Source organism: Chaetodon auriga, chromosome 14 (assembly GCF_051107435.1).
Source record: "Chaetodon auriga isolate fChaAug3 chromosome 14, fChaAug3.hap1, whole genome shotgun sequence".
Lineage (NCBI taxonomy): Eukaryota > Metazoa > Chordata > Actinopteri > Chaetodontiformes > Chaetodontidae > Chaetodon > Chaetodon auriga.
Window position 1 is genome coordinate 1,652,616 of NC_135087.1, and position 132,838 is coordinate 1,785,453.

General features: G+C 44.9%; 8 protein-coding genes, 1 long non-coding RNA gene and 1 other non-coding gene across 16 annotated transcripts in view; 5 read left to right on the forward strand and 5 right to left on the reverse strand.

The window, feature by feature from the left end:
• Positions 1-7,112, reverse strand: part of arhgap5 (Rho GTPase activating protein 5) — a 46,402-nt gene extending 39,290 nt beyond the window's left edge. The window contains exons 1-2 of one of the 2 annotated variants that reach the window (XM_076748345.1): positions 6,865-7,112; positions 1-1,575 (exon numbers count right to left, since the gene is read on the reverse strand). The exon at positions 1-1,575 is cut by the window's left edge and continues 2,379 nt beyond it. In XM_076748345.1, the coding sequence (XP_076604460.1) occupies positions 1-1,356 (1,356 nt within the window). In that variant the 5' untranslated portion in view covers positions 1,357-1,575; positions 6,865-7,112. Of the gene's footprint in view, positions 1,576-6,832 lie in introns of both variants that reach the window. The other variant, XM_076748344.1, reaches the window with a different exon arrangement.
• Positions 7,113-29,133: 22,021 nt separating this feature from the next.
• trnat-ugu (transfer RNA threonine (anticodon UGU)) lies at positions 29,134-29,207 on the reverse strand. The gene has a single exon. It is a non-coding gene; the product is annotated as a tRNA-Thr (tRNA).
• Positions 29,208-37,308: 8,101 nt separating this feature from the next.
• Positions 37,309-41,412, reverse strand: nubpl (nucleotide binding protein-like). Its single transcript, XM_076749213.1, has 11 exons — positions 41,278-41,412; positions 40,405-40,549; positions 40,251-40,285; positions 39,847-39,937; positions 39,660-39,699; positions 39,452-39,542; positions 39,228-39,321; positions 38,799-38,884; positions 38,551-38,671; positions 38,307-38,389; positions 37,309-38,126 (listed from the first exon to the last, which is right to left on the reverse strand). The coding sequence occupies exons 1-11, from the start codon at positions 41,404-41,406 to the stop codon at positions 38,064-38,066; spliced, it is 978 nt and encodes a 325-aa protein (XP_076605328.1). The 5' UTR covers positions 41,407-41,412; the 3' UTR covers positions 37,309-38,063.
• Positions 41,413-41,424: 12 nt separating this feature from the next.
• On the forward strand, positions 41,425-43,333 carry dtd2 (D-aminoacyl-tRNA deacylase 2). The gene is made up of 3 exons (XM_076749214.1): positions 41,425-42,362; positions 42,686-42,755; positions 42,840-43,333. Exons 1-3 carry the CDS (start codon positions 42,252-42,254, stop codon positions 43,169-43,171), a joined length of 513 nt encoding a protein of 170 aa, XP_076605329.1. The 5' UTR covers positions 41,425-42,251; the 3' UTR covers positions 43,172-43,333.
• An 854-nt stretch (positions 43,334-44,187) lies between these two features.
• Positions 44,188-46,043, forward strand: LOC143331282 (uncharacterized). Its single transcript, XR_013078125.1, has 3 exons — positions 44,188-44,430; positions 44,951-45,072; positions 45,778-46,043. It is a non-coding gene; the product is annotated as an uncharacterized LOC143331282 (long non-coding RNA).
• Positions 46,044-46,124: 81 nt separating this feature from the next.
• LOC143332255 (uncharacterized) lies at positions 46,125-50,025 on the reverse strand. Its single transcript, XM_076749596.1, has 4 exons — positions 49,071-50,025; positions 48,150-48,353; positions 47,860-48,070; positions 46,125-47,710 (listed from the first exon to the last, which is right to left on the reverse strand). The coding sequence occupies exons 1-4, from the start codon at positions 49,774-49,776 to the stop codon at positions 47,458-47,460; spliced, it is 1,374 nt and encodes a 457-aa protein (XP_076605711.1). The 5' UTR covers positions 49,777-50,025; the 3' UTR covers positions 46,125-47,457.
• A 10,827-nt stretch (positions 50,026-60,852) lies between these two features.
• Positions 60,853-63,749, reverse strand: yipf6 (Yip1 domain family, member 6). Of its 2 annotated transcripts, XR_013078181.1 has the most exons (3): positions 63,204-63,749; positions 61,729-62,889; positions 60,853-61,697 (listed from the first exon to the last, which is right to left on the reverse strand). XR_013078181.1 is itself a non-coding variant. In XM_076749455.1 (2 exons), the coding sequence occupies exons 1-2, from the start codon at positions 63,540-63,542 to the stop codon at positions 62,542-62,544; spliced, it is 687 nt and encodes a 228-aa protein (XP_076605570.1). In that variant the 5' UTR covers positions 63,543-63,749; the 3' UTR covers positions 60,853-62,541. The 2 variants fall into 2 exon arrangements, 1 of the variants encoding a protein (XP_076605570.1); XM_076749455.1 differs by having other exon boundaries at positions 60,853-62,889.
• A 423-nt stretch (positions 63,750-64,172) lies between these two features.
• On the forward strand, positions 64,173-68,186 carry snapc1b (small nuclear RNA activating complex, polypeptide 1b). Its single transcript, XM_076748844.1, has 10 exons — positions 64,173-64,486; positions 65,260-65,416; positions 65,515-65,655; positions 66,482-66,586; positions 66,665-66,820; positions 66,903-66,956; positions 67,087-67,149; positions 67,268-67,400; positions 67,528-67,599; positions 67,680-68,186. Exons 1-10 carry the CDS (start codon positions 64,356-64,358, stop codon positions 67,712-67,714), a joined length of 1,047 nt encoding a protein of 348 aa, XP_076604959.1. The 5' UTR covers positions 64,173-64,355; the 3' UTR covers positions 67,715-68,186.
• A 758-nt stretch (positions 68,187-68,944) lies between these two features.
• Positions 68,945-101,347, forward strand: syt16 (synaptotagmin XVI). 5 transcript variants are annotated; one of them, XM_076749349.1, is made up of 7 exons: positions 68,945-69,088; positions 81,725-81,967; positions 86,606-86,836; positions 90,328-90,569; positions 94,592-95,053; positions 95,164-95,353; positions 95,753-101,347. In XM_076749349.1, the coding sequence occupies exons 1-7, from the start codon at positions 69,076-69,078 to the stop codon at positions 96,064-96,066; spliced, it is 1,695 nt and encodes a 564-aa protein (XP_076605464.1). In that variant the 5' UTR covers positions 68,945-69,075; the 3' UTR covers positions 96,067-101,347. The 5 variants fall into 5 exon arrangements, with proteins under 5 accessions (XP_076605464.1, XP_076605469.1, XP_076605467.1 ...); XM_076749354.1 differs by having other exon boundaries at positions 68,957-69,088; positions 81,794-81,967; positions 90,331-90,569; XM_076749352.1 differs by having other exon boundaries at positions 68,972-69,088; positions 81,794-81,967.
• A 9,035-nt stretch (positions 101,348-110,382) lies between these two features.
• sgpp1b (sphingosine-1-phosphate phosphatase 1b) lies at positions 110,383-132,318 on the forward strand. Its single transcript, XM_076749355.1, has 3 exons — positions 110,383-111,620; positions 121,430-121,519; positions 127,321-132,318. Exons 1-3 carry the CDS (start codon positions 110,730-110,732, stop codon positions 127,870-127,872), a joined length of 1,533 nt encoding a protein of 510 aa, XP_076605470.1. The 5' UTR covers positions 110,383-110,729; the 3' UTR covers positions 127,873-132,318.
• Positions 132,319-132,838: the final 520 nt, after the last annotated feature.

The window sequence follows — 132,838 nt, forward strand, 5'->3', positions numbered from 1 at the left end:
GACTTCCTCCCAAGGCTGGCCTGGACTGATAAAATGAACCCTCTCCAGTGTCTTCTTGAACCTCTCCTTCATCTCAACCCTTCTCTTCTCAGACAACAGGTGCTGGACGTGGTTATGGTAAATTCTCTCACCATCGAGTGTATCAAGAAGGTCAAAGGGTATCCTGCGGTCACTGTTGTCGATGTGGTCCGTCTCATCCCATGGTGTTTGTTCCAGAACCACAAACCAGCACTGGAAATCATGCCGGTTCCGGATTACACTCTGTGCCTCAGGCCATGAGAGGTGTTCAACCTCCTCCAGGTTATTGAGGAGGTTGTTAAGGGTTTTCGGTAGTGTTGTCAGGTACTCTTCCCTCCTCCTCTTAATGTGCTCCTGCTTCAGTTGTGCAATGTGCTTTGTGAACATGTTGCGTGCTTTCCTGGAACCCTCCAAGGTGATGAACTCGTCATAGTCTGGTTGGCCCTTCAGATTATTGGCCACCGTTTTCCACGTGGTGTGATAATCTCTCAGCGTATGTACCATCAGTTTCTCAAATCTATCTGTTACTGAGGCAACAAGCTGCCGTTGGATTTTATAGGCCTCCAGGTATGGCACAGTTTTTGGCTTCCCCCTTGTTTTATCCAGCTGCTGGATAAGGGCGTTGAAGCACAGCTCCACGTTGACGTTGGAGCGTGCCGAGGTCTCAATTAGCAGCAGGTTCTTCTTGCTGGCAACAAAGCCCTGTAGGTCCCTCAGGTGCTGGTCCACACACTCATCACATTTTGTGGCAGCAACGACAATAGGCTTCTTTGACTTGACAATTTGGGCGTAGAGGCTGTTGACAAACTTCATTTGGTCGTCAAACTTCCTATTGCAACCCTTGCTAACGTCAATGCAGAGCACAAAGCCATCGATGTTCAGCTTCCCATCAGGCATCTGCTTCTGGTCAAAATCCTGCTCCAAGCCCAGCTGGTCCGTGCAAATGTACATAAGCTTCTCTGCCGACTGGAGCTTGGTTGCTGCCGCCCGTTTGGTGTATGGCTGCAGGTTCGTACTCCGATGCGGAAGAAACGTCTGGTCATCAATGAACTCTGTTTGTTCGATAATTTGGATTTTACAGTCCAACCCATCGTCTGCTCGATGGGACACATCCCCCCAGTACAGGAAGTGGTCATTGTTAACAACACGTCCCCCAAAGTCAATTGTGCTCAGCACTGAGGTGTGCTCTGAGTAGTAGCCGTCCGCATCAGGACGCACATAACGGTTGCATAGGCAGGACTTGCCCACACCACAATTTCCCTTCTCTTTCTCCGTCCCCGAGAGGCCAACCACACTGACGGCGAATGTCGGGGGGCGTGCATCCTTGTTCTTTGCCATTATATCCCCCCGCTCATCGCTAACTTGGTCACTTCCAGGAAAAAAAAAAAGGTCAAGATATCATTCCAGTGCTGCGTGTCAGTGGCACAGAGGCACTTTCATTCTGATTTTCCCTCGGTAGTGATGAATCCCCTCCAACTCTTTGTATCGCTCTCAGTTTCTATCCTGGGTATTCTTTAAGCTGGGATAGAACAGCCGGCTTCTCCTTTTATCACCTGCCTGCAAGACATGGAATTCACAATTAGGAAAAGATAAAGGCAAAACAAACAAAAACATATTTGCACTGATTTGTCCTCAGAGCAATTTGGTCTCCTTATCACAAATAATATAATTAGCTTTTTGTTTCTTTGCATATCCCTCTCGGACACACGTGCACATGTGAGCATGGCGTGGTGATTTACAACAAAAAATCAGACATGTTTATCTCGTATTACACCGAGTTATCAGAAAATTAGACAAAGGTACACATTATCACACTTGTGCAGAACATAATAATCCCTCCTAAATGGTGAAACCTTAGTAAAAGGATTTTGATTGGCCTTTCATGTATTGGAAACAAATGCGCTGGTCTTGCATTAACATAATATAAAAACATGATGGAACAGTCTCCTGCATTTTTCGAAAAAAAAAAAAAAAAAACACAAAAAAAGAGAAGAGAGAAATTTTGTTTTAAAAGCTGCATTATCAAAGTGGACTTTTGAGAAAAGAAAAACTAAAGTGTGACAGTACAACTTATATAAGAGAAAGGGAGAGTAATTCAATCATGGACCGTGCTCAGCAATGTCACTTTTCCCCTCGCAGAGAAAAAGAAGTGCTTTCAACCAATTTGTGCCGAGGCAGGATAAAAATGGCATGCAACTCCAGCCCTTTGACAGTCACTGACCTAGAAATGATTTGCTTCGCTGTGAGAATGAAACAGAGAAAATAAATCAGTTCACAGATTCGCGATCATCATCGGCACATCCTAGGGCTACATGATTAGGGCTAAACGTATAATCCTGATTATTTGGCCTATCGTTCTTGTAATATATTTTGCCTGGTATTCTGGTCATGATTATTAATCCTAATGGTCTGTCTTCATTATTTGTGGGACAATTTTGCTCCTTGCACCTTGCCTAGTTAACATTAACAACCTGGTGAGATGAAATCACAGATGACTACACCAATATTCAGCAATTACTGATTATTGAAGCTAAAAACGGGGCAAAACTTTGGCATGTGCATCTATTTGACGATGCAACCTTTCTGTCAGTATTATCTGGGATTGCCACAGTCAAATAAGCCTGAACACTTCCATGACCTAGAGGCTGATAACTGATAACTGCAGAGAGAATTGGCATCATTGTTGTGTTTTACAGAACGATGGCAATCAGCCAGCGAATTTGCCTGCGTGAGCTGTAACTGCGAGCTGCGGCCCTATGGCATGCTGAGCCTGAGAAACTGCACCAGAGCAGGAATCTGGTCCACTGAGACGAAGCAATAAGGTTTCCCCTGACAGTTTATAGAGGCCAAGGTGATGATGTCACCTGTGTGGGGGTTTTGTGGAAGGAAATAGAATTTTGTGAGTTCAGCAGATCTATTGAAACCTTAAGAAACAACAATATTTATGGAAATTTATTCAGAATTCCAAAACAAGGAGGATACATGGATGTTATTCACTGAATTCAATTATCTGAGGTGGAAAAGAGATCACAAAACCCATTTGTGTATTTGTAAGACGACAAATACGCTTGGGCACAAAAGTAAACTAGGGGAAGTGTACTCAAATTTGTGCAGAAAATGTGCCGAAAATGTTTAGTCGCCTGATCTATGATTTGGGTGCCTCCAACCAGGAGCACCTCAAACACACCTTGGATATTAGATGATGTCAGAAAACAAACTGAGCAGCAGGTCAGTCAGGTTTACAAACCTAACAACTACCCCCTACAATGGCCTCATGTGCCACGCCTCACTGTCGCAGGCAGCCAAGTAGAGGTGCATCTGAGCTTATGAACAGGTGAAGCAGTGCACATGTACACCTTCATTTAGTATTTCCTACCATCTCTAGACCGAATGATGACTGACAGATAATTGTGTTTTTGTTTATCGATTAACTGTCGACTTTAAATGGCAAAAATGCCCATCACAAATTAGCACAAGCGGTGTCTTCCAACTGCTTCCTTAAAACAACCAACGGCCAGAACAATGCAAAAAACTGTGAAATTTATGATATTAAACGGTACCAATTAGCCTTTCTTCTCACTGGTGGCACTCTAACTAAGACAAATTGGAGATCCTTACACGGCAATAGACTAAAACCATCAATTACAACAACTGAAATCTATTAATTTCCTGTTGATCGACTAACCAACTTAGTATTACAGCCCTACATTCCTCCTCGATTCCCATCCAAACCGCAGTGTTGGAGAAGATCAGTCACCCACATCCACACATCTGCTTTGCATTTGTGTCAGCCAGTATCAAAGTCTATATTCACTGCTGTCAACACACAGGGTCCATATAAGACCATATAAGATGAATAAATGTTAACGTGTATGAAGAGAGGGATGGCAGCCGTGCTTGCCAGATAGCTGTGTACTGTAAACACCTGGATGGAGCCTGTGATGGTACTATTACTGCAAACATCCCACACTACAGCCTAAACTGCATTTGTGTTGCACTAATAGCTAAAAGTAGCCTTGTGCATCATGATTAGTCTATTCACTGGGAGGCTGTAGGGGGGATTAAGGTATCACTTGGCAAGCTGGTTTTAGAGATGACTAAATGCTCTTAAGCCCTGAAACACAGCAGAATACACTGCCAAGGATGGTAGACCTTTTAAACATGCACCTGGCTGGAGAATTTTAGGTAAAAATAAACTTATTTTTCTTGTCTTTTTCACCCCGTCCACGTTAAGTGAGGTGCCACTGACTCATTGTGTTTCCCACAACAATTTCTGATCTTGGGTACAGACAACTGTCCTCCCACAGGAAGAGATTAATCAAAACTTGCAAGCAAAGTCCAAACTGACTCCTATTAAGTAAAGAAAGAGTTCTCCGAGCAGAGAGAAATGGACTCCCCAAACGTTACATCCTTTTCTCTCTTTTCCTAGTATAAATCATGACAGACCAGCGAGGGCTGTGGTAGTTTACTGACCCCGCCTCACGGGATTTCAGCGTGCTCACTTTGAATTTTTAACCCATTACCTGTCATGGCCATTTTCAGCTGCTAGCGCACAAAGTGTGTGCGTAATGCAGTCTCAGATTTCAGTCTGAATACAAAGCAACAAAACAAAGAAACCACTAAAAGTTCAGTCTGAAAATATATCCATAATCCAACAATTTGCTCTCGACATATCCAGTCAGTCTCCTCTTAGAGTGTTACAGAGAAAGAGTATCTTACTGTAAATGGACTATGAGTCATTTCACTATAACTAAACTTAGCGGTGACATTGTCTTCATTTTCTTGGTGTCTAGGGACAGTGCTTCTTTCAATTCACTGTGCAGTTGTGCAACAAACCATCATTGCTGCTGCCAGTTCAAATAAAACTTTGATCAAACTGACTAATTCAAAACTGCGTGAACGGCACCCGGCTGGTGCTTCAAGGAAAATAATTTCCTTTAACCTCAGAGGTTTTTAAGGTCATTTAAAACCTGCTCCAGAGTCAGGTCCAGACCTGAAGTCCAGCGTCACTCTGACTTCCCCTTCCTGAGGTGTTGATGATGTAAGAACAACAGTTTATAGGCCAACTGACACGGGCAACCATGTCATTACTCAGAACAGGGCTTGTCAGTGCCAAAGCCCGTCTGTGGCTTGTTGAAGCTGATACTGCTATTGACTATTTCCCACCATATTAGCATAAGCCAATACCAATATGCATTTTTATACGGGTCTTAAAGCAGATGCAGGTGCAAAGCTCTCCAGGCATGCCAATCTATTACTATCAGGTCTGATATTGTGAAAGCTGATATCAAAAACCCAAAAAACAGGCATCTCCGATTGTCAAATGGGCAAATAAATAAACGTAAAACATTTTCTTACACCGTATCTGGAAAGGAAATCATAAAACTGCCAGCATGCCCATTGATTGGAATATCCATCTCAATATTACCAAGCAGATCAATAGCTTTGCTTCAAACAGCCCACTGAAGAAAAAGGCTGAGAAGAAAACCTCTGAACAGACCGGCTGTGATGATAGCGACGAATCGAGCTCAATCAAATCATCCAGTGAGTTCTGGTTGATGCTTAAAAAAAAAAGGATGATGTGTAAACAACAAAGCAACTAACTGATAGTTTTCAACACCATTGGGTCCCATTAATAACTGATGATTTTAGCATGCTCTGTAGCTCTTAACTGAGGCATATTCTGGATGAGGATGCAGCGAGAGGACTGCAAAGGGCTGGAGAACAAGCAGCAGGATGGCTGACAGGTAAAAGCCGGACTGTCCCTTTAATGAGAGTTTGGGTAAAGGGCAAAGGGAGCTGCAGCTGTCCGAGTGAAGCAAATGAAAAGCTGCAGCAGGACAAACCCACAGACTGACTGACGGAATAAAACAAAGTTAATGAGCTGCCAATGACAGCGGAGGCCATCCTTACAGCGTCTCATCACAGCTGAGACGTTTGGGGGCGTTTATGTGTAAAAACAGGCTGCTTAATGTCGGAAAATTCAATACTCTGCCCAGTGGCACTCCTGGATCTGACCCTGCGTCCATCCCCAATGCTAACGTTAGCGATTAGCAGGACATTAACGTTGAATACTGGCAACTTTGACAGGAACTCAGAAAAGGTAAAAAAGAAAAATATAGAGACGGATAAAAGCAATGTTGGAGGCTCTGAAGTCGCACGTCGGTACAGTCGATGGGTCTGAATGTTCCTCTTAATTCTACATAAGATTAATTTTGGAAGATTTCGCGTCTGTTAAGTTATAATAAAGCATATTTTAAAGGGTAAATATCAGGTAAAACACCACACTCCTTAAAAAACCCCATAACCGGGAATGAGAGTGAGTTATGGGAGTTAACGTTACGGTTACTGAGTTTGCTTGAATTAAAACCAACACACGTTAACGTTAATGCGTCAATGCACCGGAGCTAACGTTCACGACCACGGGATTTTACACGGCGGTTAACAGTTTCTCCAGGGGAAAGAGGACGAAACCCGGCTCGGCCTGGCTTGGCCCTGATACTCCAGGACAGAAAAACCCACCTTTCCAATCCCGATTAGCTAACATTAGCCGAGCTGTGTTAGCCTCGCATGCCAAGAGGGTGAGGGATAGTTAGCTAGCTAGCGTTAGCAGCACCGAACCCAGGCTAACGCTGGGAGGAAAACGGTTTAAAAGCACAACCCGGGTTAGTTCAAGAGCCCGGACTCACATTCCCACCCCGGCTTCCTTTGACCCGGGATAGCGCAAGCCTGAGGCCAGGTTTCGCCCACAGAGAAGAGTGCTAGCTAAGATAACGAAGTCCCAATCCCAGTCTAAATACATTCCCCTACCCACCTAATAACATGGTCGCTCCCAGCTCCACATACCACGGAAAAGAGGAGAAAGCATTCCCACATTACGAGGCAGAAAACTCCCTTTTACAGTCCACAGTCCGCGGTCATTAGTGTCCTCCGACAAAATCCCAACTTGGCTTTAGTTGAAGGTGTAGCGTCAGTCCCCTGTAGCTCCAAACGGCCGGTTAGCCTCTATTTTCGTGTATTTTCGTGTTGTTGGTGTGGTATGCGCTGTAAGCCGAAACCTGCTCCTCTCTGTTCCCTCCCCTCTCAGCAGCTCTGCCAGGCGGTAATGGCGACTCTCTCTCCCTCTCTCTCCCTCTCTCTCTTCCGCTCTCCACGTTCTGTGTCTATGTCGCTCTACCTTTCCATTCAGCCTCTCTCTCTCTCTCTCTCTCTCTCTCTCTCTCTCTCTCTCTCTCTCTCTCTCCACCTGTCTCTCTTTCATCTCATTCATTTTATGTGGCATTTCCTACAAAGTTCAAATGCACTGGGTGTGTGTGTGTGTGTGTGTGTGTGTGTGTGTGTGTGTGTGTGTGTGTGTGTGTGTGTGTGGGTGGGTGGGTGGGGGGTGGGTAGTAACTCATTAAGCGACACACCAATGGTAAATATCAACTTTTTTTTTCTCTAAAAAGCAAAATTTTAAACATAAATCACAGACAATTGAACATAAGATACATAAAACATAATAACCCCTCCAAATATTTACTGTGTATTTTGTAAAACTCACATACACTCACATAGAACACAATGTACATCAACTGACATCCACCTATCATCACCCAGTCATCCAATCTGAGATAAGATAAGACTTTATTGATCCCACACCGGGGAAATTAAGACATCACAACCAGCAAGGATTACAAAAAGCAACAACTGCAGCACAGAAGGGTCAAGACAACAAAGTACGCAGGATATAGAATAGAAAACAACTATATATGTACATTATATACAGGTTATAAAAATACTAAATGCCATAAAAATACTGCTGCCAATATAGAAAGGATGTTTAATTTCATGAGTCTGTGTATGTGAACAACATGTACAGTTTCTAAAAATGCTGTTGCCAGTATGGATAATAAATAGTGTTACTGCACAGTTGAGAAAAAAAAAAAAACTTAAAATCATCTATGGTTCACAACCATGGCCTGCTGTGACTATATCTAACAATCATTTATTCGTATTTATTCCATAAAATGTTAAGAGCAGTAATAAATTCCCACCACAAGCTCACAGAGACTTTTCTGTCGTCAGACTGCTCACTGCTAAAAGCAGAGCCACAGTGAGCCGCTAGGGGGCGCAGGGCAAATGAGCCTCTGATGACCCCCACTCTCTGTTTGTTTTAGCCACTAATTAACATGTAGACACTTAATGAAGCCCAAATTTAATAAGACTCACCATGTGAGCACAAAATGAACTGAAAGCCTTAAAACTAGGTTTTTATTCAGAGCGTCTGCACGCGATGGGACGGCTGTTATTTCAGCCTGTGAGCTTTATTGTTGCATCCATAATTAAAGTGGAAAAAAAGTCTTGGCACATCTGAACATCTGACAGGTGCATCAGGGGAAAGCATAACTTCAATAGAAATGAAAAAAACCTGCACACACCTGCTTTTATCGATGGTGTATTTATTCATTTGCAACGTCTCAGTCTGTCTAACTTTCATCAGGTATTTAATACATTATGATATAATATGCGTATATATAAAATACCAGATGAAGGTCAAGATGACCGAAATATCTTAAATTAATTAACACAACAACAGTAAGTGAGAAAGTGAGCAGGCTTTTGGTCTTTTCACTTTCATTCATAATGCATACAAACCTCAAACTAACTGCCTCGTGCTGAACGCAGAGTCCTCATTCATGCGTCTTAACAGATTCACAGCAGACGTTTTGACTCGTCTGATAACATTAACAGTGGCTCTGTTCAATCGAGGTGTCCCAGGAAGCCGTGATCAGGTAACAGTGAGCCAGCATGCACAACAACAGGACCCTGAAACTGAAGCAGCTAAATGGAATTCATCCACAAGTGAAAGTCACGGTACAGGACTAAATCTCTGACGTAACTCTGGTGTAAAAAGTTAAATTATACACACAGATGCTTTATATGCTTCTATTTCTGCGCTGTGATTTGACAGAGGACATATACAGTCTGCATGGATTTATGCTCAACAGTAAGTGGACATCATGTACACGCTAATGCACCATGTGTATATAACACCGTAATGTGTTTGTACAGTCATGTGATTTAGTTGTTGTACAGGTGTTTTAAGGCGCCACATGGTTGGAGCTGCTCGGTAAAAAGAGCTCGTTCCTGTGTGTGACATGAAAGAGAAAAGTCTTCCTGAGAAGCTGGAATCTTCAGTAGTTTTACGTAAACTGATGCATCCATTCTGTTTCAGCCTCTGATCCAGGGTCAGGTCACGGTAGCCGCAGGTTATGGTAAGCAAGTCGACCGGACGTCCCTCTTCCCAGAAGCATCTTCCAGCTCCTCCAGGGGGACTTAACATCTCCAGTTTGCTCTGGGTTTAGCCCAGGGGCTATTACCAGTTGGACAAGGCCAGAAAACCTCAAAAAGAAGCTGCCCAATGCATGAAGTACCTCTACTGGTTCCTTTGGACAGGAGGGAGCAGCACTTCTTCTCCATATGTCTGAGCTCTTCACCCATCCTGGAAGCGTGACCCCAGCTCAGAGAGCACTTTGAGGAAGTCCTGAGCCCAAACAAGCCATCGTCTGTGCAGGTGGAGTTTGAGGAGTCGAGGGAAGTCTGATGTGGATGAGAGTCAGTATGAGATGCTGAAGGGGTTTTGATGAGCTGTCCTGGCGAACACAACCGCCTAATGTCACATGTTGTTGACAGTGCTTGAGTATGATTGCGATGCAGATTCTGTCCTGGATGTGGACCAGCTCTTTACCCTTACACAGTTACTCGAGGGGTCACGGGAGTCTGCAGACCAAGTCTACATGTGGTTTGTAGACTTGGAGAAGGTGTATAAGCATGACCCTGGCAAGTGTTGTGGGGGTTACTGCAGGTGTTTGGGGTACCTGGGCCATATACACTGGAGTGAAATCTGTGTCTGTGCAGGAAGTCAGACATGTTGGGTTCAGTCAAGGTTGTCAGATTAATCGACATGACAGCTTATTGTTTCAGCACTGCTGGCAGATCGAAGCGCGTGCTGCCAAAACAGAAGATAAAGTTAAAAGTTACAGTGAACTAAAATCTGCTTATGGAAAAAAAATGCGAGCAGAGAACAAATCTAACACACCTGCTGTGTTTATGTGACCTAGATGCAGTATTTCTGTTTTAATATTCATGCAAGTCCCCAAAATGTTGAAATATATATATATATATATATATATTACACCACATACATTCATAAGTCTATGGCAGTTACACGAGGGTTAAAGATTTGTGTTTTGTGTTGTCTATTTCTGTCCTCATTCTCATTGTATAACTCATCCTGTTTGTATAAATATATAATAAATGTCTCTTTCTATCTTTGTGTCTCTTTTCTTCCTTCAATAATCCTTTTTATTGGCATGAATGTGAGATGAACCACGTTGCCAAAGCATCTAAATACAAATTAAAATCTCTCTCTCCCTCTCGCTCTATCACTCTCTCAGTGATGTAATTATGTTGGGGATTTTTTGCCATGAAAATTGTTTAATTATGTATAATGTTCCTGTAAATGAAAAAAAAGCTAATTTGCTCAACAGGGAATGCAGGCGCAGATAGTGTGTGAATGCAGGATGTCTGTGTAATTATCATCATCATGAAGTAGACTTAGCTGCTGTATTTCAACATAGAGAGCTAAAACAATTCGTCAGTTAATCAATCAGCTGATCAGGAAGTGAATCTGCTCCAGTTCTGATAATCTCTGTTGGTTTCCTGGGTAACTAGTTTCATTTTCATCTCACAGTGCTCGCTCAAATTACCTTAATAAGTAAGTTAAAACAACACTTCTGTGATGCTGGAGTCGCAGCGTTGACAGTAATGAAAAGAAACACTGCAGGGCTGTTAGATAATGGTGGGCCGTGGGTGCACAAAGGAGCCCTCAGTGAAAATCCCTCATTTATATTTCAGTTGTTCTGGGCTGGGATCAATATGGGCTGCTGGTTCCAGTGGATTCCCTCGAGTGCAATGCTGTGCTAATGAGCCTCAGAGCTCAGAAAGACTACACTCACCCAGATAAGACTGAACAGACTGCAGGGATGGGTCAGAAAATGTAAAATTAACGCAGCACAGACTGAAATGAAAAGACATGTAGGACATTAGAATATGTGCAATTCACTCAGAGTATTGACGGCATCTTTAATGCCTGAAAAGCTTCTCTTCTTCTGGAGGAAAATCTCGTCCAACAGTCAAAAAACCAGGATGAATGGCCAAATGCAATGGAGGAGACGTCATTTCTAAATATATCCAGCAGCTGCACCAGAATCTGATATCAGAAAACGTTCCTGGAATCAAAAACAATTACTATTAAACGTCTGTTTTTGAGTTCAGTGGGACTAAAAATGGCCCTGATATTTTACCCAGAACATCCCATCGCAGCCCGCGGATACTCCATCACCCCCGCCCTGTCGACGCTGCTGGGACTGGGGGAGGATGTGGACTGGTGCATAATCAGAGTGGGCCGGCGACACATCTCCCTCGCTCTTGTTTTTGTATAATGAGCTGCTGGAGCTGCTCACAGAGCGACCGGTCCACCAGGACGTCTCCCGGTGAGCCCGGCGGTCAGTCCGACGACGGTTCAGTGCCAGAATTAAACAGCGAGGACCCCTTTCTACAGCCACCATTTTGAATCAATAATGCACCAGTCCCACAGGGACAGATCCATCAGAGGAGAGGAAACACAGACACCAATTTGTATCCTCACAGGACTGGGACAGAGACCACAACGTAATGTAGCTCTGGACAGCTGTCCCGAAGAATAAAGAGACATGTCCAGAACTGTGGACACACGTCATGTACCCTGCCGCCTTGATGGTTGTATTCATATGCTCATATGTCCTTGTCCATTTTCCAGTTGTGGACTTTTGCTTCGATAATGTGAACTTGTGCTTTTGGAAATTGAAATGGCCATTTTCACTTTTCTGCTTTATTAACCAAGTGATTCGTTGATTAACCAAGAAATCGGCAGGTAAATTAGCCATTGATGGAAATGCTCATTAGCTGCATCCCTGCTGGGCTCATTACTCACACCTGGTGTGAAAAAGCACAACATGCGGCGAGCAGCAGAGAGTCATGTGCTTCAGGACAGCAGAGAATTCGTGTATGTAATGAAATACCTTCGCTGTGCTTGACATCTATCCTCCCATCCATTCATTATCTACACCTGCTTATCAGGGTCGTGGGGGGCTGCCGCCCATCCCAGCTCACACTGGGAGAGAGGAGGGGTCACCAGTCAATCTCAGCGCAAACACAGAGAGATGCTGAAGAAAACCTTTCACGCTCACATTCTCACCATTAGAGCACGTCTTTGGACTGTGGGAGGAAACTGGAGCAACGAGAGGAAGTCCATCCAGTCGTGTTGGCTTTCTGTGTCACTGCAGCTTCTGTCTCCAGGTCGCAGCACAGAGGTCATGAAGCGCATGCTGCGATGCTAAATCCTGACTCTGGATCAGGTTTGGCCAAAACTGTTGAGTTACAAGTGGAACCACAGTTTTTCACAAACCCTACATGGTGGAAGGACATTTAGGAAATGTAGTGAATCCAAACAAAAGCAGAAGTTGCTGAGTGTGTGTGTGCATGTGTGTGTGTTACTTGAGCAGTTGCAGTGTGTGCAGTGCAGTCAGTGGCTGCCACAGGCGACCCCCGCTGCAGGCGCTGCACCATCAGCACCTCCATATGGAATCTGCAGATTTTTCACTTTCTGTCAGCCTTTCATGTTTCACACCTTTCTGGTTTGTAAAATCCTGACAGGGCGACTTTTTCTTTTCTCAGCGTGCATCCAGATCCTTCAGTTCTCTCCGAGTCCCAAAGTCTGTGGTGCTGGAACACAGTACTGTCAAACAGGGACGACTGCAGCAGCACAGGCCTGTGATTGGCTGGGAGAGAGGAGGCGGATCAGGGCTCTCGCTCTCCTCAACCTCTGCTGACGAGCTTCCACTGAGCAAGGCAGGGTGGAGTGATTGCTTCTGCTACAACCGGCAGGTGAAGCAAGAAGTTCAGTTTCAGGTTAAATTAGTTTTATTCGGCATTTGATACTCACAGCAAGTGTAAGAGGAACAAAACATAGTTACAGTGGAACCGCAAGAGTATTAAATTGAACACAGCAGCTTGAGCTCTGTCAGAAGTTTCTTCCTACAGATGAAAAGCTATTTAATTCTCACATTTCTTCTGTGTTTGACATACAGTTTTGTTATATTTTTATATTTTTTTAATGGAAGTTTTTCCCTGATGGCAGTCACTGTGCTATGCTAGGCTAATCTCACATGCCTTCATAGGCAGCTGGATTGAATATTCCTTCATCTGTCTCACTTCTCCTGAATATGAATCTTCCTACTTATTCACAGCAATAACACAACTTGTAATGAGTTACTTTCCACCCGCGGTGACAAGAATGTAAAGCATCTCATCCAAAACATATACAATGACTGCCGTCTGACACATTAGCAGTCATTAGCATTGCAAATGTAGCACTCGCTGAAGTGTGGAACAAAAGACATGTAATGATTCTTGTAACCTGACAGGTGCAATGAATGAGGCTGAGGCCCAGCGTCAGTAAACCTGATCAGGCTGACGGGCTGTGGAGGTGATGGTGTGTGCTCACCGTGGCAGTGATGGACTCAGAAGGTCTGAGCGACCATGAAAAGTAAAGCTGCATGAGGTGGAGCACCAGTGTGCAGAGTCATGATGCATTTATGGTGAAACAGGTCCAAACCCTCTTTAGGTTACAGTGGTTTCATTATGTGACTCAGAACTACTACAACTCTGTAATGAAAACACACAGGTGAGGTGTCTGGTGATTGGCCAGCACCTGGTAATCTGATTATGCATATGCAACGGGGGTGGGGGGTTGTGCTGGCTTTGGGGAGGCAGTATTAGAGTGCCGTGACGCCCCTTGGCAGCACCCCTGTCCTCGAGGACACTTCATGTTTTCTTGCATGTCGGGCAAACGTAGAGGACATTTTCTCATGTTTTCTCATGTTTTAACCATATGGGCATCCAACAGGGCACTTTACTGCATTTGTTCTGGAACATGAGGGCACTGGGGGGGCAGTCACCTCCTCACCCCCTGACACCACAGAGGCACCTTAGCACTGGGTTCACGGATGATGGCTCAGGAAAGGTGAATGTTGTACCTTTCTGTACAAGTGTTTGTATCATCTATTTAACTGAATGAACACTGATTTGTAAAATGCTTTAAAAGATAAGAGTCGCAAATAAAATGAACTTGGTCTTTCTTTGAATAAACACATGGGAAGTAAACCTTTCATACAAAACGTCTGGAAATTAATCCGACCCATGGCTGTTGACAGTGTGGTGCAAAGCAAACAGCTCTTCTTGCAAACGCTTAATGTTTCCACATCAGACGTGGATGCAGCAGATCAGGATGCTCCGAGTCACGTCTGCATCAAGCCATCACAGTCACCTCTCCTCAGTCTCCAGGAAACGGAGGCGTTGATGTGCCTGTCTTCGCCGCACCGGCAGCGTTTCCTGTCCATTAATGGTCGTCTCGCTGAGGGTTACGCGGCCGAGCGCTGCCTCGGCTGTGAAGAGGTCCTTCTGAAGTCAAGAACCATCGCTTCTGTCTCGTTGACTTTGAGAGAGGGCCTGTTGTCATTGCACCAGTTCTCTGGAGGCTGACTCATCCTCATTAGCGAAGAGCTGCTCTGCTGTGGTGTCATCAGTCGATTTAATGACATGATCGCTCTGATGTGTGGTGATGCCAGCCTGGCTCAGCGGGGGGTGAGGGGGTGGGGGGGCAGGAAGACCGCCGGTGACTTTCTAAGGCTTTTTATTAGGAGCTGCACAGTGATGGAGTCAGACTGGACGGGCCTGAGGAGGAGTGTGCTGGTGCTGTGCTGGAGTCAATGAACAGATACAAGGTGTGATCAGGCCAGGTGTGATCAGGCCAGGTGTGATACGCCTGCAGTGAAACACATGTCAATACCAGTGAGGTCCAGAGTCACTGGAGGAGTTACATCATGTTCAGCTTCTTAATACACGTCATGATAAGCGAAGTAAGTTTGAAGGAGAACAATTCAGTAGCAGTAGTACTACGACTTCTACTACGTCTAACACTACTGATAGAAGCAGTAGAAGTACTACAATAACTACAATAACTGCCCACAGTAACAACAGAATTCAGCAATTCTGCAATATACAAAACAATGATCCGGGAATCATCACTGGGAAGGAGGTGGAGGAGTCTCCAGCCACGCCAGCAGCTCCTCAGTGGTACTTAGGCACAGCGATGCTTTTGGCTAAATGCTAATATTAGCATCACCTCACAACAGCAATGTTAACATGCAGATGTTCATCATGTATAATGTTTGCGATGTTCACCGTGTTAGTTTAGCATGTTGCTATGCTAATTAGTGCTAAACACAAGCTGAGGCTCATTAGTTTCAGTATTAGACAGATTGTGATATTCTGACTAATTTATCACTGAAGTTATTAGAGTTCATCCTGGGGGGAACATGAATGTCTGGACCAAATAGCTGATGAGACATTTCACTCAAAGCTACAAATGTCAACCTCATGATGGTGCTAAAGCAAATGTCAGAGGATCACCAAAGTCATTGGGATTCATCCTCTGGGAGCCACGAATGTCTGTGCAAAGTTTCACTGCAACTGAATCGTTACTGAGACATTTCAGTCGAATGGAGCAACAGACAGACAGACGTCATCCCCTCACACCGACCGCACGGCTAAAAATATTGACAGAAAAATAAAATACACATGAAAGAATTGGGTAAAACATAAGAAAGCAGATGTGGATTTCCATTTACGCAGAAGCTAATTTTAAAAGTGATGCTATGAATGTTGAATGACACCGACGCTCTGCCTGACATTTACACAGAAAAGGCTTCTCTGCATCGTTTGGGTGTTAAAAATAAAACTGTGCCGGCTGCTGAAGCGGTGAGAGTGCCTCTTGTTGGATTTAAAGATGCATCATGTGATTTCCTGCCCTGCTCCTCACCCTGAACTCTGCAGAGTGTCTGCTGCTGGAGAACGCAGCGACAGATAGATGAAAAACACTGAAGCGACATCGATGACGGAAAGAGACTCTTCCAGCCGTCTCTCTTCCTCTCTCGCACACATCATCCGAAAGTAACACTTGAGGGCTTACAAAACGTTTTTTTCTTCTCGGGAAAATCTCCTTAAAACCCACTCAGAAAGTAAAGCCTTGGGGGTGCGAGAGCTTTGAAAAAGACATCACATCGGCTGAGAGGACGTCCTGTCCTCCCCTCCAGCTCTGAAGCTAACAGAGTCAGCTGGTGTTTCATAAACTGCAGGAGTGTTTCTGGCCAGCTGCTCCTTCACAGGCAGGATTTCCCCTCACGTCACGATGCAGTGCCCTCATATTTACTGTACATATGCATTTGATTAGATTACGTCAAGCCGTTAGCTTAATCCACCTGTGCTATCAGACTCTCTGTTCCTCATTGCGCTGCTTCTTGATTTTTATGTTTAATATAATTCCTTTTCACTCTATAACAGACATATGTTTGCACTCAGCTTCTTATGAAAAGCAGATTATATTTATTTCTGTTTATCCTGAAAATGTAAAATCTCACTACTTCAACTACCACAAGTATTACCACCACTGGCTTAGCCTTCCCTCTAAAGTAGCAGTACTAATAATGCAGCCGTTATCGCAGTAGCAGTATGAACAGTCACTAACAAAGACCACACCAATAAGATACAGATTTCCACTGGCTTAATGCGCATTATGGATGGAGAAGAGCATCAAAGATGGAGGATGATACATTAGGATGAGGGGTGAGGGATGAAGGGAAGGCAGGATGTAAGGAAGGAGGGATGCATGGAGGGAGGGGTGCAAAGACAGAGTGGAAGGGGAAATGAATGAATCAGGTGAGCTTAAACGCTTTTGAGCGGAAATGGGATGTATTCGGGACGTGGTCTTTGCTCCTGAACCTAGTTATGAAACCTCATTTATTGCAGTCGTGTTAGCAGTGGTGGAACGTGTGTACATGAACTCGAGTACTGCAATCAATTAAAATGTTGAGGTACTTAAGAATTTCATTTTATGCCACTTTATACTTCTACTCTAGTACACTTAAAAAAACCCTTTTTATTTTGAAGTGCTGCTGCTGGTTGAAAACTGAGCTGAACGTCAGTGTTTTGGTTCCACTTGAAATGAGCACAAACTGTCTCCCTCCTGTCCAACGCTTCCACGAACTATACACAAAATACTACAGCAAACTAACTTTAAAGTAGTTTTAGTGTAGTCTAAGAATGCACTGTACTGATGTACAACATAGTAAAACAATTCACAGAACCAAGTCCATACCTCAGTAAGGATACTGCAGATACTCAATATGGAAGGAGTAGTGGTAGTACTAGCTACATAGCAGTAGCAATATAGGTCTGCAGCACCTGGAGTGATAGTATGTTGTATTAGCAACATGTTTTACAGTAATACTGTTGTTAGTAGTATTTTTAGTAACGATCAGCAGTAGTAGGCTAGTAGTGCTCTTGCTGTTGTGGATGTATTGGTAAGAGCATAGAGGGAGCAGAAGTGGTGTGATTAAAGCAGCAGTAATACTCTTCGTGGGAGTAATTGTACTTTTGCCAGCAGTAGTGGCTCTTGTGGATGGAGTAGTACCAGTACTAACAACCCTGTTCTATCTTTCCTGGAAGATTTGTAGAAATCAGATTGTTCTCAGCACATTTCCTCATGACTTCATTAACTGGTGTGATTTTAAAACATAAGGGACCCTGAGTGTGTCTCCGTCTTTGTGTCCGTCCTCCTGTCACGCTCTGAATACAGCTATGAAGGAGACTTGTGTGGGATAATCCTCCATGAAGGCCTCCTTCAGTCTGCCGGGCTTCATGAAGCGGTCCAGGCCGGTCTATTGTGTCTCGGTGTGTGCTCAGCTGGGACGGCTGTAACGCTGAACCCCAGCGGGGAGAAGCAGGAAGCTGTCGGAGTATTTATATCTCCCTCCTCTCCAACAATACTGAGCTGTGAACGAGCCAAGTCCAGCAGGATCTCACACTGACTCACCTCAGACCGTCACGAGACTCAGCTCTGGTTTCACACCCGAATCTTCACACCTCGTCTCTCTTATTCCGTCCTTCTGCTGTTCAGCCTGCAAGTTATTACAGAGTTCACACATAATATGAAAGTAAACAGACGCACGTTTAATACTATGATTCATTGTTTTTCTTCTGGTTTTGAATTGCTATGACTGACCCTCTAAATAACTATTATATTATTATACTGGATCATTATGAATATTACTTTACACAAATGTGACACCCGACGTTGTTTGCAGTTTGAGTGTAAAAGCTGATTATTGACCAGCAGCAGATCAGCAGAATCTCGAGTGAACCGGTGACACAGCTGAAACATCCAGACAAAAAGCCGCCGAGCAGACCTTGAGCTTTGTTTTTTCTGAGTGCCAAATTCTGCTGTTTGTTCACAGCAATGCAGATACAACTTTGGCATTTATTCAACATTTATGAACTCCTTTAATATATTTCACTGAGCAAAGTGAATTTTTAACTACACCCATAGCAGTTAAACTCCTGGTTTAATGACTTACTCCAAAAACTGGAGCCAGAAATGATCATTTTTGTCTCCTTTATATCTACTTAGCCTCCAAACAGACTGGCTGGCTGCCAGTACCAGGTACTGCAAACACTTGGCATCAGTGTTTTAACCAACAGAAAGTCAGTGTGAACACCAGCAGCTCATTAGAGACAAAAGATAAATAATAAGAAGCCAAATTAATAACAGCAAAAAGTAACAATAAACTTCATTTTTATAGCACTTTTCAATTAAAGCAGAATGAAAACATTTCAGGACTGAGGCAAGTTAGACACTCAGAATGAAATGAGGAATAAAATAATAATAATAATGATGATAATATCGCTGTAGGTTGAAGAAAAGCAGCCAGTGTTACAGCAGTGATTTCATTCTGATTAAAAATGCAAAATATAATCAACAAATGAATGATCATGTGATGAAATGACGATCAATAAAAGACTTTATTGATTCCCACTGGGGAATTCACAGGCTACCCAGCAGTTTCTGAAATAATTCAGTTGACATTTACTCCACATTCACCAGCTGCAGCATGAAAGTGATGAACACATGAATGCATCAGTAATTCTAATCCAGTAACATGAAGAAACATTACTCTGAAATGGACCATTCTGCATAAAGAGTAACAAAGTCGTTTAGTCATATTTTGATGTGAGAGCGTTTGTTACGTTGCAGCGGTGAAGAGTCTTTCCTGAAGCTCAAAGGTCAGCAGGAGTCAGCGTGAGTCCGTCAGCTCCCTCAACCAGTCCTGGAGCGATACAGCGACCCCCCACCTGCGTTACCCGCGAGGCGCCCTGAAACATGGCGTCAGCCGAGCATCTGAAGTGGAAATGCAAAGCGTGCAGGCTGTACAGTAAAACCTCTCCCCGGCCTCCTGATAGCAGCAGCGAGCGTTTCATCAGACGGGCCTGCCGCTGCCTGCCTCATAACTTCCCCTCTTTGATCCCGAACCCTGCAGTCATATGCAAAGCAGGCTGGGAAGACGCCGCCATGCTGGGAGCGATCGCACGAACAGAGCAAAGACTGGAGTAGACTGTGTTTCATTTTCAGAGGTTAAAGTCTGCCAGTGAACTCCGCAGTGACACACCGGAGCTGGAAAATAGGCCGTGAGGTAAAAACAACAACTCGGTTTCATTCTCTGACGTCCAACGACGACAGTCTGAGACATGCAGCACAATATACTATAGCATGAATGCAATAATAATAATACTAAGTTATGGAAAGGTCCTGAGACGAGGAGGGGTTTTATATCATCATCATCATCATCATCATCATCATCATCATCATCATCATCATCAGATTGTGATGTTTTGGGGCAATGACGTTCACTTCACAAACGGCTGTGGACTGATTATTTTGCTGTTACGTGCCGAAAAGCGTCAATCTTTGATGTCCAGCAAGTTCTTCATCTTTCTTTTCCTTTGCTTCCACGTCTCATCTTTTCTCCCAGAGTTAGTAATTTCACACAAATCCCAGAATGCCTTTCAGCAGACCCGACAACGCGTGTCACTGTTTCTTTGGATCAGCAGTGTCCTCTGAACTGGGATGAACAGGAGTCACTTCATACTGTGGACTTGCAGCTCCTGGTCAAACCAGCATTGCACAGATGACTGGCGCTCCGTCAAGCCAATGAAAATCTGAGAACAAGGAGCCGCTGCTTCAGTGGAATGTAGTTAATGGCCTAAATATAAAGATACATAGCCTAAGTGTGAGTAGAGGTACCCTTGATACGCATATATAGATTGCCTAAATAGGTATTTATCAAGATAAATATAGTAAATGACCTTTTTCTGGAGCACGCCAAGACGTACTGTTAGAAAAACATGTAAAATATTCAGTTTCTGTAGTATTTTTATCAGTTTTTACTGAACCTGGCTTCGTGCTGTGGTCCCATTGTGTCTTCCAGGTAATAAGGCTCAGATATAGTTTTCTGCAGGCGTCTATTGGCATATGCAGTGCATTGCAATTGTAAACCTTCCATTTAAGCGTGTTCAATCTTCTATTACCCAGCGACTAGCAGTTAGATCAAAGTTAATTTTACAGAAACGGGGAGGGTGTGTAAGATTAAAGAGTCGAAATATGTATCAGTGGAAGTTTAAGTCTACCAGTTATAGACTGAACGCATTATTTCCAGAGAAAATGTGGGAGCAGACGGCAGCGTGCAGAAGATCTCCTGCAGGGCTCAGAGCTCACACTGATTCACAGACTCACACTGAACTCTGGGCGTCACATCCTCAGACGTACGACCCACAGATGACAAAGTCTGATGATAATCATGTTAATGCTGAGAGGAGGCGGCGGCGGCGGCGGCGGCGGCTCTGCTCTGCGTGTTCCTGCTTTCTGAAACTTCAAAGTTCACTCTGATGGATGCTCGCAGCTTCAGTCTGCCATGGATTTTTAATACACCCGCTGCTAAGCTAACAACAACAAAAAACACACTCATCTTTAATACGGAGTGCTTCACTTTTCTTTCATCTCAACTCACTCTTTTCTGCTGTACGAACACACTCAGACACACACACACGCAAAGCAGTATGAACACACCGAGGACAGAGAAAAACACTTTAGGTGACCTATTTGGATATTTTCATCAGGATATGATGACTTTATCTCCTTAGAATGAGGGTGGAGACAACACACACACACTTACAGAGGTTTAACAGGCCTCCGTAGGGGGTCTTTGCTGCAGCAGAGAGCAGCTGGCTGGCCCCCATACTATTAACAGACGTGTGTGTGTGTGTGTGTGTGTGTGTGTGTGTGCTGTAATAAAAAAACATTTTGGCAAATTCTGAATATCAGGGGTGTGTGCTGCAAGAAACAGACCTCTGCTTTAATTTTATGATGTGAAGTTCATGAAGAAAACACCGGAGATGTGTGGGAGGGAGGCAGTGAAGGAGGGGGCTGCACATAGGAGTTCACCAGTATGTGGCCGAAGTCTGTGAGGCTTTGTGCACAGGGGGCATCGTCATAGTTTTGGAATGAGTCACCCCGAATCTAATGCCTCATTTGCATTTTCATTAGAAAGTCACTTTTAAGTGGCCGACAAGGCCGAGACGCTCGTCCTGATGGAGGAAACGGTCCAAGCTGTTTAAACTTTGACCGAGTTTGACTTTCCTGGCAGCGCTCCGTCCCTCTTGCATGTAGCTGCACACAAACTCAACCTCAAACTATTGTTTTGTGAAAGCGTCTCATGAAACAGCTGCTGGTGATGCACTTTTTCTTTGCTGTTTGTTGGGTTTAACCTTAGTTTCTTTCTGGGGAATACTGGCTCAATGTCAGTGATTTAACAACAGCAGAAGCATCAGGTTTTGGTGTCACCTCATTTCTGTTTTTCATTTTCAAACCCATTTACTGTGAATCTCCCTCATGAGTTTTCCTTTGTACAGCTCACTCCTGTCTAATGACAAATGCATCCTCTGTCCATGTCTGTTAGGATCCATTGTCTCAGCAGTTATTGGCTGCGACCTTCGGTGCTCGATTTGAGGAGGAGCTGACCACACAGGAATAAAAACTCAGATCAGGCTTGAGATGATTAAAAAACATGTGGAAACAAGGAGGAACAGCCTGTGTCAACGTGAGTCATGGTCAGATAAAAAGGCGACGTCCAGGGTTCAGGGTGTGATGAGAATGGAATGTAACAGGGAGAGAAGCATGTTTCACAGCAGCGTCCTCTGGTGGACACGCAGTTGTCTTCTGATCTGACGCCTCCATCAGCGGGACGACGCCGCTTGTACGAGCCTTCAAAAACGCTGCTGAAAGACGAATCTGGTCTACGAGGCAACGTTACGGTGAAGGTTTGGTTAGGTTGAGGGAAAGATGATGGTTTGGGTTAAAGTAACAAAGAGAAAAAATCCTTTCAATCCTTGAACACAAACTCGCACCTTCAGACACTCATGCATTTGACCTCCATGCCAAATTTCAGCCTCCTGAAGTGAAAACTGCCACCAAACAAAATTTGTTCTGACCGACCGACCGTCCGACAGAGTGAGCTGAACACGTCGACTGTCGGCAGGAAACAAACTGCAGTCTTCCATGTTTTCTCCACCATCCGTCCACCCTGACCTCACTCCTACGTGGACTTTGTCACTCCATAATTCCTCCTTTTCTCAGTCATAATTCGCACGCCCACTACAGGACTTTGTCACTTGATTGTACTTTGCAAACAAATGTCGTCACTGATGCTGAAGTTTTTCTTCAGAGCCAAGAGACGTCAACCAAACCAGGACAAGCAGAGCCACATCAAAAGGGCTGTCCACATACTTTTGGCCAAATACTTTAGAGTTAGGAGAGAGGAGAGAAAAAAGTGCAGAATAATGAGTGAGAAAGTGAAAGAGAGGGAGGTGACAGCCAGAGAGAGAAAGAGAGGTGAGAGAGGAGGGAGGGAGGAGGCGTGAGTTTGCATAAAGAGGACAGGGAAGGGCGAGAGACACTGAGAGAGAGAGGAGAGAGAGAGGGAGAGGTGACATTTAAAAATAGAGAAGAAGAGAGAGCAGCGAGGACGGAGAGGAAGATCTGTGACTGTGTGTGTGTGTGTGTGTGTGTGTGAAGCAGCAGCTGTTTTCCTTCATCCAGTGAATACGAAAGTCATTTCTGCATCAGGGGCACAGCGGTAATTTCCCATGATCCTCTCCACAAACAACCTTCACTCCTTCCCGGAGGTGCATTTCAGCCATTTTAAACAGGAAGACCAAGGTGTGGCACACGACGATGACGACGATGATGATGATGATGATGATGATGATGATGATGATGATGATGATGAGGCGGCAGATGAGCAGCTCAAAGCAGGATCAGAGTACATGAAGTCGTCTTAATAAAGCTCTAATCTGACTGCACGACGATCCGTACGTTTACGGAGACGTGAGGTTTCTGACGTGTTTTTAACTTTCTGGATTTCTGTGCACAAAGCAGCGAGGACAAGAACCCAAATGCAGACGACCAGGCAGGCAGGGACAGTTCAGACATTTCACTGACAAAATGATGATGCATAAGCCTGCAGGCGAGGGCAGCGAGTTAACAGGTTAACAGGAACGTTGCAGGTTAAAGGTAGAGGCAGGCACAGGCTCAGGTTCAGGCTCAGGTTGAGGAGGAACAGCAGCAACAATCTGCCCACTGACTGCAGAACAGGGGCTGGTGAGAGCAGCATGAGACACAGGTGAACAGGTGTATGTGGGAGTCAGGTGACTGGGACAGGTGGGGAAAGTCTGAGGGCATCTGGTGGACAGGTGGAGTGGAAGCAGACGTTCAGAACTGCTGGTGAGCTCAGGTCTTGGTTCCAAACATCACTGTGAAGACAAGATGTCAGGAAGCTGCAGCGAGGGTTCAACAAGACGTAGTTCCAACACGTTACCCCTCCAAAACCACCAGCACACCTCTGTTTGAGCTCAGGTTGAACAAACGACTTCACGCTAATGTGTCGTCTTTAAGGGTGGTGACAGACAAGCTGTTTGGGCAGAGCTAGGCTAGCTGCTTCCATTGGGATGCTAATCTATGCTAAGCACACACTGACAGCACGCACATGCTAAACACAGACACCAGATGTTTCTCTTCTTCTCTCTCTGAGCAAAAAGCTTCATGATGTTTCATGTTGAACTCCCTTCCAGAGTCATCCTGACTTTACTCACTATTCATCCTCCTCCTCTTCTTCTTCTTCTTCTTCTTCTTCTTCTTCTTCTTCTTCTTCTTCTTCTTCTCCTCAGTGGTAATGAGACATTTCAGGAAGCTTCCGGTGGACTCTGGTTTCTCAGCAGGAGGATGAATTCAGAATGAAAACGAACTGACAGGAACGACCGATTCAGTCAACACATACGGGAAGAGCCCAAAGGAGTGTGTGTGTGTGTGTGTGTGTGTGTGTGTGTGTCTGTGTCCAGGAAACAGCCTTACAATTGAAACAAAAGCCTGACATGAATCACCTCTCGCCCTCTCTCTCCTTCAGCTCAGTTTGTTTCTTCCCTGAGTCGACTGACCAGCAGCTCCGTCACTCACGGCTCCATGAATCAGCAGCAGCCTCAGTGGCGCTCGTTACCTCTGCGGCTATGCGCCGTGTTTGATTTCCCACAGTTCGCAGTAACCTTGGGTTCATCGTGAGTGTCCACTGCTGGTGATGAAGCCTCGTCTCGGCCGTCCTTCCCGTGTGAAGACGTGATCAGGATCCGTTTCCACCATGAACGCATCAAGACTTTCAACCTTTTCATCCCTCAGATGGGACCAGTTCACTCAGTCCTTCAGCATCGTTTCACTTCATTTAATGTGAAAAAGTCAAATCTGTGGTTTTATTTCGCACAATAAAATAATACAACTCAGAGTAAAATGAGCTTTTCCTCTCAAACGTTGACTCTTCATGCATGCTTTAAATTCCAGGTTTGAGGGTTTGTTGTTGTGGTTAAAGGACTGTTTTTTTCCATCAGTATGTGCAACAGTACAAATAACAACACCAGAGGTAGAATTATTTGTTCTGCATCTCTTACATTTGAAATAAGGATCTGATTTGTGCCGTTTCATGTAGATGCAGAAATATTTGTATAATTCAGAGAAGAATTTACAAAAGATGTGCAAAATAAATCATTCTGTTCACTCTGTGGAGAAACATGGAAAAGGTTTCTGTGACAGACGAGTCTGTTCTCCACCTTTTCTCAATGATCTTCTCTGTTACTGACGTGTGTGCTCCTTATTGTGCAGTGAATAAAGCATTTTGTCAGGTGCTGCATGTCTCTGCCGTGGAAATGTTCATCAATATTCTGTCTTCATCTGGGAAGTTTGCAAGACGTTAGAGTTGATTTAAAAGTGCAAATTAAAACTGATTGAGTCTTTTGAGTTTAGATGTATTTCTAAGACCGTCTGCTTCCCATCAGGAATCCTTTTTTTTTAAATATTTTTTTTAAAGACAAAATTAGGAAGTGAGAGCGGATAGAATATAAAAAAGAGGAAGGACATGAAGAAGACAACTCCATCTTTTCATCACTAACAGTGAAACCTGAGAGACGGCAAACAAACACACACGCACACATGCACACTCACACACACACACACACACACACACACACACACATGCACGCACACAGAAAACAAAATACTGAGAAGTGAACTTCCCCCTGCAGTTAAAAAGTGCTTCAGGAGGAAGATGTAATTATTAGCAGAAGGAACAGGATTTGGAGAAGCAGAAAAGAAGAAAGATGAAAATAAAAGAGCCTGTGAGGCGGCAGCAGCAGCAGCAGCGCTGACGGAAAGATGAATTTGGTTTGTTACTGTAATGCAGTTAGAGAGCAGAGCAGAGCTCACATTATACTCTGCAGACCATGAGCTGGTCTGCTGTCTCCTCTGCTGCGTCCTCATTCCTTCTGAAAATATCTGCTGCACTCAAATGCATCATGTTGACTCCCTGCAGAGTTCAAACATCTCTGCATTTCACTGAGGAAGCTGCTCTCTCCAGCCATGCTAGCAGTTAATGTTAGCATGCTAACATGCTCACATTGACGATGCTAGCATGCTGATGTTCTGCAGGTATAATGTTTACCATGGTCATCGTCTTAGCTCAGTGTGTTCGCATGCTAACATTTGCTAATTGGCAGTAAATGCAACATAAAGCTGATGTGAACGTCAGTAGTTTTGCTCATAAACCAAATTACTGGACTAATTAGATACCTGACGACGGCGCTGTATGAAAAGTCAGAGGATCACTGAAGCTGTGACAGTTCATTTTTATAGAAACATGAACGTCTCCACCAAATTTCACAACAATCCCTGTAATAAATAAAATGATGTTTCGTTTTGGACCAAAGTGGTCGACGCACCACAGACCCACCCACACTGGTGGCCCTGCAGCCCTGCAGCCCTGCAGCCGTGGAGCTAGCATAGCCAAAAATGTAAGATTTGTAATAGTTTAGTTTAGAATATTACAAGAATAAATCTGTAACTTACATGAGAAAAAAAAAAATTACAGTGAAGTCTAAAGTCTTGGAGTATTACAACAATAACACATTACTATTTTTCTTGAAAACTGCGACTTCATTCTTGAAATGTCAGTTTTTTTGGTGGATCTAATACCCATCTGAACAGTGTGTTTCTGGGTTTTTTGTTTTATATTGTATGTTGCTTATAATATTTTGTGCATGTGATGGAATAAAAAATGTCTTCTGCTTTACGAGTTTTCTAATTAAATCTATTTTTTATGTACTTTTAATGAATCTATTTTAGCTTCTTTACTTACTGTGGACATTCTTAAATGTCTGATATTACGTGAAACTGAACCCAGTGACATCAGATGATCGTTATGATCATGACGAGGAATATTTTTAATGATCCGGGTGTTGAGAGCATCGTCAAGAAGGCTAGCAGCAGAACAAAGAGTGAAGTTAGAGCATCAACACGGACACCTGAAGCACCCACAGGACAGTTTGCTCTCTGCTGGAGGTGTAAACCACTCAGTAATATTTCATAAAGTACCTTAGTTCACCTATATCGCCATAGCAACCTCAGCCCGTTTTTAATTGGAGCCTGAGGCCAGACTGCATCCCTTTCATCTTCCACACACACACACACACACACACACACACACACACACGCACACACACACGCACACACACAAAGACACACTGTATGCATCTATGCTCACTGAGACACATACAGATGTACTGATGTTTCTGTTTCAACACACACACGCACACACACACACACACACACACACACACACACACACACACACATCCTGCTCTGAGGCGTCGGCTCCCAGTGGGATGGAGTGATGTGGTGTCAGCCGTCGCTCTTGATGTTACAGGTTCAGTTCTGGTTCATGAGTGTCAGTCACTTTGTCACAGTCACAAACTCAGAGTGACTTCTTCCCTGTTAGCTCCATTTTTCCGTCACTGTAAGACCTGAAAGAACACTTTCAGGATTCTTCGAGTCTGTCTAAAAACAGGTCAGAGGCTCGTGTGAACACTGAAACAGGTTTTGCTTGCTGTGAACGTTCCTCCTGTGCACACTGGCCAATAAAAGATGCCCTCCTGAGATGCTTTCGCTGCCCAGTGTCAAAGCGTTTAACAGACCATCCGATCCACTAGAGGGCAGCGTATCAGGGGCTCGTTTTGCCTCGCTGTGAAAAGTATACACATGTTTGAAGGTGCCAGCAGGGGGCGATAGCAAACAGAGCAAAGGACAAAAATGCGACATATGGAGGTGGAGGACAGGATGGATGGACGGGTCAAACACTGGACCTTCACCCAGGAGGACGAGGTTTGTGTCCCGTGTGAAACCAAAAGATGCCTTTTAGCTTACACACACACATTTTAACCCAAACCAGGACCGTTTCCCAGACCTAGCCAAGGAGTTTTGGTGCCTGAACCAAACCAAACTACGACCGTCACCTGAAAAGCTTTATTTTGAAAGTCTAACCAGATGCTGCATGTTTATTATTTCTCTGGCTGATAAAATCTGCACTGTTTAAGGCTGCAATGCTTTATGTTCCATCACTGAAAGTTAATTTGGTCATACAGAGAAGCTTCTGTCAGCGCCATACTGAGAGCGGAAGGCTATGGCTATTTCCTGGAAGCAGGCCCTCATATCTGGCACATGCTGAGCTCAGAGAAGAACGAGTAGAACAGATTTTTTTCCAGCACTTGATAAAGAGAGTTAACCGCGGTGTCAATCGAACCCAGTCCAAAGGTGATAAAGAGGCGTCCGACCGCAGCCTGTTTCTGTGCTATCAGCCAGTTTAGCCTCAAATTGAAAGTTGAACCTCTTTTCATAATACCAAGTTGAAAAGGTCATTTTTTGAATCCATTAACTACAAACTCCTCACAGCCTGCAGGGATGGATGAAAAAACACGCTCGCTGCAAAGAGGCTTTTAAAAATGGTGCCAAAACTGTAAAAATATGTGAAAAATGTTGCAGCATAATATTCCACTTGCACGCTGTTACCACCAAGCTCTCAGGGGGAAGAGGAGCAGCACAACAGCAGATGGATTTACGAAAATGAAGTTATTTTTTAGGAATGTAGGAAACTTAGATTCACAAATAAGAAAAAATAAGGAGGCTCAGCGTCAAGCAGAATACCAGAGCTGTCCTACTCCTACCTGTCCGAGACCGAGACCATCTGAAGACGCTCCTGCTCGCGTCTCTACACACAGCAGCATGTTTAGCATGTCGCTAACATCAAACCACAGCCAGGCTGACAACTGGGGTGAGAATATGAGGCTCACTGGAACTGGGTGCCTCTCCAGTCTTCAGAATACCACACACACACACACACACACACACACACACACACACACACACACACACACATACACACACACACACACACACACACACACAGAAACACTGGAAAGAATCGGTCACATGGGCGGGTGCCATAACAAGCTCACAGTGGTGCAGATACATGTTGGAACACAGAGTCACTAATGTTGGTTTTGTTGCTAAATAAAACTCTTCATAACCTCCAGCTGATTCATAGCTGTTCTCCAACGATGATGCTTCATCAGCAAAGAACAAGTAAAAACAGATGTTGGCTGCTGCAGGTCTGAAGTTCACGGGAACATCGGAGCCCTGAGGGCCAGCTCTGTTAGTACTGCTGGGACTTGAACCCACGATCTCCTGTTTACAAGACAGGTGCTTTGACCAGCTAAGCCACAGCACCTGACACAGGCTACAGGTGAGCCACATGGCTGTTGACACCTGTGTCCATCATGCGTCTCTAAGGAGTCCAGCTGTCCACTTGTCTTCAGATTCGAACACTTCTGCTGGAAGGTGCTCAGTTATTACTTGTTTCACACGGCCAAACAGCTAACTGAGAAAACCAAAGACAGCTGATACTCAAAGCAGGTCTTCAGCTGTTTGGCGGGACAAAGTCATTTAAGTGCAGGACAAGACGGACAAGATGGAAATGGAACTTGTACTCCAACCACATCAGTGGTCCTCTCGTTGGCTCGCTGTCAACCGGCACGTCCTGCATCGATGAGGTTTGTCCCTGTTACGTCCTTACGTCCTCCATGTGGTCACATGCGTCCCAGACGAAGCGAGTGCTCAGATCACAAAGTGTCTTAGAGCTGTCCTCTTGTGATCAGACTTCAGGTTTTGTTCAGGCGCTGACGGCACTCGTTAATGTCGACGTTAGAGAAAGATGGCGGTCTGTTTCAAAGGAGAACATCTCAGCAGCATTCACAGTCTGTCCCTCACCTTCACGAAACTCCTTTACTGCCTGAACCTGACCACAGTCTGGGCTTGAAACCTGGATTCTGGTGTCACAGTCCTGCACTTTGTGTGTCCTCCGTCCACCCCGAGCACCTCCCTGCGTCTCCAGCGCGGCACATAAACGTCATGTTTCATTCACTCAAACAAACATTGACGCTGGCAGCTGTTACATTTGCTGGCACAACCTGATTAAGAATGCAGATTAGCCGTATACAAACACAGTGTGGACGTGGTGAGCCGAGCTTAGCGTGAAGACTGGAAGCAACACACTGGATCTGGTTTATTTCATATGCACACAAACAGAAATGTGAAAAATACTGTTTGTGGTTTTAGTGGGAGTGTGACATGAAGACTGCAGGAAATATACGTCTGACTGTTGTTCCAGCGCGTAGACTGGTCCATCATCGTGCTGATTTATTACAGAGTTGCTTTTATTGAGAAACTGCAATTATGGAGAGAAAGAAATTAAACTGTACCGATTTTCTTTAGAGCTATAAATTATTCAGACACACACATGTCTGGCCGTCTGGCCCGAGGCTTGAGGGACTCAGGTGAACCACATAGCTTATTAACCCTCCAACACACACACACACACACACACACGCACACACACACACACACGCGCGCACACACACACACACACACACAGGCCTTTAACAAGACAAAGGGAGGCTCTGTCTTTTGACAGGCGAGGTGAAGAGTTGTACTCCATCTTTGTTCTGTTTCAAACCAGTGGAGCAGAGAGCATCATGGGAAATGAATGAGGGAAGGGCTTTGACGTCCAATTTCCCCTGTTAGTTCAGCCAATCAATGTGCAACTTTAGCGGCTAAGTTAAGCCGTCGTACAGTGGAGGAGAAGAACGATGACTTTGACCAATAACAAACCGTCTTATTAGTCCAACATGGAGGAAGCGATTGTGGCTTATTAACTAACTGCGTCTCACTGTCCTTTTCTAACGTTTTGTTCGGACTGCATACACAAATGTGAGTCTTGATTGCTTGATTGAGCGCACCTGTGCTCAGGTGGAGAGGAGGCTGGGCCCAACCTGCCCTCAGACTCAGCAGACAGGGGAGAGACAGACAGGAGACTAAAGGAGAGGAGACTGCAGAACTTTTACTTCAGCAGGGTTTTGAATGCAGTACTTTAACGTGTAGTATCTCCCCAGTGTGTTCGTACTATGTTTGTTGAAGTAAAGGATCTGAATCCTTGTTCCTGCTGCCTCGTCGGGTATAACTGCAGCCCCAGTTTGTGCCTCTCACACAGAGCTGCTGGCTGCGTTAGCGTTAGCAAACCTGATAAGAGCTGGTGGAAGAACGACTTCCTACCAGAGATTTATTCCTCTTCAGTGGCAGTAAACACAACACAGAAGAGACTCAGAGACTCTGACAGCAGCTGCTCATGGCTGCTTAGCTCCGACTGCATTGCTGTGCACGCTGAACTGACCAGCGGTCAGCTCTGTCCTCTGACCCCCCGCCTGACACGTCACATCGCCGCGAGGCCACGCCTGCGACAGTCACTCTTTCCTCTGTTTTTCCTCCGGCAGTATCTCACAACAGTATCTGTAGAAAAAGAAGTTTCTTCATCTTTGGCCAGTCCTGTTTCCCGGCGTTGACACGCTTCGCCTCTCTGGAAAAGCTGCAGTTTTATCCTATTTGCTGCCTGATACATGACTGCTCCCTCTGTGAAATGTGAATCACAGAGACACGATGAGACGAGAGGAGAAGCCCTCTGCCAGCAGAGAGGGCGAAAGAGGAGGACATGAAACCAGAAAATAAGTGGAGGAGAGAGGAGGCGGCGGAGGCAGCGGGAACAACATGGAGAAGAAAGAGAAGGGGAGAATGAAAAGAGAGGAAGAGGAGGTGAAAACAGAGAGAGTGGGAGAGAGGGGGGAGACGAAAAGGGAGGAGGTGGGGAGAGCAAAAGGAGAAGGGGAGGCTTCACCTTGTTTTCCCAGAAGAAGAAGACGGATGACTGGAGGAGTGTGGGGGTGCTGCCTTAATGAGAGGACACACACACACACACACACACACACACACACACACACACACACACAGTGACACAGCACAATTGGTACCAGCTGCTGCTGTTTATCGTTATTAACGAGGTAACGCTTGCAATCCCAAGGTCAACAAGGAGTGTGTGTGTGTGTGTGTGTGTGTGTGTGTGTGTGTGTGTGTGTGTGTGTGTGTGTGTGTGTGCGTGCGTGTGTGCGTGTGTGTGTGTGTGTGTCCAGAGAGCGAAAAGGAAAGTGTGTGAGAGACTCAGGATTTGTTCAGACTGCAGGCAAATCAGATTTGTTTCCCCAAATCAGATCTTAAAGCCGCCTGTGTGTTTTCAGATGTGTGTGTCCAGACATCACCAGCCGATCAGCGTGTGCTGCTGAGGAAGACTGTTGCTCTTCATTTACTCTGGACTTCACGTCCTTGTGGTGCATCACAGAGGAAATGACACAAAAGACACTTTGAAGTACAACTCGAGCGGCCTGACTGAGACGTGTCTGCAGAAGTTTCAACATTTCAAACCAAATGTGACGTCGATCCGACCGGCAAACGCTTCGTTTCACCTGTTTCCTGCTGTTCAGACTTTCTGAAATCAGTCAGGGTTTGCCCAAAAAACAGATTTGGGCTGGCGGTCTGAACGAGGCGTCACTGTAGGAATCTGTTGACGTTTGAGTTAGCATGAGTTAGCATTAGATCTTAACCAAAGTAATGCTACTACACAAGTGAGCTGCATCATTTAGAAGCAACATATATAAACACAGTAAAAACCCAAATACACAGTGCAAGAAGTCGTATATCCTGCACTGAGTTAAAGAGGGTGTGAGCAGGTCTGAGGTCAGTGTGGAGCCCACTGACATCCAGCTGTTTTAAGTATTATAGAAACTGTTTGTTTTCTGCGTTATGATCCAATCATCAGCTGCCAGAGATGCTCCTGGAAACAGGAAACAGTTCAAGACGTCCTCCAAGAGTTCAGGCTGTGCAGACTTTGACAGAGTTCTGTGTCTTTGGCAGCGACACGCAGACGGTCATGAAGCAGCTGTGGATTTCTCTCTGTGGACGACTGGCTAAATGTCAGAGATTTGATTTCAGGGAGCGAAAACATCAACAAAAACATCACATTTTGAAGTCGGTTGCTCTGAATCAAACGGCTCAGTCACAGTTTCATGTTGGTATTTGGATCTGCATCCATTAGTGGGACAGAAAGCTGCAGCTGTCTGAGGTCTCTGCAGGCGTGGACGAACACACTCACATGTCCTCCAGGTTAAACTGCAGAGTTTGTCCTTTCGTCCTTTAGTCAGACGCAGAGAAGTGTTTCCTGACCCGACGCCTCCATCAGAACAGTATCATTGTCTGAGACTCAGTTTGATGACGAAGGTTCAGGGTGGGGGGGCTTTGTCGTGGTTTTTCCGTTGATAATCGTGGTCACGGTTCAGGAAAGATTGTGGTCACGCTTCAAAAACGTTAGCTGATGTTTGGAAACTGGAAACGAACAGCAGTTAAAGTCTGATGTTTGCTGACCCAGTTCGTGAACTCTGTGCCTCGACGTCGTCACAGTTTCCTTTGCTGGCGTCCACCAGAGGGCGCTCTCCGTCTGCTGCACCTGTAAACTTGCGTAAACATGCAACAGCCTTTATGAGGAAATGATGTTTTGAGCTGTTTCTATCGTGGATTGTTGTGGATTGAACATTAACAGCTTTTATCATGTGTGTTATGTTAACAACGTGATTAGCATAATGCTAATAAGTGAGATCAGGAGAGAGCAGAGGGATAATGCTGCTGTTCCTTTAATGGCCACTAGATGGTGACACCAAGAAAACCTGAGCTGAGCTGAACAGTTAGTGTATCTGTGAGGCGTCTCTTCTTCTTTGGTGGTTTAAAAAGCTGCTGTTCTGTTGAGACTCACAGGGAACGTGTGTGTTTGATTGACAGGTGTGTCGTCTCATTGTTTCTGCTCTGCTTTCCCCAAATTAAGCAGATTTTATTGGATTTTCAGACCAAATGAAAAAAAACTGGAAGCATCTCGTTACGATATCTCCAACACGACGTCCTCATCTTCATACCATGGTTTCGTGACACCACAGCCATCTTCTTCTTCCATTTTCCAAAACTTTTTTCCTGTTTTTTTGTTTACAAATCCGAGTGTTCACCTGCACTCCTGAACAGAGCAGAAGAAGAGGAGGAAGAAGAGGAGGAGGAGGAGAAGGGAAGCGGTGTTTGTTGCTATGTTTGTAAAGTCGACTCCCACTCATTCTCCGTTTCTTCTTCTCTAATTTGGGAATGCAGGATGTGGTTTTCATAACAATGAGAGTTATATTTCGTTCCAGCGCTGACGGAGGCACAAACACACAAACCTGCCTCAAACAAGCGTCTTCACACTCAGCCGGAGCAGCCACACACTCACACACATGTAGAGTGTTCATGAAGACGCACACACACACACGCTCACAATGACACACACATGCACACAAACACACAAAAGAATATTCACATTCAGTGACTCACACACACACAGAAACCTGCTCATTACACAGACAGATACACACACATCGTACTGGTGTGTATTTCATGTGTATTCCATATTATGCAAATGTACAACACTGACTGAACACGGGCACGAAGGCAGCCAACCTACGCACACACACACACACACACACACACACACACACACACACACACACACACACACACGAGGAGGAGGACGATGGAGAAAGAAGAAAATGGAAATGAGAAACGCTGCTGGATGAGTGACAGACGTGATTCAGCTGCAGCTCAACTGTCGGTTGTGATCTGAAGCATTTTGGGATATTTTCATGATGGTCGTGTTCACGTGCTCCGATCGATCGGTTAATCATCGTTATTTCAGTTTAATATCGATCCGTTCAGGCTGTGAGTGAGTGTGACGGTGGAGGCGTCTCTGAGCCCTCAAAGGTGAGGCTTCGATTGAAGTGAGGATGAGTTTCATCAGGGTGATGATTCTGAGCTTTATGTGGATCTGACACGTAGAACAGGAGAACCCTGGTTCTGCACGTCATCCTACCAGTGTGCAGGTGTGTGTTCACAAACTTGGATCAGGCTTTGCATCCCACAGGGTCCTGGTTTCTGTCCAGGTAGCATGACCAGGTTTCATACCGTGTTTCCATTTCAGAACATGTCAGAAAAACTTTAAAACTCATCGAGAGAAAGAGAAACTTTAACGTCAGAATCTCATTGATGTTTGTAACTCTGTGGTCAAAGCAGGTCCTCAGGAGCGCCCCCTGCAGTCCACAAGACCTGAGCCTCCTCAGCAGATCCAGTCTGCTCTGTGCAAACGCTCCAGAGCTGCTTTGGAAAGCGCAGCCGGTGCAGATCGTCCTTTAATACGACTAAAAGCACAATGTTTAACTGATGTAATTATCCTTTTGCCGTTAATCTCACTGCAATCAATGAAACAATTAAAATGGAAATGCAGAATGTAAATGTGCTCTCTCAGGACGTCTGCTCAGCTTCTCGTGAGGTGAGAAGTCCGACAAAGTTTCTTAACATAACCTGAATCAATAATATAGTTCAGTCTGTTTTATTATTCATGTTCCTGCTCTCAGCGGTGATGACTCACATGCAGGAGGAAAACTGAAGGAGGTGAAATAATTAAGTTCATCTGTCTGTCTGTCTATTCATATCAGATTTTCCCATTAAGAATGAGAAGCTTCACCTCCTCCTCTTCCTCTCCTCCTCCTCTTCCTCACCTCCTCCTCCTCCTCCTCTCCTCCTCCTCTATCTGGTTCATTTCCTGAGCTGAAATAGAATTGACTTCCTGATTCAAGGTTAAATGAGTTTGATGTCATTTCTCTGCGGTGAACAGAGCGAGAGGTAAAATTAATACGTTGACTGACAGGCCGACCTCACCGCGGTGTGTGTGTGTGTGTGTGTGTGTGTGTGTGTGTGTGTGTGTGTGTGTTTAGCATGCAGAACCAGTTACACACATACACAGTCAACACACACACATCATGTTCTGAGTTGATCTGTTGACCTTGTTAACAGCTGCAGGGCGACGTGTTCGTTCATGTGGCGTCTTTTCGCTCAGTTTTTGGTCTCTTCCAGCTCCTGAAGGAAACATGTGGCTCTTTAGCTGCTAAACGCTGCTCACCAGACCACACTTGGTTCACCAGCTCGTCTCTGGTCTCTCTTCTCTGTCTGTCAATGAGTTTAATAAAAGATGACACAGAAAACATCATCACTGTTTTCACGGTGTCGCTTTGTGAGAGTGAAAATACCAGTTTTTTTACTCTTAGAGCCGTTTGAATGAGCCAAGTGTCGTTTCCTCTGCAGGGACGTTTGAGGGCCACTGGGGGCAGCAAAACAAGCATTTATTTGATGCTTTACTTTGCAGACTGTGAACACGAAACATGAATCATCTAATAGACGATGATGTACTGCTCTGAGTTCAGACACCCAGCAGTAATCGAGTAAACGTAATGAGCTCCACCTTCACCAGCTGCAGCGTGAATGTATCACTGATTTCAATCCTACTCTGAATTTCTGCTGAAAGACGACTTTTACTTTTGGTACTTGAAGTATTTTTTGATGCAAATCCTTCTATACTTTTACTAAAGTAAGATTTGAAGTCCTCTTGCCTGTAACAGAGTATTTCTACACCACTGCTTGTCGACTGTCCTCTGTCGTCCGTCGTGGTAACACTGATCAGATTTTGTCCTCCACATTATGCTGAATGTCATTTCCTGTGAATCCCTCGTTCGTGGGCGTGCAATCAGAATCCCATTCAGGCCGAACAGACGCCAGTAACCATGAAAACACCTCACAGAGAGGCAGAGCGCAGGTCCATCAGACGGACACTGTTGAAGTTTGGATGTACATGAAGATCTTCAGCAGTGACTGTGTGTTCAGTTTCAGAGACGAGGCCTGTGAGAGGACGTTCACAGGAACCTGTGGGCTTGTTCTGTGAAACCAAAAGTCCAAGATTGAGTGAACATGTGGGAAAATCCTTGTCTTTGAAAGTGTGTGTGTGTGTGTGTGTGTGTGTGTGTGCTTCCAGTATTCGGGGGATGTTCAGCGCCTACACGGTGAGACATTTCACAGCTGTGGTCAACAGTTTCTGGCAAAGACTGTGTGAAAAAAACGGCTGCTATGACCCAAAGTCTGCTGACATCACTGACTCCTCCCCCTGCAGTCATGTGACTTCATCCTGATCCAAACAAACAAACAAAGCAAAACGTCTGTGATGATTGTCTTTCATCCAGGTCACGGTGGCTCCAAAGGCCACTGGACCTGCTTGTGGTACAAAATGTGAATAATAAATTATTAATAAAACGTCACCAAAAGATGAAACAATTAAAAAATGAAGAAAAAACAAGATGCAAAACCTGAAATAGTGAAACTGATCTATAGTTTGACTTGATTACTAACTGAATGAGCCTCCGGCGCCCTCTGCTGTTTGTCTCTGGAGCTGCACACGGCTGGAAATCCTCCTGCACTAAAGGAGCATTCAGAGTATTTTCAGTGTTTTTGGGTCATTTCTCCAAACTGTAAACATTTCCTGACACAAACAAAGACACCTGCTGCTTATGTGTTTATTTTTCACGCAGAAATATGTTCATAAAGAGACATTTCTCATCTTTTTTTAGTTTCTTTGAATCATCTGAGAAGCAAGTAAACATTCAGAATGAATCAAAAGTCATATTTTAATCATTAAGATCTGTGAAAATATACAAATATATGCAAATTATATACATGTACACGTCATAGTGACAGCTATAAAAACACGTCTTTGAATTTTGGGATTTTTAACACCAAAATGTTATTTACTGTTAAGTTTTCATGTACATTCAGATACAGAGGTTTCATTTCATTTTCATATCAAAGCAGCACAAACAGAAAAATCATCTCCAAACTGAGGACTGAAGTTTTTCCTGCAGTAGTATCACATTACTGTCCTCTGTCGTGTTTTTTTACTTCACTGGCATTTATTCAGGCTGCTCTGGAACTCTGGGTAATGAAGTTTAATTATATTAAACCTCACGCTGCCATTCGGGCCAATAATAGCATTTCAGAAACGTGACATTCAGAAAGTTTATCACACGACTAAATGAATCACTTTTACTCAGTAATACTGTGGTACTCGTACACAGTGTGTGTACTGTCAGTAGTGCTTTGGATCGAAGTCTTTGTGCGTTACGACAGCCGCTTGTGCTCCGTGTGTGTATGTTTACATATGTGTGTGTCACGTGTGTTGTTTGGTTTGTGTGTGTGTCACGGAGTGTCTTCATGTGTGTCCACAGTCATGCTGACTTCCTGTTGAAGGTGTCAATCAAGTGCTGACTTCCTGCAGTCTCTGGACCACTGCAGACGCCACCTTCCTATACGCCTCCGCCTGGAGAGTGAACACACACGCACACACACACACACACACACACACACACACACACACACACACAGAGTAAAGCACAGAAAATAAGAATCCACCTTGAACCTCGTTAAGAAGGACAGAAATGTGTTTTTTCATGGAAACACAAACAAAGAATAAAGAATAAGGACAGAAGAGGACAGAGACCTCTGCGCTGTCGGGGGAGGAGACGACCACTGGCTTCCCTCTGTCTGACATCTCTCTGATGTTTAGATGAAGAGGAACGTCACCTGGAGGAAGACGAGATACAACATCAGAGGAGAAACACAAATTAAAAACCCCCAACCTTCTCAGACAGGTGTGAAGTCTGAGGCACCTTCAAACTCAGCTGGATGAGGGCGTCCTCGCAGCTGACACCCCCCCCTCCGCGGCCGCCGCCCCTCCCACATACCTAAGAACTGGACTCCCAGAGTGTCTGCGAGCTGTCGGGCCCCGTCGGAGCCGAAGATGTGAGTCTGGTGGTTACAGTTTGGACACTGGAAGACGCTCATGTTCTGGACCAGACCGAGAACCTGCTGGGACAGACGCGACGCCTTCAGCCCTCACAGATCCGGCTGATTTTTCATCGGTCTGAATTTTAACTGCAGTAACTGCCCAATCTCACACACACACACACACACACACACACACACACATTACCGGCACGTTGACCTTCTTGAACATCTCGGCTCCTCTGCGAGCGTCCAGCAGGGCGATGTCCTGCGGCGTCGACACAATGACGGCACCTAAAAAAAAAAACCACACACAGAGGATGCAGAAACCCCTTCAAAATAAAACTCACTTTCATCACATGTCGTTTTCTTCACTGAGACGACTGGATTCACTCTAGCTGTTTTATCTTGTTTCATATTTTATGTTTTGGATTTTTGTGTTTTTTTTTTACTTGTTTTTGTTGAAAATCATTTTGGAACTTGAAGAAATAAAGTTATTTATTTTTATTATTATTATTATTGGTGTTTTTGCCTTTATGGTAAAGCTTTATAGTAACAAGAATAATGACCATAGCAGAGAGAGTGTGTGTGTGTGTGTGTGTGTGTGTGTGTGTGTGTGTGTGTGTGTCAGACTAACCAGCAATCGGGATGTTCTGTGTGATTGACAGCTGGACGTCTCCTGTCCCAGGAGGCATGTCGACTACCAGATAGTCCAACGACCCCCAGTCCACCTACACACACACACACACACACACACACACACACGCGCGCACACACACACACGCGCGTCAGTCCATTAGAATCCACCTCTGTGGTCCACGCTGAGCTGGACGTGAGTCTCGGGTCGGGAGACGTTCTCACCTGTCGGAGCAGCTTCTCTATCGCTGACATCACCATGAGGCCCCTCCACACGATGGGGGCCACGTCCTCCACCAGGAACCCCATGGACATGCTGCGGGGGGGGGGGGTTCAAAAACACAGAGCTCCACCTTCAGTTTCATTTTGATTTGACTCTGAACGAGAATGTGCTCAGAGAGAAGGGGGGCCATGACTTCCTGTTTTGACTCACCAAGGAACCCCATAGTTGATGAGAGGGATCATCAGATTATCTGGAAGACAGATTAAACAGCTGAAGTTGGTTTAGTCTCAGAAGCTTCATCAGATTCTTCAGAAACCCTCCAAACCCCCGACCACACAAACACAAACACATCACAGAGCAGTGATCACAGAAGAGGGAAACAAAGAGCGTGCTGTACTGTCAGAGAGCGCCGGGTTTCCCTTCAGGTTCATCAGTTTGGGAATGGACGGACCGTAGATGTCAGCATCCAACAGGCCGACGGACTGAGACTGAGAGAAGGAAGGAGGATGGTTAAATATGGAGGGAAGACGTCTCACCTGAAGCAACGACACCGTGTTCGAGAAGTCAAAACGTTAAATAAATAAGAGAAAACAGACGTGAGAAGGTGATTTTAGGTCATGAAACGTCTGAGGTCATGAGCAGCTTCAGAACATTTACCTGACATAATTTACCTGCGTAAAACCACCTCACAGGGGAGGGCGGCTCCTGCTCTGTTTACAGTTTCACTCTGGTTTGAAGTCAACGATTGGCTGACATGAGAGGAGGAGAATAAAGTCAATGACATGAGAGAAGACTCCTTACCGGACTGTTGGCCATCAATCCAAGAGCCAAATTCACTGCAGAGACCGAAAAACAGACATGAAACTCCAAACTTAAAGGCTTTGAAATGTTTTCAACACGTATTTCCTCACTCAAAACCCAGTTTTTCTCTTTTTGTCTGAATCTCATGGTGTACCTGCGGTGGTGGACTTGCCCACGCCCCCTTTCCCCGAGGCCACCACGATGACCTGTTTGACCCCCGTGATGGGCTTCTGCTTGGGAAGACCTCTGGCCATGTGCTGCTTCTGCTTCTCCTGTAACGTCTTACTGTCCACCGACCTCTGCGAGACACAAGAACACGACCTGAAGGTTTGAACGCTGAGACGTCAAAGCTGCTGGTTTCCAGTCCAGACCTGATCAGAAACCCTGAACACCTGAATCTTCCGTTTGACTCGGAAATAAACAAATCAAGTTAAATCAACTGATGATGTATAGCTTCAAAATGTTCATTGTCAGAAGACGGATGACTTTCATGCTCACACAGCTCAGCCATTGGTTGTAAAACCTTCAGGAACACAGAGACTGACCACATACACACCTCCGAACTGCTGCTGTTACATTATTTTTGTACTTAAAATGATTAAAAAAAAAAAAAAAAAAAAAAAAAATTCAAACAATAAACGATAACTCACTGAAATCCAATGAGACCGATTTGTAAAAGAAGTTCAGCAGCATAAGTCAAGTTGGACGACGACAAATGGTATTTCCGGTTAGGGTTCAAAACAGTACCTTTCAGTTTCACGAAATTTACGAGTCGGAGCGAAAGAACATGCGTACATACGATACTGGATATACGACGAATAACATATAATCCAGTATAAGTGCAATGTGTTGGTATTCAGTGGTGTTTTGGGCGTTTATTTTTTCTTCAACAAGTTATTTGTTTTCTCTCTATCTCTTCATTTTACACACTTCCGGTGCTGTTCTTGCTTACTGTTTAGCTTGACGTTAGCATGACGCTGTTAGCTAGCTGCGCTGTTGTGCAAATGGAAACAGGTAGTCATCTTACCTGGCAGCGTATGAACTGAAGACAACACGCAGGTCCGTGTTTTATTTCTGTCCCTGCTCGGACCACTGGAGGTTTATGGAGGGACGTTCTCAGTAAATGGGACAGTCTGCTGAATGTGAGCTGAGCCATGTTTAGCTGTTTAGCTCCTCCTCTGCTCGCTAGCTTAGCTTAGCTCGATGCGCGTCAAGCCTGCGCAGAGTCCGCCTGCGTGTGTTGGTCTGTGTAGACGCAGTTTTAATGTTTTTTTTTTTTTTTTTACTGTTTGATGAAACTACATTGATTAACTTCTGTATAACTGTTAATACAGTTATTGTAATATTATCCCTTTCTGTTTATTTTGTGTTTTCGGGTTAATAATAAATGTCAATTAAATATTCAATCCAACGTTATTTGGATTTTAAGTTGATGGTTTTATTCGGTAAATGTCTTTCGTACTTACAAGTACTTAAATGGATTTTTTTCATTTATTCTTGCTTGATTTTGTTAAACTAAGAATTACATATTTAAATTTTCTAACAAAGACGAACGGAAAATGAAATACTGACACGTCAAACAATCATTTATTTTAATTGTTTCTTATATTAATATTTTAAAAGACATTTGTTTTGCTCTTACAATCATTGCCTTGCTCTTTTTCAAAATTCAAATTAAGAATATAAGTGTATGATTTTTTTAATTGTTGTTTCTTTTTTTGTCTTATGAATCTTAATTGTTCGACAGAAGCTGATTGAAAAAACAGAATCCTCCCAATGATGAATGAAGAAAGGAATAGGTCTGCGCAGATGTTGCGCAGCCTTGAGCTCCTTTGGGAACGTGGATTGACGTTAACACGGAAGTGTGTTACATGAGTTTTCTTTCGATTTGTCTTTGCCATTCATTGAACGTTTGTGTCCGTTTGGGTTGGAGCTCAGCTGTGTTTGTGTAAAGAGGACACAGTTTGAACCGCAGAGGATCAGTCTAAACACCGGAGGGTGATGTCGGAGACCGGCAGGGCTCCTGTGGCCCGCACGGTGCTGCAGCAGTGTCTGCAGGCCAGACTGCAGGTGAAACCAGCAGAGGAGCTCTCAGAGGCTCAGTTCGTCCAGGTGAGACCGGGTGACCGTTTCATGGTGTCCACCTGCCGCATCTGCAGCCTGATGTACTCCTCACTGTAATGATAAAATAAATAAAATCAGGTGATAAAAGTTAAAGAATAATGAAGAAAGAGAACAGAAAACATGGAAGAGGGAAAACAAACACATTTTCAGGGTGAAACTATAAAATTAATTTCAGTTAAAACAGAGAGACAGTCCACTGTCATGACATTATGCTATCATGGAGACGAAGACGTGAAGGAGATGCTGTTGGTGCTTACTGGTCCACATCAGTGATGACACGTTCACTGAACTCTGTGTTTCTCTGTTGTCAGATCGACAGAGGAATGGTGATTTACATCTGCTTCTTTAAAGGAGCCACAGACGACATCCTGCCAAAGATGGGTCAGTGACCTTTTTGACCTTTGACCTTTACCCTTTGCTGTCAGTCCCTCAGTGTGAGATGTAAATATTGTGTCCCCCGTCCAGTGTCCACGCTGCTGAACCTGCGGCTGTGCGAGTCCAACTCAGGGAAGCTGGTTTCGGTGTTGGAGCTTCCCGGCAGCCTGCTGATCGTCCCTCAGGCCACGCTGGGCGGGAAGTCCAAAGGCAGGGCCATGCAGTACCACAACAACACCAGCAAGGAGGACGGGCTGCGGCTCTACAGCAGCTTCGTTTCTCTGTGCGAGAAGGAGGTGACGGCCACTGCCGCTTCAGCCGGGAGCGGAGCTGAAGTGACGGTGAAACACGGGACGTATGGAAACAGACAAGTGCTGAAGCTCGACACCAACGGACCCTACACACATCTGATGGAGTTCTGACCTGCAGGGAAAGACGAGATGTGAGGCTTCGCTTGTGTCATCCTGGAGGTCCAATTTGTCTGACTATCCACCAAGAAGACTACAGACAGTCGCTGGCATTTTCTGAGACTAACGTGTTGATATTTGATTTATATATTTGTGATAAAAACAGAATTACACAGATTTGGAGTATGTCATTTTTTGGTGTCTTCCTCCACAGATGTGAGTAAGTACAATACAGAACTGTGTTCAACAGCATAAAAACTCAAATTTCTGAGGATGAGGAGTCTTAAAAATGTGATCACGGGGCCACAAAATGTTTAGTGCAGGTGAATAATGGCTCAGTGCAGTTTTCCTACTTGTAGTGAAGTGAAATCTTAAAGCTCCAGCATGCAGTCATATTTTAAAGAAATGGGTTTCCATAAAAAAAAAAAATTAAAAACATTTATTTGATTTTCATTCAACCTTTTGATATCAAGTCCAAACATAAAAGAACAGGAAATAAATTTAACCGAATTTAGTGAAGAAAATAGTGTTTTGTTGTTTTGTTCTCCTCCGGGCCAGCAGGGGGCGATCACATGTATTTGTTTGATCGGTTCCTCAGGCAAGAGGCAGCTGAAATACTTCCGGTTAAGCAATTTGTCGTCAAAATAAAAGCACATAAATTATGGGGTACACGCCTAAAAATAACTTTTTCCATCGTCATGCTGATCTGTCTGTGTGATATGTGAGTGGTCGGAGGATGTTGTTTGATAAGGCCTTCTTGGCTGAACTTAAATTCGTATGATAAGATGTGTAATTTATAGTCTTGCTTGTTGTAAACACAATAATGTAAAAGTACATGATTGTACTGATAATATTTGTGTTTATATGACAACTAATAATGTACCCTACCTACGGCTCAGATACTGACAATGTGAAGATACCGTAAATCTTCTATATTTTTCAGGGTTGATGGAAAACTGACAAACACACATCTCTAAAAAGAAACGTTAAATCGTTAGTTTAGGTCTTTTTATTTTGAAAATCCAGATACCGGAACGTACACAGTTGCAGCAGCTAGCTTAATGTGCACACGACCAAACGCCGCATTTAGGCAAAAGTTTGATCTGAACTTTATCCCCTTGCAGAGTGTGTGGACATTTAGATGAAATAAAAGAAATGAAGCCGTTCAAACGAACAGCTCGGATGAAAAATGACTCCGTGAAAGCTGAGTTTCCGTCGAAAGTTGATGGCGGTGTAACGAGGATTTGTGTCCGCCGGACGGAACGTGTTCCACGGTGGGAAACTGATTCGGCTGTTTTCATCCTGCACGTGTTGAAAATGACACTGATATTTTTGTTTTGAAGATAAAAGTCTTTGTCTTTTAACAGAAATACAGACTTTATAGTCTTGAAAATAATTTTCCTTGTTAGTCAAAGTTGCTGTTTATGTTTTCAATTAATCGATTAAACGTTTGTTTCCGAATTACCAACAGAAGTGATGAACTTAAAAGTCCACGTTATTAATGCTCAGAGTGATTAAACAAACTGCTCATTGATTATTTGTTAAAACTGTGAACACTGGCATCAAATACTTCACGAGTTTCAATATGAAATGAAAAAAGCAAATATTTCATTTTGCTTATTAGCTGCAACAAAGACAAACTTTGCCTTCTAACTCAGTAGAAACTACTGTTCACGATCGTTAACGAATAATCTTTTCAGCTTTTTGGTGTAAAGTTCATGCATTTGACTGACTGATTTGATTGAAATGAGCCGAAGACTTAAACCTCTTTGTCTTTCACCTTTTCCTTCACAGATGCCGTCTTTGGACTCTCTGATATTTTGGAGCTTTTTGTGCAGCCAGGATCGTGACCTGCAGACCATCGAAGACCTCAAAGAAAGTGACCAGAGCTGCCAGCAAACACTTTCTCTATGAAGGTATTTCACATCTTCAGCAGCAGAACAGGACAGTTAAAGCCTGGAAATACAGGCCTGTTAGTGCCGACTGTCCACACGGTGAACAGCTTTCACAGCGACTGCAGTTTTCCTTCAGTAAAAAGTACTTCAGTCATAGCAGGAAAGATATCTGAAAAACTGGACTAATAAAACCCAAACTGTGTGCATGGTGGATGCCATCAGGAGTAATACACAATTTTCCATTTGGATAATTTGAGTTTTTTAATGTAATTCTGAATTCTGGTCAAGCTTTTTCTCTGTGTGAAGGTCAGGTTAGATGTCCAGTTGAGCAGAAAGTGCTGGGAACTGTGGAACCAAAGGAACTGAACTGAACTCAGGAGCTAAAAATCCTTTTTGTGCATTCGTGTTTGCATTTCAGCCACATCTGAAGAAGCTCAAAGGCAAATTAGCCCGAAGAGGATGGTTAAAAAAAGGGACAGCGACAGCTGAAACACAGCGTTCACACGAGGAAACAACCAGAAGTCATCGTGTTGTTCTTTGTGTGACTCTGATGTTTGAGTTGAATGTAACGAATAAAAAGGAAAAACATGAAAATATTTGTCAGCTATCAGCTGTTTGATGGTTATTAATTTCAGCTTTAGAAGATGACTGATGTGAAACTATCAGCAGATCAAGTTTTATCTCTCTTGTTCATCAGCTTCTTTCTCTCTTTTTTAAACTTGTCAGGAAGCCGATAAACCACAGAAATGTCGACCCTCGTCCTCGAGATGTGGAGCACTTCCTTGTTTTGTGCCTGAGGCGGTCGGTACAGAAGCTTCAGCTGCTGTGACGTTGATGTTTCAGCCTGCAGCCTTCATCCCGTCACCTCCTGAAACACCAGAGTTCAAACCCCGGAGGAGGAGGTTCCTTTATTTTATCTTCTTCGTGTGATTTTACATGTATATTTAGAATTGAAAATTATGTTTGGGGCCAAAATCATTTACTTGTTGTTTAAGAAAAAAAAAAAAAAGGCTGCACAAAGGATTTACATCACTGATCACTAAAAGTTTAGCAAACACAAAATGCACAACTTTCAATTAATCGACAGAATTTATTTTTGCTGAACAAACAAATTAGTTTTACATAAGTTTAGTTTTTCGTTTCATCACATAAAATCAGTGGCAGTTCTTTAAATAACAAAGAAAATGCCGCCATGAAAACGTAGGCGCCTGTTTCCGTCCTGACTGTCAGGAGGATGCTGACTCAGTGTGAATGTAAGTCCATGATTCATTCAGAAACAAATGAAACTGAACCAAACAACCTTAAAACAAAGTGTTTGTCCTTGAATCAAAGAGAAATCTGCTACTCTTTAGAAATCTGACTCTTTTTGTGCGCAAGTGTTTCGTCCGTGCACCTTCTGATGCAAGTCCTCCGCTCAGTTTTATAAATGACGTCATGATTCCAGATTCCACGTTATCAGGCCTTTATTTCCAAAAGCCCCTTTTTCCAGGTTAATGCAAACTCTAAATGTCCTTCATGTTGTCATAATAAGTTCACTGTAATGTACATTTTCACTAATTCATCAGTGCAAAAACAGTCATGTGAAATTCACCTCTCAGAAATCCTACTGGGATTCACCAGTTCACTCCAGTCTGTCCACCGTTTCTCCATCGACGCTGAGCTGACGTGAGTGAAAGTGAACACCTCCTGCGATGCTTCATTCATAAATCAGAGGGAGGTTTGACCTCCTGAGACCCTGCATGGCGTGCATTTTTAATGTCTCTTTGCTATTTGGGCTGATTGGGACCTGATGAGTATAAAAACAGAGAATTATCTTTTTACATGATGTAGTTTCTGAGAAAAATGATGTCCACATATGAGGACATTCGTTTTAAATTTATAGAGCAAAATTTAATATTGTGGTCTAGATGACCCATAATGTGATGTCCACTCGTGGACGCCAGGTCCTGGGAGGTCAAGGACTCTTGCTGAGTTCACCCTGTGGGCTGTGGAAGTGGTTTCCAGGTGATTCCAGCGGTCCTGCTCTGCTTGTGCTGGTCTTGCTTCTGCTGATTATTTTGAGTCTTGACCGTTACCTGATGAGCAGCCTCAGTTGAGAAACTACGGTGCGAGTTAACGGTCAGCGCCGAGTCGTCAGTCTGATGAAAGTCATTTTGCTGAACTGCTCACAGCTCATATGTACCCTGGAGGATTGTGAATGTTAGACCCTCAGTGGCCTCGTTTTCGGCCGTCTTAATACCTTTTATCTCAGAGGAAAAGTGGCTCCACCTGCTATCATCCCCACAGGAGTCAGTCAGGTTTTTGATGTCTTTTGCTCTCTCTGTTCCGACTCTGGTGGCCACCCTGTCGTCTTCTCTCATCAGGCTGAATAACATCTAGCTTCGCAGTTTTCTCCTCTTCCTCCCCTCAGTCCCCCTCCCACACACAGTCACACTCTCGCAGCGGGTTTCTCTGGCGCATCGTTGTGATGACGGTGATCCTGTTCTCGGACAGCTCTCGGAGCTGGTTGATCAGCTCCTGCACGCAGGGGCTGGGCCAGGGGTGACCGTTCAGGTAATCCCTCAGGATGAAGGAGCGCTCCACCAGCAGCTCCAGCTGCACCAGGTGTCGCAGCCGGTGGAGGCTCAGCAGGTCTTTCTCTGGTTCTCTGCGGAAAAACCTGAGAGACAACAGAGGAGCTGAGTGAGACTTTAACTGCATGAAATGAACATTAAGAGCAAACTGCAGAGGATTATGGGTAGAAGGAAGACGCTGCTTGCTGGTGTGACTCCTTACAATAAACCTAGAATAACTTGCTGTCTGGCTCACCGTATCCTCAGTGTCCTGAGCTGAGGAAACAACATGGGGATTCGCCTGCAGAGGCTTCCGCTGGAGCGGTTCTGCTCGATGTCGAGGTGCTCGAGTGCCGGGACTTTAGGCGCGATGGAGTCCATGTCCTTCAGAGTGATGGCGACTCGCAGCGTCAGCCTGGTCACACTGGATGGGATGGTGGTCGTGTACGTAGCCAGAGAATTACCACCTGAGAGGACAGAAAAAAAACCGTCTCACTGTCTCTTTTTTCAGTGCACAGAACAGACAGCTGTCAGACAACGACTCACCGATGATGCAGAGCGTCTCGAGCTGTTGGAGAGGACTCAGCCAGGACGGGAGGCGACACTCGATGCCGTCTCTGATGTACCTGTAGCGCACAGTCAGAGACCTGAGCGACGTCAGACTCCTCAGTGCGTTCTCTGGCAGGATGGTTTCTGGGTAATCCACCAGCTCCAGACTGGTCAGCACCGGGCCGCCGTATCGGGACGCTCCTACAGGACAGAGGAGGAGAGAGTTTAAGGTGGGCATTTTGATTAATCAGTTTAGGGGAGAGTGAGGGGAACGAAGTCTGTGGTACTTTCTAATAAGCCATCCTCTATGAATAGTTTATGAACTCTAACTGTTGGTTCTATGAAAGGTTAGACAAGCTTTTATGAAAGCATTATGGATCAGTCATGAGTCATTCAAACGTTTAGGTAGCCAGATTGTGAAAAAGACAGGAGCGTTTGATGATAACTCAGTCTGAAGTTGTAAATGTCGACATGTTGACTTTGTATTACTCATAATCTGTTAACCAAGAGCTGCTCTTACTAAAGGCTTAAATTACTTACAAAACACTGAAGCAACACGTTATGAACAGTTTTTGCAGTTTAACTTCTGTAACACAACAAAAACAATTCACATGATGATTTAGATTTTTTTTGGAAGGAACCTGATCACACTGAAGCAAAAACTGTGAATACAGCATAATGTCATAAAACCCTCCATAACAGATCAATTCAACCACACTGTAATTATTAAAGGGATTAATAATTCTCTCATGGCTTGCATATCTTTCCTTGCTTATGGTGTCATTTTGCCCAATCCTTAATCAATTCATTGCAATAATCAATAATTACAATGAGTATTAGTTGCAGCCTGGATGCTTCAGGATGCCGCTGAGGTCAAAACAGGCGTGTGAACCGCAGACAGACAGGTTACTGGCTGACCTGGCTGCTCCGGGTCCGGGGGGCTGAGGTAGTCATCGGGCAGCGGCTCTGGAGGCTCCCCCCTCATCCCCCAGGACAGGTGCTTCAGCTTCTTCAGGTTCAGCAGCAGGTTGTGGAAGACGCTGCGGGGCACCGGCCTCACCGTGTCCAGCCCGTAGCCCTCCCCCTGCTGGTGGAAGAGCAGGTACCGCAGGTTGGCCAGGTGCGACACGGTGTTAATGAACTCCACCGTGCAGGTCAGCCGGACGTTACACACGCTCAGGTGCGTCAGCCGCTCCTGCAGCTGTACGCTCAGGCTCCGCCCCAGCATCGGCTCGTCCCAGGTGGCGTTCCGCACCCCCAAGTCCTTTAAGTCGGGGAAACGCGACAGGTTGTCCAGGTATTTCTCCTTGTACAGCCGCCCTCCGTCCACGAACACGACGGCGGTGAGGGACGGCAGGAACGTGACGAGCCGCCGCCACTCTTTGCGCCGCAGGTGTCGCACCGCCACCCGGGTGAGCTTGCGGTGGCGCAGGGTGTCCCAGAAGCCGTATGTGTAGCGGCGGAGGTCCGAAAGCACCACCGTGTCGGCCCTCCACAGGGACGGGTGGTCGATGAGCTTCTTCAGGTACCTGCAGCAGGTGCGGACCGTGTGTCTTTCCTCCGTGGTCAGGTAGCTGAACACGTAGACCCAAACTTCAGGAGGAAGCCGCTGCAATTCCTCCATCAGTAAACTAATCGTTCGCGGCTAAAAGCTAAAGCTCAGACCGCTTCAGGGGAACAGGAAGCGGGTGAAATAAAACTTGGCATGAAGACTGAAGCTGCCGTAACTCCCACTGTGTGTTTATTGACATGCAAAAACTGCCAGCAGCGTTTAATTAGCGCCGTTATACATTAAGCGCGGCCACAGCTCGCTCATCTTTACACCGCGCTGAAGCCGTCGCGCTTTGATGACGTAATCCTCCGCACCGAAGACTACACGGAGGAAATTTATTAGCTGTGTCCCAATTCAGGGGCTGCATCCTTCGGAGGATGGATTTGAAGGCCGCTTACGTCATAACGCTGCGCGAAGGCTGTCCCAATTCGTCCAAATTCGGAGGATCCTCCAAATGCAGCCGACAAATGCGTCCTCCTTTTCCCTGTATTTGGAGGATGCGTCGCTACTATCCTTCACGGCCTCCCATATCCCAAGAGGCTTTGCGCACCGATTGTTTTTTTTTAATAATGGCGACCTGTTGATATGAGGAGTTCAGTTAACAGTTAGCCTTATTAAAACTCTTCATTTACAAATGTTACAAGCTCGCATGTCAACTAATATCTTATTTTGGGTGAATACTCGATTGTGATTGGCTGCAGGGTGTCCGTTAAAAAGAGTTGTAGGACAACTATAAAAAAGTTCCGGTCAAATAGCCTGATTGTTCTAAATTATTGCGCTGGCTCAAACGCTAGTTGGTAACCGTGGCAACAGAAACTCAGAACATACGTTATTTCACAGTTTATTTAACACAACGGCAAGACAGGAGACAACATGAGTGATTTTATAGTTTCCTTTAACCACATTCAGTGATCAGAGTGAATGGTGGATAATATTTCTTGCAATAAAAATGATTTAGGAAACTATCTGTGGACTTTTAGTCTTTGAAACAAAATTTGGCATCATCCTCTGGACACACACAAGCGGTAAGAGGTGCACTTGCCCTCTGAAACGATACTTTGTATCACGTAACATAACGTTAAGCAATCATGTCACTTCCCTCCTCTGATTAGGTCTAATATAACAGTTGCGCCGTCCGACGCGAAGCTGTGAAGATATTCACATCAGGTGAATTTGTAAGTTGTATAATAGGCTACATTTCGCGCCTCTTACAAGCGATAGGAGCTGTACGGGCGCATCTCTGCACCCCATACGTGTGTTTTTCCCGGGTTAGGAGGGAAGAAGTTATGACGTCGTGACGCAATCAGGACACGCTCCGAAGGCTAGACCGTCCCATTTACCGATAGTTGATGCGGCCGACGGAGGATCCTCCGCAGGACCCAGCCTCCAGAGACCGCGTAGGCTGGGTCCTCCGAAGGATGCAGCCCCTGAATTGGGACACACCTATTTATTTATTTTTTCACGGAGCAAAATAGTACCGCTGTCCTCCACAGGTCGTCGTCGTCTTCTTCTGTTGAGATTTAAATGGATTGACGTACATATGAAGTACATTACCGCCACCTACCGGATTAAGACCGCATCACAGAAAACTGGATCCAAAAGGGATCCTGTTCACGACGTTGTCGCTGCCGACATCGATGCATCTCAGCAAAACAATACGAAACATGGAGTGTTTATTTTTGGCTCGTGGCCCACCATTAAGTCTTTTCCTCCAAAGGGAAAAGTTTGGGAATCCTGATCTACACCAGATTTGTCCCCAACTTTAAAGTGCCAAACACCATCTTAATCATTTCTCACTTCCATCACAATAAAAACTAGAATTCATGTCTGTGCAGATATTCTGATCTGCAAGTTTTCAGTAAAATTTTGAATGCTGGACTTTTTCCTGTGATGTGATCGTCCACCAGTCTGATGGCTTTAAATGACTGCAGCCACTCAGCCAATGTATTTTCTTTCTTTCCATATTCATTTATTTCATGTGTTGCCAATGTCTGCAGCCAGTTCACTGTCGATGCCTTTAACACAGAATGTGGACAAACAGGTTGGGTGTGACTGTGTGTGTGTGTCAGGATCTTTAAATGCGGTCTGTGACGTGTACTCGCTCTTGTAAAAGAAAGCAGTTTTAATGTGTAGTTTGTGATGGAAGTCCTTGAGAGCAGAAGGAAGGAGTTCACCAGGAGACTTCAGGTGTCTTAAGCAGAAGTTTTTTTATTGCAGGCTTGATGCATCAAGGAGAAGCTGATGAGCAGCACAACAATCATAGTAGTAACACAACAATTCGTCGTACTGCATCTCATTGGTATGTGTGAAGATTCTATTGGATGCCTGAATCTGAACATGAGCTTACGTCTACGTACGTCTTGACTTTTGCTTTAATAACTGAGGTCGCAGTCACGCTCGTCTTTATCTAAAACTGGTAAGATCAGAGGCAGACAGTGACGTTCTAGCTTCCTGCCGCAGTGGTTCCTAAAACATTGGGTTATGTGTGAATGTCTGAGGCCTCAGGGTCTTAGTGTGCTCACAGATGAAGCCGAAAGGAGAGATTAAAAGGAAAATTCCTTCACAGAGGTCAACACTAAACAACCATCTAACAGTGTGACGTACGTTTAGAGCAGTAAGTCACAACAAATGTCAATGTTGAAAATGCCAGAAATAGGAAAAAAATGCACCAAGCCATCAAATTTGAACCCCCTTCAGCCCACAAACACGTGATGTGATTCCACAAACAACGTGAATACGAACCGAAGGGCAGCCGCAGGCCAAACATCTCCGGGCCCAATTTGGAGTAAAAGACGCTGCGACCGCCAATTAAGACTTCTGCTTATTAATTCATGTCACCACAAGAAAATACAACAGTAATACAAGGTGAGTTTATAATACTCAGATTAAAGGAAAACAGAAAATAAAATGAAATCAAGTGAAACAAAACTGATTATCTTATTCCAAGTCAGGCTAAAATTAAATGAGTGTATTCTGAACCAAAAATCAAAATAAATGACCTGAGATGAAGAAGTAATCAAAACTAAACTAAGAAAATGCAACTACATCACATCTAATCAATCAGAATAAATCAAAACAATAATCAATGTATTTGGTGTCTTCTTGGATCTTTGTGTTGGAGCCGACCGGTGGGTTTTAAACCGACAGGAGAGGTGACTCTGAGTTTGGGTGAGCCGTCCTTCTGAGGTCAAAGGTTAATCAATCAAGATTAGAGAAGCAGAACAAAAATCTTTTTTTCTCTGTGACAAAGATCAATTTACAGAAGGAATGTTCATTCATCTTACTGAAGCACAACTGACTCCACGTGCAAGAGAATCAAAGTTATAAGAATATATCGACACACATAATAATTATAAAATTAAAAAACACAAAAGTCAAATATTAAACAATTTCCTACTAACGTGATCTTCTTATAGGACTCAAATATATGTGTATAATCATCAAATAGAGAGTATAAAATATTCAGATTGAATCAAAAACAATAGAAGTGACTGTGACTGTGGAACTAGGAAAAGCAGCAGGAACACAGCTTCTGCAAGAGTAAGCAAATATTTCATTAAACCTGAACCCTAAGAACCAAATGCAGCTGAAAGATCTCCCCAGTTTAATCTTTGATTGGTGTGTTGCTCCTTCATACCTGTGGCTGTGTCATGAAGCAGATCCACAACTTCTAGGAGCAACATTCAGTACCACAACCTTAAATGTGCCTCCCTGAGATGCTAACAGAGACCATTTGGTTTTGTAGAACTACTACTACTAAAATCAGTGATCGTGTCATTATTGAGAATATGAGAACACGTGTGCTCAGCATCTGGATCAGTCGGATTATTGTCTGTTTCCTTCAGCGCCATCCTTTTGCTTGCTGTGGTTTTGCACCTCTTTGTGGGGAGCTGGAGGCGGTGCTGGCCTGCACCTGGAAGCATGGATCCGTTCTGCTCTGCCCTCGTCTTTAAGGGCTTTTCCCGTTGTCAACAGCACCTGGAACAGTCTTTTCCACCTGGGAGAGACACATTCTCCAGAGATCTGATTAGTGCAAAATCACCAACTTCAAATTTAGGAATTTCCTCCTCTGGTGGTCGTAGGAGTCTGCTTGATACCTGCAAATGAAACTTTCACAAAATGTCCATGAGTCTCTGAACATACTCAGTCAAATGTCTGTGAAGATTTTCATTGTTCTCGGTCATTGTACTTCTAAGTGCTTCTAAAGGCAACTGGACTTGATAATGACGATAAACAAACAATTGCCACTGAAATCCTCACATTTTTGCAAGGTCCTGTGTTATTTTTACCACAGAAACTGCTTCTGGCCACTTGGAGAACAATCACCAGCAAATTCTTGTGGCCTTGATGACTCAGCAAATGTGTAAAATGTATTTGCATATTTACAGAAGAACCCTATTTTGGTTCCAAATTTCTCCTACTTTGCTGGCATGTCATGCATCTGTTCACTAGTGTGTGTGATACTTGTGTGATGCCTGGTGCAAACCAGTGTGATCGAATGAAGTCAGTTATATCTCCTTTGCCTACATGTGTGGTACCGTGTGCAGCATGAGCAAGCACATGGAGGAGAGACCGGGGGCAAACAGGCCGACCATCGGGGTGAAGCCACAAGCCAGATGCTGAATCGCGAGTACAACCATTGTGCATCCAAACGTTTACCTCCCTAGCATCAGCGCGATTTTGCATTTCCACAACATCATAAAAGGAACAGGTACGAATCGAGTTTGCTTGTTCCGATGAATGATGTTGTTGAACAGTGGAGGAGGAGGAAACGGCAGCTTGTTTGGCTGCAGCGTTAGCTAGCACATTTCCACGTGTTACAGGACCAGACCCTGAAGTGTGAGCAACACTTTTGACAATGGCAAGTTGAAATGGGAGCAAAATGGCCTCTAACAAGTTCGCAACCAGAGTGTGATGTTGAATTGGCTTTCCAGAGGAAGTGAGGAATCCTCTCATCTTCCACAACTGACCAAATTCATGAGCGACACCAAAAGCATATCTGGAATCAGTGTAAACGGTAGCAACTTTGTCTTTGGCAAGAATGCAAGCTCTTGTAAGAGCGTACAATTCTGCAGCTTGAGCTGACGTGCCGTTAGGTAATGCTCGGGCTTCCAACACTTCCCAATCATTCACTACTGCAAAGCCAGCAAGAAGTTTGTCGTCAGCTGATCTACAGACTGAACCATCAGTGTGAAGAATCATATCAGAATTTGGTATTGGTGTCTGCAGTAGGTCTGGCCTTGGTGACGTGCTAGTTTCAATTGCAGCAATGCAATCGTGCTCAGTACCTTCAGCGCTCCATGGAAGAAGAGTAGCTGGGTTCAAGGGAGGTGAACATGTTAAAGAAATGTGAGGACTGGAAAGAATGACTGCCTCATAGCCTGAGCGACGTGCTGCTGTCAGGCGCTGAAAAGAGGAGGTGTTTAAGATGTGCAACACCGCATGAGGAACGTGAACCACACAGTCATGAGCTAGTACAATGTGAGCAGATTTATCAATCATGGTGGCAACAGCGGCCACAGATCGAAGGCAGCCAGGCAGACCGCGGATTACTGGCGAGAGTCCTGATGAGTAGTACGCAACAGGTCGGTAGTGTGACCCATGTTTTTGCACCAGGATGCCCGAAGCAAAGCCGTTCTTCTCATGGACATGCAGATGAAACGGCTGGTGATAGTCTGGCAGGCCTAAGGCTGGAGCAGTGGAAAGTGCTTGCTTCAGATCTTGAAAGGTCTTGTACATGTTCTCTGTCCACTGCACAGAGGGGAGGGCAGACGGCACAGTGGCTGCTCTCAAAACAGAGTCCATGGCAGCATAGTCATGAATCCAGTGTCTGCAGCGATTCGCCATCCCCAGAAATGAAAGCATCTCTTTCTTAGTCTTAGGTGGAAGCATGTTGCTCAAGACTTTCACCCTCTGTGGTGACAACAGACGCAGTCCATCCTTCAGAATGTGTCCCAGGTATGTAACCTCAGGCAGACAAAACTGCAGCTTAGCCAGTGAAGCTCTGTGACCACATTCGGCCAGTCTTTTCAGGACCAAAACAGAGTCAGAGCGGCAGGCCTCTTTGGATGGAGAAGCTACCAACAAGTCATCAGCGCAGTGTAAGAGGGTGCTCCCTCCTGGCAACTGCAAATCTTCCAGATCACGTTTTACCGCTGCAGCGTACACCATCGGACTCTCGACGTAACCCTGCATCAATCGCTGCCATGTGTATTGTTTACCTTTAAAAGTAAAAGCAAACAAATACTGGCTGTCTGGGTGTAATGGAATGGAGAAGAGAGCGGAACACAAATCCACGACTGTGTAGTATTTGGAATCAGGGGGTAAAGAAGCCAAAATCAAGTTCGTGTCAGGGACAACTGGAGCTGTAGGGAGTACAATGTTGTTGACGGCTTGCAGATCCTGAGCAAAGCGCCACTCATCTGGATGACCTGGCTTTGGAATAGGAAAAATAGGAGTGTTGCACCGGCTGAATGTTTCAACTAACACACTTTGATGTAAAAGAGATTGAATCACTCCTTCAATTCCAGCTATTGCTTTCTGATCTAAGGGGTGTTGTCTGATTGCAGGCAGCGTAGCATTAGCTTTAAGTGTCACTCTATGAGGCAGAGCAGACTTTACAAGTCCCACATGATTCTTATGTTTAGCCCACAAAATGGCTGGAACTTCAACAAGGTCAGGAGGAGGTCCATAATGCACTGGAAGAGGTGGCTGCTGCAGCACAAAAGTACTTTGTGGCAGTGTCAGTTGTTCAGTTAAGTGAAGCATGTAGAGGTCGTCGCCAAGACTTGTTACCAGCTGTGTGCGTGACAGAGAGCCTGCTACAGCTTCTCTCTTCTGTTGACATTGTGCCATCATTTCTCCAACATGCTTTGGTTGAAAACCAGGTGTCACAGCAACAGAAACATGAGGAGCTGAGTTACTGACTTTGAACAACCTGCTCTGTGCAGCAGATAGTTGAACTGACAAAGCACACCCCTGAGGACCCACGAACAACATTTTCTCACACTTAAGCCATTCATGTGTATTCACGAGTGCATCAGCCAGTTGCTTGTAATCATCTGAGGGTTTCAATGCTGCTGTGCAGTGGCATCGCAGGACAGGCCTCATTGCAGACATCAATGACGCACATGAAGGTGACGTTTTAGCAATCTGCTGAATGTTTGACACAGTAAACGTTGATACCAAATCAAAGCCTGGTAACGTCCAGCAGTACAAACAGTCAGCAGTGGACTGAAAAAAGTGAACCGCCTCTACAGCTCTGTCATCAGGAACAGTTAACCACAAGCCCTCTGGAGTACAGCGAATGACAGCGTGCAGTTTGCATAACAGATCTCGGCCCATTAGATTGATCGGGCTCCTCTCAGAGATCAGAAATGAACGCTGAACCTCTGAACCTGCAGCTGCTCCATCAGCCTTCGTAGACACTGGCTCTGCAGTAGGAACACCAGCACCACCCACAGCAGGAACAGCTTCAGAAGCTGCTGTACACACTCGCTTGTTAGCCTTCACTGTCAAAATAGTTGCTCCACTGTCAACCAAAATATCAACTGTAGTACTGTTGACCTCAGCTGGCATAGTTGGATCTTGTGAGGGATTATTGGATGTTTGGTTATTATTATTATTATTGATTATTGGTGGTGGTAAAGTGGGGAGATTGCCACATGTGTTGTAGCCATGCTTCGTGTTGGGATTATTCATGTAACCCAAAGTTTTGAGACTTTGTGGGGCTCTACACTCATGTGCCCAGTGACCCAGTTTGCCACATTTGAGGCATTTTCCTTTTTTCTGTTTTTTGTCATGTTTGTAGTAAGGCCGTCCACGCCCGTTCTGAGGCTTATCAACAGTGTTCACATGCTGAGGCGTCAGTTTGGCTCGAACAGCAGCGCCGCTTTGGGAGAAAACTTGGTTTCTGTATAAACCCAACAGCTTGTTCGTTGTGTCTTTCCAGTTTATATACTGCCAATCAGGAACTGCCATTTTGTAGCATGATGCAATGTGTGGCTTCAAGTTTTGCAGAAGGGTTTGAATAGCGAAGAGGTCATTACTGTCACGTTTTCTTCCAGCATGAGTGTCCCATGTTGAGACAAATCTCTGCAGGAATTCTGGTAAAGGCTCCCGACTTCCTTGCACACAATGGATTACCTGCGAAAAATCACTTTGAGATTGTGCACATGCAGCAACGGCAGTTTTAGCATCCTCAGCTAACCAGCTCTGCAGTGTTTTGGCTGTAGGCCACCGGCCATCATCTCCTGAATCAGGGAAAACGAATGAGTCTTTGCACAGAGACCACTGAGCACCATATGTGAGAGCGACTAACTGCTTCACGTCAGGTACTCGACAGTTGTAAACGGTGCATACAAGTGTGAGCCATGAGAGATATTTATCTGGGCTGCTAACTGGGTTTGGTGCTTTCTGCAAGATGTCCATTATCTCAGACGGCGTCCACGGCTGACATACTCTCACCGTGATGTGAGGAGCTTTTATTGGTGGCTGTGTGTGTGTGTGATCAGTAACTGCATGGGATGATGTTGCTCCCTGTGGTTGTGTGTCCGTTTCGTCTGACTCCTCCTCTTCGGGAGTGTCTAATTCTGAATCTGAGTCAGTTTCTTCTCTGCTCTCACCCTGTGCAGAGCTCTGTCCCTCAGTGTCTCCCTGCTCTTGATTGACTCTATTCAACTGGGCGGCCAATGGTCTCTCAGTCCGCCATCTTTCCTCAACTTGCCACCCGTGGACTCGAGCAGCTGAAGCATGCAAAAGAAAGTCACCATCTGTGTGTCTCCTCTCTCCACCTGACTCACCTGACAGTTTAGTACAGGACAACGTCGTATTATTTGTGCTTCTGTCCATTGTTCTGTTGCTTACTTCTTTTCTCACTGACTGCATTGGCACTGGCAGATGAGCATCACGCAGTACCTTTAACAGCCTGTCTGAGGTGGGTTTGCCTTGCCGCTTCGCCCAATCATACATCATTGATGTCACAATGGCAGCAGCATCGTTTTGGTGACATTCTTTAATTTTGGTTGTGTCTGCAGCTCTAGTTTGCAAAGTCATCTCCAACAAAGGAAGGTGACGAGCAGGGAGACAGGCGGCACATTGATCTATAGTTTGTCGTAACTCCTCAGGTATTACAACATCTGCACCACTCTGTCCCTGCCTCTGCCAGCCAGTCTCCTGCCACACTCTCACACAGTCTCTCATGTATTTGAAATCCCAGCTTGGATTTCCTTTGCAAACATCTGTCATTGTTTCGGCCAGTTGCAGCTTACATTCATCAAAAGAACCTCCGTAAGGCCATTCGCCGTTCGTCCAGTCACACATGAGCGCAGTAAAAGGCATTACATAACACCATCTTCTCTGCCTCCCCACGACGCCAGCAGGCCTTCTGGGAGGAAACATTGCCTCATGCATGCATGTGTCAGCCTGTGGTGTGTTCAGTGTCTGTCCGTGAGCGTTGGACTCTTCTCTCCGATCACTTTTAGCTTTAGTGTTTTTTTCTGAAGTGTCAACTTTTGCTGGATTATTCAAAGATTTGTGTCTAACTCCAGCTGTGGACTGTTTACTGCCCATTTTTACAACATTCACATTAAATCAAGACATTCAAACAACAACCAGCAAGATTTCTACAAATGTGTCAAAGCATCTAAATCTCTGAAATGTGTTGTAGTGTTTTATCAGTTGTAGCAGTTCAGAAGCTTTTTATGATGAAAGCTTTCTCCAAATCGTCCAACCGACCACTGACATCAACGTTTAACACACTGAATCGAATTGAATTCTTTATGATCTTGTCAAACACAGACATGGCGAAGCAAAGAAAAGAAAAGCTTTAACTTGTGCTTACTGGACGTGTTCTGTTGAGATTCTGCGATGGAAGTTCTTGGGAGCTGAAGGAAGGAGTTCACCAGGAGACTTCAGATGTTGTGCAGAAGTATTTATTGCAGGCTTGATGCATCAAGGAGAAGTTGATGAGCAACACAATATTATGAATATTCTATACCTACCTTCTACATTTGTGGTACTCTATTGGATAGTCAAAACCAAAGAATAGCTCCTCCCATACTTACGTATGCCCTGACATCCAATCCTCTAACTGAGGAAACTTTGACCCAATTCTTTATTAAAATGTGACCTCGAACAATCCTCCTTGAATTGGTCCGGTCTCTGTCTGTGCAGTTTATCTATAAGACCTTGGCTACCTCCATAGTAAGAACAGGGGGAGAGACCTCCTATCGGCTGTCTGCTAGAATGGCCTCTAAATATTATGTTAATGTGTCTCTGTCTGAGGTCTCTGTGTTGTCCAACCTTCAGACCTTTGGGCGCCTAACTGTACCGAAAGCCTGGGATAGAAAATTCCCTCATAACTGCGATGGACGTTGTTGTGGGCTGGAGGAAGGAAACCTTAGACGTCTTCAGCAGAAGTTTTTATTGCATGCTTGATGCATCGAGGAGAAGCTGATGAGCTGCAGGAGGGTCATGGTTGTGCCTCATCAGTTCCTCGTTCCCTCCTCAGATACGGCCGTTCTCTATCTGTCATTGGTATGTGTGAACATTCTGTCGGGCGCCTCAATCTAAACATGAGCTCACGTCTACGTACGTCTTGACTTTTGTTTTAATAACTGAGGTCTCATTCAGCCTAGTTCTTATCCAAAACTGTTGATATCTGGCCAGTTCTCCTTGAAATGTCCCGTCTATGTACACATACTTTATCTATGGGACCTCGGTTGCAATGGTAACAGAGTCAGGAAGTGACCTTCTAGCTACCACCTGCCAGAGTGGTTCAGTCATTGGGTCATGTGACCCTGGGGTCTGTGTGCTCACAGATGAAGCAGAAACAAAGCAGAACTAAAGTGTCGCCTTCTGTTCATCTCATTTCGTTCTCTCCATGTTGCATTCAAGCTCCGCACCTAAAACTGGATCATTAATGGTGCGTCTGGTCTCTGATGCACCGCTGCTGTTGAACACAGTGGAAATTTCAGTGTGTATGTTGTGGAAGATTTGAAATCTTATTGTCTTAATGTGGCCTGTTTTTCATGTGATGATGAAAAATCACTTTAAATAATTGTCAGGTGAGCACATTTTGTGTTGAGGCAAACATTTCATGGGTTAGTCGACAGTTAACATGTTAAAGGACTGAAAGTATGAATAAACTTCACAGCTGATCAAATATATTTTAATCTTCTCCATTTGATGTTAATGAATACATATAAATTAAATGAACAAAAGAAGCCCCAGAGATTTGGGAAGCATCAAGGACAGAGCAGAGGTCAAAGGTCAACAGACAGGTTAGGAGGTGAAAAGAAGCAGAATCAGAGTTTCATTCATGATCTGATCAGCCTGAAACTTCAAACTGAGAGCTCACAGCTGTGTTCAGTCTGAGGCCTTCACGTCGCTCCAGGTGACATTTTCTACAATGAAGTTCTGCAGTTTTATTTTATGATGAATTCTCAACCTTCTACACCAGCGACTGATTTCCTACATTTCCCAGAATGCAGTTTTAAGCCCATGAGGAGCAGAAAGTGAAGGTGTGATCATTTAGCAGGTTTGACATGAAGGTAAAGACAGAGGTGACGACATTTCATTTCATTTTCCTCTAAACTCAGACTTTTCTCTTTATTGTTCTTACAGAAATCCAAAATTGAGGCTCAGTAAAGAATCTCTGACGGTTAAAATGTGTCTGCTGCTGTTCAGACATCTGAAACTACTACTGGGTGCGAGCAGCCAGTTCAATTATCTACAGGAAGAAGAAAACAACCTCGTCAGTGAAAACGAGTTTGTCTTCACGTCACTGAAATTGGAGATGTGGGTAACCGTCACGAGGTCTGGAGCCGGTTGAACAAACATCAAGTCAGGAGTCTGTTTCTATCCACGTAAATCCAAACAGCCTCTGCATCCACCTGACAGTTTTAGATTCAGCCCTTAAAGAAATAGTCTGACATTTATTTTGGGAAATACAGTTATTGGCTTTCTTGCCAAGAGACGGACGAGATTCCACTCTCACGTCTCCACCTGGTCAAGAAACATTACAACCCTCCGTAACATGGACGAGCAATTTTTGAGAATTACTAAATGAGCTTTTAAGATGCAGGCAGGTGGATTTTGCTGCCTTTGGACGGGACCAGGCTAGCTGTTTCCCCCTGCTTCCAGTCTTTGTGCTAAGCTAAGCTAACTGGCTGCCAAGTCACTGCTGAAATAACCATTCTGCTGGACTGAACAGCACTGTCGCATATAATTCCCAGTGTCTCCTCTTGTTTCCTGTCATCTAATAAAAACAAAAATGTCCCCCAAAATATGAAAACGAACATCTTGAAAGGTGACGACTAAAGCCACGAACTGCGTGCCAGCTGCTCCACGACAGATGAAGAGCTTCTGCTAAATGTCTAAACATGAAGAGCTTAGTGTGAAAATGTAACCTGTCAGTTCAGTGACTTTGTCCTCAGGATCAGTATGAAGTTTCAAACACACCCAGAAAGACCAGGAGGAAAAATAATAACTCCTGTTCAAACATTCATAGAGCGTCTCTATATACAAGCCCCCGGCCTTTATTTTTACTCGTAAACATATTTGGGAGACAAACTTTAAAATATGCACATATTCATCAGCTTCTTAACTCTCCATCTGCAGCGCGGCATCGGCCGGACCTCTGAGTCTGAGTACGAGCCATCGCTTCACCTGACACAGTTTGTTTGGAATCATTTTGGTGTTTCTTGAGTCTAAATACTGTTTTAGAGGCAGAAACACTCACAGTCAGTTCAGTAGTCGTTTGTCTTCGTTCAAAGGCAGACGCCGGTGTTTGAGTTCATTCGCTCCACAGAAACCTCCCTCATCTTTGTTCCCCTTCTACTGCGACGGCGAGAACGTCAGGATCATCCACCCGATCACGAAGTAGAAGAGGAACACCGGGTACACCACCAGCGCCTTGCGGTTCGGCGGCTGGCTGTCGGCGAGGAAGGCCGTGGAGGCGAAGGTCGACCAGCCGAAGGACGCCGTCACCACCACCAGCCGCACGGCGAAGCTGACCGTCCCCGAGCCGCCGACCAGGACGATGCGGCACACGGCCATGGCCACCGTCAGAGGCATGATGCAGTACCCCAACACGCACAGGCTCTGGAAGAAGGAGATGGTGCCACCCAGCAGCTTGGAGTTGAGGGTGATGATGATGGAGCCGAACCAGACGATGACGAAGACCTGAACAAAAAACACAGAAATATAAGAAACAGTTTAAATGAAGTCTTCAGATTAGTTTGACAGATACAAGCTGATATAAGATAATGCAGAACTAACAGACTGTGAAACATTAACATGCAGCAACTTAGATCACTGATTAATGAGTTTGTTTTCAATGGAAAAATAATTAAAAATGACTGAATTACCAAACAAATCTAATTAAAACTAACAAACTCTGTGAGTGAATCTGGGGCTCCTGGGGGTCTCTGGACAGCTGCCTACTCTGTTCATCCCCCTTCATCCCAAACACTTAAACGGCAGAACAGAGGCGGTACCTCGGCGAACTGCGGGCCCCCCTGGTCGTCGCTGTCTGCCGCGCCGCCCTGCAGCAGCAGAGCCAGCGTCACGCAGAGCAGCAGCGGGCCCCACAGGTCCCAGTCCCGCAGCAGAGCCGAGCTGCGCTTCGGGTACAGGACGTGGATGAACTTGTTGCCCACCGCCCGCAGGTCCCGCAGGATGGTCTCCTTCACCGGCTCGTCCAGCGTGGAAAACTCGTCATCCCGCCGGGAGGAGCCGACGGGCACAGAGATGTCTCCCTCCACCGGGATGTCCTCGGAGATGGAGACGTCTGAGAGACCGGCGAACGGCCTGCTGGCCTCCTCCGCTGCCGCCATTTTACTTTGGAGCGAAGAGTTTGACGAGAGCCGTGAAAGAACCGGAGAGTTTAGAGGACGCCGACGGAGCCCATTAAACACAACTCAAAACAAGACGCCGCCGGAAGCGACAAATGTCTCTCTGGACCTGCTAATTTAGTTCTAGTTGATCCAGTCTGTCCTGCTGCTGGTGAAAGTCAGCTCCTCCACGTCAGCTGAGGATTGTTTACTTCCGCAGGACGTGAATCACGTACATCCGGGTGGTGCGTTCAGTTACACTCGCTAAACTCAGTAAACATCCCACTAAACTAAAACAAGCGCGGTTTTACACAGTTAATACAATCATATTCCATATGAAACTCATAATTAATTGTGTGTTGTTGGTTTGATATATAATTATTCTAATATATTGAGAGGTGATCGCTTTACACAGAGATATTCCTGACTGTTCACTTCGAAGATATTCTATTGTATCTTAAATACATTTTTACAAAACAACAGATAAACATTTTTTTTACTTCTTGTCAGATTATACTAGAATTACGACACATCTAGCATAAAAGAAATGTATGCATATACGAAACGAAGCCATAATTAGAAAGCTCAATTTCACCATTAACTCTGAAGGCATCACTAGAGCCAGAGGACGTCCGGTGTTGATGACGCACTAAACCGTCGACGGTCGTTGTGGAGTCGTGTGTTTACGTTGTGGATATGTCCTTTGATTTCCGTGTTTGTCGCTCGTTTTCTCGTGGAAAATGTCTTAAATTGAATCACTGACTGTAGATTTTCAACGTGTTTTAACGTGTCGGCTGTCCGGGAAGCAGCGGTGAGATGAATTTGAGCGGGAAACAGGTGAAATCAGACTGCGAGGAGCTGCTCGGCCGCTTCCAGCAAACAGACTCGGTCCGCTTCGAGGTTTTCTCCAAAATATGGAGGGAAATGAAGTTCTCAGAGATTTTCTAGTAGGTTTCATCTTAAAAATGTCACACTGTCATTACGATATAAGTCAGATATAAGTCATAAATCGATGCATTCCACAGGACTGCAATCAATGATTGCTTTCATGATCGATTGATTTTTCCTGATTAATCGATTGACTCTTAAAATGTCCCACACAGTGTCCCAGGGTCCAAGCTGATGTCCTCAAATGTTTAACAATGACAAACGCTTAAAAAACAGTGATTTTATACACAGAAAACCAGCAATCACATTTGAAACTGGAACCATTAAGTTTCTATTGTTTTTCCTTCATAAATGTCATAAACACTTACTTGAATATCGGAATTGTTAACTATTATCCATCGATCATCATTAATCGGTTATCTGACTAATCATTTCAGGTGTTTGTCCCATTGTTATGAATTCATTTAGGTCCCATTTGTTCTGTTTTTACACGTGTAGCCTCTGAACTTTGGCTTCGAGGCCACTTTTCTCTTTTTCTGACACGAATTATTTGTGTTGTTTAACTATTAAGCAACTTTTTTGTCTCATAATTGTGATTTAGTATTCAATGAGTTCCATATATAAGCTCACATGTGCTTGAAAGTTTCTCATTATATTTAACTTAGCTGTACATATTTGAGAAATTAACACAGTTATGATGTAATAAATATTGAGCAGCTTATTTTGCTTCATCATCTAGAACACACTTCCTGTTCAGCACGTGGTGCAAATGCAGAGCAGCATCGTCTTCAGCGTTTAACCCCGTGTGCTCCGTGTTGTTGTCGTCTTGCAGCGGCACCGTGAAGCGTGAGAAGCGAGCGTTCAGCCGCCTGATCCTGGACACCGCCTGCCGCTTCTTTCTGCCTCCATTCAGCTTCCAGATCAGAGTTGGAGGACTTTATCTGCTGCACAGCTTGTATCAGTGTCAGACGGCGTCGCCTTCGGAGCAGGTCAGGATCACGACACGCGAAAGGGTCGACCGTTCAAACAAAGTCCTGCTCCGTCTGAAGCGGGTGTTTGCTTCTTCTTCTTGTGTTTCTGGCTGCAGATCCGTCTGGCGCTGAAGGACTGGGAGGAGGTGAAGAAGTTTGAGAGGGACGCCATGGACGCTCAGCACCTCGATGTCATTTACATCCTGCGGCAGCTGATGTTCCACAAAGCGTTCCACTTCACCGCCATGCCCGCTCCGGTGAGCTGCCTGCCTGACACCAACACGCACTGATGTTCACTGAAAACCCCAAATAACATTTAATGGAGGGATGTTGTGTGCACATGCTGGACTTGACTCCGGCCCAGAGTCTGGAGTGAGGTCCTCCAGTGGTCTGTCCCAGTTCAGCTCCCTCCATGTCTCCTCCTGGTGGCAGCATTAAGGGCAAGAGCAGCCAGTCAGTTCAGGGGTGATTCCCATTCTGGCTTCCTCCAACAGAGATGTGAGAAACAGCTACAGAGACGTTCACATTAATTAAGACATGAAGTGAAAGATCTGAGTACACCTTCCACCACTGATCGCAGGACTGTGATTGGTAGAAATAAACCATCAGTCAGCTTAAATGACTGAAAGTGCAGCGCTGACACAAGGCTGCAGTAGAAACAAAAGCTCTGAGTAAAATCAGTATCATGCTTGTGAAAGGCAGCAGGGACAGTCCGTCCTTTTCATGCTCGGCTGGTTATTGCAGGTCTGATGATGAGGACGAATCAGAGTGATCCAGGATGTACCTGGACTGAAGAGGAAGAGAGCCTTTTAACCTTAAACATGAATCCTTTTCCCACGAGTGCAGCTGCCACAGCAGCAGCGTTTCAGTCATCCATTGGTTTTAATGTTACATACATACATATGAGGTACATGAAGCTCAGGTTTATTATTAAATCATAAATACAGAAATCAGCTCACAACAGACTGGAACATCATTCTAAGACATCATTTTACTTTCATTCTTGAATAACTTCTACCTTCTTTCCACTCACTCCCTTCTCTCTTCCTCTTCCTCCTCCTCCTCGTCTTCCTCTCCTGCCAGCTCACCTTCAACAAGAAGAGGAAGGTGGAGAAGACGGCGCTGTGTGAGAAGTTCATGGAGCGAGCGTCTCGTCCGCAGGAGCTGATCAACACCGAGCTGCTGGAGGTGAGCGGAGACTCGAGTCCAACGCCTTCGCAGCAGATCAATGACGAGGCGTGACGTCGTCTGTTTGTCCCTTCGCAGGAACTGTCCAACATTCACGAGATCTACGAGAAGCTGAAGACTTCTGTCCTCTCTGAGACCGAACAGCCGTCTTCGTCCGTCAGCCTGATCCGTAAAGACCTGGTCCCTCAGCTGCGCGGCACTGTGGTGGATTTCTACGAGTGGCAGCAAAGGAAGGTGAGTCTTGGACAAAACGTCTGTCTTCATTGCGCATTATTGTCCACAGTTGGTGTGACGAGATGCTGTCATGTCTCGTCAGGACAGGACCGACGAAGATGAAGACAATGGCGAGGGATCGTCGCCTCAGCAGGAGGTGAGTTACGCTCCGTGAAGCTTCGCTGAAGGCTCGAGAGGCGCCGCGCGTCTCCTGCAGGAGAGTCAGTCCTCAATCCGCCGTCCGTCACATGCTCACCTGTGCCTGTCTGTCTGTTTTGTGTCCTCAGTGCTCGAAGAGAGCCGAGCGTCTCGCCTCCATCAAATCCAAAGCTTACGGACAGACAGCAGAGGTCTGAGGTTTCACATTTACTCATATTGTCTTTAAATGTGCAACAAATGAGCATTTCTGTGTGGATCCTTCGTTTCTGTCAAGTCATCCAAAAATCGTGGCGTATGTGCGTCTCTCAGGCCTCCAAGTCCCGGCGTCATCGTCAGGTGGAGGTGGATTCGGCCGAGGCCGGACCCTCGCGCTCATCAGGTCACTCCAAAATACATAAACTATCACTCAAAGCCAGAGCCGGCAAGAACGTCATGATCTCAGGTAAATCCCGCCGTCAAGCTTCCTTTAATCCCCCAAATTAAAAAATAAAGTACCGCAGTTACTATCAGAAAATACTACAAAAATAAGTGTAAAGTACACAGACTGACTGAAACCTCCGTCCTGTCAGGGGACACGTGGACAGAAGCCACAGCGACCACGAACATCAACCGTCTCACCTCGCTGGACTTCGTTCCTGGAGGTGAGCCGCCAGCAGCCAATCAGACGAGTTTTCTCTGAACGCCTCGACGACCAAAAGATTTATGTTCTTTTCTTTTTCAGAAAAACCAGAAATATACAGAAAATCCAAGAGGTGATGAAGACGGCGCGGGAGGCGGCCTTCGTCCCGCCCGGAGCTGCCGTTCAGCGCATTTTGAAGTTTGTTTGAAAACGTTGACGCAGATTTTATTCTTGTCGGGAAGTTTTTGTGAGCTTGAATGTTTGATTCTGTGTCGTGGAAAACGTTTTTATATTTGAGAAGGTTTTATTTTTTAATGAAAAGAATCTTAAAAAACTTAAAATATTCTTCTGCTTCTGATCTTAAACTCATCAAAGCTGCAGACGTTAGCTTTTTACTCGTGTGTGTTTTACAGTGAAGAAGCGTCTCGCGTGTCTTTGAACACACCGAATGCACTTTTTGACAGAGTTCAGCAGTTAATGACTGTAAACATCAGAAAGTTTTTCTCTGCAGCTTCTTCTGTCCAAAAGTTGATTTCTGATCATTTTTGTTTCTCTGTTTAAAAACATTATTTTAGCTGTTTTATATAAAACCTATTTTTTTCAGATGTTATGTTCTCCATCTCGTCCTTGTGACATTTGATTCAGACTGAAGTGAAATGTTAACGTTAACCCGGTTTCATCGCTCCAATTCTGCACTTTTGAGCTTCCATCAGTGATTTACTAAGCCAGGTGAGCTGGCTTACCAGCCAAACTTTAGCCTTGAACTGACTGGTTTAGTTATTTCTGTTCTCTGGGTTTAGCTGAATATGCTGCATATGTGGGATAAATCACGAAGATGTTTGTATAAAGAGTTTATTTCAGTCACAGAAAGCAGCTCAGAGTGAAAGTAGCACAAAAGTACACCGATCTTCATGAGCTAAGGCAACCTCACCGGTCAGTTTCACCTGGATTTGGCTGTTTTGAGGTTTTTGTGTAATGTTTTCTTTAGTGTTACACGTTTAAATTACACGTTTTTCTACGTTAAAACAAATGTCAACTAGCACTCAGTTAAACAGGTCAGATTTGGGTCTTAACTAAACGTTAACTAGTTAAATATGTATCACAGTTGCTGCTTTTTGGTTTTGCAGGGCAGCACTGATGGACGAACGGTACGTTCAAAGACCGTGGGTTATGTGTGTTGAGGTAAATGTTCTCCTATTGCTTCTTAAATTGAATCAATTTGAGCAAGTGGTTTGTAGAAATCAGGCCATAAACGACTAATTCAATGGAGCAAAAAATCATAATTTGAAGGTTTAAGTTCCCAAATTTCGAAAACGATTTGAGCGCAAAACCTCGGAGCGTAGACATTTCCCACAGTCCGTGAAGGGGTCTTCGCTCGCTGCTGTGTGGCTGCGGATTTGCGGCTCTGGAGGATGAGGAGCGGCGGGGACGCTGCTGCCTCTGCTCCGCTGATCGTGCGCTCGGTTCCGCTGTGAGAGTGAGGGAGACAGCCGCAGCCATGGCCTCGGACAGTAAGTACGACTCTCTCCTGCCGTGTGACCGCCTCTCAGCCCGTTTTTCCCGTGTCGGTGCTGCTGATGGATGCTGTTTTCAGGCTCTCCCTGCGCTCTGTTTTGGGGTTTGGCTCTCAGAGAGCGACAGGATGTGCAGGCCAGTTCATTCTCTTTGAGCCAATTCTGCTGCTGCTCTGCATTTTAGCCATATTTTTGATATTTCACGGCCTTTATCGATCTCTAAATAAATAAATAAGTCTGATACTCCTTCAGTATTTCTGCAGGGTGTATTGTGGTACCCGCTGGAGAGTTGATAGTTGCCTCATCATGGCCACTCCATGGAAATCTATTTTTGTATCTCCTGTGCCAAAACATAACAGATTTCTCCTCAGATATTCAGATGATGGTGATGTCTTTTTTTCCTGTACTGTGCTGTTTTATAATAGAGGCCCACTGAGAGCCTGTCTACCTCCATGATGAGTTTAAAGACACCCTGTGGTACCTTGCCTTTATCATTATTCATCATGTCTTTGAGACAATAGATGGGAGCCCTCCAGTTACTGCATGCCAGCACCAGTCTCCATTCAAATAGGTGATCATTTTCAGACAAAGGAGGTTTTCAAGAAGAAGCATTAAGCCTCTAAATACAGAAGGTCTGAGAAATAAATTGTGGTGCAACCAAGAAATTAGTGAATGAGATTAAAGTTAATGTCGTATCCATCCTTATCATTATAATTCAGTGTACAAAGGTCCTCTAAGCTCTCTGGAATCACACGACCTAAATCATTAACGCACAACAAAATCATTATCTTACCTGACATTTTATCATTTCTGACTTTCACTCCCACAAGGCTACAGATTACACGTTTCATCATTCACTTTCAATCCAGATTACTAAAAACTTCAAGTTCAAGAAGCAAACAAGAATATTTTGGACTCAATAGCAAACTAGTGTCATCTGCATACACTGAAGTAGATCAAATAGACCTAAAGAGTCCATCAGCTTCTAAATCTTCATCAGGACACGTGGGTGACCCGTAGGACTGTCCTCAAAGCAGAGTTAAAGTCACACATCATCACCATTTCATCCATAAATCCTGCAGCTCATTAAAGATTTTATATGAGCAGCTTTTCTGCTCTGATGATTTCACCTCTTCTCACTGAGTCTGTGCACAAATGAAAAGGATTCCAGCAGCCTTTGGCTTCCTGTGAGCCGTCCCACCCTCAGAAACACACCGCAGAGCATGAAGCTGTCCCCTGGGCGAGCTGTCCTCTGTCCCTTTGATAAGTCTTAATGATGATGATGTAAACTTAAATGAGCAGAATGAGACTCAACAGTTCAGTAACCTCGAACATCCCCCACTTTGACAGTTTAACCACGTGGTTCCATTGCCATGGAGACGTTATGTGAGCAAACTTTTCTAACCAATCCTGAAGCGCACTGATCGATGACGTCGCCGCCGCTCACCTTGTGCGCACCTGTTGTCTACCTGAGGATGGACGCTTTGTTCCCTCTGTGTCAGACGCTTCTGCTGGATGTTGGTCGCTCACAGAAGCGCGCGGTTTTCCGGGACTTCAGGTCTGGAACTAATCCACGAAACACCCGAGGTCGCACTTACTTGATCCCGTGCAAACCCGCGTAGGCTACCTGTTCCAGCTGGACCCTTTTAAACCGCTTCTTCCGGAATTCCAGGTGGCTCCTGCGTGAATGCCCTCACAGCCGAACGATGGGACGTTGAGTGAGTTTCGTTTTCTCTTTCTCCTGTTCGTAAATTATCGTTCTTGATCGTTTGAGTTTTGCGTTTTCATCCGGGAAATGTTTCCAGCGTCCTCCTGTCCGTCCCACTCTAAGTCCGCTCAGATGTCCACTTTTAGATAACGCGCATCGTGTCCCGGTCCTCGGTCGTCACACTGACATCAGCATCCGGGTCAGTGGAGCCCAAAAGCGGTCAGAGTCGCCTCGAGTCCCGCTGCCACATCTGGATTTTGCTCCAGGTCTCAACATACCTGAAGACCAAAGCTTTGCGCGTGAGCGGAGCATCACGAGCGCAAAGTCTGCGCCTTCTGTCTTCACCCCATCTTCCTCTCAATAATCTCTTCATTGTTGAAGGAAGTATTTCCATTTTATGCTTCTTTATACTTTTGCTCCTCTTGTCTCACGTAGATTCACATTGAAAACACTGAAGACTTTTAGAACATTCTGCTTTGTCAGATGAAGCAAATCAGCTCCAGCTGGAGGAGCTGCAGCATCGAGGTGCTGCTCAGACATTAGTGCAACAACAATCCCATAATATAAATGTAACATTGTGGAAGGGGCCATTCTGCATAAGTGATTTACAGTTATTTACTGAGCCTCCATCCGGTTTAGAGAACCTGACGCAGGAGGAAACAGGCCACAGTCACAGGTTTGTGATGTCCTCAGAGGGTTGGCCATGTCCATAATCCTCCGTCTGTGCTCGCTTTATCTGTAAGACCTTGGTTTCAGTGGTGAGAGAGTAACAGAGTGAGACCTTCCAGATGCTTCCAGCCAGATCAGACACCAAAACATGAAGTTTTTGTTTGATTATATGAGCTGTTTATGCTCTGTGGGGCCTTCGTGTGTTCACAGACTGACTGACAAGTTAAAGATCAGACGAAGTGATTGATGTAACAGCAGCAGCTAAATTATATACATGGCAAACCATGAAAGGACGTGTACGTAAGTAGTGTGAGAGAGACCCTGATGACATCACTGCGACATCATCAGGGGTTATCGTCTCAGACTTGACCAGAACCGCAGGCGACATTAAACGACTGTTTCTGTCAGGATGATGGATGCGAAACGGGTGGAGGTGCTCTTTAAGTAAGACTTTGAACGCACGACTGTTGCTTGTCATGTAAATGTGCCTGTCGCCTCTTCACCGAAGCGTGAGCCTGAGAGTAAACTCAGCAGACAGGTCAGGTGGGATTAGGACCAGGTTTGTTGGTCGGAGGGCAGAGTGAGGTCTGACAACAGGCAGGTAAATGACAAAGGTAAACAGGCCTGAAGGGTGAAGGCAGGCAGGTGGTTGATTAGGTAACTGGGAAAGGTGGAACAGCTGGTGGATGTGAGAGGAGCGTCAGGGTCTCCGTCGGCCCTCTGGCTGCTCGACGCTCCATCATGTGGTGCAGCTGTCGGCTCTGTGTCTGCTGTCGGTGGGTTTATCAGGAATGTCCCAAAAAACCAAAACTACGAGCTCAAAGAGGCCGAAATGTTTTGATTTGATAAAATACTGAATGAAAGAGCATTTAAATCCTCCTCTTAAAGCACTGGGTTCATTACATTCACCACCACACTGGCGTAGTTTCTCCATGTATAAATATTCACTAATACTCACTTTTGGATGTACGATGAAGATTTCAATCAAAACATTAGTTCATTCAGTGATTTCTATTCAAATGAAGGTCAAACTTCACTGACTGAGTTGAGCTGCAGCGAACGATTATTTGTTATTGATTATCAGTTCTTCTGTGTTGATCACACCCTTCATAAGATTTTCTATTTGAAATGTTAGAAAATTACAAAAGGAGGCAAATTTAAGAAGACAATCAGCAAAGCTTTGGCATCTTTTCAGGATAGATGAGTTAAGTGATTCATTCATACATATGTTTTATATAGCAGCTAATTAACTGACAACTGTTTCAGATCATTTTAGAATTCTACTCATATTTTCATGTGTGCTAATATGAATTTACAAAAAGTGTGATTAACTGCTAACATGCTAACCGTGAGTTCAGAGTCTATTCAGGAAACATTTCAGAGACTCTGAGCTGAATCCACTGATCGTGCTGAAATGAACTGGTTTTCCCATAAGATTTAGCTGCTTTCAGTGCTGGTGTGAGCGCGGCTGTGGGCCTCATCTCCATAGAGCAAAAACAACAGGAGGTCATGAGACCGCAGTCCTGAGAATAAATCCCAAATGTAAACAGCAGCGTTGTTGAGAGGAGATGCCAAACAGCACCACAGAGCTCCTCAGCGTGCTTCATTAAACAGCGGGAAGCAGTCAGCCGTGCGTGCCGGGCTGTGGCCTAGTTACAGACGGCTTCGATGTCTAATTCATGGCTCTCTCCTCCCCGCTGTGGGCCCAGACTGCTGGCTGACAGGCCGGGAGAGGACACTCATGAGTAATATTTAATGCTGCCGCATGAGTGCATGTGTGTCATTCGCTGTGTCAGGAAACGGAAACGGCCTTGAATCCATGTTTATCTGATGGAGCGGCCTCCATCCAGCCTGCTGGGAAACCAGACTCGTCTCACTTTCACTTTGCTCGACAGGCTGAGTCGCAGAGAGAGGTCTCCGAGGGGTAGAAGTGGTTGACTCAAAATGACGGTGTGTGATGTTTATCATCCACTGACCACTAGGGGGCATTAGAGCCCCACAACGAGCTGACAACAGACATATGATCACCTCATGAGGTTAATGTTAGCAAACAGCTGCATATTCACCAACCCAGCAGTCAAAGAGCAGCATGGTCATTCATCTGGAGTCACGTTTGTGTCACCTGATGAATGAAAGTCCACAATTCACTCTCTTTTTGCTGTTTTTGGTCTCAGGAAATGGACTTTCAGCTGCTGTCCAGCTCAAATTTTATCCTCATTAGACACTCAGATGTCTTTTGATCTAAAAACCACACTTGTTGTCCTCGCTGTCTTGCTCCTTAAAAATTGTAATTCTTAAATCAAGTCCTGTGTTAACAGTCCCGGCCTCTGTCGTCCCACACTGCAGTGTATGCTGGGTGGCTTTCTCCACCTTCCTCTGTGTTGTTAAGTCTTGGTGGTGTTCAGGAAGTGGCGTCCGCCTCGCCCAGACGGAGGCAGGAAGGCTGTGCTGATTGACACACAGGATACAGAACTGGTCTGACTGGAGACCAGAGGGATGAAGGAGAGCTGCTGAGTTAGTGGGAAGAGGAGAAGAAGACATAAGAAAAGAGCAGAGAGGAGTGAGGACGAGGACAGGAGGACAGAGCAGAAGGAGGTGAAGACATGGCCAGCAAAGAAGGAGCTATTGAGACTACAAGGTCAACAAACGATGCCAGATGTGAGCTTTGTGTTTTACTGTCTTATTCCTGAAAACGAGGAAATGGAAGGAAACCCGGCTGCTGCTTCTTCAGTCTGACAGTTTTAAAAGTCTCAGATGTTCGGTCAGGTGGTCTGTGCTGTGACGTCGGTGGTATGAGAGGAGAATAACTGACTTACCGTCTCTCAGTAACCGTAAGCTTTGTGTTTTTTGTGCACATGCTGCTGTAGTGTGAGAGATTTAAAGGCTGATGAAATAGTATCTGCTCCAATCTAAGATGCAAACGCTACGACGTACGGCTGAGCGGCTTCCTGCCTGCAGGAGTCACCACTCGCTCATCCCGTATTTCACTGTGTGGAAGCTGTTCTTGGATGCTATGCTAACATTAGCATCTTTATGGATTTGGGGAAGTGTGGATCCAAACAGAGATAGTGTTACTTTTCCATGTGTGTGTCCTAACACTGAAAGCCCCTTTCAGCTCTTGTTCAGTTCAAAGTGAAAACACAGTTTGAACAAACAGTGAAGCATGAATCTAACCTTGTTTTGCTTTTCCAAGTTTGGAAGCGAAGCAGCAAATGATGTGTTATTATAACCTTAATCAGAGTCACGAAGCCTCATTTAGATCAGAGAGTTCAGCAGAAGGAACAGAGCAAGTCGAAATGTTTACTCACCAGCATTAAATCCTCCAAACAGGATAAAGGTTAAATCCGCTGATTCCTGCAGGTTCAGAGTTTATTTGAGATGTTTTGGGTTCAGTCCTCCTCAGTTCGCCTCCATCAGCGACGTCACAGCAGTGAGTTCTGCTCTCGTGACGTGCAGCTGAAGTGCAGCCTCCATCCAGCAGGTGGCAGCTCGACATCAGTATTGTGCAGCTTTGTTTGGTGGTGATGGAGTTCAGATGCTTTGCAGCCTCAGTTTCTCTGATCAGTGATTCTAGATTAATGGATGTCGTGTCAGAAAGTCATGTTTTGTGTTTTAATGTGGACTCAAAGCCTGAAGAGCAGACAGTTAGTAATGCTGACAGAAGCTCTTCTTTTCAGCTTGTCCAGCTTCTTGTCTGGTGAAATAAGAATGAAATAAAATAACTGTTTGATGGCCGACTGTGTGAGCTGTGATGTTTCTATTCGTCACATCGGCTTTTGGACACGAAGCCAAAGTTTTCACCAACCGACATCCACAAAAAAGCTGTTATATCGCTCTGAAAAATGAAAAATTTAACAGAAAGAGAAAAGAGAAGGATTTTTTTCTTTTGTCTGACAGACACCAGGACACAGAAGGACAGTTTCTGCAGGGACTTGAAGTCATCGCAGACTGTCCAGTGGATGATGTATCATTTCTACATGTGCCTTGTTTTCAGCTGTCCGTCAGCTAGCCTGCTAGCTCGCTAACTGTAGCATAGCTAGCTCACGAGCTAACTTCTTCAAGGAATTTGGCTCTGCTGCTTCCAGGTGTGACCCGGACCCAGAAAGATGAAAAATAACAGTCAGGATAAAATAATGGAAATGTTTGTTAAAGGTTAAATAAAGATGATGCTTTTGGTTGAATATTGAAAAAATAAACAGCTTTTGTCATGTGTCACTGTCGACCTTTTCGATGTTTGACCCAGACAATGATCTTTCTCTAACCTCAAGAATTAGCGATAAGCTATTAGCTTGTGCTTTAGTTTCGCAGATATTGTTGGAAAATTAAAGTCATTTTGCAGAGACGTTGTTCAAACATCTCCTTCTTAAAGGATTGATTGGATAAAACGTTAGCAGAGCGGCGTCACGTTTCTAATCTTCTAAAAGTTCTTATTAAGGTGGCGTGAACGAGCGTTAGCGCCGAGCTGAATGTGGTGAACAGTAAGTGGGAGTTTTGCTGCGTTGCTTTTGACTTCAAGTTGTTGTTTTGTCTTCTTATTCATCGTCTCTTCATCTCAACCCTGAGATGCTCTCGTCCTCCCGGCCAATCAGGACGAACAGACAGACAGCGCCATGGTAACATGAGACCTTCTTACATGTGGATGGGAAAAGGCACACTCATTATACCTTAATAGAGCCACTGGGCTGTTTCCAGGGAAACTATGATTTTCAGGTGTGTGTGTGTGTGTGTGTGTGTGTGTGTGTGTGTGTGAGCGTTGCAGTCACTGAGTTAGCCTGAAAACACGATGTGCTGATGTTTCTGGGTTGATTCGACCTCCCGGCCCGACAAAAACAACAGCTGGGTTGTTTGTGTGTCTGGTGCAGCGGGGTCAGTGAACGTCACACGTCAGCTCTGGAGTTCAGGCTGTTTTTAACAGCAATCAGCTGGGATGTGGTCAGTGTTTTCAGGCTGATACGACCAGTCATGAGGAAACCAGTGGAGTTAATGGTTCTTCTGGTGATTTGGCTCTAATTGTTTTAATGTAATCAGCATACTCTCATCAGTAACCGGATACCCTTCATCAGCTGATATCTGCTCTTAAACATCATCTCAGAAAGACAGAAAAAGGCTCCATTGGAGTTGCTGCGAGAGGAGATATTTGTGGCACAGCGGTTCCACAAATAATCGTCCTCTTCATCGTATTTTCCACAGAAAATGTGAGGTGACTGACAGATGGAGAACGTTCGACGGCTTGGATGGACGTGGAACTCTTCCAGCGACTTTATCAGGACAAAGATGTGTTAGAAAAGAAAGTGCTCTGTGTAAAAAGTCTGTGGACCTCACAGAGTTTAAGTTCTGTTCTGCTGTTAAGTTCTTCTCCGTGACAGAGGCAGCTGAGGCTCATGGGTATTGTAGTGTTTAGAGCCGCCAAAAAGATGGCCCTTCAGGATCTTAACCTTATCCTGGAGAGTCCCATGTTTCCGTGTTGAGGTGATTAAAACAAGCGCCTCCTCCCACCTCACGTCACAGTGTTACACATCTTATTCAAGTTGGACTCTAAATTATTCACCTTTAATAGAGATTATATCTTAGCTGCTCAGCGGTAAATCAAATTCCCTTTTTAATGCAGAAGAACTTGCACAGAGCGCTGACCTCGACCATCCAGCCACTTTAGGACGAACTGGAACGTCGATTATTATGATCATGAGTTTTATATCTTGGCTGGAATTGATGAGTCACTGAAAATCGTCCGTAACAGAAGAATGTGAAGGCGAGAAGTCGGCTTCTTCACATCCACCCGTCTGAGCAGGCGCTCGTCATTGTTTTGGAAAACCTTTGTTTTTCACACCCACAGCACCCGAGACGAGCATTTCGGATTTTTCTGTGGGAGGGAAAAACGCCTGGTCGAGTGAGGATAGAGCGGCGAACCAGAGAGCAGAGAAAACAAGTTTCAGAATTAGCACGAACGCGGTGTCGCTCACATCCAGGCGTCGTACTACAGAGGAATAATCCTCCTCTGAATCCACTGAGGCTGAGGACGGAGCATTCAGCTGTGTGTTATAGTAATAACCAGCCGGCAAAGGGCCAGGACACACACACACACACACACACACACACACGCAGGCCTACAGTCCTGAAACTAATTACCCACGTTAATGAGTGACCTTACAGCGAACTGAGGGAAGCAGCAGGAGCTCCTTTTATTCAGCGCTAAAGAAGAAGAAAGAAAAAAGTACAAAGCGCCGTGTCTGTCCTCTTTGTGATCGCTCGTTAATGAGCGGTAACAAGGCGGCCTTGGCTGCCGCCGCCGTGCGTCTTCTTCTTCTTCTTCTTCTTCCTCTTCTGTTCTTGTCCTAATCTAACGCTCACATCAAAGTGCTCTCTTTTCTCCTCTGGAGCTTCTCACTTCAAAGCTGGGGTGGAAAAGTCAGCAGCTGCATAGTAATCAGGGGATAAGGATTTAGTATTCATTCACACACACACACACACACACACACACACACACATAAACAAGCATGTCTGCCAGCACAGATTAGCGATTGTGAAATTGTCGTGGTTGGATCTGCGCAGCTCATTAGCCTGACCTGATGCCTCTCATTGACTCCGGGGTCACATCGCCTCCCTGATCCTTGTTTGTACATTAATTCATCGTAGTTCCCCTTTAATGCGTTCAACAAACTGTCATCAATACTCTCCATTTGTCCCGTTTTCACCTCCAGCTGATTCCCTGCTGGTCCAATAATGCAATTCAGCTTCCACAGAGATTATTTTCGACGGATCTAATCTGATGTAAATGCTGTTATCTATGAGTGAGTGAGTGGAAGAAAACTGATCGAACTATAAGATAAAAGGTTTTTTGGTATTTATTTACATGACAGTTGCAAACAAACTCGTCACTTCTGTTCGTTAAAGGACTGAAACTTGAACCTGCATACACGTTTTCAGTGCCTCCACCTGAAACACTGTAATCAGCCCTGCTGTGGCGAAATGTTGGGCGCACACATGGACACTTGAACACGTAGTATTCATGGGGCTGTAGACAGAGTGATAGTTTGGAGGTTGGTGTTTGATTAAACAGTGTCGTCTTCTGTCCAACAGAAGCCGCTAATGTTAGCATCCCTCACACCCTCACAGCTGCAGTAGTTACCAAGTTAGCACATCATTAATTAACCACGTTATGTTGTCGGATTACAGGTTCGATTCACGACTGCAGTGCTCGCTGTGTGAGAGGTGGTCCTGGATGATACTGTGTTAGACCTAAAGCTAACGTTAGCGTCGCAGTCTGCTCTTTGTAGGATTTGCGTGAGTGTAGCTGAGATGTTTTTGACTGAACATTTTGGTTTGTGAAGTTATACCTTCAAAGCTAATGACAGCATCAGCTGCACTTTGTGTTCATGTTAATTAGCAAATGTTAGCATGCTAACACCCTCAACTAATGGGACAATGAGCATGGTAAACATTACAACTGTGAAACATCTGCATGTTGCATTGTCACTGCAAGCATGTTAGCATGTTAGCATTTAGCTCAAGCACCAGTGTGTCTCAATACAGCCTCAGAGCTGCTCGCATGGCTGTAGACTCTGTCTCATCACCCGTTTAATGAACATGCAAGCTTTATTAACCAGTCTGGCTTGTAAAGGGAAAGTTGGTGTTTAGACTCAGAGCTTTGATGCTTCTACTGCTGCCTCCTCTGAACAGTGGGTTAGAGTTCATCATCATCAAATGCAGTCAATTAAATTGGTCAGTGAGTTCAATTACCTAACTAATTGCCAATTAAATCAATAGAAAGATTTCAGCTGGCAGAAATGCACAAACAAAAGGGTAGTATGAGGTTAGTTTGCATATATAATATGTGTGTTATTTGTTAGAGAGCCGTGTGTGTGTGTGTGTGTGTGTGTGTGTGTGTGTGTGTGTGTGTGTGTGCAGCAGGTGTGAGGCCAGACTTTGACCCAGGGTTTCTTCCTGTCCATCTGGATGCAGACAGTAGGAGGCTCTGAGTCTCCAACACTGAGCTCAGTGTCTGCCTGTCAGAGCAGCTGAGAGGGAAACTCCACTTTACGACCGCAACCGAACACACCATCCAGACATTTACTGTCGTGCTGCGTTCATTTCCTCAGGGGCTTTATTTTTATAAATTAATTAAAATCGGATTCACAGGTTTTTCTAACCTTTTCCCATCAGATCTTAGTGTTGAAATATGCTTTATAACATCAGATACAATTTAGGTGTTGAAGAAGAATTTGTCTTTCAAATGGTTTTGTTGTTTCAGTCATTTTTTCCCAGATGTGATTTTACTCCTCTGTGCCGTGTTGCATTGAAGCTCGGGAAGAAATCTACTGACCGAACTGGCAGTTATAAGCTTTTTTCCCTTGGTATTATTATATTTTAACCTGGCATGGTATGTTGTAGCGTGCTACTCTACTAACACTTAGCTCAGTTAGTTGTAGTCGGTCAGGTGAAGTCAGTCGAATCCATCCTCTGGAGATTCATTGATATCTGCACCAAATTTCATGGCACACCACCCAATAACAACCAAGTCCAAGTCATTTCACTAGTGTGGCTAAAAAGCGGTTAGGTAAAAAGAACAGGAGCGTCGTCTGTGCCTCTGCCGTCATAAGTGTGTGTAGGTGAGGAAAGAGGAGGCGGAGGTGCTGTTCTTTTACAGTGAAACATGGGTTAGGAGAAGTGCTGCCATGCTGCATCTGTCATGTGTTAGCGCTTCCACTCTGTCGCTCTGTGGGAGTGAACATGAGGAAAGTGGGTCGAATTCCTGTCAGTCTTCAGTGTGTTTTAAGCAGGATTTTTGGGGCTCTGAGGCTCCTGTAGCACCTCCTGGAGCAGGGTGGTCAGGTCCTTTCTCCTCTCTGAGATACACAAGCTGGTGCCTGAGGCAGGACTGACGTATTACAGATGCTGTTGCACTCAGTTTCAGAAAAGACGCCGTCGTCTCTACAGGAACCAGCTGCTGTTGCTGCTCATTGTTTTGCCTCCACGCACACACTAACACGCTGCTGCTTGGCCGTGTGAGTGGTGGTTTGGGTGGAGGTTAAACCTGACGGAGACTTCAGAGTGAGAAAACCAAAGGCGGCGTATGAAGAGACAATAGTGCAGCATCTACACACACACACCTGCAGCGTCGAGCCCATTCTTTGGCGTCGGCGCCCGGCGGGACGTGTACTCGTCTCCGTTTGCTCCCATTGATTCGCTTCCACTCTCTGAAATGTTACCGTGGTAACAGGAGACTGCGACCCCCGTTATGCGTTTCTATTCATCTGCGTTGAGTCTCGGCCGCCTCATCGAGAGCAGAGCGGTGCGCCTGGTGTCGCATTAGCTCTCGCTTCACTTCCCTCCATCCCCACATCAGCTCCTCTCCTCCTCCTCTTATTTCCCCCCTCTCTTCTTTTTACTCCCAATTTTGGTTTTCGCTCACGTTTCCTCCATCTTTCTATTTTGGTCCAGATGTTTTTCTCCTCTCTGTTTCATCTCCACTTCTCTCCATCTGCAGTATCCGTCCCCACTGTCTCTGCCCGTCCACCCTTTATCTCTTTCTTTGTCTTGTTTTTCTCTCATCTTTTTCTTTTTGGGATCTTTGCAATTTTTCTGCAAAGATGTTGTAACAGATAAGTGTTTGCCCCCCACCAATCACCATGTAGATAAAACAGAACCGCTTTAACGAGCCAAGTCACAAATCACCATTTCCCTTTAACTGTGGTGGAGGCGGCTCTGGAGGAGATATTTAGCACACAGTGAACTATATTTACTGAGTGTGAAGTGTATCCACAAAAAGGCCATGTCCCTGGCATGTACACTGCTCTCTAACAATCCCACAATGCAACGCTCCATCATTATACACCTGGCAGTGATGAGTCGAAATGATGATGATCAGCAAGTGTCAGAAATCTCAATTTACTGCTCAGCATTAATGAGTCATGAGCGAGTGAACTGCACATGTGGAGCTGTCTGTCAGAGAGGCCTAACAGTAAGGGGGGGGGGGGGGGGGGGGGGGGGTGTCACCTGAGTGAGGGTCACCTGAGGCTGCTGCAAGTTCAACTTTTGGGTTTTGCAGAAAAAGTGTCACAGTAGAGGAAACAGTGATTCTGAGTGAACGATGAAAGATGATGGTTTCTGCCAGCAAAGCATCGTTTTTACACTGAGGCACTGAGGGAGAACTCAAATACTAAAGTATCACTCGTTCTGTCTGTGTGTATCACATGTACCATACGTACTGTGTGTGTGTGTGTGTGTGTGTGTGTGTGTGTGTGCGTGTGTGTATCCAGACTGTCTGTTTGTGTGGTCTGATCAGTGTGTCATTGTGTGTCCCCTCTCCCTCTCCCTCCTCCTGCCAGTCACCCCAGAGGCCATCGGCTTCCTGTCGGCGGTGGGCGTCTTCATCGTGGTGCTGGCCGTTCTCTTCCTCTTCATCAACAAGAAGCTGTGTTTCTCACGTGTCGGTGGACTGCCCTGTCTGGAGCAACATGGCCGCCGCAAGAAAGGACGAATGGGAGTCCGCCAGGGTCTCGGTGAGTGGCCGATGGATGGAGGCTGTTCTGGTTATGTTCACATGAATCATTTCAAATGCTTGTTTCTGACGCCTGAAATGAACATTATGGATAAATGCATGAGGGTTGTTAATGGTGCTGCTACAGACCAGTGCTACCGCTGGGTGAGGCTCCAGCTGTGGCTAAAATCTCTGCAGCCAATTGAAGCACTTTTATTTTTGGGTATTTTCACATGGAGCTAATTATCCAAAACAGCTACTGCAGATCAGAGTGGGTCATCGTTTGACGTGATTCATGTAAAAATCATGTTATTTGTGAAGCTGTTGCTGATATGTGCTGATTTGAGTCCTTGTTTCCTCAAATCTGTGCGACAGTGCAGAGTTAGCACGGCCCGTAGATCCACAATCGTTCATGGGAAATAAGTCCGAATTTTCCTTTAACGTGTGGACACGCTGACATTCCCAGTTAGTCTCTTTCCTGAAAATGTGGAGCTCAATATGAGAGCATCTCATTGACAGCCAGCAAAACTGAACAAGCCTTTTTATTTCAAATTTATTGCAAGTTAACACTGTCTGCTTTCTAGTGAAGGTTCACCGAGTATGTAACCCGAAAGATCTCTGTATGAAAGAGAGGAGAGAGAGAGTGACTCCTGTGTGCGTTATGACTCCGCTGAAGCTATTCAGTGACGGGAGAGAACGTGGGTGAGTTTGTGTTTGTACAGTGGTTTCTGTGGGCGAGTGTGTATGTACGAGAGAAAGAGTCGAGTGAGTCAGCCGCATAACTGCCACAAAGCTCTGCACATAATGAAAATATTAACATTATAAAACCTTGAAGAAAAACCCAGCAAAGAGGAAAAAGTAGAGAGCAAACGGAGAGGAAAGGACACTCGGTTCTAGTTTTCATTGTCTTTCCGTGAAAGACACGGCGATGCTGCCCTCCTCCCTCTTGTCAAACACTGCTAACAAACAGAGCAAAGGTCACCGAAGGTTAACGAGATGTTCCACCAAAGGATCACACCAGTTTGTGCAGGCTGGATCACCAACTGTCCCAAAGTGGTTAATTACTGTTTCATAACTGTGCATAAATTAAATCATCATATCAGCTGAAGTCAACATTGATCAGGAGCTGTTTCGTTAGTTAAGCTTGAGGCTCTGTCAGGAATGAAAACTCGTTTTAATGCTGAGGCTTCATTTCACGGCTCTGTGACGTCCTAGTAATTAGCAAATGAAGTAATAATAGGAAGCTACGAGCAGTTTGTTAACATGCTCGTTACGATTGGCAGCTCGAAGATGCTTGAAGGAGTTCTTCATGTGGGGAAATAGAATTATTCACTTTATTTCTGATAGAGAGATGAGAAAGATGGACACCAGTGTCAGAGTGCGGAGCTGAAGTCAGGATGCTAGCCTAGCCTAGCCTAGCTTAGCGTAAAGGCTGGAAGCAGGGGGAAACAGCTAGCCTGCCTCTGTGCAAACACACAGCTGCTGACACCTTTAAAGCTGCCCGATTGACGAGGTGTTTCCTGTTTTCTTCAGTTCAGCTCCCTGAAGTCTTATCGTTGTTATGTTGTCAGGTTTGGTACGTCGGTACTGTACACACACCAAAACCACATCTGCTAACACACACACACACACACACACACACACACACACACACACACACACATAAATGCTGTACATAAAATGGAAAGCTGTCATTTCTACACACAAACAACGAATAAAATGTGAATTGAAAGGCAGATTTTGCTCCAGATATGAGAGTGATATCAAGTTTCTCATCTGAAAAAGCACATTTCCCACAGTTTTGAACTATTCCTTCAACACAGTGAACAGTTTGAGCGGAGAGTCACTTCAGCGTTGATCTACACTGAAGAGGGTCACCTGTGAGTCATTTTAACTGACAGATCAAAGTTTGATGGTAGCTGACATCAGACTCACACTTTAACCTGCCCAGTTGAAGTTAAAGGAACATTTTTCACATTTTTGATGCTTTATAATTAGTTCAGAGTTTGAAGAAAGCCAGAGTCACATTCCCAGCAGCGGGCTGGTTGCACGCAGTGAGCAAACACTGCTGGTTTGTGGCTCACCTGCAGCAGGTGGAGTCTGGTTTTTCCACTTGGTTTCCTGAACAAATAAGAAATCCTGTTTGGAGCCTTTCTGTAACATTCACACCTTCGCACAATCCTCTGGATCCTCACAGCACGAGGTAGGAGCCCTTTCTGCACCTTTTCAACCACAAATTCAGGCAGATTCTGTGTGAAAATGTAGTTTTAAGCCAGAAACTGTTGAGCCGATTAAAGAGCTTCATGTGTACAAAGAACAATGGAGAGCTTGTGTCACCTTCTCTAAGTGTTTGGTAGGTTTTTCAGCAAGGAGACAATCCTTCATTTCTGGTATAATCGAAGGGTTTTAAAGGCGTTCTGTTGTTTTAAAAACAGAAAATACAAGAACAACACACCTGTTTTACTTAGATAAAGTTTAGTTAAAAGAACAGGAATCAAAATCTGAATTCAAACGCAAAACCAAATCTGTAATTAAAGCCATTTCATGAGGTGTGTTTCAAGCAGACGAGGGTGAGCTGGTTTGTCTGTTTCCCGATGGAGGGTTGTTCCATAATGTGGAGGCCCTCCAGCAGCATCATGGTCTGCAGGTCTGAGAGTCTGAGCAGGGCCGTGACCTCTGAGAAGGTCAGCAATGGAAGAACAGTAAAATACTGAAAGAAGCTCTGAGCAGCGCAGGTAACCAGAGCCCTGAGGGACGCCCTCACTGTCTGAGTCTTCATCAGCTCATCAGCTCAGTCGTGGTTCTGAAGGTTTGATTCTCGCTCGATGTAGAAGAGGACGGTGATGATGAAAAGAGGTGGAAGGTAGGACGGAGCTTCTGTACGTAAAGAAAAGTCAGACAGCGGAGACAAATCTGACAAATGACAGACACCAGTTCAAAGTCACAGAAGGCTTCTGGTGGATTTGGTCTCTGTCGCGTCCATCCTGAATCCATCCAGGACAAACACTGCTGGAGGCCTTCAGGCAGACCATCGGCTGTTTCATTCATGCTTCACAATCAGCGGCTCATTCATCGGCCGCTCTGCCACCAGCTAATGACTGACCAGCGCTCGTGTTCGTGCAGCCGTTTGAACGATTTGAACCGCCACCAGCACCTCCTCCAGCACCTCCTCCAGAGCCTCCTCAAAGACCACCGTCTGATGTTAATGACCACTTTTTGAATGAACACCTGCAGTGAGACCTTGACCACTTACCAGCAGCCTCAGGTCAGCGTGTACTTCCATGTCAGCTGGCGGTGGGATGTAGTCTCTGTTGTGTTCAAGTGCAGCCATTATTTATGTATATTTACTTGTATTTTTACTGTTTTTTTTACTTGTACTTTTACTTATAAAGGAGTATTTTTTTTTAGTTTTTAGAAATTGTACAGTGCTTCATGAATGCGAGAGCCTGTACATCTGTATATGAAAGTATTTGTGTGTGTGTGTGTGTGTGTGTGTGTGTGTGTGTCACAGTCCCACGTATTCATTGAGCTGCATTACTCCACTCTGAGCGTTTCCGCCTGTGAATAGCTTTAGAAGACGAAGCCAACAGACCAATCAGCCGTCGCTCGCCCACTCGGAGAGCAGCTTCCTGCTCAGGAGGTAACCATGGCGATGGCTCAGGTAGAGACGTTGACCTGCGCTTTGGAGAGGAGGGTCCGATCGCTCCTCCGCCACGTCGCTCATTCAGCTGTTGCTAACCAATTATGGTCAAATTATGATGTGAGGGGAGTGACCCTCCACCCTGCTAACGCTAACAGGTTTATTTTGTCCATCAGGAGGAGCCGAGCTGAGAGAGAGAGAGAGAGAGCGAGCGAGCGAGCGAGCACGGCTTTGTGTGCGCTTTAATCTCTCACTTTATGAGCGTTTATGGCTCAGAACAGATGATTTTATGAGCTAAAATGGCTTTAACGCACTGAATGTACCTGTGAGCTGGTTGACAGATTCACACTGCACTTTTCAGTCCAGATACACAGATCGATGGGAATATATACATATGTGTACATGTACACAGCGTACAGTATGTGTGTGTGTGTATTTAGTTTAGATGCCTCATATGATGTCGAACTTCCATCTTCACTACAAAGGCCGTCAAAAGTCATTCACTAAATTCAGTGAAGTGTTTTTATGATTTCTTTCAATCTGGATTTGCTTTCTGTTGTTTTCTTCCCTGTTTCCTCCTTTCCTCTCCTTTCTCCTTTGTTTTCTTCTTTCCTTTCCTCTCCTTTCTTCCTCATTTCCTCCTTTCCTCTCCTCCTTTCTTCCTTGTTTCCTCTTCTCCTTTCTTCTTTGTTTCCTCCTTTCCTTTCTTCTCCTTTCTTCCTTGTTTCCTCCTTTCCTCTCCTCTCCTTTCTTCTTTGTTTCCTCCTCTCCTCTTGTCTTCTTTCTTCTTTGTTTCCTCCTTTCCTCTCTTTTCTACCTTGTTTCCTCTTCTCCTTTCTTTGTTTCCTCCTTTCCTGTCCTGTCCTCTCCTCTCCTTCTTTGTTTTCTCCTCTCCTCTCCTCTCCTCTCTTCCTTGTTTCCTACTCTCCTCTCCTCCTCCCCACTGTCTTTTACTCCTTAACTCTCCCAGCTTTTCCTCTTTGTCACCCCCCTTGTCTCCCTGTGTTTAACTCCCTCCAGTGAACAGCTACGGTGACGATGAAGATGACGGCTCCAGCACCTCTGACAGTGAGGAGGAGGTCCTGAAGCAGTTTGAGATCTCCGTGTCGCATTCACAGAGTTTTCGTACCGCGGCGAAAGTCGGCGGCGAGCAGCAGCCCCAGCAGACGCAGCTGTCGTTGGGCCGACGCCACAAATTCACCCGACTGTCGGACCAGGAGGAGGGCAGCACCGAGCCGTCAGACTGTGAAGGTGTGCTCGTCACCTGCACTCAGTCAGTCAGTCAGTGGAGGAAAGAAATGAAGTACATTTACTGAACAACTGTACTTAAACTAATTTTTCTAATAATCAGAGTTTTTTTCCACATGTAGTACTTTTACTTTTACCACTTTAAAGGACCAGTGTGTCAGATTCAGATGAAGATAACATTCATAAGTAAGTTTTCATCAGTGTTCGATCACCTGAAAATAAGAATGGTTTTGTTTTCTTTGAGCAGAAGGAGCAGCTCCTCCTCAGCCGAGTCCGCCATGTTGCTCCTTCACACCAGGAGCAACGTGACAGGTTTTCCCTGTTTGCAATCTGCAACCTCACCACTAGATGGCTCTAAATCCTGCACACTGGTCCTTTAAGTATATTTTACTGGTTATACTTTGATACTTTTACACTTTTATTTCAGCTACATTTTCAGTACAGTACTTTTACTCGTAACAGAGTATTTTTGTACTGTGATTTTGGTCAGATATTTAATTTAAACAGATACTCAATTTAACAGTTGTATTACAGTCTCTCTCTTGCCTCTGAGCAGCCTGAAGCTCACAGGTATGTTTAGCATCGAGCACGTAATGATGATGATGAAGAACTTTGTTTACCCGACAACAAGTTTTCATGCCTCATATTTCTTATTCAAGCCCCAGCAGTTTGTTTTAGTGTTATTGTCGAGAACTAAGAAGCTGTTAACCTATTTTCGTGCAGCTGAAAATAACTGTTTTCTAAGGGAAATTGTTTTCCTGCAGGTTGTCGCTCCTGCATGTCAGAGGATATTTTTGTGAGGTTAAATCTGTTGCGTGTTTTTAGAGCTTCAGTTCACGATGAAACACATCTCCAGTGTTTGAACCAGGTGTGAGAGCGGTGAACGACTCCAAAAGAAAGCAACAGCAAAGATCCCAGCATGCAGTGCATGCTCGTGCGCTAGCAACGAATTCATTGATGTTAACTGCATATTGAGTGGAAACAGTGCCCCCTGGTGAATCTCAGACCAGGTTTAAGTGGAGATCCAGGCCTGGTTTGGTCTCACCTGCCGTCACTTCCTTCAGGTAGCTTGGACCAAACTTATCTGCAGTAAGTAACTGAATTAGACTTTATATGATCGAGGTCAGAGAGATCAGATCACACCTCAGTCCAGCTGGAGACCCGAAACTCCAACAAACAGAAAACCAGCGACATCCACAGCTAATCCATCCCAGTGTCAACGAGCCAAAAGGTCACGAACACCGTTTTTCCTGCAGATTAGAGGCTGTAAAGAGCTCAGGGAGGCTCAGTGTGATTGGACGGCTGCAGCTGGATGAGTGTGGACAGACAGCAGCTTTAATTAGGACACTTGTTTGCACTCAGCTGGTTTCTGGTGTTTTAGGACTGACCTGGGGAGGATGAGGAGCCAAGAAACAAAAAAACAGGCGACTTTCTCTGTGAGATACAACTGATGTCATTTTAATGGGTTCATAAGTTTGTTAACTATTTAGATTAAGGGAGGAAATGTGAAAAATCAGAGAAAACAAAGAGGAGATATTAAAAAGTCGTTGTGATGTTCAGAGAAGGAACCATCACACCGTCGCATTTCATCTCATTTCATGAATTTCTGCAGTTCAGCATTAATCATTCATCGCAGGAACATGGTTCCGAACATTTTCCTCCTAAAAATTGTGATTAATGATAATCTGAACATCCAGCAAAACATAATCTGGATTATCATCTAAGGCTGATCATGCAGGACTGTCACTGTATTATTTTCCCACCCAACAAATTTGACCGAATTCTGCAGTTTCACACACACACACACACACACACACACACACACACACACACACACACACACACGGATAAATACGAAGAAATAAAACACGTGAGCACAAAGCCGACAGAAAAAGAATGAAACTTCAGAGGCTTTTAGAGGCAACACAGACGGGAAGTGTTTCACAAAATAAACAGACAGATCATTCAGATCTTCACCATCAGTGTGGCTTCAAGTGAAGTTTGTCCTAAAGGTGGAGGTGGAGGTGGAGGTGGAGGAAGGATCACGAGGTGATGAAAATATTAGAGGGGGTGAAACAGGAACTTCAGGTCCTATTCCTGGATTAAAAACCTCATTCAGGATCTGGAGGGCAGCGTCATGAGGTGCCTTCTCTCCTCAGAGGCATTCGGAGTGTTGATCATGTTAAAAGTGACACTTCTGTTCACTTATTCAGAATTTGTGACTTTTCACTTGTGCAAAGTTACAGAAGCTAGTGGAACAAGGGCGAGACAGGAAGTGACATCAGAACTTGGTGCACTGCTGTAAAATAGGGACGATTTCTTCCACGGGAGCTGAGCCTCAGCGCTGGCTGCTGTGCTTGCTAAGCTAACATGCTAACCACATAGCTTCACATTAATTCTCGCCTCAGCCAGTAAAAGCTAACGTTTAGAGGAACAGCTGCCGTCCTCCAGGTGAGCAGCTGGCCGGTGGTGGGCGGTGACATTGTCCGGTTGGGGTCACTCAGTCTTTAAGCGACATGTGAGCAGTGCAGTGACACAAATGAACACACACACACACACACACACACACACAGGCCGATGACTCACCTCTGCCTGTTGCCATGGTCGGCACTGTATGCAGCCATTGATATAACAGTCAGACCGACCTTAATGATGGCGAATTGGAGATAATTGTTATTGATTGGTCTGAGGTACGGGCTGTTCTGCGAGTGTTTCTGTCTCAGGAAAAGGTCAGGGTTTGACAGATTACACAACCTCTGCTCTGCTAACACGCAACACTCCCAAACAAGGATTAAGAAGCTTCTTTTAGGACGCCAGAGGAGACAATCGTGTCCCGCCAGGTCGGCTATTTTTGTGTTTTCCTGCCATCAAGTGGTGCATCTGTCATCTTCGCAGGATTAAAGCCAGTGTAACGGGGTGTAATACAGCCAGGCTCACGGCTGCGTTCCTGTACCGCCCTTCAGCTGCTGTCATGCTAATGCTAGCTAGCTAATTCTCATCTGTGTTGTAATGCACAAGGAACAGGGGAACAAACTGAGGGTCTATTGTGTGCGTTACCACCAGCACTCTGAGTGCTTGATGTAGTAAAACATCTCTGTGGGCCTTCATCTCCATAAAGCCACAATGTGTATTCATTTTGGTTGTTAAGTTTGTTGTTTTTAACTGTTATTTCATTGGACAGACACATCTAAACATCATATCGTCTGTTGCTTATCTCATTGTTTGGCTGCAGGTTGCTAATGTGAATCACACTGCTTTGAGTTTCACATATTTATACATGTAGGTACTTTAAGAACTTTACATTTAGTTCCTTGAGAATGTGGAAGGCTGTGTATAATTACTCTGTCAAACTGTATTAGATTTGATGAAGGATTCAGATTCAGAAACTTGCTTTCGAACCTCAGACCTTCTCAAAACGACTGTCCTCACAGCCGCAGATTTAAATCCGACCGCCAGACGGCCTGATGCTGACTTTCCTGCCTGTTTTCCTCCAGCAGAAATGGAGGCCGAGAGCCGGCAGGGTTTCCAGGACCCGCTCTCTGCAGCAGTACAGGAGAGCAAGAGGGCGTCCGCGCTGTCTCTGGACAAACCTGCTGGACCAGAGGAACCGGCCGCCAGCGACAGCCCCACTCCGAGTATGAACCGACAGGCCGCAGATGGCAGCGAGGGCGTGGAGAACGCCGTGAATCTCGACAAAAACGACGCCACAGACAGCTCCTCCACCTGGAGCCCTGAGGTACTGCAGCCCGACGCTTAGATCACTTAAGCTTTTACAGTTTACAGTTCAGCAGACTCTTTGAACTGCTCTGTGTCTGACAGAATGAATGGAAACCTTTAAGTGTCTCATATAAAATGAAACAACCAAAAAAAAGATCTTACCTGAACCCAAAGAAGGATCGGTGCGTTCATAAAAGACCCACGGTGATGCCATTGATCAGCAGTTTTTTATCACTGCAGCGTCCTGGATTCGATTCTCTGCCCTCGTTTCCAGTCTGTCCTGACTCTTAAATTATCAAGTAAAAGCAACCATAACCATTTAAGCTGTAATGCAGCAAGAAAACTCTCCTGGCCAGGCTGACTCATAGCAGAAAAGCATCAACATTACCTGCACGTTCAGTGGATGAAAGCAGGCGACACGCAGCATGCAGGAGGAAAATGATGGTTGTTTCTATTCAATCAATTTACAGCCTGCTGAAGCTTTCTGTGCTTTTAGTGCCTGGAAAAGGAACAAAACATGAACTCACTCCAAGTTCAAGGCAGAAAAACAAAACATCCTGCAGACGAGAAGTGAGAAGACATCCGGTGTTCTTTGAGTACACAGATGAACTTTCCGTGTTTTCTTAACTTTTCATCCATCGTGTTGTGTTCAGGCTCCCGTCAGCGTCAGAGCGACGAATCCGTCCCGCTGAGTCTTTTTCCGCCGAAGCTTCAGCAGCCGCGACTGCGAGTTCGTCCGTAGCGAAGTTATGCCGAACGATGACGTCTCTGTTCTTAATCTACAAAGCTCTGATTGTTTGACAGCTGGCCGTGACAGCTCCACCAGAAACTGAAATGGCCAAACCAATTAGAGATGTAGGCGGCGATTCAGAAGTCTGGAATCGGACGAATCTCACTGGCAACACAAGCGAACAACTGTCGTCACGTTCTTATGCTGTTAAATCCTGATTGGTGGTGGAAAACGTCAGCTTCCTCCAACAATGGCCCGCCCACGTCAGAACGCATGAGAAATAACTAGTGTGGTCCAAACTGATTGGAAGACATGAATACTTTGACTTCTTTTATTTTCCTTCTGTGTGAGCTCACATTCGCTCACAAACTTAACGAGAAAACTTCTCAGCTCACAATAACGACAAAAAAAAAAAAAAACAAGGCAGGGATTACTTAACGGGGTCAGCGAGCTGACCGCAGCCCTGCTGTTACCCATCATGCTTGGCAGAGATATCATCGTCATTCAGCTGTGAGCGGATTATCGCTCTGCCATGTTATCCTCTCAGGTTCATTTTGGAAGAAACAAACCAAACACGGCCCACCGAGGCCTCGAGGTTTTGTATAAATAGTTGATATTTCACCGCTCTCCACGCTGCGTTGGCTAACAAACAGAAGCTCATGAATAATAATCACTGTGTGTGTGTGTCTGTGTGTGTGTGTGTAAACAAAATATGCACAAGTACGTATATACATCCACGTAGCATGTATTTGTGTGTGGATGGGCTGTCGGTGTGTGTTTGTGCATGTAGGAGAGCGAGAATGTAGCATCTGACAACCTCACAGTCACCGAATCACACTTTGAAATTGGGAGCAATCTGTGCAGTAAACACCTCCCACACACACACACACACACACACACACACACACACACACACACACATCCATGGAGACACAGGGTGATACTGACATCTAGAAACGCTTCATGAATAACAAATGAGTTTGGATCAGTGGAGCTACAGAAAAATGGGGAGAGCCATGTTGTAACAGTTTATTTATACAGTTATATAACAGTGCTGCCACTGCTAATGCTAAAGCTAGTACTACTACTGCTGCTAATAATAATACTCAAGAGTAGTACTGCAATAGCTGCAAGTACTGTGACTGTAAGCAGACAAACATTAGCATAAACGCTAAGCTAACTCTAATGCAAACAGTGCTACTGTTGGCTTTGATGATAATCGTCCTCGTTCATAATGGATGAACAATACTGCGATGCACAGTAATACTACTGTGAGTACATTTACTTTACTGTACAAGTACAATACTTAAGTAAACAAGCTTTATGTCTTGAGAAAATTCTCCTTCTTCTTCAGCTTCTTTTGGTCCTTCAGTAGAAATTTGCATGCGTTGATTCTACTTGCAGCAGCGTGTATCTACGCTGTGGTACTGAAGTACAAGCTGTGAGTACTTCATGCAGGACTACTGTAGAGGAGGAAGCAGTACCGGCTCAGAGACGCTGCGGCGTTCAGTTCATCAGGTGATCGTCCGTCTTTCTTCTTCATGCGTGGACCTTCAGACCTGCACGCTCGACGCGCTCCAGCCGCCGCTCTGCCTTTATCTTATCTCCTCTGCGGTTGCCATGTCTACGCAGACACTCGAGCGTGCTCTGTCAACACTCGACACAATTGATGTTGTGTTTGCCGACTGTAGGGAGGCCGAGATTGGCTGGAGCGAGACGAAGAGGAGGAGGAGGAGGAGGAGTGGGGGGTTACTTCTCCTTTATGGCAGGATTTCTGCTCAGTTTCTCTTTGTGAATATTTGAAAAAGCTTTAGAGAATCACTCAGTGAGTCTTTATGTTTGACAGTGGTGGAAAGTAACGAAGTACGTTTACTCAAGTACTGCTCTGAGTACAATTTTGAGGTACTTTATGTAAGTAATTCCATTTTATGCCGCTCTATACTTCATTTCAGAGATAAATATTGTAGTTTTACTTCACTACATTTCTTTTCTTATGAGTTTCAGTGTATTTCTACACTGTAGTACTGCTCTGAGTTCTTCTTCCACCACTGATATTTGACAGTTTTTACAATATAATCAGAAATAAGCTCTGCTCGCTTCACTCTGAACAAACGGCTTTGTCTTTTGTTGCACTTTCGTCTATTTTTATGCTCCTTAAACTTCTGTTAAGCAAATTAAAGCTTTTGCCAATAATAATGTTTATTTAAGTCATTTTTCTTCTTTCTGCCATATTTATTCATGTTTACTCCAGTTTTGAGTGTGAATTAAATGTGTATTTTTAAATATACCTGTGTGATATTCAGGTCATACAGAAGTGGATGATGTTGCAGCAGTAATTTAAAAAAAAATCCGTTCACTTCTTTGAGGAGCTGCTCTCCCCTGGAATCCTCTGTGGAAACGTCATGAATCCAGGTTACAGCAGGAGACACAGCAGAGGGATCCAGAGCTGAGCATCACTTTCACTGATTTACTGGATCCGCAGTTTGTGTAGAGGAGACGTTCATTCAGCTGATGGGATTATGGTCACGCTCAGGGAGTCGGGGGAGTTGGAAGGAATCAACCTCAAAATGATTGTTTGTTTGCTCTCGTTCTATTCATATCTCAGCCGATTGTTTGAAGTTATAAATAGACTCCAGCAGCAGAGCCAGAAGCTGAGGGATCATCAGCTTGAATCCTTCAATTAGAAATGAGAATTACTAAAAAAAAATACGTCTTCCAGAGAATATTCCAGAGAACAGCAAAAATCTGCCTTTTCTTTTCATCCGTGATGTCGCTTTCTTCATTCAGCATCTTTCCTAACTGAGCGTCACTTAAAGAGGCTTCGGTCAAGTTGTGCAGCGCATGTAGCTGCAGGACGAAGATTCAGGTTCGTCTTTGCTGCAGCGTAAAGCCTAAATGTGCGTTACTGACTACTGAGAGTCTGTCTTCAAATTGCTTCGTGTTGTCGTCACCATCAACGAAACACAAGAGGCCGAGTTCGAAACTGCATTACAAATGACACTCTCATATCATATTAGCTTAGCTTAGCAAGACTGGAAACAGGGGGAAACAGCTAGCCTGGCTCTGCACAAGTGTACAAATATACAGTATACAAATATATATGTGTAAAAATGACATTTTTATGGGGATTATGTCTGATTTTTGTGGTCGGGAGCAGTGTCTTCCTGGGATCTTCGCTGGTTGCCTAATCAACAAATTAATAAAAGAAGAAAATGTTATTTATTTTTCCTCTTCCAGCACTTTATTTAATACAAATCAACAATTTAACATGTAAAGAATCAATTTTTCTATTTTTATTTTTTCATTCTCAGCAGGAGCAGCCTCCCCAGAATGAGGTCTTGTCTCAGCCGGTCACCTCGTCCCCTCGAACTCCCATCTGTAAATGTGGAGACCTGGTCCTCTCCCTGGAGTACCGTCCCGACACGGAGAAGCTGCTGGTCTCTGTGATCGCGGCCCGGGACATCCCGGACAAAGCTCGCAGCGGGATGGACTCCTGGCAGGTGCACATGGTCCTGCTTCCGTCCAAGAAACAGCGCCAGAAGACGTCGGTGCAGAAAGGTTCACTGCCGCACTTCAACGAGACGTTTCGCTTCTCGCGCCTGGATCCGTCTGAACTGCATGCGTCGGCCATCCGGTTCAGGCTGTACGCGCTCGGAGGCAGGATGTCCCGTGAGCGAATGATGGGCGAGAAGGTGCTGCGTTTAGGCGGGCTCGACCCGGACGGAGGGACGATGGAGACAACGCTGGTTCTGGAGCCTCGCAGCAACCTCAAGGTGACTTTTTAGACTAATTCTATCAGCCGTCACGCTGCATTTGGTCTTGTGCTACGAGGTCAGACGTGTGTCATTTCTGCTGCTCATGGTTTGTCTCTCTGTTGTGTCAGAGTGTGGACTCCCAGCTGAGCCTGTCTGCTGTGTCTCAGAGCGACAGCGCCTCGTCCACTCAGTCCCTGACCCACGGCGGCGTCCCCGAGCTACTGGTGGGGCTCTCCTACAACGCCACCACGGGACGCATGTCCGTGGAGCTCATCAAGGGCAGCCACTTCAGGAACCTGGCCATCAACAGACCACCAGGTCTGCAGTGAGCCTCACAAACACTGGAACACACACACACACACACACAGGAGACGCTGTGACCAAATACCTGCAATGCTAATGACGTTCCCATCAGCGTGTGCTGTCCGTAGTGCATGTTATCATTAGCATTTAGCTCAAAGCAAACTCCTAATGCCTAAACACAGCTTCACAGAGCTGCTAGCATAGCTGTAGACTCATGTGAGTGATGTTAGGCAGCGTTAACCTGTCACTCTCATAGAAACACAGATATACTGTATGTACACAAGTAAGAGAGGCGAGAATCATTGACAGACGTGTTTATATCAGGTTACCAACATGGCAGAAAAGGAGGCTACATGGCTGACATTAGCATACTTTCTTCCTTCGTCCCCCCTCTCCTCCTCCCCTCTGGTCCAGACACCTACGGCCGACTGACTCTGCTGAACTCGGTCGGTCAGGAGATCTCTCGGTGTAAGACGTCGGTGCGTCGCGGCCAGCCCAACCCCGTCTACAAGGAGACGTTCGTCTTCCAGGTGGCGCTGTTCCAGCTGTCGGACGTCACGCTGCTGGTCTCCATCTACAACCGCCGCAGCATGAAGCGCAAGGAGATGGTGGGCTGGATCGCTCTGGGCCAGAACAGCAGCGGCGAAGAGGAGCAGCTCCACTGGCAGGACATGAAGGAGAGTCGAGGGCAGCAGGTCTGTCGCTGGCACGTCCTGCTGGAGGCGTAACGCCGCCGAGATTTAGGCTTTTTTCTTTTGAGGTCAAAGGAAAAGAATTGAGGATTGTGGGAAGTGTTGTGGAGTGGGGAGACAGGCTTGTTCTGATCTGACAGGGCGATGCATGTGGCTTCAGAGGCGATGCATTCAAGGACTTAGCTTTCTCAGAGCACACTCTCCACTACTGTCACATCTGTCCAAAGCTGGACAAACGTCAAACCTGGCTGGTTATTTTATGTCAACATGAGGGAACAAATTCATTGGCTTTTGGAGGCTGACACAAGTTTAAAATTCACTCACTGTACTGATGAATAAGGAAATAGATAAATGAAAGAAGAACCTTCAGTAAGGCTACGCGATAAAAAGACACTGAATTTCGATTAACTCAAGGCAGGTTAAGTATTTTTTGTCATGTAAAAGCTTTACAAATTTGAAGGTTTCATGCAGAAATTCACTTTTCCTTCTCAATAAAAAGCTTTGTAGAACATGCATCAGCCTCCAAGAGGAGCTGAGAATTTGTCCTTCGCTTTACAGCTTTTCATGGTGAATCGGCTCTGTTGTGAGACGAAGGAGCTGCAGTTTTGTTTTCCGGTGAAATGCTGTGTTAGAAAGTGCACACAAATTAGAGCCGTGTGTACGTTTGTGTGACTTATTCTAAGTGACGTGACTTCTAAGTCTTGCTGTTCTTTTACCGGCTGGCAAAATCAATGGAGCTGCACAGCGAGACGTTCAGTTCTGACCTAATGCAGACAGGAAACAGAGACGTGTTGTTGAACATGTTGCCGTCACATCCTCTCAGAAACACTGCAGGTTTGTCTCAATGGTGGATGGTGGATTTTATACAGCGATGCCAACTTATCAAACAGTAATAATCAGTCAGTATGAACAGATGACATTTTCCACAGTCTTCACCTCCTCATCCTCCCTCACGAAAGCATCTTTTAAACAACAACAAAACAGGGTTTGGTGGATGGAGGAATAGTAAATTCACTGAAGGATCATGTGACTATAAAGTACTGAGCACAGAAACAAACACTAGAGTAGAAGCGAAGATGTTTGATGATTCAAGTGGAGGAGGAAGACGCCTCATTCATATTCAGCACTCATTCATATTCTCCTGACACATGTGCTACTACAGGCAGGAAGTCTCCAGCAGCTGGAGACTCTTAACCCCGCTGGGATGAGAGCCCCCCCCCCACCTTCTGCCTCATCCACACTGAATGATGTTATTTGGCCTCGGCTCGATCTCCTTCACAGGGCAAAGCTCATTTTAACACCCATCAACGCTGAGCTGAAAAGAGGCTTTAAATATCTCGCTGCAGCTGTTAATAACATGCAATGAATTACCCTGGAAGTGCGTGCTTTTTCACCGCGCTCTCTGGGCGGTAATTGGTAGTTACAGCTGTAGAACCGTACAGTGTGATGATGGTAATGCTGCTGCTAATGCTCATCCTCTTCCAGTCTGAGCATCGTTGAGTCACAAGGCAGCGGTTCAGCCCAGAGGGGGGATTATATTTGTTTGTGTAGACAGATACTGTAGCTCTAAACCCTAAGGGCTTCGCACACCGAGAGCAGAGATGTGTTTATTTGAGCGTTCGCTTTCTTTGGCTGGTTTTCTTCAGGCAGGTGACAACAAAGCCTTTTTAGAGATGTTGAAGCGCAGCTCGGTTTGAAAACTGCGATCGGAAGAAAATGACAGATTTCAGTGGTGTGAGGACATGACAGGCGTAATTACTTTGGAAAAGTCAAGCATAACAAATGAGGACTTCTGCTCATATTCAGATTCACCATGTGAGGGTTAAAGGGTCAGTTCACCCAAATCACAAAAAGAAACCCCTTGACTGCACATCCCCAGAGGCTCTGAGCCGTCCAGAGGGTTTTTGGGTTTTTTCCATTGTTTAGCCTCCACCTCGATACAATGGACATGAAAGCAATGGAAAATTATCTACCAACGTCAGAAAAAAACCCATAATTCTCAAACCTTAATTATTTTTAAACAAAGATAGAACAACTTATCCATTATGTCTAATTAGCCCTTATTAATTTCACATGAAGTTCTGTATCTTTGATCAAAACTTGGCCACATGACATAAGTTTATGAAAGACCACTTCTGGGTGTGGCAGAGAAGTTTGATTACAATATTCTTGGCTGTAGTAGAAAGAATAATCCCATTTATTATGCAGGTAAAATTATATAAATCTAGTACAGGAGACAAGTACAAATGCAGATAAACCCTCAACAGAAGACATACATGATTCCAAATATCTGGTTTTCACTCAGTCATTGTCATCCTCACCATCACACGCATCAAACCATAAGGAAACACAACTAGTTTAGTTCAGTTTGCGACTTTGTGGAACAGATTCTTGCTTCAGTTCACTTTAGTTGGACAAACAAGTGTTTGATGATCAGAAAACACAGATTAATGTCACTGACTGATTCAGGGAAGCTCCCAGCAGCAAAGACTGAAAACAAGGTCTTTGATTCAAAGATGAATGACATGTTGAAAGGCACAATTAATGGATTCACTCTATATCTGTGAAATGCTGGAAAAACAAGCTGTAAATGCTGTGTCTCGTGTTTTAACTGCAGACATGTAATGGCGACTATTTCAGGTATAAATGAAGTGCGGGTAAAGAATAGGAGTGCTGCGACAGGATTTTTATTTAACTTTCAATATTCTTTAATATTAGCCATAAAAACTCCTCCAAGACCAAAATAATGGAATGTTGAGTTAACTGTACAAGGTGGCGTCAAAGAGCACAAATTAACTGCAGGGGCTCAATTTATGCCCCAATTAGCTTCTGTTCCGTTAGCTTGTTCTTAAAGTGAATGTGAATCTAAATGCTGCACTTTCCAGTAAATCCATTTAGCACCTTGCTATTTTACCCAAAATGAAGCAAACTGACCCCCTACTTAGGCCTTTGCCCCATAACTTACTGTCACTATAAGGTCAAACTTTCCTTCCTAGCATGTCGCTTAAAACTATGATAGCAAAAGATTTATGACCTGGAACTCGTTCATTTAATTGGACCCTGGTTTCCAGACATAAAAACACATCAGAAATTATAATCATCACTGATTTTATCAACTGTAGTAAGATAGCTAATTAGAAAATCAGTGTCCAAGACATGGGAAGAAAAAAAATAGCCTTGTTCTTGTATTGTAGGGAAGAGCGAGTTAGCCTTGTTAGCCTTGTTAGCCTAAGACAAACAACACAAGGTTAGATTTACTCTTTACTGTATTTTCAAAGTTTCTGCTTAACATCAACACAAGAAAATCCTCGGTGTATGATGGCTAACCGATGAGATTGGCAAAGTTATCCTGATAAACTTCTGCCAGACCTAATAAAGAACAGGCCAGAGCCACAAATGTTAACTTTACCTCTGAGCTGGACATCCAGAACCAGCTCCAACATAACCTGTAAACCCATAAAACAACATTATTGTTTGGTCATGAAAACTCTCGCTGTTGAAAGTATTACTGGTTTAGCACCGTAGGTAGTTAGCTAGTTAGCATAATGCTAACGTTAGCATCGTGCATTCAGGCAGACAAGCAGTTAATTCTTCAGTTTTGTGGTTGTGATTTTGAAAAAGCAGAGAAAAAATACAGTGACCCTCTAAACTCTTTGGATTATGACTGTAGGTTGCTGATATGATTTGACGATGCCTGTTCCGCGAAGCAGTTAGCTAGCTAGCTAAAAGATATTCTTTAAAATTATTCTTTAAAAATTACTAAAACTGAAGTTTATTATCTCTGTAGTGAAAATAAAAACATTGACGTGGAGACAGAATATTTCTTCATAAAAAACACTTTGCTGCACGACTGTGTTAAAATGCGTTTTTTCACAGTACATACTACAAAACTGTATTCTCTTTATTGGTTGTACTTTTTGTCAATCAGTCATGTAAATGCTGGTTTTGACCACTAACAAATTTTTGTTTGGCGAGGCATACAACCGTTCATAGGATTTTATATCAGCACTCCTATTCTACAGTCTTCATACATATGAGTGTGTGAATAGTGACATGAAGTATATTTACTGCACAGACTGATATATTTAAAGCATGTTGAGTTGTTGTACATAATCTATAATATCTATTCTATATTTTTTAAGATAGTAAATGTTTAATGTTCTTAAATATTTCCCAGGATTTCTATGGTATTTACACGTCTGCATGCTCAGTTTGAGATCCCAGGTGGTATTACAGATGTGAGACAATCAGATTGTGCTGCAGATGTAATACAGCTGTAATACTCTGACAAAGTGCCTGTAACATTTCGAGATGAAACATATCCACCATGACTGAGGGATGATCCAAATTTGCATGACACCTTCTCGTTGTTCCCTGTGAATGCTGCTGTAGGACTGCATGCATGGAAGGTGCCGACGGGGCAGGCCTCCAAATGTCAAGGCCGGGACCAGGGCTGAGGTCAAAGTCAGACCAGATTCAGTAAAGCCTACAACAGGTGTGCAGGGGGACATCACTTCAAATGAAATACAGACCAAAAACAGCATAACATCTCTTCCTAAACTTGAGAAAGGTCATTTTTCATTACTTTTGAATGCATGACCAAATCTAGGCAACTAAATAACGATAATAAGTTTGGAAATGTGTAATTTAAAGGGATCATTTGTATTTGGGGACACATAAAACTACTGTGTGGTAACAGAAAGCCTCCACTCGTCCGTGTAGGGACTTCATGGATATGAATTTTGCTGTAGTTCATATTTTTCTCATTTTGGTTTGCCTTATCAGTTTTAACTGGTAGTGATTAAAAAACGTAACACATGAAGGAAGAGTTTGACATTTTCGGAGATTCATTTATTAGTATTCTTGACAGTTTTTGGATCAAATTGACATCAATCTCATGTCAGTCAGGAACTGGAGTCAGGACATGGTTAGCCTAGCTTAGCATAAAAACTGGAAACAAGGGGAAACAGCTAGCCATAAATGTGACCTTACTGAAACAAAGGGTTAGAAATTTATTCCAAAAACAACCAAAAACATTGGTCGAAAATTGACTTAATTTTACTTTGTGCTTGTAATGTAACAAAATGTGATCACAATAACACAAAAACTACCAACTACCAACCATTTTCTGCAAAGCTAGCCGGGTGTTTGGACGTTGATTGACATTAAAAGTTGACCCTGTAGCCGTTGTGCGAGTCTGTCGTCCTGCAGCCCTGGTCTGGACCGTGCATGCTGAGCCCCCGCGGCACCCAGAAAGCACTTTTTGTACCAAGTTTTGTCGTTGCCAATAAAACCCAGAAGATCCATGCTGTGGGAATGTCTGTCTGCCATCTGTTTTCTTGGGTCCTTCTCTCCGTCCTGAGCTCTGTTCAGATGTCCTTATTTTAAGAATGAAGCCAGTTAACAACAACAGTAACAAAGTCACAGTTCAGTTTAGGGAAAGTATTTTGTGTTTTTTGAAGTGTTTTGGGAGAGTTTAGTCTAATCTTTGAGTAAATACTGGGCAGGTTGTTTTGAGCCATAGCGACTTTATTTTAAGTATGACTGGAAACCTCTTTTATTATCCTGAGACACAATTACAATTACATCACACAATTAATCCATTCATCTGCCACTGGGTCACTATAATCCACAGTTATTGTCTCATATACCAAAGAAGCAAATTTAAATGACAGTTATCAGCCAAGAAGTAGAAATCTTACTATATTAATATTTTTAATCAGCTGTGTCACTTTATCATTCCAGGCATATTTCTACATTGATGATACACAACCTGTTTGAGTGCCTGTATGAGCCAAATCCTCCTATCATTGTTCCGACATTTATCATATTCAGTCAACTTTAGCTGTACTCTACATTTACCTGAACAGATCGAATAAAAATAAGATAAATTAAGGTGACAGGAAAAAAGTAACTGCTTTCTGACCATTCAACAGGACATTGAGATAGAAAACTAATGAAAATATAAACATTTCTGTCGTTTTTTGAAGCTTGTTTTGATGAATGAAGAAGTCTGTTTGAAGCACTTCTGGATTTGTTGTATTTGTTTCTCCAGACGACCTGCAGGCAAAACTCAAACATGCTTTTGTGGTTTTGGAGGCAGAAAAGTTGTCTCAGTCTGGCGCTGTGTTGGTAAAAAGAGCACGCGCATCACGCAGCGCTGGATGCGGGAAGATGAAGATTGATGCTGGAGCGTCATCACCGCACTTACTCAGTCTCCTAGCAACAGGAAACATCAGCCTCCGAGGACCAATGAGGGCGCAGGGAGAGCTGTGTGTGTTGTCTCTGGTTGCTGTGAACGGGATATTTTAGGAGGCTGGAGAGCAGAGAGCGTCTCACCCCGGAGGAGCCGGAGCTGTCCGTCCGTCCGTCCGTCTGTCTGTCTGTCTGTCTGCAGGAACCGAGCGAGGCTCTGACTTCAGGCCGAGCTGGAGCGTCGCTGACTCGGTGTGAGGACGGTAGATGTCGCGCCAAGGAGCGGAGGACATCCAGAGAGAGAGAAGCTTTGAGTGGGATTTGCCGGAGTGCTGCTCGACGGAATTATTTAAAGGTAAGACGCCTTCACGGACGTTCAGCGGAAGTGTTGGTGGTAGTTTTGTATTTAAAACAGCAGCTGCTCGTTTCCAAACTGAAGCAAGTTTATGTAGCACCTGAGGCAAAGGTGTTAGAAGAGCATTAAAATGGGATTAAAAAGCATAAAAACACAATACAAAGGGGGATGAAAGACAATAGAATGAAATTAAAATAAAATATATATGGACAAAAAGACAATACACACCTGTAACTCTGAAAAAATCTGAAAAAAATACATCTTTATTAAATCTAGAAATCTTGGTACTCCAGATTTGATCATCTTGATTTTTTCTGATCAACTGAGGTGTTCAGTGTTCATTCATGGGTTGATAAAATACCCGTTATTAAAAGTCATTGGATGACAAACAACAAACAACAGAACAATGTCACAAAGCTCAAAACAGCTGTTTGTTTGGTCACCAGTTAAAATTCACTTTGTTTAGTTTATTATTTATGTGTCACCAGTGTGAATGAAGTTAAAGGTGGCTTTAAAGCAGCAAATTCGTGACCTCCTGTGCACACATATGTCTGATTTCAGCAGAAACATTTCCTGCAAAAGAAAGTGTTTCGTGTTGCATCCACACACACACACACACACACACACACACTCTGTCGCTCTCACACACAAACACACTTCCCACGCAGCCTCTCTCTCTGCTCATGTATCCATCATCGTGCATCGTTCTCCCACAGATGAAATATTTGGGCAGCAGTTGGATGTTAAAAACTGTGTGAGTCACTGCAGCAGCTTCAGGGGAGCCTGCGTGAATGTTTCGCAACGATGGAGCTTCCCACTGTGTGGTTATGATTGATTTATGGCATTTTAAACACGCACAGACACACACACACACACACACACACACACACCCCACCCTCTTATCTCTCCACCTCTTGCTCCTTCTTGAATTTAAATGAGCTTTTTGCCCTTTAATATCACAACACTGAAAGGCCAGATCAGGATATCAAACCGTACTTGTACAGTTTCTGAGTGCTTTTAATGTGGAAACATATGAAATAAAGCGCAGGCGTATGATTAATAATAAAAAATCACATCACAGAAAAACAAATAATAATGAACAAATATTGATTTTATGTTTCATTGTTGTGAAGTCGTGTCATTTCAATTTCTTTTATTCATTTGTATTTTCATCTAATTTCATATTTTCTTTTAATTCTTAATATTTCTTAATATTATTTCCTTTCTTTTTGTGATGCTCTCATGCACACACACACACACACACACACACACACACACACACACACACATTAATATATTCAGAATGCAGAAGTGGAGGTTGGCAGTTCAGACAGTCTTCTCTCAGCAGTTTCCGTGTTGACTGATGATTGGAGATGTTTTGGTCCAGTCTTTCCGTCTTCCTCATCCTTGCCCTTGTCATCCTCCTCCTCTGCCTCCTCCTCCGCCTCCTCCTCCTCACTTGCCTCTCGGCCTGTTTTCCCTGCAGGAGCCTGAGGGCCATGTGGAGGTTCAGATCGGCTCAGACACACTGATTCAAACTCGGGTTCGAGAGCTGAGCACCGGCTGTGGAGCGTCAGCAGCAGGTAATCAGAGCTCCTGTCTGTCACCTGATTCACACTCACTCAGGTGATGTCATATCAAAGTTTGGAGGACATGCTGGAAACAGGTGATGGAAATGTGGGGACTTGAGGACACTGCTGGGACCTCTGCTGATATCAGTAACTTTAAAACACCATTCATTTATTTATTTTGGCCACCTGGGGGCAGTACAGCAAGCTGTTATCACAACATTGACAAATTATCACCTCTGACTGTGTCTGTGCTGTTTGCTGGGCAGGTAGTTTACAGTGTGTTTATCAGAGCTGTTTATGTGTGAAGCAGCTACCTGCAGCTGCAGGAAACAAAGCTAATGAGAGCAATCAGACTGGATGAAACTGTAAACAGGTTCATCCCTGCTGAGATACCTTCCACATCACAGGCATTTGACGAGGATTAATATGGATTATAGCAGATTAAAAGGTAACCCTGAAAGGCCCCATTAATCTGCTCTCACCGCAGACTTTTAGTGTTTAACAAAAAAATTCTTACATCAAGGTCAGTGTAGCAGCTCTCGTGAAGGCCATGTGATGAGACTGAAAGCTTTGAAAAAAGCCAATAAATCGACTTTGAATTAAAATCTTTTTATGTCAAACTCCTGTTTCTAAGGTTGAAACACAATCAGCTTGTGTTTCAGGGGCTTATAAAGTCTACAGTTTATGAATTAGTCTACGATGTTAAATGATTGTTAATCAGCAGCCTCAATCCAGGAATATCAGGCCTCAAATTACTGAATGAATATTTTACTCAGTCTCAGCTGATTGAATGTAAAATGGAATCCATCATCTTAAACAAGCCCTGCTCCTGATGAGCGTGAACAGAAACTTCAGCACATTTGTTAAAGGTGCTGTCGAGTAAAAGTCAGTGTTGTAATAATTTAAACATGTTTTCCTTCTGATGGATTTGTAGTCTAATCTCGGTTTTGTCCTCTCCAGCAGCCCCTTCCCTGTGAGAGAGACCAAACCAGTCAACAACGTCGAAAGTTGCTTACTTCAAGAGGAAATATGCGGAGGAGGAGGATTTACACGGAGGCCTACGTGGATATTTTCAAAAAGTATTAACCTCTTCTTTTCCTCTAATCAACCCTCAGCAAAGATCATTTAACTGCACATTGTTTCAGTCTTCATATGATTTCATAAAAGAGCCACTGACATGCTCCAGTCTTTCTCTGCTTCTATGCAGATGATACCTTCATCTTTGTGATAGTTCTCCTCAAACTGAAATCCAGATGACACACGTCAAAGGCCACATGACAGATTGCTTAATTAGCTTCGAGCTGACGTCATCTTAACTGTTTCTCCTGTGAAAATTCTGTAATAATTATGCATCAGCAAAGGTTTTGCTCTCTTGAGTCGCAGGTTCCTTCGTTGGAAAAACAAAACCAACAACAAACTTTGCAGCTAACAGTGGGTAACATTATGAGTCTTAAACATAGATTCCCTGAGCTGGAACGATCTGATGTTGATGCACATTCACAGACTGGAAACCTGTACAGTAAAATCAGAGTTTAATCATGAACCACTTATAACTGCAGTGGAGCAGAGAGGGTGAAGTGCCTTCCTCATAGTCAATGAGAAAAAAGATGATGACTGAGGGCAACTCTGCCTCTTAGAGATTCCGCTTGTACACATCTAATTTGCAGTCATAATTATAATCTGACAAATGTAATGACTGCCTGGATGGTCATAATAGCTGCTGACTTTCTGTATTAAAACAGACCATTATCTTTCCCGAACACGAACCCGGGAGTGCTGTCAGCGCCTAAACACCACCATCATAAAGCTAAATAATGCTGAAGTCACTGTGAGCGGATAGTTTGCTTTGCATGTTTCCTATTTTGGCAGAAAACAAATTAAATACGTTGTCAGTGAACATTTGTTCAGTTACAATGTTCTTCATCTTCCCAGGTGTGTTAATGAACATTTCCTCATTATGTTAATGCAAAATGGAATTTGGTTGGTTTTGAAGTTTCCTTCAAAAACGTATTTTTTCTGGTGCTCATTAGTTCTACAGAGACAGTTCGTAGGAGGCAGGGCTCCTGAGGGCCAAGATCTTTCTGTAGATGCACATTGTTGAACATGAAACATGAAGACAGACGCCAGGTGACACCAGCTTGTTTCTAAAAAAAAAAAAAAAAAAAAAAAATCCCACTCCAAAACTAGCAAAGCGAAAGAGAAACAGACTAAATCACTGAACACCAGGACGATGTCAAATAACACCGAGTACAAACAATACCCACTCTCTATTTGCTTGCTACCAATTCTTCTTTGTATTATCGGCTACACACACATGATTTTTAACCTCAAATAGCAGCATTCAACATTTCAGGGCGAGTGTTTGAAGATTGGCTGAAGTCAAAGATCCTCCTGTATCTTTTCATGTCACTTTGAATTGTTTCCTGTTGAGATGCACATTATCAACATCCTAAAAAAGGAATGTTTCCTACAATTCAGAACATCTGTGAGTGAGGTATAACAGAGAAGTGCTGTTACATCAACTTTTTCTGATTATCCGCTGACGTCGTCACCAGAAAATTAAGTGAATCACATGAAAATTTCAGTTCTTTTGTGCCGTAGCTTTGACCCTGAGAGTTTTATCTGCTTGTATGAGCTGCACAGCTTAGCTTATTGCTCGAAAATGATCGTCCTTCCAAACCTTCTTCCTCTTAAACTCATCCTCTGCCTTTGTGTTTGTCATCTTCAGCACCTGATACTGCAGGAGGACCGCAGCTGCATCCTGAAGCTGTCCCTGGAGAAGCTGAGGTTCCTGGAGGACCCTGAGGCCTACTTGAGGCGCTCCGTCCTCATCAACAACCTGCTGAGGAAGATCCACCATGAGGAGGAGGAGCTGGAGGCTGAAGAGGAGGAGGAAGAAGAAGATGATGAAGTAGAAGAAGAGGAAGAAGAAGAGGGAGAGGAGGTGATGGGAGAGAGGGGGCAGCAGAGGCTGTTGTACCCGGACAGGACGAGGGTGAAGGTGCTGGTGATGGACTGCTGCTCTCCAACATTTGGCCTGGAGGAGCTGCAGCATTACCGGCTGGTGCCCTGTTACCCGTCGGCCGGATGCCTGTACAGCCTGGGTACCTGCCCGGGCCTCGCCTCCAACCACCAGGTCCTTCTGTACAACCTCGACGACAACGGCTGACGGCCCGGACCTCGCAGTCATGCCTCTTTGAAAGCTGGGAAATGCAGCCTCAGGTCATGTAACGGGCATGTGGACAAAATGATGGAGAGAAAAGCTGCTGTGGTTTTTGTCTAAAAGCCTCTGAGGGACATGTGTCGTAGGGTGTGCTTTGCTGGGATGTCACCTCCTCTCATCACCTTGCTAAGAGGCAGTGGTGGATTTGTGCTGAGAAACCCTGATTCTTTTTCTGCCTCAGGATCAACAGGGTCCCTGATGTTGATGTCAAACGCAACCTCTGACACAACGTCACTGCCATTTACTATAATGTGAGAGACCTGAAGCAGGCGGGAATTTGTTTTGCTGTTGATGTCGTGTTACTGATTTTCATTGTTATTGCTGCTCATGTGAGCATATTCAGGGATTTACAGACTGCAGGCTACTTTTGATGCACCTTGGCTTGCGTGGAAAATATGCGCTGATATGCTTCTGTTATCTTTTTATGCTAATGTGTGATTTATGAATTATTCTGTGTAACATTCCCTGGACTGTGTGAACTGTCACGCTCGCTCAAGATGCTCATTCTCTGAGGTGTGTTTACTGCCTGTGGGAGGACAGTTTCTTTCTCTGTATTTGATGTCCTGTGTTCATTCAATGTGCTGTCAGTTGTTTTCATTGCATCACTTTGCTGCCCTCTGCTGGTGAAAGAGCTCGTTTGAAGCCCTTGTCGGTGGCTGTTGCGTTCTGGGTGCAGGTGAAAGATAAGAAAAGAAAGTAAAGTCACGCTTTAAGTTCTCCCGCTTAGCAACATTATAAGCAGTATATAAACATTTTATGAAGGGTTTTATAACACACTGTAATGCAGTTGTAAGCGGATAAAAGTGTTTTTCTTCATTTATTTGTCAACAAATATAACTCATAAATGGAGGCTGCTGTGTGAACATTAAGAATGACAAGAACAGAACAAGAGGACTATACATATATAGTAATATGTCTTCATGGGAGAAGTGATCATTCTTAACACATAGTCAATATTCAGTACATTAATAAACACTTAAAATGTCCTTATATCTGCATACAGCATGTGTTATAAATCACGTTTCATGCTTACACTTTATGCTGCTTATCATGCTGAACAGCTGGGCTTCAAGTAATGTTTTACCAAAAAAGAGTAATAATGTTTCTTTGCTGTTTTCCCTCTTTAGTTAAGGTGAATGAAGTCACATTTCACTGTTTTGTAGTTTAAAAAGGAAAGTGGCATCTCTTCTCATTATCTCAGCTCTGAGACGTCAGACCTTTTTTTTCTGCTACCAAATAATTTGCGGATTATTCTCAGCCTTATGGTGTCTTAAAACTGAATTTCAGAGAGCAGGATGTCTTTAGGAAGATGTTATCGTCCATTTTTTTCTTCCTGTCAGTCCTGGTTATAACAGCAGCTGAAAAGTTGTCATGGGGGCTGAGTTTTGCTAAATTATCAGAAGATATTTTATTATCTAATGTGACAGAGTGCACGCTTTAGAAAGCTGACTAATCTGCTGCGAGACAACAGAGATTATGATTCATCTTTTTCCAGTGTCTCTTTCTGTGTCCTGATGTTCCGTCTCTGTCCGGGAGCTTCACTGGCTTTGAAAATTTGCATCTTGATAACAATCACTACGATGGAAAAAAAAACAAAAAAACAACAAACTGCAGGCAACTTTAAAAAAAAAGAAAAGTTTGATATTTTAAAACAAGAATTTATATTTTGATGAATATACATATTCCATATTTAGATGAAATATTTTAAGAAACGGCCATTAAACTTTTTTTCAGGTGATTGATTATCAAATAAAATATGTAAGGTGACAATGTTCTTCTGTGGTCTGATGCATCTTTGTGTAGCAATGCAACTAATCAATAGATGTATTTACACACATCTATCTATCTATCTATCTATCTATCTATCTATCTATCTATCTATCATGGAGGTCTTCAGGAATAATGTTTCAGCTCTAAAGTCGGTTTTCTTTTTGCTTGTTTTTATTTCAGAGCTTCATTTAAGATGTGGATTGCGCCACAAAATCATTGGCTACAGACGAAGCGCGGTCACGTTACGTCGTGATGTCTTGCGCACGTCTACTGTACGTGCGCGCCGGAACTGCTGTTGCATTCAAGTGCTCCTGCGAAAATCAAACTTTGGATTAAACTTTAAATGCTCTCAATGCTCAATTAAGATCCAAAAACCATCCCCTCTTGGAAGAATATAGTAATGACGAGATTAGATATGAAATGTTCTTCATTCCTTATAGTGATATATTGTCAATATATCATGTTTAAATGTTTATTTAGATTTCCACAGTTTTCAAACAAAGCCTATATATAAAGCCACTTATAAACAATATGATTTCTGTCACTGATAAGAAGATGAAAGGAAACCAGAGGGAAATTTTAATTCAGTCTGTATGCAGAGCTGCAGCCAATAATTTAGAACTATTTAAGTCAAATATGAGTCAAATTCCTCCAATACACCCATCCTCTAAAGGTTACAGACTGGCTACATCATGATGATTTATATTCTATCTATTCAGCTGTATTTTCTGTAAACTGATATAGCTGTCTCCACACTGCCAAGAAACACAATCTGATACAGATTTTACAGGGCTGGGTATTGTTGTGTCCTGACTATTGAGCAGGCTCAAAAAGTGCCAAAACATAGAAACTTGGTATAAAAACTTATTTACTGGTAACATATTGTCCTAATTTAAATCCGGTGATAGTTATTTCTTATTTAAAACAATGGATGGAGGAGTTTGATATAATTTGTTAAACAATTTAGTGTCAAAATATTGAGATTGCTCTTGGCTTTTATTCATTCATTCTTTGTTGGTCTAAAAGTTGTCAGATTATATCTAGTCTGAACAGGAAAGCTTGTAAAATAACCGCTGTGTGTATGTTATTAATTATCAGATGTAAACTCCACCAAGGTTGCTAAAAAATTCTAAATTCGCTGACACAAAAACAAAACACGGCTGGTATCCAGAATCTGTGGTTTGAGAGTTTGTCGCCGGACGAAGAGTTTCGAGATTTCCGACAGCACCATAATGCATCAGGAAAGGCGCGCGCTCCCCGGACTGCTCCGGAGATCTGTCAGTTGTCAGGTAACGGGACCCTGAACGCGTCCGGACGCTGTCGAACCCGTGTCGAACAAGAACCGACCCGCTCGGTTTGTCCGTTATCGTCTTTTTGCAAACGACATTTCATCTCTTTTCAACTAAAACTACCCGCCGTCATAACTTGTTACAGTCTTAAACGGGTCGGGGTTCACTGCCATGATGTACGGGTCAGCTAGCTAACGTTAGCCGGAGAGCTAGCGTTCATCATCCGCCGTTCGGGGAAAGTAGCGGAGTCCGAGCTCCTTCTTTCAGTCGTGTGAGCGTGAAAAAACGGATTAAACATGGAGAAAAGTAGCCGTTTTGTAGAACTGTTCCACTATCTGCAAGACCCCCTCCTTGTCGCCCGCTTTCAGCACATTTGCGGGGTACGCGGGACGTTTCCGAGAACCGTCTCCGCTGGTTGTACCGCCACCGGCAGCAGCAAGGAAGCGGACCGGACTCACTCGCACAACAACGGGGCTTGTCACCAGCACATCACCGGGAAAAATGAGAGTGAAAACTTTGACGTTATCGGAGCTGGGGAAGGCGATAGAGTACAACCGGCAGCAGTGGGTGTTCGGAAGAGGACCACCGAGTCTAACGTTGTGAAAAAACACGGAGAGGAAAGTGAAAATCCTCCCCAGAACGGGACGGTGGTGTCCGCAGCGACCGCCGGCGGAGAAAAGGTTGGTGCGGGCAGCAACGGTCGAAGGCTCGCGGGGTCCACCTCCGCGGGTCAGGGCGAGCAAGGGGCAACCGAGTCAGAGGAGAGGGAAACGGAGAAGGTCAGTGAAGTCCCGGGTCCGCCGGGGAGCAGCACTCTGAAACCCCTTCGCAAAAACTCTCTCACGGGCGAAGCCGGGCAGGAGTTCCTGATCGAGAACCGGTTCTTGTTTTACCTTTTCACTTTCGGAACCGAACTGGGCAACGAGCTTTTCTACATCACCTTCTTCCCCTTCATCATGTGGAACATGGACGCCTTTGTGAGCAGGAGGCTGATCATGGTGTGGGTCTGGGTCATGTACCTCGGCCAGTGCACCAAGGATGTGATCGGCTGGTCGCGGCCCGCCTCGCCACCTGTGGTCAAGGTGGAGATGTTCTACAACTCGGAGTACAGCATGCCGTCCACACACGCCATGTCCGGCACGGCCATCCCCTTCTCCCTATTCTTCATGACCTACGGCCGGTGGGAGGTACAGTGAATCCATCTTCCTCTCTGTCAGAGTGTTCAAAAAGCTGAGTTTCAGCAGCAGAGGAGAAGCAGAAGTTGGCAGGAGCTACTTCCTCCTGATTTCCAAGAAGGAAACTGAGAAAGTTCCTTTTGTGATATGAGCTGAAACCACAAATCTGCATCCCTGAGAGCTGCACTCACACACCGCTGACCTTTGACCTCCTTGTACAAGGACTGTGCTGCATGAGACACACATGACGACCTAAGACGTTTGTAGAATATTTAGGAATCACATGGCTCCTTACTTTTGATTTGCCTCAAATTAGACTTCATTTAGGGATCATTCTGAGAGAAATCTAACAAAACACTTTCTGCATTTATCGTTAAACTATCCCACAAAATGGTGCATCACAATATTTGGTAGCACTTTGTTTTCACTTTTCATAATTTTCTAATAATTTCCTGGAAAGAAGAGCATAATTTCCTTTATTAGAGACTCCATTCAAACCAAAGTTAACATGAATTCATTCTTTTTCATTTGTCAGAGGAAACTTTATTCTCCATACGCGTTGCATTTTGTATTTTTCTGCAGATAAATTTCACATTTTTGGATGTTCAGTTCACCTCCTGTGCACTGACTGAAAGACGCTTTACAGGCTGACACTCACTTATGCTAGTTATCATTTATTCTGTCAGTCATTTTTTCAGTTAATTAGAAACCAGAAGATACGATGACGTCTTCAGATGTCTTGTTTTGTCTGACCAGCCGTCCAAAACCTGAAGATGTTCAGTTTGCACTGATCTAGAACAGAGACTGACGGGTTTTTGGTCACAGTTCATAGGAAACAGTTCACTGGAAGATACCAACCGAATATTGTCCCTATTGATCCTATAACAGGTACTGAATTCCATGGTTATATCCAGGAATAACTGACCTCTAAAATACATGTTACCCCACATTTAAAAGGGTTACGACCACGATAAGCTCCTCACTGTAAAGCTCAGTGTGTATTTGAGGTCTTTGCATTGACCTTTACGTTGAAGATGCAGTAAATGAAGCGTATCTACAAAGAAGGCGTCAGCCTGCAGCTCAGTGGTAAAGTGTGCTTCCTCCCGATGTGAAGCACCTCGTTAGCACCTTCACGATGCCTTCAGGCTTCTGTGAATCTTGATACTCTCCCATCTATCCCATGATGATCAGCATTGTCCCACTTTAACCAGCCAGCAGGTGCAGGTGAATTAGAGAGCAGCAGGGTGGGCGTTCGATTTCTGAGGCTGGCATCAATATTAATGTTTGAGTAAAGCACATACACAAATGCAGCCTGTAAATCATTTAAATGCTGCAGCTTGTTATTCCACAGCTTTCAGCCTGCGAGGTGACACAAAGATGAATGAATGACTGAATTTCCATTCGTCCCTGCCGCCCACCACACTCTGACTGCGCAGTATATTGACTTAATGCACGTTTAAACAGCATACGTTCAGTGTAATGCCCCCTGAGATACCCAACAATGAATTTAAATCAGTACGTACTCGCAGGCTCACGTGAGTATACACCTGTAAACCTGAGTGTCGTATCTGCCTGCAGGTAGAGGATTTGTTTTCACACTTGGTGGAAGAAGGAAGTTGATTCTGTCCTTTATCTGAAAGAAGTGTGCGAGTACACATTATGGCACCACTTGGCTGCTGCTGCCTTGGTCAAGGACACTATGACATTTGGGTCAAACCTGTGGTCAGCCCCCCCCCCCCCCCCAACTAAAGCAAATGTGCCAACTCTTGTTACAGGATCACTGAGACTTTGCCCTCCGTCTTCATGAACAATTCATGTGCGATTGGCCTCGTAGATTCAGTAACAGAAGCCTGGACGCCCACACAGCTGTATGAGCGCACGTGTTGACTCTTTCCTGAGTGTGAAACAGTGAAATCAAGCTCACCGTGGACACAACAACATGTGAAGACTCCAGCTGAGCGACACCGTGACGCTCAGTACTCAACAGAAGAGAAAACTCACATTTCTGACAGATGTGGCAGCGTTAAGTGGCCGCAGCTTCTCTAATGTAAATATTTGCTGTTTCAGTCTTCTACAATAATTAACTGAGAATCTATGAGTTTTGGACTTTTGGTCAGACAAAACAAGCATTTAAAATATGTCAACTTGGGCGTTTTTTAACAATCCCCTGACATTTTATAAACCTAAAAGCTGTGGAAATAGACAGCAGATGAATCCATCCTCAAAGTATTTTGTCATCCTCAGTTTCAGCTGTACTTTGACCTAACTGCTAACTTGTCATCATGCTAACATGCATGCTAACACCTGTTGGATGCTAACATGGTGACTTTCGGCGTGTAGCATTCAGCAAATCAGCATGTTAACAGCTCAACAAGTAACAAACTTTGACCACATGCTAAACTTTGGTCCCTGAATGTCTCATGAAGTCAGCCTGTGTTCCACCTCCTGTTTTCCTGCATTGTTAAAGTTCATAGAAACTAAGTGAAGTGTCCCAAAGCGTTAGAATAACACGCCTGCAGGAATTTTGTTTTAACAAGCCGTGCTCTGTTGTTCTTTTCTTCACCTCGTATTCACTCAGGAGGAACAACACGCCATTGTGTCCCGTCTGTGAAAGCCAACAGAAAGGCCGTGTAGTCCACTTCCATTATCTTACTGTGCGTCCACACGGGGAGCGACGTGACCAGGAAGTCCATTTGATTCTCATAGAGCTGGGAGACGAGGAAAACTCGAACAATATGTGGATACTTACCGTGCCCCTCAGCCGAGTGAAGCTTTTATGGCTCTTTGTTGTCGAGCTGAAACAATAAGTCGTTTCATTTCAGTCTTTTTTCTGGTTTCAGCCTCAGAAAAATATCAGTATTTACCACTTTTTCCTATATTAATGCTGCAAATTCAGCGTCAGTGTGAGCCAGCGGGGTATCAGATACTAGTTCCAACCTTGTTTGTTCACATTCATAATGGTAAAATGACAGAAGTAAGTGGACAGTGGTACAGCAGCTCCTCTTGATTGTTTGAAGGCTCCCCTGCAACAGTTTGGTGCAGTCGTAGGCCAGTTTTACTCAGGGACACAGCACTGATTAGCACTTCTAAATCAGATGCTGTCTTTGCTGCTGTAGCTGCTCTGCTGTGTTTTGGTATAATTCCCATAATGCCGTGTCATTTTCTCCTAAGGGTTCCTTCATGTTCAACAGTCTTAAAGCCCAGTTTTGAAGAGAAACATGCGTGTGATCCCAGTGTTGTGTTGCCTGAATCACAGCAGATGAAAGCAGAGGTGGGATAGATTTATGACACGGTGCCTCCCTGTCTGTCTGCCAGAGCGGGAGATAAGAGAGCCGGCCTGCTGACCTTCCAGTGTGGGACTCCGTGATAAGAAGGATTTCGCGTCTGTAGCTTTCTCCTGTCTCAACAGATCTTTCTCTGCTCGTCAGCCTGAGTTTGAAGATGCACGACTGGCAGAAAGCTCCAGAAAAGCTCTTAAATTTACCAAACAGCGTGTTCCTCACATACAAATCTCTATTCAAGGACTTAAAATACAAACTGCTGACCTGCATGTGTGGAGCAGCAGATAAGACTGTTTGAACCTGATGCTCTCACGTTTATTTTGGTCAGCGGACGCGTTCGGTTCACAGTGTCACTTTAACTTTACACGTCTTAAACCCAGGGTGCTCATACCTGCAGTGACTCCACTGACAAACTGCACCTGAAGACTGAAGCTGTCTGTCTTCACTGCACCAGTGTTTAACAGTGGAGGCTGACTTGACAAAAGCTTATCGGTCTGGTGTTGTGCAGACTGCGACTCCTCATTCGCAGAGCTGCAGTCTATTTCTGCGGTGCTCTGGTGTTATCAGCTGTGTGGAGAGCCCGAGGACACAGTGTCCAACGCTCGAGCTGTCCTTTGTCTTAAAGCAGCACGCTGGTCTTACTGCTCATAGCAGTTGCACGATCAAAACCCTCCTCGTCACAGGTTGAATGATAAATGAGGGTTTCTGTACTTCTGGATGTTTTGTGTAAACTCCAACTTGCTGGTAGAAAGAAGTGACCGGAAGACATTTGAGTGAAGTGTTGTTTTACCGGTTTATTGAATGTGAGATGATAGCTCTCACTGTGCAGATATAAAGGCTACGCCACGTACGTGACTATGACTTGAATCACAAATGGCAGTGGGAGCTGGATGTCACATTTTGTTGTGTTTTGGGGGCGTCTATTAAGCAATGTCAAGTTTAATTTTTGGGGTCTAGATTACACAATAGTGGAGCCCGGAGCAGTGGATCGTGTAACGAAGCAACCTTACAATCAGTTTATTAACTCAGTAATTTGTGAAAATGTACGAACTGAGAGACAGCTCCTCAGTTTTCTGACCAGAGGAGGATGCCAGGGCCGTCACACAGAAGGCTGGGTGTGTCCCTCACATCCCCTGCTGCTTGCCGTAGCCGCTCTGCGAGGCTTCCTGCTGAATGGCGGCCTCAGATGACTTGTGTGTTTGGATTTGGATGGGCCACAGTCAGATGGTCCTCCTCCAGCTCACACAATAACTAGAGCCAGATGTCCCTCTGTGGAAGACACCAGGGAGTGAAATGAGGGAGGGGACGAGGAGCAGAACAGAAGAGAACAGCTCAAGGAGAAAAAGTAGGAGAGAGAAGGCAAAGGAGAGGGAGGAAGCAGAGAAGACATTAGATAGATGAGAGGAGATTAGAGGAGACTAGAAGGCAAGAGACGGAGAGCGACGTTGGAGAGAGGATTAATGCAGAAAAGTGATGGGAGGGAGGATAAAAGAGGAGAAAATAGAATAAAGGGGGCTGGAGGGGGAGATAAGAGGAGAGGATGAGAGGGCGAAGCAAAGGAAAAGAGTGACGGAGGGTGGAGTGAAAGATGTAAAGAGCTGCTCGACTGGAAAATCAGACCGTGGCTGCATCAGATTGTGTGATGTGAATTGTCCTGAGAGCCAGAGCAGAACTCATGATGGTGGACGGGCTTTGTGTGAGACTTCCTCCCATGAGCGGGACCATTAGGAGCGACCAGCTCAGCTTTTCCTGCGAGCACGAATGGTTTCAACAGAGCAGCAGATGTTTACGCTGTTTTCATTCAGAGCTCCACAAGAAAAGAGCTGCAGTGGATTTTGTGACAAAGAGCGGCTGCAAACCATGAACATATTAAATGAATTCACATTTATGAGCCCACATTCAATTCTGAAGACTGCTGCCTAAAACAGAAAGACATAATGTTTGAGTTGTGGCATAAAATCATAGTAAAAACAGGTTGTACAGTTCAAGTTAGTGACAGTGATGAGTCTGCTTAAAGTCACTCATTTGTCAGACAGTCTTTGTTAAATGTGTTGTTCAGGGTTAAGTGAAAGAATAGCTGCTTGTTCTGCTTCCCTTTCCATCACTGATGACGTGACGCCGCCATGAACGCCGGCCGCTGTGGATCCGATGGAGGGCACTTTATGCCACTATACTTCTGGACTTTTGCTTGAAAGAGATTCACAAAATGCACAGAAGCATGAAGTGTGCAGGACTTCTGGGTGTTGAAGTTCACAGTTTTCAAGCGTTTTCCTTTTGTTGGCATCTGGAGCTGCAGATGTGTGAATGTGCAGTTTGTAGTTTCCAAATTAAACATATCGTAATAGCAGTGTCAAGTAATTAAGTAAAGACTGTGGGTAACATAAGACCCAGCTCACCCTGCGAGCGCTGTGGTTTGGGTGTGTGTGCATGTTTGTATGTACAGAATATGTCATGTGAGGGAGCTCAGAGCAAACCCTGCACTGAGGCTAACAGGCAATAAGCAGTGTACAGCCAACCACAAGCCACAGAAAGAAAACACCAAGCCCATAAAGCCTTGCATGAGGCGGCCGCCGCAGCACCGCCGCGGTCACGGGCGCCGGGCCAGAGCGAGCAGGCAAACACGGCTGTGGTACACGGTGACCATGCTCTGCTTGCACGTGGACGGAGGACACTGTTTGGACAGCATCTCCACAGACGCTTTCCTCAGTCCCCCTTCTGTCCCTCAGACTTGATGCTAGTTTTTCCCAAACGCAGCGTTTCTCTGAGTGTAGCGGCCGCGCCTGACCTACCTTCAAAGCTAATCCACACATAAAGACGACTGTTTCCCAACCAGACCTCCATCTGCACTGACCTCATTTTAAAGAGTACTCAGTCTATAATTGACACTGAAGTGCAGCCTGGTGGTTTGGGAAACACCTGTGGGAGAGTCTCAGAGGAGTTTTCTGACCGTCATGTCTGCTCCAACCAGACTGTCACATAGTTGATGCAGCAGCTTGTGATCAGCTGTTTTGTCCTTGAGGAAGAAGTTTCTAAAATGTAAATGCTTAGTTACTGTGAAGAATGTGAGAAGTAACAGTTGTAGCTCTGATGTGCCAGCTGCTGCTCAGAGTTAGCTCAGAGAGCTGATTTAAAATGGAAAAAAATAAGACTAAGAGTCTACAGCCACGCTAGCTGCTCTGAGCTAAATGCTAACAGCACTCAGTGTGAGCATGTTTGAGCATGCTAACACAGTTCAGCTCAGTGTCGACATGCTGATGTGTAGCAGGTATAAAATTTTCCATGTTCGTCGTCTTAGCTAAGCGTGTTAGCATGCTAACATTTCTAATTAGCACTGATTTGGCTTTTTCAAAATATTAATTTTAGTCTTCATCTCCGCTCGTCGTGCCTCTTGGTGTCTTCTCTCTGTGCTGTAACGGACGTTCCCTCAACATGTGTCAGAGTCACATTAAAAGTGATTAATTTTGGGAATCACCACGAAGATGACAGTTCACGAGAGGAATGTGAACATGTGTAATCCATCCAGATGTCGAGACGTTTCACCGCTAACCACAAGCATCAACCTCACGGTGATGCCAAGGAAAATTCAGAGGATCACTGAATTCATGACATAATCTTCTGGGCACCATGAATATCTTAAATTTGCCAGAAGCTCAAAGTACTGTACATATTCTCTATACCGTTCCCCTGTCAGTCAGTTATGAACTTCATTTCCATTAGAGAACACAGCTTTGTATGCATGGACGCAGCTCTATGAAATAATGGTAAAATTAGGGTCTTGCATGGAAAAACTTGAACAGTGGGATAAAAGATGAATGCACCCAGTTTTGGATAAACGATCGGCCTGTAAAATATGTGAATGACGCACACGGATGTTTATTTACTTTTCCATGAAGCACAAGCTCTGAAATCAGCCTTTGAATCAATGCAGATACATTTCAGCTGTGGTTAGTTTGGCAGATAAGCAGCCGTTCTTTGGGCTGAAGGTTATCTCTGCGTTCCTTAAATATGTTTGTGAAATACAAAGAGGCTGGAGGTCAAGCAGCTTTTTACCCTTATCGCCTGAGCAAACATGTGGCAGTACACAGTACAGGTTGATAGACTGACTCCAAGGACAGCAGGGTTCAGGTGTGTCTTCAGTGACGCCTGCTGAAGCCTCAGTGCTACGTCAGCTCCTCGAAAAGCTCTTATCGTGTCCTATGAGCCTGTGATAAAACCAGACATTTTCAGTTATCAGAGGAGTATATTCTGCTCATCTAAAGATCTGTTTAACACAGTGATTATGAATGTTACTTTTTTAACAAACGCTTCTGAATATTTATCAGACAGCTCATCCTGCATTGTTGATTGCATTTCGCCTCTAGTTGCACCTTAAACGTGTTTGTAAGATGGTGACATGAGCCACCTCCTGAACAGATGTGATGAAGTGATGAAGCAGCATCTCATCTCTGCTGCGTCACTCCTCCCTGAAGGCCGGAGGCGTGGGGGTGGAGGTGATGGTGTGGGATCTGCCCTGTGATTCTGGTCTGCCAGAGGAAATCTGAGCCACAACGAAGGGAACAAAAGGCTTTGAGCAAGTGTGCAGACCTCAGCAGCTTTCCTCTGCCACCTCTTTCTCCCGCCTCAGCTGTCACTCATTTTCTTTTTTCTCTTTTTTTCAGTCCTCACCTGCTGCTCACAGCCACCGTTTTTAGAGCTCCAACAATCAATCAGTCAAAAGACAGAAAATTGGGATTATTAGACAGTGATCATAAAGTGAATATTTTTGGGTTTTGGTTCGAGGTACTTGACGTCATTTTCTGGCATTTTAGAGACGCATCGTATCTCATGTTTAACACCAGTCAGCTCGGTCCAGAGGAGGTGACATTAGTCTTACTTAAACCTGAAATCTGCCACAGTCTGACCTGCTTCACGCCAAAGACAAGCATGACATGCACAGAGCGGCTGCACCTTCACAGGCCCATGACTGAGTGAAGTGCGTCGATTTCCCATCATGACCTTTCACTCCAAATACTCAAACACTCTCTCTGACCTCTATGATGCGCCTCCAGTGACACACCTGCATACCTGTCGATAATAATGTAGAATTCTTCACGCTTTGTGACTCTTTAATCCTGCAGGTGCTTCAGAGAGATGATGAGGACGTGAGATTAGAACAGCCAGAGCTCGATCCATCGATTAGAAGACCGACTGAGATCAACCGTTTTGATCATCAGTGAATTGTCGACGGCATCAAAAGTTTTCGGCTTTTCTTTGTGTTGTTTGACGGTAAACTGAGCAGGTTTCACTTTGGATGGTTGGAACTGACAAACGTCTCCGTCAGACATTTTGCTGATAAAACGATGAATCATGAGAGCAGTGAGCAGATGGACCTCTGATGGCTGCAGCCTCAGGGTTGATCAGAGGCTTTGGGTGGCTGAAGGCCTGTAAACTGCACTGGTGTGTGAATCGTGTTTGGTTTTGGTTCCTTTTGATTTCCTTGTTCTTTATGCCGACGTGCAGACAAGCTGTCTCTGGATCTGATTTTAAGCCGTCTGTGTTCACGTGACCCGGATCAGACCTGAGGAACTGCCTCACAGTGCAGCTTTTCACAGTTTGTGCTGATTAGGAAACATATAATCTGAGTCACATGAGGGAACAGAACCTGTCTTTGGACACTTGGAGCTGCAACGTGAACGCAGCCTTTCTTTCCTCCCTCCTCTCTTTGCTACAGGCCGAGTGCATCTGATAAGGAAACAGCAGAATTGCTGAAATATTTATGAGTCCTGTGAGTCCAGATCACATTAGCAGATAATCATATGAAGGACAACACGCAGCCTTTTATTTAGGCTTGTTACAAACTGTACGTTGAACACAAGAACAATAAACATGCAGAGATTTGATGTCTTCACTTTGAGGCCGAGGCTCTTTATCAAATATACATGAGCCGTGGTTTGCATAACATGAAGCAGTCACAGATCAAAGGCAAAGTTCAGCTGCAGACTTACAAACAGAGTCGACTATATGCATTTAAATGAATGTAGGGTCTATATTTTTTCATGCGCGTGCTCTCTGGAGTCTTCTGGTACATGAAGTGTTCCTCACCAAACCTCACTGCGTGTCTGTGAGATCTAACAATGTGTTAATGCATTTCCTTCCTCGTAAAACATCTGCAGAGCTGTTTCTATCCTCCGCTCTGTGGCTGGAGGCGTTACGATTTCAGGCCGGCCGTCCTTCTGTCCTGTTCTCATGAACGTAAGCTCTCAGGAATGCCTTCAGGGAATTACTTCAAATTTGGCACAAATGTCCACTTGGACTCAAAGATGAGCAGATTTTATTTTGCTGGTAAAAAAAATTAAATCTCACTGTGACGTCATGAAGTTGCAGAAACTCTTTTCTGTCCATTATTCAGCATCACTCTGACTCTAATCTTGGGCGTCCACCTTCAGCCTCTGCTGACTGTCCACGTCCTCTGTGCTGACGGGGTGAACGTGTGTGTGAAGCTGTGAAGTGTCCACGTTTTGATGAAGTTGTGTTGAAAGTTGTCTGTTTTCACCTCCACAGTACCCGTTCTCCCTGGGCTTCAGCTTGGCTCTCAGCTGGTGTCTGGTAGTCTGTGTTAGCCGGATCTACATGGGAATGCACTCAGTCTTGGTAAGAACACAAACACAAACACACACACACACACACACACACACACACACACACACAGATGGTGCCAGCCTTGCCACCTGCAGTGCCACTTTGGTCTCATTCAGTCCATTTGAACTTGATATCTGACACGAGGGAAACAGGATCTGAGCAGCAGTCACCTCAGCTGCAGGACCGGCGTCAGGTTCAGGTGTCAGAGGCACAATCACCTGAGCAGCTGCTGAAGTACAACACAAAGAGCAATAACACATATTTAAAACTCAAGTCAAAATGTCCAGAAACAGAAATTGGTAACGTTCTGCTTAGTTTGACAGTAACACAAGAGGAGAAACTACTTGTTTTGTGCTTTTTTCAGCTGATTTCTTTTAGATGCAGTAACTTAAATCAGAGTGGCTCAAACAGTGTCTGATTGTCGCCTAAAAATATGTAAAGATCTCCTTCAGAGTATCTAAACACTGTTCAATTCAAAAATGAAACTGCAGACAGGATGTGTCCTGTTTCTGTGTCTCTGCAGGTTTCAGGTGTCTGATTTGCATGTTGGCTTCAGAGCAGTTGTGACGTCACATTATCACTTTTTTACATCCACGATGAGCTCAGACCAAACTGTGAAAACTCTGCACATGCTTTATTCTGCACAGTGAAGCTCAAACGTCCCAGTGAGTCGAGGTGCGCTCTAAAACGTCTTAAACTGTTGGTGGACGTATTCGTGTGAGAAACAGGAAACCTTCACACCCATTGATTTTAAGCCGCAGGAGGAATCTGAACTCGAGCCTCCAAACAATGGTTTTCCTGCTTCAGAAATGCAGAGAAAACAACCCGAGCTCACCGACGCTGGTTTACACCCAGCAGGGGTCGTTATGATTGGAGGAACGTGTCTCAGATGATGAACCTCTGCGCGCCGCTGTGTTTCTGTGCGCTGTCAGCTGTTCCCTGATATTGAATTGAATCCCCTCAGAGTTCTGTTATCTGGAGTGCTTTTTCATTCTGTCCTCTCTCTCTCGAGCCCCTCCAGCTTCTACCTGCGTTACCTGTACCGCACAGCTAATCTGGAATGTCTTCAACATGCTCGGACTCGACTCTGCTCGGAGCAGAGGTGGTTAATACAGTAATCAGCAGCATCTCACCGGTCTTACTGCAGAACCATTGAGGCCTACTCCTGCCTGCAAAAACTTGCTCCTGCACCTTTTTGTCTTCAGCTCTCACGTCAGCAGATTGTTTTGCCGACAGCAGGGCTTTGGCCAGATGAGATCACTGCGGCGCATGCAGGTACAGTCATGAAAAGCTGAATCTAACACCACCGGGTGGGCGTGTTTGCAGCATTACAGTAAGTCTGAGGTACAGCCCACTCAGGCTCTGACGAGGTAACTAATAACAGCAGAGTGCGCTCACTTCAGTGGATGTTAAAGAGCCTAAACCTCTGAGTTAGGCCTGCGTTGAGCTGCAGTGCAGTCATCGAGCATCCGTCTGTCTGCTGGAGAAACTCTGTTCAGCTTCGTGGTTTTTAGGAGAGGTCGCATTTGTGTCTCCATGGGAATCAAACCCCTGATCCTGACAGCCGATCCTGCTCAGACCCCCAGGTGGGGGTCCTGGTCCTGAGTTAAAGACCCTGACTTCAGGCAGATTATTTTCTCTTCTAAATTATCTTTGGGACCTAAATCTTCTGGCGAATGATTCACAGAGTTGCTGCAGTCGTGTGTTGGCCTTCTGTCCACACGCCGGTCACGTTAACCCTCGTTTGGGGTAATTTCACTCACTGGTTAATGATGTCATGGTGCGCTGTTGGGACTGGGCTGTCTGTTGCGGGACAGGCAGACATTACAGTCCGCTGGCCGTCCTCCCAGACAAACTTTAGAAGGTATTTCCACATCAGATGCTTTCTTGAAGGGCTTTCTGTGGCTGCCTGCAGGCGGTGTCGCGGCTAAGACCTCCACCTCAGGAACCACATCTGCCGGCTCCCACCGCTTCATGTCTCACCAGGACTCTCTGCTCCATCTGTGACCATGTTTTCTCCTCACATGAACAAGGCCTGACCTAGAAAAATGTTTAAGATGATGCGTTCATTCAGTAGCTAATTAGATTACAATTCACAGGGAGTAAATGACAGGAAGCAGGCCTGAGTCATGCTGCTGAACTGAGCAACAGCCTGAGACACGCCTGATTTATCCTGGCATCAAGTGAATCCCGGCAGCAACAATACCACAACTGTCAGACATCCGAAATCCCCACTTCATTTAATGAGTGATAATAACGCCTGAGAGGGACTTCATTACTGTAATTATGGTTTTGACAGTGAGACAGCAGTTAGATTCTGCTCAGTTCAATAAATAACATTCCTGAGAGTAAACCTTTACACAGCAGGTGTTTGCACGTCACTGAAATGCTGCCGTCTTGGTCCCTATGTGTGCATGTTACAGCTAATGGCTTTGGTTAACCAGGGCGGTGTTAGCTGCTAGCGTTAGCATTACTCACCTCGATGGGACTAACTTAACTGTTAGCGCACACACCGCCTTTTTAAATTAATAGTTAGGTTGGTGGTGCTTTTTTCTTGATACCGCTGCGTGTTTTATACACTGCAAATGCATCGAGTAAAGATGTCAGGCAGCAGTGAACGTGCTACGATGGGGGGCCACATATATGGAGCCCCAGGCCTCCAGTCTCTCCAGAGCCACAGAAGACATGAAACAACTGTGTCCCAGCTGTCCTTAGTGGCAGACTGACTTTTCCATTTAGGAACTTTGAATTGCACCTTTAGTTTAACGCATTTTCCAATGGACAGGCGAGTAGAGAAGATGCTACACGTGGTTGCTGTGGGTTTATTCCTGGGACCAGAGTTCAGTCTGTAGAGATGTTTTGTGGACATCGTCCATCAGAGGATGCAGCGCTGTCCAACCGCTAAAAATACCATCCAGCGCATTGTTTGTTTGTGTTCAGCTAGGAAGCGTTTAACGACCTGTTTCCTTCCTACAGAGTACTTTTACTATTTCTTCCTGTTACAGTTTGTACTCCACATGTCCCTCTCCTCTTCCTCTTCCTCTTCCTCCTCCTCCTCCTCCTCCTCCTCACCCGCTGGTGGTACTGTCAGGCAGCCTGGACAAAATCACCCGTCTGTTACTCGGAAACTCCCGCTGCTCCTCCTCATGGTCACTTCTCCTCGCACTCAGTCTCACGCAGATAAATAACGTCTGTAACGTCTCTGCTGGGATGATGGAGCCTTTAGTTTCTCTGTTCAGAAGCTTTTAGCAGCATCACTGCATGTGTTCACCAGGCATGCCGCACTGTGTGTTGTTATGTTCAGAGTAATGAGCTGCTCAGGAACATCATCACCGTTGTCTGTATGTCACAGGTTAGTATGTCGAATTAGCTGTTAGCAGTTCCTGTTTGCAGTGTTTCCATGGACGTACAGATGATCAGTGTTGGGTAAGCTACACGGAAAGTGTCGTGAGCTAAGTACCAGTTAGTCCACCTTAAATGAATCTTCACTGCGCCAAAGCTAACCCCAGAGAAATGTAGCAAGCTAAGCTACAGCAGCAGTTTATGACGTCGAAGCCACAGTCATCTCAGAAACACGACATGTGGGTCGAGACCTGAGAGCTGGAGCTGCATCGGTCTGTAGGTCAGCGCGCTCAGAGCTCATTTCCACCCGAGAACAGTCCGATCTGATCTGAGGTCTGGAGGTTCACGGTCAGGCCATGTGGGGACTGTTGTGTTTCAGGGCGGGGAGCTCCAACGCACGCTGAGCCATTAGCGCTGTGCCCTGCCAGGCCCGCCGGGCACTTAATGCGCTCTGGAAATCATCACGCCCAATCAAACGACTTCCTGCTCCTTTGTTCTACAGGAAAAGCTCAGAGACAAAAAGCTGCTCTGCTTCTGTTGATGTTGTTGACATCTGTTGACCTCACTGAGCACTTTCAGTCACTTTTTTCTGTTTTTCCTTTGTTTAAAGCCTTAATTTATGTTGGTTTAATGATAAGTAGATTTGAACCTCTTCTGTTTGTTTAGTGAGCGCTGCATCAGCGTGACACTGGATCAGAGGTGTGTGTGCTAAATGTGTTAGCTCTTATCTAGTTAGCTACACACCGTGCCTGATGGCAAAACACACCAGAAGTGTGCAGAATCATGAAACCCTGAGGGTTTCATGAGGGTTTCAGGGAAGGCCAAGATTTTCATGCACTTCGACACATTTTGAAGTGAAACGGATGCATCTTCTTGACAAAACAAGCAATCTAAAGACATTTTTCCCATTTTCTGAGATTTTACAGGCCCGACCATGAATCAAGGAAGCGATTAAATAGTTGACACATCAAAATTAGCTGCAGTCATAATAAAAGAGAACTTCCTTTTCACCAAAAATACACTGAATACCTTAAATACATTCATTCAGAGTCTTCAGTGCATGTTTGAGTCTGGACAGACGTGGATGTAAGTGCAGCCTGCCTGGTTGGTGGAGGCAAACAGAGCCAGACGGTAATTCCAGTCACATCGGGCGGCTCGTTGTGTCAGCGGAGGAGAAAATTACAGACAGCTGAAATCGTTCACTGTGTGTCATTAAGAGAGAGAGAGGGCTGATAAAGGTTTGCAGCAGTAAGGTGACCCTCTGAGAGGCTTCCTGTCCGTTATCCAGCTGCTGAGCCAGCTTCAAATGGGCGAACAGTGAAATGTGTTCAGGTACGTTGGTCAGACACGAGTCCTCTGCCAGCAAACCTGCAGTTCAGCACGCTGAACAAGTGACTGTGAGATCAGGGCTGATACGCACCACAACATGTGTTTAAGCAGCCAAACAGACACTTAGACTGTAACAGGACCTCTGTTTCCTCCCAGTGAGGCCGGCCCAGTGGGTTAACCTGCCACACCTGGAGTGCTCCAGCGTTTGACTGGTTGATTTTACCGACACCCTCGTCGGTCTCTGCTTCAGGGAGCGTGGACACTGACTACAGCACTGTCAGACTGAAGCAAAGCAAATACTGCACGCACCCAAATCAGCCTGAAGAGGGGCCGTTGATCATTAATTATACTCTCCACCCACTGTGCGCACACACACACACACACACACACACACACACACACACACACACACACAATGAAACCCTGCAGAGTGTTTGCAGCACACATACACACTTTGAAAAAATGTACGTAAACATATAAAATGTACAAATAATGAGATGACATGATGTAACGTTCTGATAGGAGGGATGAAAATAGACTTTCACCGTTGATAATTGTTGGACATGTGTCTGTAAACGCAACACTGAAGCACTGAATCGATTTCAGGATGTCTTAAAGTCATGAAGATGCTGAACAGACGTGCAGCGCCACAGTTGTGTTGTGTGGATCAGTTTGAATGGTTCACCAGCTTCATGTCCAGAGGTCACTGCCACACTGAGCTCGCTCATTTCCTGTTTCCTGTTTTCCACAACTTCCTTTATCCATCAGCAGAAAATGCACCAATAAATACGTCCAGAACAAAAGTTATCTGATAAAGAGCGTGTTGTGCCACTTTGGTATGTATAAGCAGTGATGCTGTGTTGCCTTCACTGTCCTCTGTGAAGTTATGGGATGGGTGGTGCGGTGGTAGAGTGAACGCAGTTGTCCTCGGGGAGACGCTGAGATCAGGCGTACTGGATTAAGCAGGATATGACCTCGGCTTTGTGAGAGGACAGTTGACTTGAGTGCACTGTCCTCCTCAGAAGGTCGCTGGTTTTTGAGTTTTCAGCCCCTGAACCTGACGCTGAACTCTGGGTCTCAGTGACGTCGGATGAAAACACTAACGTAACCTTCTGTTCCTCCGTTTGTGTTTTTTCCTCCAGGATGTCATCGCCGGCGTCCTGTACAGCGTCCTGATCCTGCTCTTCTTCCTGCCGGCGCTGGACCTGATCGACGGCTTCAACCTGACCTGCCGCTACGCGCCGCTCATCATCATCTGCTTCCACCTGGGCCTGGGCCTCTTCTCCTTCAACCTGGACACCTGGAGCACCTCGCGGGGCGACACCGCTCAGATCCTGGGCACGGGTGCCGGCGTGGCCCTGGCCTCCCACGTCAACCACCTCCTGGGTCTGATGCCCGACCCGACGCCGGAGCAGCTCCCCTTCGCCGTGCCCGCTCTCAGCGCCGGCCTGGTGAGTGTGGCTGCGCTGCGGTTCCTCCTGGGCGTGGTGGTGCTGGTAGCCACGCGGGCGCTGATGAAGGCCATCACCATCCCGCTGGTGTGCCGGGTGTTCGGCGTGCCCAGCGCCGATGTGAGGAAGGCCAGGCAGCACATGGAGGTGGAGCTGCCCTACCGCTACGTGGTTTACGGGATGGTGGGCTTCAACGTGCTCTTCCTGGTCCCGCTGCTCTTCAGATACCTGCAGCTCTCCTGATTGGATGTTAGTTCACTGCCTGGCCAACAGTGACCTCTAAGTGTTCCCCTGATGCTGGTACCAGATCACATGTCCCATCCAGGACCTCTTTCCTGTGTTCATTGGGTTTGGATTAAGGTGAATTAAAGCCTGAACTCTGATCTGGATGCTGACTCGTCATCGGTTTTTCAGTTTCTCCCATCGTTGGCTCGGGTGGGCTTCAGGGAGGATTCCTCCTCGCTGTAATGAGTTCTGCCTGTGGCGAGTGAAATCTCTCACTTCTGTTTGTTAAATGTCTTTTAAATCAGACCCAGCGGCTCCTCCTGATCTGTGGACACACGAGCCAAACATCCACTCCCCCTCCACCAGCTTCATCCATGTCAGAGCAGAAAGCTCTTCAGCAGTGGCCTCTCGCAGACTGACTGCTGCTGAGAAACTCCCCGCGTGTCTTTATTAATGCTGTCATTATTATTAAGAGTTCAGACAAAGAACCACAGCTGAAGCTCAACCACTCTCAGTGAATTCAGCCCAAACCCAAACTGTTCACCTGCAGTGATGTGAAGCAGAAGCAAATGGTGATCAATCAACAATCACATCCATTTTTTGCTCTTTAAACTTTGTGGTTCTTTGTCAGGAAGCGTCTTAATATTAATATTTGATCCTCCTCTCGTCTGACTTCTCAGAGCAATAAGATCCTTCTGATTTTCTACTTCCTGGTTCTTCTTCCAGAGTTTATGCTAACGGTGGACGCTTCCTCTTTGACCTTTGACCCCTGTGGAGTGAACTCTCGGTGCTCGGTCTTGCTCCTCTCGCTCTGCCTGCTCTGTTTACTGTTCCTGTCCGCTCTGCTCTGATTGATTGCCTTTCCTGTGGAGGAGCAACGGCGGCACAAACTGAGCTATAGAGGAAGGACGGAGGCGGCGTTTTGTTCAGGAAACGCACACAAACGTGTTTTAATGGTTCTTCAGGCTGACAGGAATTTTCCCGCTTGGCTCAGCGTTTTTTTACACTGTAAACTGACTTCCTGTCAGAGATGCTCTCGATGGCACGCAACCACTTCCTGTGCAGAGGACAGTTTAGTCGCTGGCGTGAGGAGGGAGAAGAAGATAACGGCGCTCTCAGGGGGGAAGACGCGTGGAGCGCCGACGGTCGAGGGGCCGGTCAGGATGGCGGGGGGAGGACACGCTCAGGGAAAGACGCAGTGATGGAGCTTTGTCACGGGAGGTGAAGCAGGCTCCAGATTTAAAGACGAGGTGGAAATATCTAGATAAAAAAGTTGTTACGAAGAAAAGGTCAAAATAAAAAGTTTTAATAGGTGAAAGCAGCTTTTCAGACCATGAAATCAGACTCTCAGAACATTCCTCGTATCACACCGTTCCGCCTTAAAACCACTTTTTCCTCATTAAGTTCAGACTTTATTCTGGAAATCTTTTTTTTTTTTGCCCCTAAAAGTTATTTTATTGTGATGAAACAAGTCATAAAAATCAGAGCAGATTCATACAGCGTTGATAAAGACTGCTGCCGCCGCCGCCATCTTAACGTGGACGTTAGCTTTAGTTTGAGGACTCAGCTGCGTCCACGATGACCTTCCTGACATCTACTGATGTGTGCATTAGAAATAGCCACGTTACGCTCGCAGGAAATGATGACTGGCCTCACGCTGCAGCACAGTCAGCCGCCGTGGTCCTTCAGAGAGGCACAGGTACCTGAAAACATGCGAGGAGAGGCGTGTCTGCGTCCAGCAGGTGGGACAGCAGGGCTGGACTTCACACGTCTTAGAAACAGAATCTGTCGTGAGATCATTGAACCGAGTCAGTCTGAGCTGGACAGACGGACAGAGTCCTCAGCGTCCTTGTGGACTTTGACTCCAGCTTCCTGTCCTCCTGTCGTCCTCACACTGCCGCTGAATAAACCCGTCAGACTGCTGAATGGCTGCCTGGAGGCTTGGACCGGCGGGGGGAGGAGTTTTCTCCTGATCCAGGTCCTGACTGGTTCACTTCCACATCCTCTGCATGTGGTTTTCTGACAAGTTGGACTCAGACAGGACTTCCTGTTTGGGCTCAGGGACCATGTGACGGCGCTCATTGTGTGGTGTGTCACAGACGCAGTCGCTGATCAGTGATCAGTTTAGTAAACGGTCAGAACAGTGTTTTGTTATTTTATTCACTGAAAAAAGAAAATTGAGCCTCAAACTTAGAACTGTGGAACAGTTTGACAGGAAAACGTCAACACAGCGTCCACTTCCTCTGCAAAGTGAAGACGAGCGTGAGACGCGGCTGAAAGCGTGACTGACTGATTGTGTTTGAGGCCGACGTTGATCTGAGATCAGCTGCTCGTCACATGAGCATCCTCAGCAGAGGCACCACAGGGTCCACAGCTCAGAGCCTTTACAGGAAGTCAGTACGATACGATGGAAAGCTGCGGACCGAGCGGGCGTTTGGCTCTGTGAAAACTCTGGAAAAAGCTCGTAAGTGAGCTTTGTGTTGACGTTTTAGTTTCTTCTTTTTTGTCTGAAATGTTTTTGGAACAAAGAAAAAAAAGGAAAATGTTTTGAATTTCAGCGATTAGACGCTGGTTCACCAGGTGTTGGACAGGTGGGACCAAAGCTCACTGAGCAGCTCTGACGTCGCACCTTCAGACTCCGACTCGAACGAAGTCTCCTGGAGGAGACGATGGCTGAACGTCTGGACCGACGCCTGATGTTCACTCACACATTCCTCCTGCTGTTCGTGCACCGCGGCAGCTGTGGGTGAAGTGCCTTGCTCGAGGGCAGCTGGCGGGCTGCCGGTGACCTTTCACCTCTGAATGACTGACTCGCTTCGTGCTGATGTAAACGGTACTGTCCTAATATAAATGCACTGTTCCCAGAATGCACTGCTTCCCTGAGCCGGGCAGAGCAGGTGAGGCTGGTCCTGAATGTTCACCTGAGGAAATGGAGTTTGTTTCAGCAGGTGACGTTTGATTTCATTTGACCACCTGTGTGTACTTTTACCTTTGATCCTTTTCCTGATAGAAATTCACAAGTAACAGATGAATGCAGGACTTTTACCTGTGATGGAGTATTTGTACGCAAACAAGTATTCTTACTTTTTAAGTTAAAGATCCAGATACTTCCTCCTCGCTCACCTGACCATTCATAAACAGCAGTTACCTGTAAACTGAAACCTGCTCACATTTATCAGAAGGAAACCAGATGGAGCAGCTTCACCTGAGCGTTTGTCGGGCTGTGATTGGTCCGTTTCAGTGTCTGCTGCCCGGCTCCTTTCACTTCCTGTGGCCTCGCCTCGTGCACGAGCATCTTTCTGTTTGTTGTCTTGTTTTTGTTTGTTTGTTTTTTTGTCTCAATGTGTTTTCCTCCCTGTACCAGTCAAACAGGAAGTCGATCTGTGGAAATGAGATGAGAGACGAGATTAAAGCGAACTTCCTGACGCTGATGATAAAAACTGTGAGGCTGCACAAGACCTCCACCCACCACCACCCGTATGTTCAAGCTCACCAGCCTGTTAACCTGTGCGTGCGTGCGTGCGTGCGTGCGTGCGCGTGTGTGTGTGTTTGTGTTGGACTTCCTCTGTGGTGTCTGAAGCAGAGTCGTTCAGGGTGTTTCACAGGATCTCAGACGGATCTGATGTGTTTGTCCAGTTCACTTTGTGGAAATTTGCTCAAAATAGAATTTAATCCAACAAACCAGATTAAGTTAATCTGACAAAGGACTCAATAATTCAGAAAGAAAAAAGGCAACGTTGTAAACTTTGACAGAAACATTGTGACTAATACTGATTCTCACAGTGGCCCCAAATTCCCACATTTCATTTGTTTTTGCTCCCAAAATCTCAGATTATGTGGAGGCACAACGTTTTTGGTAAATTTAACTTGTAATAATTTTAAATACATTTTGTTATTTGTTCTAAAATGTTGTTGTCAAGAAGAATCTTCACATTTTTTAAACAGTTCTAAATTGTATCTCATCCAAAATCCAAAATGTTTGTACTTTTGGTAAAATCACCACATTTGTTCAAAACCAGGACGTTATTGGCCCTAATCCAATTTGATTTGATTTGATTTGATTTGATTTGATTTGATTTGATTTTTATTTTGTTTCTGTGATTTGGTAAAACTTGTTTTGTTTTGTTACAATAAGAAATTTAGTTCTTTGTTCTGATCCAGTGATTCTAGTTCAGAACTGGAAAAGTCCCACATTATTTTCATCTCCAAATTTAGTTTAATCCCAAATATTATCTGTTATAGTCCCATTTTTTTAAATTTGGTGTTTTTATCCTTAATTTGTCAGAATAAACCCAAACCTTTTAAGCACAAACGTCTCCTGAGCTCCTCGGGGCCCCTGGAGGCCGAGGGCCGACATGAACACCTGCTCGTTTCCTCTGATGCGTCTTCTTCCTTTTTGAAGTTGTGCATCTCTTTCCTGTAAAAGGTTTCTTGGTGTATCTGCAGCTCAGGTCGCTGGTTCTGCTCCGCGCTTCCCTTCAGTGCCTTTATCGTTGAGGAAGATGAAGATTTGATCAGTTGTGATTTTTCTGTCGTGTTGCCTTTTGCACTTTGTAGCTGCGGCAGTGTTTCCCTGCAGACGGGAAAAGGGAAAAATGTCCCGTTTGATCAGGTTTTAACTGTCGTTTCCTGCACTGCTGCTTGTTGTTCACGGCCTTCAGTGTGTGTCCGTGTTCACTCGGTTCAAAGTGTTTGTCCTAAACCAAATAAATCTTTGGCTGACTGGGTTTCATCCCGGCTCAGCTCTGATCCAGTTCAGGAAAAGGAGTTTTCAGCTGATTCAGGTGAAACGTCACAGAGAGCTTCATGTTTTCCATCGCTGTCACTAATCTTTCTATCGTGTTTCTCATTTTGGAATTAAACTCTTCGTATTTCCATCCTGATCTGACAGATGTGAACACGATGCAGGTTCACACTATTTTCAGTCTGTAGATTCTATCGTTGGATTTGATCTTTGGTTAAAATGAGGATCCATTTCTGTCCG

Excerpts from the sequence above, each read along its gene's own strand:
- syt16 (XM_076749349.1), top strand. Across the intron at positions 81,968-86,605 it reads GGGAGTCCGCCAGGGTCTCG|TGAACAGCTACGGTGACGAT; the intron begins GTGAGTGGCCGA and ends AACTCCCTCCAG. Across the intron at positions 90,570-94,591 it reads CCTCCACCTGGAGCCCTGAG|CAGGAGCAGCCTCCCCAGAA; the intron begins GTACTGCAGCCC and ends TTTCATTCTCAG.
- dtd2 (XM_076749214.1), top strand. The coding sequence starts at position 42,252 with ATGTCGGAGACCGGCAGGGCTCCTGTGGCCCGCACGGTGCTGCAGCAG. Across the intron at positions 42,363-42,685 it reads CAGAGGCTCAGTTCGTCCAG|ATCGACAGAGGAATGGTGAT; the intron begins GTGAGACCGGGT and ends CTCTGTTGTCAG. Across the intron at positions 42,756-42,839 it reads CGACATCCTGCCAAAGATGG|TGTCCACGCTGCTGAACCTG; the intron begins GTCAGTGACCTT and ends TCCCCCGTCCAG.
- yipf6 (XM_076749455.1), bottom strand. The coding sequence starts at position 63,542 with ATGGCGGCAGCGGAGGAGGCCAGCAGGCCGTTCGCCGGTCTCTCAGAC. Across the intron at positions 62,890-63,203 it reads GGGGCCCGCAGTTCGCCGAG|GTCTTCGTCATCGTCTGGTT; the intron begins GTACCGCCTCTG and ends TTTTTTGTTCAG.
- sgpp1b (XM_076749355.1), top strand. The coding sequence starts at position 110,730 with ATGGAGAAAAGTAGCCGTTTTGTAGAACTGTTCCACTATCTGCAAGAC. Across the intron at positions 111,621-121,429 it reads TGACCTACGGCCGGTGGGAG|TACCCGTTCTCCCTGGGCTT; the intron begins GTACAGTGAATC and ends TCACCTCCACAG. Across the intron at positions 121,520-127,320 it reads TGGGAATGCACTCAGTCTTG|GATGTCATCGCCGGCGTCCT; the intron begins GTAAGAACACAA and ends TTTTTCCTCCAG.
- LOC143332255 (XM_076749596.1), bottom strand. The coding sequence starts at position 49,776 with ATGGAGGAATTGCAGCGGCTTCCTCCTGAAGTTTGGGTCTACGTGTTC. Across the intron at positions 48,354-49,070 it reads CCCGGACCCGGAGCAGCCAG|GAGCGTCCCGATACGGCGGC; the intron begins GTCAGCCAGTAA and ends TCTGTCCTGTAG. Across the intron at positions 48,071-48,149 it reads CGAGACGCTCTGCATCATCG|GTGGTAATTCTCTGGCTACG; the intron begins GTGAGTCGTTGT and ends CTGTCCTCTCAG.
- nubpl (XM_076749213.1), bottom strand. The coding sequence starts at position 41,406 with ATGGCTCAGCTCACATTCAGCAGACTGTCCCATTTACTGAGAACGTCC. Across the intron at positions 40,286-40,404 it reads GGGCAAGTCCACCACCGCAG|TGAATTTGGCTCTTGGATTG; the intron begins GTACACCATGAG and ends CGGTCTCTGCAG. Across the intron at positions 39,700-39,846 it reads AAACCCGGCGCTCTCTGACA|ATAATCTGATGATCCCTCTC; the intron begins GTACAGCACGCT and ends TCTGTCTTCCAG.
- snapc1b (XM_076748844.1), top strand. The coding sequence starts at position 64,356 with ATGAATTTGAGCGGGAAACAGGTGAAATCAGACTGCGAGGAGCTGCTC. Across the intron at positions 66,957-67,086 it reads GATCGTCGCCTCAGCAGGAG|TGCTCGAAGAGAGCCGAGCG; the intron begins GTGAGTTACGCT and ends TTGTGTCCTCAG. Across the intron at positions 67,150-67,267 it reads CTTACGGACAGACAGCAGAG|GCCTCCAAGTCCCGGCGTCA; the intron begins GTCTGAGGTTTC and ends TGCGTCTCTCAG.